Source organism: Poromitra crassiceps (assembly GCF_964638095.1).
Source record: "Poromitra crassiceps genome assembly, chromosome: 4".
Lineage (NCBI taxonomy): Eukaryota > Metazoa > Chordata > Actinopteri > Beryciformes > Melamphaidae > Poromitra > Poromitra crassiceps.
This window is the reverse complement of record NC_139626.1, coordinates 62,726,369-62,847,308: the sequence shown is the minus strand read 5'-3', so window position 1 is coordinate 62,847,308 and position 120,940 is coordinate 62,726,369. Positions and strand designations below refer to the sequence as shown.

The 120,940-nt window shown below is 44.6% G+C and overlaps 2 protein-coding genes across 3 annotated transcripts; one reads left to right on the top strand and one right to left on the bottom strand.

Moving 5' to 3' along the window:
- Positions 1-3,168: 3,168 nt before the first annotated feature.
- Positions 3,169-42,495, bottom strand: esf1 (ESF1, nucleolar pre-rRNA processing protein, homolog). Of its 2 annotated transcripts, none has more exons than XM_083634767.1 (15): positions 42,443-42,495; positions 38,217-38,629; positions 35,204-35,412; positions 34,601-34,759; positions 31,038-31,151; positions 28,090-28,199; positions 26,150-26,302; positions 24,526-24,640; positions 23,587-23,749; positions 20,299-20,493; positions 19,002-19,129; positions 18,694-18,787; positions 18,354-18,445; positions 14,788-14,940; positions 3,169-4,940 (listed from the first exon to the last, which is right to left on the bottom strand). In XM_083634767.1, exons 2-15 carry the CDS (start codon positions 38,605-38,607, stop codon positions 4,572-4,574), a joined length of 2,445 nt encoding a protein of 814 aa, XP_083490893.1. In that variant the 5' UTR covers positions 38,608-38,629; positions 42,443-42,495; the 3' UTR covers positions 3,169-4,571. The 2 variants fall into 2 exon arrangements, with proteins under 2 accessions (XP_083490893.1, XP_083490894.1); XM_083634768.1 differs by having other exon boundaries at positions 18,694-18,784.
- Positions 42,496-42,896: 401 nt separating this feature from the next.
- ndufaf5 (NADH:ubiquinone oxidoreductase complex assembly factor 5) lies at positions 42,897-104,842 on the top strand. Its single transcript, XM_083634774.1, has 12 exons — positions 42,897-43,305; positions 43,651-43,802; positions 45,224-45,264; positions 45,372-45,435; positions 56,234-56,281; positions 58,944-59,047; positions 59,158-59,197; positions 61,575-61,772; positions 74,051-74,111; positions 75,637-75,720; positions 102,739-102,821; positions 104,661-104,842. Exons 1-12 carry the CDS (start codon positions 43,197-43,199, stop codon positions 104,745-104,747), a joined length of 1,071 nt encoding a protein of 356 aa, XP_083490900.1. The 5' UTR covers positions 42,897-43,196; the 3' UTR covers positions 104,748-104,842.
- Positions 104,843-120,940: the final 16,098 nt, after the last annotated feature.

Sequence of the window (120,940 nt, the reverse complement as noted above, 5' to 3'; positions counted from 1 at the left end):
AAAAAATCTCGTAAAATGAGGTATGGTAGGAATATTATTTGAATATTTGTTTTATTTGACATCACACCAAACATTACCATTCAGTTCAATGAGATGAACATTAATTTGGTTAACGTGATATATATCAATATTAAGAAAAATTCCAACTATATCGCCCAGCCCTATGCGCCGCCACTTTTGACTGTTCCTATTTTGTTGACTTTGTTTTGTTCGTGCACCGCCGGCTTTACTGGAAGCGCTTTTCAGTTTCTTGCCTTAAAGATGAGCGGAGTATTATAGTGTAGTATAGTATGAGTATTATAGTATAGTGTAGTATAGTATGAGGAGTATTATAGTATAGTGTAGTATAGTATGAGGAGTATTATAGTATAGTGTAGTATAGTATGAGGAGTATTATAGTATAGTGTAGTATAGTATGAGGAGTATTTTGTTTGGACATGAGAGAAACACAAGAGGCGGTGAAAGTGCAGATTAGAGTGAGACTCGTTAAATTAACGAGTGAAGTTACAGTAATACTTGACATGTGGTTTGGGAAAGCCCGATACATTCCTACACTTACTGAAGGAGGACATTTAAAACTCTATGAAGCACGAGCAGTTTGACTTTATTAGCAGTTTGACTTTATTTTGGATCTTGTGCCGGCGTTAACCGTTGGTTTTGGTATTTAAGGCTTCATATTTTTTATATTTGTATTGTGACGGGTCACTACAGCCAAGTCTGTTACCAACGTTTTCTACTCATGTTGCCAGTATAACCTTCCTCTGGTGCTCTCTATTATTTTTTTTGCCTTATTGTTTTTTAGACTTTTTCTTTTGATGACTGAGATTTGAACCGATTTAAACTAAAGGGACATTTCACCTCGGGATGTACCGAACAGTTTGAAACTTTGAAGCTTCATTCGTAGCGTTGACATTTGAATTTTAAATCAACATTCGAACGCTGCGGCCACATAGATCCCCCACTCGCCCCCATTGGGCTGTTTTGAAATAAACGGAGATGGACAGATACAACCATAATCAGCTTGCAAAAGTCATTTTTTCCCCTTGTTTAGTGCCATTTTCTGTGGTAGTATAATGTTGCTATAAGCCTAAGGGAGTGATTATTTAATCATTGTATTCTAGGGGTGTCACAATATATCGTCCCACGAAATTTCGCGATAGTAAAACGTCACGATATGTATCGTTGAGATGAAATCTCATATCGTGAAAAAAAAAAAAAACATTTTTTTTTTTTTTTTCAAAAGTAGACAAAGAAACGTCTTTGTTTGTTGAAGTTCAATGTGTGGAAAGTAGTTCAGTTGAACAAGTCTCTGAAGAGACACATGAGAAGTTATACAGGAAAGAAACCATTCAATTGAGTTTCTGGCAAAACTGTTTACTTGACAGGAAAAACTGAAGATGCATAAAAAATAGACTAAGAAAAGTCTTGTTGTTTGAGTTTGAAGAAAAACTGAAGATGCATAATGAGAATTTATACTGCTGAGAAACCTTTTAGTTCAAAGTAAATCTAAGTGACGGTGTAACTCATTCTATTTGAAGATAAGCCTCATCTCCAATCTCATGTTTTTTCTAGTTGTTATTGTAATAACAATTTCCCACAACAGCATGTTTTGTATTTGTGCATTTCAAATAAAATACTACTTTTCCAGTCATATATTGTCATTATTCAAGTTTAAAAAAATATTGTTAAAATCGTATCGTATCGTATCGTTATCGTGAACCAAGTATCGTGATACGTATCGTATCGTGAACTGAGTGTATCGTGACACCCCTATTGTATTCCCTTAGAAGATAAGCTTACATGTATGTATGTTGTAGAAAATGTCGTTATATTCATTAAATAAACTTGATTTAATTTTTTTTTTAAAGACAAACTCATTTAATCCGATGAATCACTTTGTTCAATTTGATGATTTTTCTTGGTCATAAAATATTGACGGCAGACGTCCAAAGCCTCAAATGTAAAAGAATGACATTCAGTACAGCCCTACTTTGAGCCATAATCCATCTGAATACTATATATATATATAGTATTATAATAGTACTATATATACAGTCCCAGGCTGCAGTGTGGCTGATTGCCTGTTTGATTTGTGAAAATAATATTTCCCAACAGTTCCCCTCAAACAGTCTCACTCATTCAGATTGATTCTCAATAACTGGCTTTGGAAAACATGAAACATGCTTGTTTTAATTCAGTTTTCTCGTTGAGTGAATTGCCTCTTTCAAAGTTGATCCTTAAATGTCTAACGTTGCCGTTGTGTAAATATTTTCCTTCATATTCTGACCGTCTCGATGCACTTCTCTAACTGACCCCCTTTGAAAACGGGGGAAACATTTTGTATCTTCTATATATATTGAGAAAACATATTTTTGGATGTCTGTGTTTCCATCGGCTGATTCCAAACAGAATGTGTGTGTGTGTAGTGGGTCGGTGCCTGTGGCCTTATGGATGTGTGTGTGCTGCGGTGACAGGTTTGGAAATAAATGAAAACTTTGTCCAACTTCTGAGTCACATGGAAGTTATTGTGCAGCCGAATGTCATGACTTTACTGTTCAACTTCAGTTTGGCTTTCACCAGACCCTGTCACATATGGCTTGTTAGCTCTTTCACCAGGCCGTGTCACGTTATATATATATATACATATACACATACACACATACAGTATAATATACTGTATGTGTGTATATATGAAGAGTTCCATTTGCAAAAACGGGTATCTCCGTTTTGATTTTTGATCATTTTATTTTATATATTGATGTATTGATACTGTAATTTATTTTTGGGAAATCCTTATCAATCGTAACTAAAACATATTCATCTGATAATTTTCACATACATCACCTCAATAATGTTTTCTATGTGCACTTCAGGGAGTATCAAACAGATGTTTGTTCATTTTAAGAATGGCGTTTACCTGTTTTTGCAAATGAACTCTTCATATATATACATATGTATATATATATACACAGTATATGTATATATATATGTGTATATATATACACATATACATACACATACAATAAACGTACGTACAACCCGAAAACATAATGCCACGGCTGTCGCCAGCGGCAGCAGAAAACGCAGCACTGGGAATCTGTCAACTGCTGTGTGAACAAAGCCTTTTTCTGTTCAGTAAATAAAACACATTGTAAGATACTGTCAGGCAGCAGGATCAGCTTTATGCTCAAAATTCACATGATACATATCTGATGAGATGTTTCCCAGACAAAGCAAAAATCAGACATACAGATCAAAGTTGACTGCAGGGCTCCAGACTAACTTTTTACACAAAGTGCACTGGTGCGCCTTACTTTTTAATTTAGGTGCACCGGCACATCATTTACTATAGGTGCACCCACATGTTTTACCATGCCTTTTGGCACCGCAACAATACATTTTAAGCGTTACCTTCTTTGTGTTTTTGTAAACATATTGGCAAAGTAAAGTGATACGCTCAAATATTTTCATGTAAATAAATGTCTGTTAAGTCACTATCACCAACTGAGTTAACACAATGGGGATTGAGCCTATGGCCCCATTGATGGAAGCCTTGCATTTGTGTCTGGTGTGATTATCACCTGGCTTACATTATGCCACGTTGAAAAAGTTAGGAGCACATTTAAGGATACAATGATTAATCTCCGATACCTTTCTCATGATGCACTATGAATTTTTTACCAGAATGACTCAATGCAGCTTATTATTTGTCATTAAATTATCATAAACCATTTATTTAGTCATGATAGTCATCTGTAGTTTGCCTCACATTATGTAATGATTGCAGTGAAAACCCGTAGCAGATAGCTGCTCTTAGATGGTCTAACATTAACAGACAGCAGTCATATCGTCAACACATTTTAGCGATCTTGATTTACATGTTTGGTAACGTTATTATTCGCAGAATGTGCTTGATACTTATAGTTAGCGAGATGCTAACGTTAGCGATGCTAATTAGATGCCAAGATGTCATTGTCATGCCAGTCAGCAAGAAGTCATGTCTGTGAAGCCGTAGCTTTGTCTCCCGCGTACAAAACCACCATCTGACACATTTTAATTCCATCTGTTTCTGAGTCCGGTACGAGTGAGTCTGGCCGATCTGGATGGTTGGCTGCAGACTGTCCTGTGTTCCACTAGCGATAAGAACGATACAACTTCCAATCGGATTTTCAAAGTAAAACGATTATGCGCAAGTCTACTCGAAAGCATTCAAAAGCAATTGAAAACATTTTATTTTTGTATTTCCCTGTCTTTGTGTGTGCATGATGAGGGGGGATAGATTGACAGCACGGCACGCTGTGGCTGGCGAGAAAGACGCTACAAATTCCAAGGTGCACCAGTGCGTGTTGTAAAAATATTTAGGCGCACTGGCAGATTTTAAGGTGGGAAAATGCGTGTAAATAGGCGCACTCTGGAGCCCTGTACTGTGCCTACCAACCACAGTCAATATTATTTTGAGTCTTCTTGTATTCTAAAAATATATTTTAGGATGAGCCAGTTCAAAGACTTGTATTGTAGTGAAACAGGCTGAAAATTGTAGAAAAACCTCCATAGTTCCAGTTGGGTCAAACCTACTTCAGCTTCTGTTTCTTGCGAGCTTGGAACTGCTGTGTTTTGCTCTTGATGGACTTGACGAGCAAAGACAGACCGGGGTCCATAGTTTTTTTCGCGGCCGCTTCGGCCGCCGGAGAGTCGGCGTCTCTCTCCCGTTTCTCCCCCCCTGCGGCTTCCTGTTTCCCCCCCACCGCTTCCTGTGTGGGTGTGTCCTGCCGGGTGGTGAGCGTCGCCTCCAGACAGCGCTGCTTCTCCTCCCTGCGCCGCTGCTTCTCGGCCTGGATGCTCTGCGTGGCTCTGGTCTTCTTGTAGCCAGGGTGCGACGGGTCCAGGTTGAACAGGTGGGAGGTGAACATGGCCTGGAAACGAGGGTCTGCAACATCCACCTGGACACAGCGGGGGGGGGGGGGGGGGGGGGGGGGAGGAACAGGTTATAGCGGGCTCCGATTGCAAGAGATTTTTATCCCCCAGATCTGCTCCTCCCAATTTATTCCACTGATCTGTCCCTCCAATTTATACCCCCAATCTGCCCCTCCAATTTATGCCCCCAATCTGCCCCTCCAATTTATACCCCCAATCTGTCCCTCCAATTTATGCCCCCAATCTGTCCCTCCAATTTATGCCCCCAATCTGTTCCTCCAATTTATGCCCCCGATCTGTCCCTCCAATTTATACCCCCGATCTGTCCCTCCAATTTATACCCCGATCTGTCCCTCCAATTGATACCCCCATCTGTTCCTCCAATTTATACCCCGATCTGTTCCTCCAATTTATGCCCCCGATCTGTCTCTCCAATTTATACCCCCATCTGCCCCTCCAATTTATACCCCGATCTGCCCCTCCAATTTATACCCCGATCTGCCCCTCCAATTGATACCCCGATCTGCCCCTCCAATTTATACCCCCGATCTGTCCCTCCAATTGATACCCCGATCTGCCCCTCCAATTGATACCCCGATCTGCCCCTCCAATTGATACCCCCAATCTGTCCCTCCAATTTATGCCCCCAATCTGTCCCTCCAATTTATACCCCCAATCTGTCCCTCCAATTTATGCCCCCAATCTGTCCCTCCAATTTATGCCCCCAATCTGTCCCTCCAATTTATGCCCCCAATCTGTTCCTCCAATTGATACCCCGATCTGCCCCTCCAATTGATACCCCCAATCTGTCCCTCCAATTTATGCCCCCAATCTGTTCCTCCAATTTATACCCCGATCTGTTCCTCCAATTTATACCCCCAATCTGTCCCTCCAATTTATACCCCGATCTGTCCCTCCAATTTATACCCCGATCTGTCCCTCCAATTTATGCCCCCAATCTGTTCCTCCAATTTATGCCCCCAATCTGTCCCTCCAATTTATGCCCCCAATCTGTCCCTCCAATTTATGCCCCCAATCTGTCCCTCCAATTTATGCCCCCAATCTGTCCCTCCAATTTATGCCCCCAATCTGTTCCTCCAATTTATGCCCCCAATCTGTTCCTCCAATTTATGCCCCCAATCTGTTCCTCCAATTTATACCCCGATCTGTCCCTCCAATTTATACCCCGATCTGTCCCTCCAATTGATACCCCCAATCTGTCCCTCCCAGAGGGGCCATGGGGACACCAATCAGTAACGACTTTAGCGATCAGGCCGCACGCCGAACCAACCTCTGTTGACTTTTGAAAATGAACCACTCCCTCATTGGTGCTACGACCTAGTCTAGTAGGAACGGGGGGTCCCCGCGCACCCGAAAGATATATTTTTCTAACATAGATTTTTGTACTCCTCAAGGTGTCTAATAAACAAATTTTGTTGTTACCCCATTGAAATAGTGTCCCATGGGTCCGTTTGGCGGCCATCTTTGCGGGCATATTGCGATGTCTGATGAAAATGGATAAGGGTCATAACTTTTGAACTAGACGTCATACAGAGACAAATGACACCACTTTTCTGTATGATTTCTGCATGAGGAATTGATTGAGAGGGTTGTTTTAATGATTTTAACAGGTTTGGTATAGTAAAACTCAAAAACATTTGAAAAAAGTGTCTAATTTACTCTCAAAATCTTGCAAAAGAAATCTATCTACATATTAGTCCATGGGCCAGAAGGGTTGGGAATAATGCTCATATTGATTTTTGGCAAGGTATACATCTCTAGAGTTAGAAAATATGTGAGAGCATTGCACCAATGGTAGCTAAATGTGTGTTATCACTCGATTTATAACACCATGCAAAACATAATAGTTGCGGGACTTAGGGACATTTGAGGCTAATTTCATGCAAATCAAGTCTAAAAGCACCAGATTTTGCCCAGAATTAGCCCAGGGCATGCTCTAACAATTGAGCCAGAGTGCCCGAGCCGGTGACCCCCTGGGTCACCATGGCGGCCAAATCCAATATGACCACTGTCCGAAAAAGATTTTGGCTATAACTTTTGAAAGAGATGAGCTAGAAATACAGACTTGGTGTCTATCTTATATTTTTTGACCATTAGAAAGGTGTTGGAATGCTTATCTTTACTAATGAAGATGTGTGTGGACCCCTAATCTGCATATTTCCAAGATGGCGGCTACCTGAATATGAGTTTTACCATAACTGTTGATGCTTTTAGTAAACTCGGTGTCCATTTTATGGTTTTTGAGTTTTAGAAACACATTGTAATACTCAGATTTATGATTTAATCTATCTATAGCACTCTACTTTGCATAGTAAATAGGCTACCATTTCTTTTTTACATACACTTTTGTAGTTGTAAGAATGAGTTACCATCAAACTGGTGGAAACAAACAATCTACAGTATTTATCTTACATATTTTATTGAAACAATTAGACAAGTGAGTAACACTTAGGTATGTCCATGGGTTGGGGGGGTTAAGTTAGATTGAGTGTAAGTGTTTTTTGTTTATATCCTTATATCCACAGCCAGATTAATCAAATATTGTTGTCTTGACCGCATTGTTGGTACAGGCACTCTTGCATCCACATTGAGGTGCCACAGGCTCCAGCTTTACAGCATTCACAGCACCCACTACATGACTTTTTGCAGCTGCAGCAGAGAATGATGACTCAGGCTTTACTGGCATCTGAAAGATGGGTCCAGTAAGGTTCCCAAGTCTTGGTCATGGAGTCCCAGTACCAGCCCCACGTACTGAACTCTGGATATTTTGCTGGACAGAGGTTGCCTGATTCCAGTAGAAGCTGGTCTGCAGCAGTCCCCATTTGACATGCTGAATCAGTGCATCTTGGGTGGGAGGCAAGTTCTCAAGGGACTTGGTACCATTTGAGAAAAGCTGATGTCTGGCTTCATCTACTTGGCTGGAGACACAGCTCTTGCTGGACATGACAACAACCATAATGCTTCCAGTCTTTGGACATGGACATCTGAGTTGATCGGTTCAGGCTGCAAGGTGAAGGCATCCACGGTCTCAGTGAGATCCGCATGTTGCTTCCCAAGCTGCCCATCCACTCCTTTTCCCATAGCCCTGGAAGGCTGATGTAGTATCACATCATTTTAGCACATGGAAGAGATGTAATGCCAGTGATCTCTGGGGACCAAGAACATTGCAGATTTTGTGAACATAAATGTACTTTCCACATGTGAAGCCGATCCAGTGCTCTGTGAGGCCTAATGTGTAGAAGAAGCGTATTGCAAGTATTACAACATCACTGTCGGACGTATGGATCCTGAGTTTCTATGGCTACTGGCCCAGCATGTGCCAGGTGCTATAAATCATTCTACTGTAGTGTCTGCTTCAGGATGGTTATAAGGCTGAAGTGCAGATATGTCATATTCAGATCTGTTGGAAAGTACAACATCCTTCTTGGTAGAAAGGAGGAGTTCATCCCAAAACCCTGGTCGCCCTCACCTTGGGGTTGTCATGTACAGCAAAAGCTGTGGCTCCAGCCAAGTAGATGATGCTAGACATTGGCTTTTTCAAATGCATCAAGAGAACCTGCCTCCCACCCAAGATGCACTGATTCAGCATGTCAAATGGGGACTGCTGCAGGCCAGCTTCTACTGGAATCAGGCAACCTCTGTCCAGCAAAATATGCAGAGTTCAGTACGTGGGGCTGGTACTGGGACTCCATGACCAAGACTTTGGAACCTTACTGGACCCATCTTCCAGATGCCAGTAAAGCCTGAGCAATCATTCTCTGCTGCGTCTGCAAAAAGCCATGTAGTGGGTGCTGTGATTGTGAATGTTGTCAAGCTGGAGCCTGTGGCACCTCAATGTGGATGCAAGAGTGCCTGTACCAACAATGAGGGTCGAGACAACAATATTTGTATATAAGGATATAAACAAAAACCACTTGTCATCTGAAGTCTTTTATGCAAAATCAGTCCCCCTGGTAAATCAAAAGGACTGAGCACTTCTAACTCAATTCAACCTATGGACATAAGTAGGCTACTACTCACTTGTACATATAGGCACCAATATATGTTTTGTTCTGTTGTTTTTGTTTCTGATATTGTAATATTTTGTTCAAATTCTAAACACCTTTGATCAGTATTGATAGCATTTCACATTTATGGAGAGCATTGATGCACAGACTGGCTATTACCTGTATCAATGGAAATGGGTTATACTCTATTTGTCGGTATGTTTGATGGTAACTTATTCTTACAAGTCTACACTCAATCTGGGTGAAAGTGTATGTAAAAAAAAAAATCGGTTAGCGGCCATATTGGTAGCCTACTTACTATGCAAAGTAGAGTGCTATAGATAGATTCAATCATAAATCTGAGTATTACAATGTGTTTCTAAAACTCAAAAACCATAAAATGGACACCGAGTTTACTAAAAGCATCAACAGTTATGGTAAAACTCATATTCAGGTAGCCGCCATCTTGGAAATATGCAGATTAGGGGTCCACACACATCTTCCCTAGTAAAGATAAGCATTCCAACACCTTTCTAATGGTCAAAAAACATAAGATAGACACCAAGTCTGTATTTCTAGCTCATCTCTTTCAAAAGTTATAGCCAAAATCTTTTTCGGACAGTGGTCATATTGGATCTGGCCACCATGGTGACCCCGGGGGTCACCGGCTCGGGCACTCTGGCTCAATTGTTAGAGCATGCCCTGGGCTAATTCTGGGCAAAAGCTGGTGCTTTTAGACTTGATTTGCATGAACTTAGCCTCAAATGTCCCTAAAAGTCCCGCAACTATTATGTTTTGCATGGTGTTATAAATCGAGTGATAACACACATTTAGCTACCATTGGTGCAATGCTCTCACATATTTTCTAACTCTAGAGATGTATACCTTGCCAAAAATCAATATGAGCATTATTCCCAACCCTTCTGGCCCATGGACTAATATGTAGATAGATTTTTTTTGCAAGATTTTGAGAGTAAATTTGACACTTTTTTCAAATGTTTTTGAGTTTTACTATACCAAATCTGTTAAAATCATTAAAACAACCCTCTCAATCAATTCCTCATGCAGAAATCATACAGAAAAGTGGTGTCATTTGTCTCTGTATGACGTCTAGTTCAAAAGTTATGACCCTTATCCATTTTCGGACATCGCAATATGCCCGCAAAGATGGCCGCCAAACGGACCCATGGGACACTATTTCAACGGGGTAACAACAAAATTTGTTTATTAGACACCTTGAGGAGTACAAAAATCTATGTTAGAAAAATATATCTTTCGGGTGTGCGGGGACCCCCCGTTCCTACTAGACTAGACCTGTCAGCCATTCAATTTTTGGACCCCCTAGACCCGCCCTCAAAACAGCAGAAGTGGCACAGACTCTAGGGTTGTGCGATGTCACCAAAATACCCATCGTGATTGTTTTAAAGTGAAACATCGTTTTTAACGATGGCATCGTCATTGGGGTGGGGGTTGGGGGAATAATTAATTATTTAATAAGTCGCTGCGTTGCTGTAATGCGTTCACGTTAAGAGGACAGCTGAGCCTGAGCTCTACATGATACCAGCGGGCTTGAATAGGCTATTAGCCTCTGCTCTGTGTTACAGCACAGAGCCAGGTGACTGAAATGGGCAGTGGCTGTCACTCACTACCAGCAATTTGAACGACGCAAAACAAATAACGTTAACGTTACAGATCCTCACCAACAACGTGTGTGTGTTGAATTTAACTAGCTGGCAGAAAACCGACTGAATTACTGGCTGATATAACGTAAGATTCACGTGGGCTTTTGAACCTAATGTGATGAGAGAGTTTAGGAGAAATGGCTAGAGAAACGCAGCTGCTGTATCTATATGGAGCAACTCCAACTTTCACTTTGGAAACAGGCGAGTTAAATTCACGGTTGAAGACTTGTACTCACTTTGGGTTGAAAACAGGAAAGAACGTGAAGTTTCTTCTTTGTCTTAAAACGTTTTCACAACAACACAGCCGACACGCGCGGGGGACGCCCCGGTGACATTAAACAAGCGCCCCCTGTTCAGAGAGGTGGTGGAGCGGAGGAGGGGGAGGAGGAGGGGGAGGGGAGGCTTCTCTGAACTGAACTGGATGCGTTTGTTTAATGCCGCCGGCACGTCCCGGTAAGTGGACTTGGCCTCTTTTATTATTAAAACGGCAGAATTTTAATTCGAACAGATAATGAATTACGATGATCCGATGTAGAAGGCTCAGAGGTCGATGGGGGGTCGGCCCATCACGATGGTCGATGCCATCGTCCATCGTGCCAACCCTAACAGACTCTATTATGTAGTATGCCGAGCGCAGCGATTCAACATAATATTGAGTCTGGGGAGACACTATGGTAAAGTGAGCTTTGTACAGATCAAATCTTAACGCTCTTGAACTGTTCGAAGACCCATCGGAGCCGCCCCGATCATTTCTAACCTGTGATATTTATTATCTACACTGCGACGTCACGTCATTATGTCTTTCAACAATGGGCAATACAACGTCCCAGCTGGAACAAGTGACAGTGCCTAGCAAAGGTCAATCTTTTATAGCACTTTTAGCACTAGGCTAGCGAGAGCATACCAACGTTATAACAAACAGATAGCCTATTAAAACGGACCGTTTCTCACCTCTGGTCCTCCAGAATGGACAGCCTGCTCTGCCTGTCTGTCTCTCCGGTCATTTCCTCATCCAAACTCATGTGGCTTTTCACTTTACTTTGGCAAACTACTGCGCACACCAAAGCAGCTGTTTGTAAACACCTGACTTCCTGTCTCTCCACGGTCGCATACAGAAGCTCCTCAGACAAGATCATCTTAAAGGGGCCATATTATGCATTTCTTAATTTTGTATCATATATATGTTGTTACAATCTTGGATGGTCATATTAAACATGGGCTAAGCTTCAAATAAATATGTGAAAGTGTTTTAATGTTACCCCCATGAACCACCCCTCGCGCCTATGAACTCTCGTAGACGAGATGACATGGATTTATGGCGATTTTGTGCGAGAACCATAATTTTTGTGACGTCAGTAAGGACTTGTTACCCTGGCAACAAAGCGTTGCCGCCGGCCGGCGCGCACGCTAGCTCCCACCCTTCCCCTCTCTTCCCTGTTCTGTGTTTCAGTAACCCGCGGCGGCGTCACCACTCACCAGGCTCTCTCTAGCCTGGCTGTCTGGGACTAACACAACAGTAGTAGTCTCATGGAATAACGCATTCCAGACCGCAAAAACAAGGAGACGACATGGAAGTGAGCCAGGATGTAGGACTGAAGTGGTAAGTTCTGAAAATATGTGTCTCATTCCAGCATCGGTCCAATGTGCTGCTAGGAAGCGCTAACGTTACTTACCGGCTGGGTAACGTTAGCACTTGCTATTTAGCCTAGCAGCACAGCTGCCTTATAGACATGAACAACCGATGAATGACGAAAGGCACATATTTTCAGAACTTGTAACGTTAGTCCAACTTGCTGACTTCTCCAAGTCCTCATTTTGGTTTGGTCCGTGTAGCCTTTGCTAGGAGAGGCACACTATAGTCACAAGCATTTGGGAAGTTAGCTAACTAGCTACATTAGCTAGTGTGAAGCTCCCGGTGTAACGTTATGGCAGGCCGTGGTAATAGAATCCCTGCTTGGCCAGCCACTGAAGGAAATGTCCGGGTGCAGCCCGGCCTAGCGGAGCTGTAGATAGCTAGGGGGATGTTGATAAATCAATTGATAGCTTGCTTTATGTCCAAGTCACGTTTTTCATCGATGGTCAAATTCGTTTTGACAATCAGTTGCTCGTTGATATAATTGTTTTACAACTACCAAATTTAGTAGCCATAGCAGAGATCGCCTGTCTGTTTCTGTTATGCATGACTATCTATCTATCTATCTATCTATCTATCTATCTATCTATCTATCTATCTATCTAATCTAGATAGATAGATAGATAGATAGATAGATAGATAGATAGATAGATAGATAGATAGATAGATAGATAGATAGTCAGACAGACAGACAGACAGTCTCGCTTCTACAGCGATAGCTCTCTGGGCAGAAGTTTGCAAACGCAAAAACTCCTCGCGCTGCCCACCTGGAGTATTTTCCGGAGGGTGGGGGTTCAGGGACAGGACCTAAAAACAGAGCGTTTCAGACAGAGGGTGAACTGAAGGGGGCAGTGAGAGCCAGTACAAGATAAACAATGAGTTTTTTAAACTATGACTGATGCAATAAGTTACTCTACTGGAGGCCAACAATAAAATAATAATACATTATATTAGCAAAATATGGGCCCTTTAAGAAACCTTCTAAATGTCTGACCTGCATCAGCAAATGAGACCATCAGCGAGGAGATCGGCGATTTCTATCCACCTTATTTCTAGCGGCCATGATGCCTCTGATGCCATGATGCCTATGATGCCATGATGCCTCTGATGCCATGATGCCTCTGCGTTTCTCTTTTGGTGTGATCCTCCCAGCCTTGTTGCTGACAGCTTGACACCCGTCTGGGCGAATGGAGCAAATCACTAATCAGGTCCAGCTTGGCAGAAATCTCGTCGATCAATATCCCTTTAAGAGCGCAGTGCGCAGCCTACTGTGGCTAATGTTAGCGGCTAGCTAGCTATGTTACATGGCAGTAAAACGCCACTAAATAACCAAATTGATTTCGAGTAACACTGTTTCCATACGGACCCCCAGTGGTGGTTAGTTGTTCATAACGTGACTATATTTATAACTTTTATAACGTACTCCAGTTTCCGGTTTATAATTCGGGTCTGCAACCAGAGTATAACAAAGGAAATGGCAAGCTGCAACAATAAGTCACGTTAAACCGGACCTTGTACCCACAATTATTTGTACAGTGGGGCATTCAAACATAAGGTGGATATAGTGTTTCTAAACGCCTCAGCATCTCGCACAGCATCCATCACGTGTTAATGTGCGTTCACACCGGCCTATTAAAGTTTTTCGCTGGCATCGAGTTTACATACAAAGTCAATGCAAACGAGCGATTGAGCGTATATTCGCCCGGGCGAAAATTCGCTCGTCGCCTGAGATGAAATATCCCAACTCGAGCGAAATTACGCTGGCATCAGTCGCTCGCTGTTCAACGCTGATTGGCTGCCGTGTGAGAGTGAGTCAAGGATCACACTGGCTTGGAACAAACCGTTTATTGTGTGGCCTCAAACCGCATTGACAGCTGATTGACAGGCTGACAGCTGACATGAAGTGAAGTCTGTACTACCGGTATGGAGCTCGCGTTAGGAGCACGCTGATAGGCTTGGCTTGTAAACAACTACGGTGGCTCGTAGTGGACAAACATCATGACATTGCGTTTTCATCCTGTCTAACGTTAGCTCCCAGATGTCCGTCAATTCTTGTGCCAGTTGACGAGCGATTTAAACACAGTGACAGAGCGATTCCAAAGGGTTGAATCGAGCGACAGAGAGAAAAATAAATATCTCGGTGTGAACACAGCTTTTCATCTGTGTGAAACGCGTTTTTGTTCTGGTCGGTGACTGAAAGAGTGACGTCATGTGACCTCATGCAGTAAATAAAACAGCGGGGGAGGAGCCCTGCCTGGCCTGCTGCAGCTCAGACAGCCCAGCGGAGACAGTGGGAGGAGCCTCTGTGTTCCAGGAGATGCATTTTTGTTCTGGGCGAACAGTATCACTTTTGTCCACCGGCGGTGCTACAATCAACACAAAGTGAAAGTTCCCTGTAGCTAGTATTTGCTTGACAAAATTATATAACTTTTCACCAGGTGGATCCTCTATTAAGTTTGTTTTTTAAGAGTGAAGGGTGAACTTCTTCAGCTGATCTCTGCTCATATAACATTTTGGACAGACCGACAGACAGACAAAGAGACAGACAGACCTGGAAGTTGTCGACCTCCAGCGGCTCCTGGCTCTTCTTCTGCAGCTTCTTCTTCTTCTGCTTGCTCAGGTTCTGCTCCTCCACGATCTGATCGTAGCTGAAGTGTTTGTGCCCCGCATCGTCCTCATCCTCCATCAGCAGAGCCATCTCTGCCTGCACACACACACACATGCACATACACACACAACACACGCGCACACAGACACACGCACACACACACATGCACATACATACATGCACACGACACACGCACACAGACACACGCACGCACACACACACATGCATGCACACACGCACGCACACACACACACACACACACGCACGCACGCACACATGAACACATACACCACACGACACACACACACACACACACACAATGAGTCCAAATTTTCCATATTTTGACTTTTTTCCCCCATAGATAATAATAATAATGGTCTAATAATTATTTTCATTGTCGATTCATCTGTTGATTATTTTCTCAATTAATCCTTTAGTTGCTTTGTTTGTAGGGGTGGGACAAGATATCGATATATTATCGTGACACTTCCTCTTGCAATACATTATCGGACCCCAGTGGAAATAAGCAGGCTTCTAGTTTGGATCTATCCTTGGATAAAAAAAAATCTTTAATTTACATAATGTGTACTGTTTTTAAAATGTGTTTTTTTTGTATTAATGTAAATTTCTAATGCTTTTATGTATTTTGATCTGAAATAAACCAAACCAAATCGATACATTGGCGCCCGTATCGTGATACCATATTGTAATGCCATATTGTGACATTTATCCTGAAATGTGTATTTTTTGCACTCTTTTTTGCATTCTTTTTTCCCTGTAAACTTAATTTACGGTATACAGATTGAAATGATTTTACTGAGGCATTATTTTGTATCCTTCCTTTAAACATTGTAACCTCACATGTGGAGTCATGAACAAGTGTCAGTCAGGGTGTTAAAGAGGCACTATACAGTCTGCACTTTGTTCTACATTGTTTCATGTCAATTCTGTGAATACATAATTCCTGCTTTTTGCCTTTTTAGGGGTATTTTTTCCTCTTCAGTTACATAGATATTACATTTCTTGCAATGTATCGAATCGCTGTATCGTAATACCATCGTTATCAAGGTCAAAGTATCGTGACAGTATCGTATCGTGAGTTACTCTGCGGTTCCCACCCCTATTTGTTTGGTGTATAAAATGTCAGAAAATGGTGAGACATTTCAAACAGGAATGTGTGCTTCTTATTGGAGTGTGTGTCTGCCGAATTAGAGACAGGCTTAGAAGTATTCTTGTCTGTATGTTTCCATAAAAAGTCTCAACTTGTATATTTACATTAAACCGTAAGTTGCCGACGAGAGACTGACAGGCGGACAGCAGCACGCTCTGTAACTAGGTCACAGAAGGGACATGAGTCACATGACTGAAGATGGATCAAATTCATATTTTTGATGCATTCTATGGCCGCCGAGTTGTAATATGTTGTCATGTCTTGGTGTCTTTGGATCATTTATAAACGACTGCTATTTGACAAGTCAGCTTGTGTGTTTTTTTTCCATTGAAAAGTGCCGTTGCTGTTCTTCCGCTTCCCAGTGGGGAAACAGCGCCGTCTCTGTTGTCTGTTGGGTGGATGATGGGAGAACAGAAACAGGCTCTGGCTTGTTTAAATTACAAGGGGTCGGTATTGAAAACTACGCAACATTTGGGAACACCGACTAGTCTACTTTTCAGCTAAACAAACTTCTGCAGAAAGTATGTACTGTGTTATTGTGATAGCTACGTTATATTGAAGATTTAAGGCCATTTTAGGGGGGTACGACTTCGAGACTCAGAATGAAGGCTGAGGCTTGTGTCGAGGGTACTAACACGGTAAAAACATGACAGAAGAAAAGATGGCTGCCAGCAGTTGGGGCAGGACATAGGGACGTCATGCGGGCGTGTCTTCCGTTACTTTGCTCAGCATGTAAACGAGAATATGAATGGAATATTCTAAAAGCAGCTCATGGAAACACCTGAATCAAAATATTCTCTTATTTAGAATAAGATCAGTAGTCGGATCATTGCAGTCCATGTAAATTAGTCAGTGATGCAATCCGTTTTCAAACCCGGTCAGTTCTCTAGAACCTCAGCTGAAGCAGACCTTCATGAAAACTCAAACCAGTGAGCTGAGCTAACTGATCTCAATAAACCAGTGAGCTGAGCTAACTTTGTCCAACTTTGTCACTTGGTGTGAGCTGAACCACCTGCAGCTCAACGTGTCAAAGACAAAGGAGCTGGTGGTGGACCTGAGGAGGGTCAAGGCTCCGGTGACCCCTGTCTCAATCCACGGGGTCAGTGTTGACATAGTGGAGGATTACAAGTACCTTGGAGTGTACATTGACAATAAACTAGACTGGGCTAAGAACTCTGATGCACTCTACAAGAAGGGGCAAAGTCGTCTTTACTTTCTGAGAAGGCTGAGGTCCTTCAACGTCTGCCGGACCATGCTGAGGATGTTCTACGAGTCGGTAGTGGCTAGTGCCTTCCTGTATGCTATTGTGTGCTGGGGCAGCAGGCTGAAGGCAGCGGATGCCAACAGACTCAATAAACTGATCCGTAAGGCCAGGGACATTGTGGGGCTGGATCTGGGCTCTCTGACTGCGGTGTCAGAGAAGAGAACGTTGTCCAGGCTACGCTCCATCATGAACAATGACTCGCACCCACTCCACGACGCGCTAGTCAAACACAGGAGCACGTTCAGTGAGAGACTGATTCCACCTAGATGCAAGACGGAGAGGCACAGGAAATCATTCCTGCCTGTGGCCATTGGTCTATTTAATGCCTCTCTTAAAAGAGCACCTCGGAGACGCTCAGTCTCCCTGAGACTGAGCCAGCCGATAGGTTAACTGTGCCTGGCTGAGCCACGTAACGTAACGTCTCTCGTAACGTATAGGGCAAGCCGACTTAATATGAATCACGTGCAATATGTGCAATATGTCACAGGCAATAATGATAATTGACACGGAATGTATACTATACTTACTCTACGTATTGGTATTTTGCTACTTAGACATTCTACTTATTTTGTGCTTTTGCTTCTATCGCATTACTAGTTATTCTATGCTATGTTGTGTTTTTCTGCTTATTGCTTAATATTGCATTACTACGGTTTATTTTTATTTTATTTTTTATTTTATTTATGCTATGTGTGTTCTGTGAGCGAGCTACTGTAACTTGTCCCAATTTCCCCCCGGGGATCATTAAAGTCTTTCTGATTCTGATTCTGATAACTGATCTCAGTAAACCAGTGAGCTGAGCTAACTGATCTCAGTAAACCAGTGAGCTGAGCCAACTGATCTCAGTAAACCAGTGAGCTGAGCTAACTGATCTCAGTAAACCAGTGAGCTGAGCTAACTGATCTCAGTAAACCAGTGAGCTGAGCTAACTGATCTAAGTAAACCAGTGAGCTGAGCTAACTGATCTAAGTAAACCAGTGAGCTGAGCTAACTGATCTCAGTAAACCAGTGAGCTGAGCTAACTGATCTCAGTAAACCAGTGAGCTGAGCTAACTGATCTCAGTGGACTCCCACCTTTCGTCTCTGTAGCTCCTGTTCCTCCTCGGGCGTTCTCTCTTCTTCCTCATGTTTCTTCTTTTTCTTCCCCTTTGATTTCTTCTTGGGTTCTGCAGATGGGAGCAGAGACACACAGACGGGTATTATTTCTTAGAAGACATGATAAAACAAGATGACGGCATCAGGAGTCCGCATCCAAAATGGCGGTACTGACAGACTGACTGGTGGACAGACAGACAGACAGGCAGACAGACAGACAGACAGACAGACAGGTAGACAGACAGACAGACAGACAGACAGACAGACAGACAGGCAGACAGACAGACAGACAGACAGACAGACAGACAGTATTGGTCACCTGTAGCAGCGAGCTCTTCAGTGAAGAACGGGTCGCTAAGATCGACGTCTGGAGGAAGTTCATCCTCACTCAGATCCGACTCGGCTGCTCCCTGCTGAGAGAAACCGTCACATCAAATCCCAGTGTGACAAGTTGACATTTCAACCCCATACAAAAAGGACCTGGGTTCAAACCTGGGAACTTCTTGCTGTACACTGTGCCACTGTGCCGTCCAGTCAAGGGAAATTAAACTGTTAAATCCTAATTACATTTACATATGATGAAGTAACATGAATGTGTGTGTGCAGACAGCAGCGGGCTATAGTCACCTGTTTTGTTTTGGCTTTCTTCTGCTTCTTCTTCTCTTTCTTCTTGTCCAGGAACTCCTCCCAGGGCGTCAGCTGCTCCTTCCCCTCCAACTTCTTCTTCACCAGCTGCTCCGTTGTCTCCTTCAGACCTGCAGCACCAAAACACAAGTCAGACTGGAGCTACTGGTCAGACCAAGCAGCAACCTCCATTTTGAAAAAAAAATGAAGCCGACGTGGAAGAGCGGTGCAAAACTGCAGTTCCCTCGAGGCTCGCTCCAAAAGCGAGTCAATCCCCATAAACCCCCATGTTAAAATGGCCAACTTTACAGCAGAAATAGATAAACACTGCCCATGTGTTTATATTACAGAGATGATTCATGATAGAAAGTGGGTTGATTGTCGGTAAAGCCATCCTTTAATTTCACCTTTTCATGAATGCACCCCCTGTGGCTGCAAAAAGAAGTGCCATTGTATAGAAGTGAATGGGAAATAAATAACCCGACTTCTCACTGTTTACCACTGCCTTTGTCCTTTGGGGTCCTTTGCTATCCCAAAATAGGTGGTTAATAAGCTGCCTGACAAGAAATTAAGCTTAAAATATGTTAATAGACTAGAGAACGTAATTAATATTAATTTTCCTCGTTAATGATATATAATTTCACTCGCCCGCAATCCATCCGATATTAATCAGAATTAGAGCCCGACCGATATATCGGCCCACCGATGTTATCGGCCGATATTGGCCGATAACCGATATATCGGTATCGGCCGATATGTTGGTCGATATGCCGATATTTTTTTATTTCGTATTTTTTAAGTCATAGACAACATGTTCTGTATATTTGATCTTTTTTCTTAATTCAAGTTATATTTTATATTTGTTATATTTGTGTTTTTGTATTTCTAGTTATTTATAATGATTAAATCCCCAGTTAAGTTTACCGTTTCATTGCATTGATGTCAATTTGGACAATAAAATTGATTGATAAGCTGTAAAATATTTGCCTACATTACATATCTCAAGTCATGTCAAGTCATATCTTTGTCAAGTGTTTGATATTTGAGGGCTCATTGCAAAAACATTGTGTAATATAATGTGTATATAAGAATATCGGCCGATATATCGATATCGGATTTTTTTTTTTTCTAATATCGGTATCGGCATCGGCCTCAAAAATCCAGTATCGGTCGGGGTCTAATCAGAATGTTTATTTTTATGATCGGTCAGCGCGGTTATAACTGCGGCCCGCGCATCTCTGATGGGCAGACTGAGCCATAATGACAGCAGATCTAAACATGGCTGATTGTCTCCTCCCACCTGGCACCCAGGTGATCTCCATCTCCATGTTCCTGTCCTGCTGCAGCCTCTGCTCTCTGTCCTGGATGCCCTTCAGCAGCTCTCTGTACTTGGCCATCTGCTCAGTGCCTTTATTCTTCTTCTTCCTCCTCTCCCCCTCTTTGGCTTTGTCCTCCACCTTCACAGCAGGCTCTTCTGTCTGTTTAGCTACAGGTTCTGTTATAAATAGCACACCAACACAGGTTCTATTACAAATCCATTACATTAGAAGAAGTTAAATGTGTAGAGGGTTAGCGCGGGCAATCAAATGGCTGTAGCAGGGTCCTGTTTAGAGCTCCAGTTATCAGATCCTGTTATCAGAAGAAACTAGAAGACCGTCCTAAGGGATCCATTGGTACCAAGCATGATATGCTAGCTTGTCGGCAAGGATGCTAAATAACGCTCCAAACGTAGGTTAAATTTGGGAGAGGGAAAACAATTTCAAAGGGGTTCCTTGACCTTTCAGCTCAATTTATCTGAATGAAAATTGGTTCAATGGGTACCACAAGTCTTCCCTTTACAGATAAGGTAGCATTTTTCACAGCTTAGCATTAATAGCTTGTGGATTGATTTCTTGTTGTTGCTCATCACATTTTGTCTCAACAAATGTGTTATGCATGCAAATACTTCTGATGAGTAAGGGGGGAGAAAATGTTGGCAATCTGCTTTTGGGTATTTTGCCAAAATGTTTTTCTATGTGGATGAATTATTAATTTATATAAAATACATACGGTAATCTAAAAAACATAGAGGGAAATCTTAGTCTGGTGTGTTGATCAGAGTTGTGATTAAAGGGTTGGGGCGGGCCACGGAAGATTTCACATTTCGAAGTGGGCAGTGGCATTCTTAAGTTTGGGAACCCCTGAATTACATAAAAAGGGGTGAAAATACCTCTACCTCTGTCAGCAGGATTACAGAAAAACTACTGACCCGATTTTCATTCAACATGGTGGGAGGGTGTAGCACGGGCAAAGGAAGAACCCATTACATTTTGGAGCGGGTCCGGATCCGACTCACAAACAAGCAATTCATAGAAGACTGGACCATTGGCCTTAGCGGAGGTCTACGCTCTCTCCCTTCTAGTTTGTTAAAAGATTTTGTCCTCAAAGCTTGCCACAGTTTGATAATACTAATCTATACTCTGAATTTACATCAGAATGATTTACATTAGCTAAACGTAGAACTAGTCAATAATGTTGAAAGTGCAGTTTATTGCTTCCGGTGTGGAGGCTACATACAGTATGTTGTCGATACATGACGATATGATATGGTTCATGTATGTAAAATGTCACATGTTTGCGCTTCACTGTGCAGAATCATGTCTGTGTAGAGATTGACACGGTTGTAAAAAGCTGTTTCCACAATTGTCGGCTAAAAGTGCAAAGTTTCTCTGAGCTCACTGAAAAGGCGATTTTCAACGAGCGTGATTTGTGACATCACGAATACTGGAGCCGATCCCTGTCCAGTATTCAGCAGTTAAAGCCCTTGTTTGTGTGCTGTGATTGGCTAGTTGTGTTCTAGATAGCCCTGATTGGTTGTTTTAGCATTTTTAATTAGGCAGAAGGAGGGAAAGTCATTTTAAGGATTTTAACAACTAGGCAGTAGCACGCTCGATTCCTAGGCTCACCCGCTGCATGGCCTCGCCCGCCCTGCAGCTGGCAGAGCTGGCCCTACAGCTCGTATACGCAGCTGGGCTGCTGTGTGGCCTCGTCTGCTCTATTGGCTTCTAAATGTGTTTTACCTCGGGTTTTGGCACAAGGAAGGGAAAGTAACATCTTGTCCTGTGTATTAATGAATGTCATTATGTTTATTATTTGCATGCAGGCTAAACAGGCTATTGAAATATATGCTATGGCGGTGGTTTATTAGGTGTTGTAATTTTTTCATACATCTGTGTTTTTGACAATAAATTATAATTAATATATCATTAATAATTGGATTATTGTAAATATTAGTATGGGGACATCAGATTGCTGCATGCCATGTAAGGGCTTTAATGACACTATGGCCTTGATTTAATTATTTAGTACATATTTGAGTCAGGGCCATGGTGTTATTGGGGCTTTTGCATGGTATGCAGTGGTCTGATGTCCCCTATAGGTAGGCTACTTGAGTTTATGATCTCTTTGATAGTTACTTTATATACACCATCCTGTCTGTGCTCATTCTTCCCGCAGGCCACGAGACTCCTTAACATACACAAATAGTGTAGTAGCCGCACTGTACCGTACTGTAGCTGCTACCATTACGTAAGTCTAACGTTTAATTGTATGTTTAATAAGGAATATGCTATTTGCACCTGTATGTCAAATACGCCAAATTTAAAATGCCGAGTTTAATTGTATGTTTAATAAGGAATATGTTATTTGCACCTGTATGTCAAATACGCAGAATTTAAAATGTTTAAGCACGTCTAAAGTATGCACCCGACACGTGCACCTATGTGCAGTGAATATGCCACTGTCTCTGACTTGTCTTATCACTATACTGCCTTATGCTTGTTGTGTCTCTTGTTGTTTTTGCACTCATATGCCCTGTTATATTTGTTATATTTGTACTATTTGCACTATGTTGTAAACGGAGTCCACAGCACAAGAATTTCACACGTGATACTTGTACCATGGAGTGACAATAAAAATCTTGAATCTTGAATCTTGAATCTAGGCAACACATATCCATTGCCTTAATTGCCTCGTTAAACTCCGATGGTGAATCAAGTTCGCTTGTCACACAATAAATCACACTCATTTGACTTATGAGGGCATGTATGTTATCCTTCACAATCGCTAAACCTGTCGGTCTTTGAACTGAACTCTTTGAACAAGTCGGGATTGCCTGTCGGAGAGAAATAGCCTGGTTCAATGTGTTGGATCCGTTCACCTGTCGCATTGAAGCACCCTTTACAGACTGGCTTTGATGTGTCCACGGGCTTGCCCTCACTGTCAGTAGCTGGGTTTCCATCCAAAAGGTATCGCAACTTTTAATCACATTTTCAGAAAGTCGGCGAAGGAAAATGAATGCGGTAGCCTATTATGCACATAACTTTCCACCTACTACCGTTATGCGTAATATCGGGAATGTTGAAGAGGACTGTGAACATCTTAAAACATGACTTTAACATTTGGTTAAATTCCACTGAACAAAAGGAAAATCAGTTTTGCTTGACATCACGAACATTACAAAACGGAAAACTCACAAACTCAAACAGGAACGCATCAACAGGCAATCCAAACTCCGCCCACACGGTTTGATTGACAGATCCAGCCTTACCCTCTGGTGCCTGCTCTCCTCCTGGGCCCGCCTCTCCCTCCTCCTCCTCGCTGGAGGAGGCCAGGTAGGCGTTGAAGTCCATGCTCAACAACTCGTCCTTGCTGAACTTCCTGTTCAGGGCCGTCACGCGCTCGTGCTCCGTCTCGTCCCACGTCAGCTCCACCTGACCGGTTCAACGCCAACACATCACTCACAAGCTGTTTGTCTTATCTGCTTTCTTTGGTCTTACTTTAAGGGAACACACTATGTTTTGGGGAGATTGTCCTGTTGGTAAACTCAGTAGTTAGGGTTGCACGGTATACTGGTACTACAATGGTTCAGATATATTTAGAATCGGGGAGAGACAATAGAACATTTAATTCGGACCAAAGCGTAAAAAAGAATATTTTCTTTAAATCAGATTTTTTTTTTACATTTTGGTCCGAGTGAAATGTTATGTGGTCTCTCCTGTTTCTAAATATATCTTAACCGTTTGGTTTGAACAAGTAAAACTATTTTTATAAGCATTTTTCGAAATGTCTACTGGAAAATAAATGGCGGATGAAAATCTCTGGTACAGTGCTGGAGCAGGAAATTACGTTCACTTTGGCTCTCTATAGACGGGCAGCGCAGCAAGTACGTTAACGTAAGAACATGAATTGAACAGCAGTTTGCTTGTCTTGTTATGGTACATGCAGTATTCACTCCATCCTACACAGTGCACTACTGTGACTTTACCTTGGAGGTGGTGCTGGCTGATGAGGTGAACAGTGCAGTACTGTGACTCCCCCCCCCCCGCAACCCCCCCACCCCCCCCTCTTCCTTTCCTTTTGTTGTTTGTCTGTGTTTTATGTCTGTCTCTGTTATGTTTTATGTTTGACCCATGTATTCAGTGAAGCGACTTTGAGTTCTTGAAAAGCGCTATATAAAATAAATGTATTATTATTATTATTACTTTACCTTGGAGGTGGCACTGGCTGATGAGGTGAACAGTTTGGGGGTGTAGACGGACAGGTCCACGTCCGTCGCCACGTCTTTGGGCTCGTCCTCAAACTGAACGCCATCAGGAATGAACCTGTGGCAGAGGCAGTGTTTCAACAGAGATCACACAGGGGGAAAGATGGACACACTGTTCTCTCACCGTGCGTTCACACTGTGAGCAACAGAGCTATTGACAGAGGTACTGATATATGTTGTGGTGGTTTAGAATTTATATTGTGGTCTGTGTGTTTTTAATGTTAGTGTGTGTGTGTTGTTACAGTTAGCCTCGTCTGTAAACCGACTTTCTGAATACCATTTTCAAGTTCCCACACTTTTCCATATCGAATTGTGTGACTGGATTTGAAGGATTTGGTCGGCGATCAATCTATCTATTTCCTAATCACGGCTGGGAAATATGTCTTAAAGGTCCCAATTCGTGCAGCTGTAACCTCTTAAAAACGTGTGTCTCTGGTCCATAAAACATGATTCTGGATTAATCTGTCGAAAATATAGCAAACCCGTTTGTTGTGACGGAGTTCTCACTCCCTCTTCTGGTCGCTTTCCAAGAACGGGCTGTTTCCATAATATATTCAGAACTAACAGTTCCCATTGGCCGCTGAGGGAGAGCCCGCCCTAGGCTCCCAGCGGCCAATCAGATTAGCGTCTGTGGACCAGCACGCTAGGTTGCGAGTTATCGTTAACTAAACGGTACTACGCTAAAGAGGACATCTCAAAATGCCTAGACTTACCGAATGCACATCTGCAGTTGCTGGATCACGTACAGTTGGCGTCGCTCCAGCTAGAAGTGTTAATTTTGTGGCTATAGACTAAATGGTGCAGGTAGCTTGTGTGAGAGAGACCCGCGCAGTATGCAGAAGGAAGCTAGTGACGTCCCGATTCCCCCAGATTCCCCTCTGGGCAAACGAAGCGTTTGGGGGTGTGGCTTGGAGGAGACTGCAGAGGGACGCTGGATAGGGACAAATCCAACTGTGGCAGTTCTGAGCGTGTGACCACTCATTACAGGGAGGGCTGACAGCAGTATATATGCATTTACAAGTAAAAACAGCTTTTGCACAGAATGGGACCTTTAACCAGGCCACATCACTACATGCATCTTAATTTGAACCATTTTGAAATGGCAGTGGGTGTTGGGCCGAAAACGTGACATTTTTTCATCCTCTTCCAAGTTTTTTTGTATACTTCTCAAACTTTTCCAGATTTGAAACTCGTCAAATTAATTGTCCTTAATTTTCCAAGAATTGCATAAGAACCCTGTGAATTTAATGCAGCTCTACTCTTGTTGTCTGAGCAAAAAGGTTTTCACAACACTGAGGAAGTGTTTGTTGCTGTGCTGCTGCCCTACCCAGACTAAGCTATTAAATCCATAAAAGGACATTTTGTGTGCTGGCTTTTTCTGCTGTGACTTGAGATTGCGTATGCCCTGCACCGGAGCCCTATATATTTTTAAGTGTGCTCGCTGTTCACTTTTTCCATTGAGCAAAAAGGTTTGCCTTCATCGTTATCATTTTTTCCCCCTGAACAATTATAGTTGGGTCAATCTAAAAGTGTGTTTCCATGCGTGTTGAGGTGTTGCTCCTCTCACCGCAGGTCCAGGATGGAGCAGCTGCTCTCGTACTCGAAGCCGTCACACTCCTGGTAGATGTTGGCGGCGGTGTCCAGCGAGTCGCACTCCACCACGGCGTAGAAATACTTCAGACGCTTGAACTGGTAGTCACGCAGCTTCTCCCTGTAAACCCTGGGAGGAGCAGAGACACCAGAGTGATGATCCAAACACAGACTGACACAACGAGTCTGTTACACTTGACACGCACGTAATAATCCGATTGGGAATAATCAGCTAATGGCAATAATCTGATTGATGCATTTACATGCACTTTAGTAAGTACATTGAGTGTGTTTACATGCACACTAGTCACTAGTACCATTATGTGATGTATGGGGTTACCAGATTATTCAAGTGGTCATGTAAACAGCATAGTCCGATATGCTTTATCGGATAAAGGCCGTTATGGGATTTTGAGAAATCCGATAAACGCACCTAGCTTTTTACCCAATCATCAGTTTTATTCAGTGCATGGCCCAATCCCAATGTCCACACCCACAGACGCACGGATGCTAGCTAGTAATGGGCATGTAAACGCGTCAATCAGACTATCGTCATTACCTCATTATTCTCAGTTATGGGATTATTGTGAGCATGTAAGTGCACTGATTGAGATTGGGCCTTGCACGGAATAAACCGGAAGAGTCTGCAAAATGCTAGCTGTGTTTAACGGATTTCGCATAAGTGCTTGTTCACACCAGACGCCAAAATTCACGCTGAAGCCGAGCGTCACGCTAAACCGGTCACACCAGAAACGCTCTTTTCCTCAGCACCTGGCTCGCAGCTGCTCCTCCGGCCCCTCTTCCCCCTCACAACTACATTGACTTCATGCCTGGCACGTCGGCTGAATGAAAGTGCGTGGCTTCAGCGTGGGATTGGCGCATGGTGAGAAGAACGTGCACTAAGCCGCTAACTGCCTTTATCTGATAAAGCGTATGAGACTCTGCTGTTCACATGAATAATGTGCCAACTCCATGAATCACATAATGACGGCTTTGTTGGTGTGCATGTTCAAGGCCTGTGCTTTGTATTGGAGTCTAAGGGCGTTTTCACACTGGAAAACGCCCTGTATAAAAACGCCCTGTATATTGTCCTTCCCAAACTCCGACGGGTAAATCTGGACCACAACACCGAGCATGCACTGCTGTCAACAACTACAACAGCCAACTGTCTACAGTCTGTCTAGCTGTTTTCTCTCAAACTCCACTAAACACTCCACTAAGCGCTCAGCGCGCTTTTATTTTGAAAGGGTCTGGACCAGATTCTTTGTTTTCTTATTTTTTAATTACCTATTTTATTTTATGAACTAATGTTGGTATTCATGATTTTATCAGTCAATGCAGTCTGTTAGCTCTCTGCCTATATTGTAGGCAAAGAGCTAACAGACTATATTGTAGGCAGAGAGCTAACAGACTGTATTGTAGGCAGAGAGCTAACGGACTGTATTGTAGGCAGAGAGCTAACAGTCTGTATTGTAGGCAGAGAGCTAACAGACTGACTGTATTGTAGGCAGAGAGCTAACAGACTGACTGTATTGTAGGCAGAGAGCTAACAGACTGTATTGTATGTAGAGAGCTAACGGACTGTATTGTAGGCAGAGAGCTAACAGACTATATTGTAGGCAGAGAGCTAACGGACTGTATTGTAGGCAGAGAGCTAACAGACTGTATTGTAGGCAGAGAGCTAACAGACTGACTGTATTGTAGGCAGAGAGCTAACAGACTGTATTGTATGTAGAGAGCTAACGGACTGTATTGTAGGCAGAGAGCTAACAGACTATATTGTAGGTAGAGAGCTAACGGACTGTATTGTAGGCAGAGAGCTAACAGTCTGTATTGTAGGTTTTGACTGTGTGTGTGTGTGTGTGTGTGTGTGTGTGTGTGTGTGTGTGTGTGTGTGTGTGTGTGTGCGTGTGTTACCTCTCCTCCTCGTTGTCCTCCTCTGGGTCCTCGGGCAGGGCCTTGAGCTCCAGCGGGCCCTGGAACACCTCCTCCAGTATCCTCTCCTTCCCAAACTCCGACGGGTAAATCTGGACCACAACACCGAGCATGCACTGCTGTCAACAACTACAACAGCCAACTGTCTACAGTCTGTCTAGCTGTTTTCTCTCAAACTCCACTAAACACTCCACTAAGCGCTCAGCGCGCTTTTATTTTGAAAGGGTCTGGACCAGATTCTTTGTTTTCTTATTTTTTAATTACCTATTTTATTTTATGAACTAATGTTGGTATTCATGATTTTATCAGTCAATGCAGTCTGTTAGCTCTCTGCCTATATTGTAGGCAAAGAGCTAACAGACTATATTGTAGGCAGAGAGCTAACAGACTGTATTGTAGGCAGAGAGCTAACAGACTGTATTGTAGGCAGAGAGCTAACAGACTGTATTGTAGGCAGAGAGCTAACAGACGGTATTGTAGGCAGAGAGCTAACAGACTGTATTGTAGGCAAAGAGCTAACAGACTATATTGTAGGCAGAGAGCTAACAGACTGTATTGTAGGCAGAGAGCTAACAGACTGACTGTATTGTAGGCAGAGAGCTAACAGACTGTATTGTATGTAGAGAGCTAACGGACTGTATTGTAGGCAGAGAGCTAACAGACTATATTGTAGGTAGAGAGCTAACGGACTGTATTGTAGGCAGAGAGCTAACAGGCTGTATTGTAGGCAGAGAGCTAACAGACTGACTGTATTGTAGGTAGAGAGCTAACAGACTGTATTGTAGGCAGAGAGCTAACAGACTGACTGTATTGTAGGCAGAGAGCTAACAGACTGTATTGTATGTAGAGAGCTAACGGACTGTATTGTAGGCAGAGAGCTAACATACTATATTGTAGGTAGAGAGCTAACAGACTGTAGTGTAGGCAGAGAGCTAACAGACTGTATTGTAGGCAGAGAGCTAACAGACTGTATTGTAGGTAGAGAGCTAACAGACTGTAGTGTAGGCAGAGAGCTAACAGACTGTATTGTAGGCAGAGAGCTAACAGACTGTATTGTAGGTAGAGAGCTAAGAGACTGTAGTGCAGGCAGAGAGCTAACAGACTGTATTGTAGGCAGAGAGCTAACAGACTGTATTGTAGGTAGAGAGCTAACAGACTGTATTGTAGGCAGAGAGCTAACAGACTGTATTGTAGGTAGAGAGCTAACAGACTGTATTGTAGGCAGAGAGCTAACAGACTGTATTGTAGGCAAAGAGCGAACAGACTATATTGTAGGCAAAGAGCTAACAGACTATATTGTAGGTAGAGAGCTAACAGACTGTATTGTAGGCAGAGAGCTAACAGACTATATTGTAGGTAGAGAGCTAACGGACTGTATTGTAGGCAGAGAGCTAACAGTCTGTATTGTAGGCAGAGAGCTAACAGACTGACTGTATTGTAGCCAGAGAGCTAACAGACTGTATTGTATGTAGAGAGCTAACGGACTGTATTGTAGGCAGAGAGCTAACAGACTGTATTGTAGGCAGAAAGCTAACAGACTGTATTGTAGGCAGAGAGCTAACAGACTGTATTGTAGGCAGAGAGCTAACAGACTGTATTGTAGGCAGAGAGCTAACAGACTGTATTGTAGGTAGAGAGATAACAGACTGTATTGTAGGCAGAGAGCTAACAGACTGTATTGTAGGCAGAGAGCTAACAGACTGTATTGTAGGCAGAGAGCTAACAGACTGTATTGTAGGTAGAGAGATAACAGACTGTATTGTAGGCAGAGAGCTAACAGACTGTATTGTAGGTAGAGAGATAACAGACTGTATTGTAGGTAGAGAGCTAACAGACTGTATTGTAGGCAGAGAGCTAACAGACTGTATTGTAGGCAGAGAGCTAACAGACTGTATTGTAGGAAGAGAGCTAACAGACTGTATTGTAGGCAGAGAGCTAACAGACTGTATTGTAGGCAGAGAGCTAACTGACTGTATTGTAGGCAGAGAGCTAACAGACTGTAGTGTAGGCAGAGAGCTAACAGACTGTATTGTAGGTAGAGAGCTAACAGACTGTATTGTAGGCAGAGAGCTAACAGACTGTATTGTAGGCAGAGAGCTAACTGACTGTATTGTAGGCAGAGAGCTAACAGACTGTATTGTAGGCAGAGAGCTAACAGACTGTATTGTAGGTAGAGAGCTAACAGACTGTATTGTAGGCAGAGAGCTAACTGACTGTATTGTAGGCAGAGAGCTAACAGACTGTATTGTAGGCAGAGAGCTAACAGACTGTATTGTAGGTAGAGAGCTAACAGACTGTATTGTAGGTAGAGAGCTAACAGACTGTATTGTAGGCAGAGAGCTCTCTACCTACAATACAGTCTGTTAGCTCTCTACCTACAATACAGTATGTTAGCTCTCTACCTACAATACAGTATGTTAGCTCTCTGCCTACAATACAGTCGATCTGGGATTCTGGACAAAATAAAAAATCACACCCAGGTGTTGAAGTGGTGCAGGTTTGCGCAGGTGGGACCCAACTCCCTCACCCCCCTCCCCGGCACTATGTGTGCGTGTGTGTTCATGCACGTGCGTGCGTTTTTCACCGGCTTTGAGCTGTGGAGCTTTCTGTCTGCACTCTCTCTTCCTTGTACAGCCGGGGGGGGAGGGGCTTGTACAACCGGGTGGGAGGGGCCTAGTCTACAACGCGTGTGCACATCTCGTCTAAGTAAGCTACGGGCAATTTAGAATGTTTATGTTGTCAAGTTAAAACAGTCTATAGAAGCGGCTGCACCGCTTCAAAATATTCTCAGATTTGTGTCCGACAGACAAAATCTCATCAATGTGGGTCTGTGGCTGTAATCTAGATTAAATTAGGTGGAGAAAAGCAGAGTGTCTCTACTCTGCCAGACAGACAGTAGACCAGCAGCTTACAGTTACTGACGCCGTTACCTTGACGCCCAGCACCACTCCTCCTTTAGGCTTGAAGGAGTTGAATAAAGCAAGCAGGTCTCTGGCCTTCATGCGGTCCCAGTCCATGTTGCAGACCGCCAGCCTGGAAGAAACCTGACGGAGAGACAACACATCCAGAAACCATTTGAATGGAGAGGAAGACTCATGATCAAAAAGGTATAAAAAAAAAACTCAAGGATGTTTGAAATACCAGGAAGGATTTATTACATCACTGATGACAGCACAATTGCTCAATTGACATCGCTGATGACATCACAACTGCTCAAGTGACATCACTGATGACCCACGGACACCACCACCCACTTAGCCAATTTAGCCAATTTTAACTAAAAAAAAGAAGACTAGGAATCGATTCCCAGGGTGGAGACTGGTGGAGATGATGCCACTTGTCCTCTCTTCTCCCTACTTAGACTCCGACCACTTATAGCCTCAGCCAGAAAGGATTTATTACATCAATGTTGACGTCACAATTGCTCAAGTGACATCGCTGATGACATCACATCACTTGATGTGATGGCATCACTGATGATATCACAATCGTGACAGACACACCACCACCACAGACAGACCCCACCACCCACTTAACCAATTTTAACTAAAGATGGGTTAGGAAAAAAATCTAGCCTATTGAATTAAAGGCCGTTTATATTTTTCAAACCTCCTTGAGTGCCTGGACCTGGATTCTTTTTAGAGATGCTGCGATCGAGATTTTTCAATTCCGATCCGATTCCGATATTTTAGCCTCAAAACCGATCCGATTCCGATCAAATTTCGATACCCGATTCGATACCGATTTCGATCTGATACCGATACAGCACATATTTAAGCCTCTCTATGCTGTCTGATAGCTAGCAGGCAACAAACATTTTTAGGGTTAGGTATGTGTATGCTTTGGTAATATAGAATGTAAACGATTTAGTTCATCTAATTAATTTGATGTAAAACTAAAACATAACAATCAAATACACACTTATTTTGTAATGGGTGAACACTGGACACAAATAATTATTGTTTCCTCACACATACACCCCCACTCTGTCTCACACAGGACACATACACACACAGCCCTGTCCCTGTCTCTCTCTCTCTCTCTCTCACACACAGACACACACACACACACACAGCCCTGTCCCTGTCTCTCACACACACACACACACACACACAAAGTTTGTGCATACATTTCCACTGCCAGATTGGAGGAGTCTTCTAAGGAGTTTTCTAATGTTACTTCTCTTCAGTGCAATACGTTTTGATAACGACCTGCTGTACAGCGCCGTTCGCTCAGTCAACTCGTGTCGTTAACGTTAGTTTAGAGGAGAAAGATAGCTGCTGTTAGCTAGCTAATTAGCCATGTTAGCTGCCTCAGTGGGTAACGTTAGCCTATAGAGAGTATTTATCTGACGTTTATGTTAGCTACTCCTCAAACCTGCGGGTGGAAATGGTTTATGCGATGCGATGTATGTTGAAGCAAGACAATGTTTTAATGTATCTTGAATTGGACAAATTACGACGGGTCGTGCTCACGCAGATCTAAGCCCTGGCCATCCTAGGCTCAACGCGAGACTCATCAGTCATTCGGTTGAGTCTCGCAAAGTTACACACAAAGTTTGTGCATACATTTCCACTGCCAGATTGGAGGAGTCTTTCGTCATTATCTAATGTTACTTCTCTTCAGTGCAATACATTTTGATAACGACCTGCTGTACAGCGCCGTTCGCTCAGTCAACTAACGTGTAGTTAACGTTAGTTAGAGGATAAAGATAGCTGCTGTTAGCTAGCTAATTAGCCATGTTAGCTGCCTCAGTGGGTAACGTTAGCCTATTGAGAGTATTTATCTGACGTTTATGTTAGCTACTCCTCAAACCTGCGGGTGGAAATGGTTTATGCGATGCGATGTATGTTGAAGCAAGACAACGTTTTGGCCCTGGCCACCCTAGGCTCAACCATAGGGCTAAACACGGCCTCAGTGTGCTGCATGCTGGATAGAAATCCTGGAGCGGAGTCATGGAATGGAGTGCTTATATCGGAGCCTTGGATCGGTCATTTTCGCTGGAATCCGATCCGATCCGATCCATGTTTTTTGGCTGATATCGCGCCGATATCCGATCACATGATCGGATCGCAGCATCTCTAATTCTTTTGTGCCTTTTTGTTTTTTGGTCATAAGTGTTCCTCTCCATTAATAATATTCCCTTCAAAGAGCATCAGTGGTTTGAGTGACACCAGCAGCGCTCCTGCCACCTCTCTCACATCCAGAAACCATGTGACAAAATTTAAGTTTTGTTATGAAAAACTGTCAGAATTCTAAACCAAGTTAGGAGTGTTTTGAGTCTACCAGATGTTTGTGTCCACACACCAATTTGTCTCAATCACTCTTTTTTACCTTCACAGTCAGACAAAACATACCATGCCTGGAGTAGGGATGGGCATTTCTAGCAAAAACACTATTCGAAATTCGCTGGCCAAATTCGAATTTAATTCGAAATTCGAAAATAAAAATAAAAATGTAAAAAAAATTAAAAATGTAATTTTTTTTTTTTTTTTTTTTTTTGTGTGTGAGTGAAATGTTGCATTGTCTCCCCTGATTCTAAGTCTACGGCTTTATTAATTAATATAAAAAGCTTCTGCTGTGGATTTTTAGCTCAAACAAGCATTGCACCACTTAAGTAAATAACATGTTACATGACATTGACATTTTCGAAAATAAAAAACAGTTTTGACAATCATGAGTGGTTAATTAAATATTTAGTAGGCTCAGGTCTAAGTGCCAAAGGGGTGCCAAAGTCACCCCCTCTCCCTCTTCATGGGATTTCATCCGCCATTCATTTTTCCATAAACCTTGCTTAAAATGCTTATAAAAATTGTTTTACTTGCTCAAACCAAGCGATTTGACTATACTTAGAATCAGGGAAGACAATGCAACATTTCACTAAAAAAAAAAAAAAAAATTTTTTTTTTTTTTTCGAATTTCGAATTTCAATAATAAAAGTCGACCTTGATAATAACAACGATTATTCGAAAATTCGAAATTCGATGCCCATCCCTAGCCTGGAGTGAGTGGGCTATACATAATGGTCAATTCGCATCCTTTGATCTTCTGCCGCACTGGGGGGGGGGCAGAATATCAAAGGCTATTTGATTGACATCGCACAACCCTGGTATGAGCCTGTTTTTGTTTTTATGTTCCGTTTTAATTTTCTGAAAACGGCAAAATAAAATATTAAAACAAAAAACAAAAACAAAAAAAATGATCCAGAAATGAAACTGCCTCCGCGCTGCGTAGCTTCAGCGTAGCTTCGGCGTATGGTGTGTTGGGGCTGTTATGGTTTCTGAGCTACAGCTAATTTAATGCAAGAATTTTCAAAACCAAAAACTTGCGCTTAATCGCGAATAGTGCCCAAACACAGGAGCACAGCACTGTGCACTGAACCTCTTTCAAATCCCCCTTCTTAATAAGATGAGCAGTATCGTTAGTAGTGCTGCTGCTGCTGCTGCTGTGAGACAAGAGGAGAGCGACGGGTTGACAGCAGTGATGAAGTCACCTGGTCGCTGCGCGGCGCGTCCTTGCACAGCTCCCCCCAGTCATGTTGGATCTCCTCCTCCTCGCGCCGCAGGATGTCCTCCACCTCGTCCTCCTCGTCTTCGTCAGAGCTGGTCTCCACGTTGCCCTTCCCCCTGGCCAGGTCCGGCTCCGACGATGACTAAGGGGTGTGCCACAGCGTAGCGTTATCGATATATCGTTACAATTCATATTTATATCGTCAAAAAGTCATTGTGTTAATGGCAATATTCCGACTTGTTGATGTAATGGTGTGACATACACACATCAACAACAAGCATGGCTGAAAGCAGCTCCACAGTGGAGGAGTTCACTCCAAAAAGGGGAGTGGCTTCAGTAGTGAGGAAGTGGTTTGGTTACAAAAGAGCATGTACAACAAACTACGGTAATATTTGAAGGCAGATTTGAACTAAGGGAAACTTAACTTTCAAAATACACATACACATACAAAACTATAAAAATTATTTTGTTGCAATTGTATGTCCTTGAAATGAATAATAAAATATTTTTCAGTATTTTGTCAGATCGTCAAGAATCGCAGAAATACCCTCAAATATTGTGATATTTTTATGGCCTCCACCCCTACCTCCGACGACGAGTCCAGACCAGACTCATCCTCCTCTGAGCCGCTCTCTGCATCGTCATCATCATGGTCTTTGTCCTCCGCCTTGCTGTCATGTGTAACGCTGTCGTCGCCCTCGCTGTCATGTGTAACGGCGTCTCCCAGATCCACGTTGGCCTCATCCACAGTTTGCTGCTGCTTCTCATCATCTTCATCTTCACCATCATCTTCACCTGGGAAACATACAGTATATTCCAGTCAGGTCTTTATAGAGCTGAACACTCACGTGGCCTCTCTTGCCCCAGAAGTGAGTTCCCCATTCATTTTCTCCAGAGACATTTTGAAAAATCATTATATAACGAGTTTTAAGGCTGGAACCAACAACCAAGCCGACGCGTGACCTACTGAATTGTGAGTGACCATAAAATATGTAACTTAATAAACTTAATATTTAACTTTAATAACAAGCCGGGGGTGGAACATTTTCGATCCTGTCTTTATTTTTGTTATTTCTGTCAACAATACACATATAAATAACTAATAGATAAACAATAAGTCATTACTTTCGAATCAGTGACAAACCAAGGGTGTGTGTGTGTGTGTGTGTGTGTGTGTGTGTGTGTGTGTGTGTGTGTGTGTGCGTGCGTGTCTGTGTGTGTGTGCGTGTGTGTGTGTGCGCGTGCGTGTATGTGTGTGTGTGTGTGTGTGAGAGAATGCATGACCGTGTGGATGCGTGTGTAGGTGGTTACAGTTATTGCACATTTGTGCTTGTTAAATATTTTGTCCACGGTGCCAGCCCGGGGGAACGGATACCGAGGGACTGAAACCTTACTGGTGATGCGCTTCATCACATGGCCTCTAGAGGGCGGCATTGATTAAGAGTCTTGACTGAGACTCCGTCCGTGGCTATACCCATCTAGCCACATCCCACGTAAGCCTGCCCCCTCTGTTGCAACACACACTGTGGGCCTTGTACAGGATCTGCGGTTGTTTTTAAAATCTATTATTTAGGGATGTCACGATACTAGAATTTCTACTTCGATACCGATACCCAGGAAAATATCGATACTCGATACCACGCGGGGGGATGACAACACATCAAGAGGCTTCAAAAATAAACAAAGACAGATGGACGGACAGATGCACGCGTCTACATAATCTAGACCCGATAAAACTCACTAAAAACTTTGACCTTACACAGCAGATTACACCTGCTCTAGTCATCAGCCTATCACAACACAGCAGATCACACCTGCTCTAGTCATCAGCCTATCAGAATACTTTTAACTTGTTGAAGCAAAAGATATCCACCAATGACAGGGAGGGACAAATCAGTGGTATGTTTGATTTTTCATTAACTCATTGAGTGCCAATGACGACAATCGTCGTCAATTCAAATAGTAACGTAGAGTGCCAATGACGACGATTGTCGTCAATTGCGATTTTTGACGGTGGGACGTGGATCAAAGCCTGATGCATCTCCTGTGAAAGTATGGGGGATGTCGAATGTGTAGAAGCTATTTTACGGGCCCATTAGGTGGCGACAGTGCTCTCCAGATTAGAGAAAGGTGAGGAAAAACAGCAGAAGAAGCCCCGTGATGAAACGGAAACCGATGCTGGAGCCAGAGCCGTATAGATTGCTCTGGCTGGAGCTAACGTTAGCTGCGAACAGCAGTCAATCCGCTCCCACAACTGAGCCCCTCTGTCTCTGCTGCATAGTTTCTCCACACGATTAGCCGCCAGAAAAGCAGCACCCGACGCCGAAGGGCCAAACCATTCTCAGCAGTCCGGTTTGGCTTTTCGGTGTTGCGCTGGGAGCCGGCGCACAAAAACGGAGCGCTCCGAAAATAGACGCTGGGTGCGTGTTAGGCTGTGTGTTAGTGTGGGGATGAGTTTCTCCAAGCTCCGCCGGCTTGCAGGCTGTGTGTTGGTGTGGGGATGAGTTTATCCCAGCTCCATGCAGAGATTCGTCGCCTGACACACGCAGCAGAGCGAGCAGAGCCACCAGAGACACTCCCAGGAGGAGGAGTTTGCAGTTGAGGGGGATGGGGGTGCTGTTTTATTGAAGGAAATTACTGTTCAGATGTTTCAGGTCAGAAAATATTAGCTTCAGAGTCAGTGATTTGCTTGAAATGCTTCATTTCACAAAAGGCTCATTATCTCAGCTTCTAGTCTGAAACGCCTGTTTTTGGTGAAATCAACCTATCTTCTCCGGCTGATAACTAAAGAACGGAAAATGATATCAATAAACTTTTTTTGCTGATGATACAATAGAGTCTCATCGTTCTTTGTGCGTGTTCGGTGTTTACATAGTAATATCACACAATATTCTGTGGGCCTCGAGAAATCACTGAAAACGCTCTGAAAGGGCTGGCACTGGGAGCATCCGTCTTCCAAAAGTGGCTGGCACTCAATGAGTTAAGAGAAAGCAGTGCTGATATTGATACAGTTGCAAATGAGTATTGTATCCATTTAAAATTTTTAGTATTGATACTTATCGATACCTGTTGCAAATGAGTATTGTATCCGTTTCAAATTTTTAGTATTGACTTTTATCGATACTATCGATACTTTTGACAACCCTACTATTATTACACTTTTTTGTTTCCTCTTCAAAACTAGTCCACAAATTAACTCCCTTGACTGATAGACATATTTGCTTTGCATTTGTTCGAATATTTGTTTTTGTAAACATGCAAACTCCTCTTAGATACTGTTACATTACTGACTCACTCTAAGTTGAAACAACTTCTGGATGCAGTCCGGAAGCATCTTATTTATTTTTTACTTCATACATTGATTGTGCAGTTTTAAAGTCCACCTGATTTCTGCCTGACAACAGCAAAATGGAGAAATGAATTCAAGCTGGGCGATACTTCAATACACTTCTTCATTGTCTTTAAATGGAATCATGCGGTGGTGATGGTGTGGTGGCTTTGTGATTTAAATGGAATCATGTGGTGATGGTGTGGCGGCTTTGTGATTTCGTGACGAACAATTCTGCCGCCTGAACTGATAACAAGCACGAGGTACTCACCCTCTTCGATCACTCTGACTCCACGCTCCGGTGGCTCTCCTCTCACTTTACCATCTCTGCTCTGCGCCGCTTTGACCGTTCCCTCCGACCGCTCTCTGATCATCTTCTTCTTCTCCTTCTTCTTCTTCTTCTTGCTCTTCACAGCTTCCTCCTCCTCGGAGTCGGACAGTTGATAGAAGCGTTTCAGGTCCTCGGTGGTGGAGTGGTTGATGGGCCGGCCTCGTTTGTCCACGGTGTATTTCACCTTGAAGCGCTTGTCGTGGAACATGGACTGGAAGCGCTTGTCGATCTTGATCTTGTTTTCCCTCTCCGGCATTTCCCAGAAGCGCGGGTCCTTCTGCACCCGCACGAAGCGCTCGTCGCCATCGCCGCTCTTCTTGGAAGAAGACATGGTGGGCGATGCAGAGTGTCACCTGGGAAGAAAGCAGGACAACTAGTCGGTGACAATTAGCAAACGTGGAAGACAATAGGCTGCAAGTAACCATTATTTTCATTATCGGTTTATCTTCTATCTTTTTTTCCGATTAATCATTTAGTTTATGAAGTGTCAAAAATAATGGTAAACACTAGGGATGCACCGATCGATCGGCACGTGACCGGAAATGGCCGATTTTCACGTGATCGGCCTCGATCGGTGATCTGTTCCGGTCACTCTAAATAGCCGATTCTGTGAGCCGATTTTCACATGACGTGCGCGCACCCCAAAGCACCGAGACAGGCACCCAGCCAGCACACCACACACGCCAGCAGCATACCTTCCTCGTTGTGGACTTTTTTCACCGTCAGTGAAGTAGACAAAGCTCGCAGTTTGTCACACATGCAAGTCGAAAATAAGCCGTGGAGACAGAGGTGCGGCCGTGTCCCGCTCGGCTGGAGTCCAGTCAGAGCGGCTCGCTTCACCTCACTGGCCCCTCTCTCTCTGCTCTCTCTCCCCGGGAAGCGGTGCTCCAGCAACCCGCCACCGCGCACAGCCGGCTTGGCGAGGTGAACGCGAGCATTGTGTCCAGTATGTATAACCATTCCCCGACCTGCTTTTCCATTCCACATCAGCGCTGCTGCCTCAGCCTGTCAAGTCATGTTGTAACGTGACGTGGATACAGGAGAGACTATTTGTTTCGTATTGCAAATAGAACGACATGAGAACGACGGACATAATAATAAAAATGCATCGGACTCACAAGTGTGCAACGTTTTCTGTGCGTGACGATATTTTTTCGGATGGCAGATAAAAATATGCATACCAAACTTCGGACTGTGTGTAAACTCCGCCTGATATTCAGACTGAAGATCGTTACTGTAACTCATAAACTCATTTCCCCTCTACTCAAGAGGACTGGTCTGGAGCCAGTCTATAAACTCCTTGTCCATGGATCATTTTGATGTTCTGTTGCACCTGTTTTCTTTTGGAAAAGTAAATGCATGATAGCTGTGGGATATAGGCTATTGGATTTAATTAAATTTTTGTATTCATTGTATTTGCACAAAAAAGCTCTGTCCAGTAGCCTAACCTGGAACACTTTTATTTTGAGATGTGTTTGAGTGAGAAGGTCCTACTTCATGCAAATGATAAGAATTGTTTATTTGTTTATTTGGATCCCCATTAGATGTAAGAATTGTTCTATGAATCTTAATTTTTAAACAAAGTTACAAAAACGTTTGTGTAAGCTGTCAATTGTTGTTTTTAGAAAAAAAAATCGGAATCGGCAAAAATCGGTATCGGCAAGTCAGACTATTCAAAAATCGGAAATCGGAATCGGCCAAGAAAATGGCAATCGGTGCATCCCTAGTAAACACCCATCACACAGTGTAGGAAATTAAAGAAATATTTTAGGGGCAAATTTCCCCCCGACGGTCTAAAACCATAACCCTTTACCAAAGTTTGGGGGCACTTAAAAAAGTAATTAATGCATAAAGTTGCTAAAGCGTTGTGTGGACAACAGCGCACTGTGTTTTCTTCATCTTCTTCTGGCAACCAGCTTGCAGGTGTTGAGTGTGTGATAGAGATGGAAATTAAACGAACTGAATGAAAAGAAAATTATATAAATCTTGGAGGCAAATACCAAACAGCTCAGGGTGTAGAGCTGTCTCGTTGGGAATGGGAAGGTTCACGGTTTCGAGGCTGGCTCACGTTGAAGTGTCCTTGAGCAAGAAACTGAGCTCCCTAACTGCTCGCGACGAGTTGGTTAGTGCCTGGCATGGCTGCCTGCCGCCGCCTTCGCTGTGTGAATGTGAGGTACTCATTGTAAAGCACTTTGAGTAGTCATAGAGATAGGGCTGGGCGATAAAACCATAGCAATATATATCACGATAGACACGTGATCAATACAATAGATATCACGATAGACACGTGATCAATAGAATAAAAAAATGGCTCGATAGAGCCGCTCGATAGACTGCATGAAACAAAAAAGAGCGCTTCTCCTCCGTGGCTCATAAACAGCCTATCATGTCCTTTGTTAATACAGCGTGCTACGAGTGACACGGAAACAGCCAGTCATTTACAGACAAACCCCGAGCGTGCACCCGCCCCCAGCTCATAAACAGCCAATCATATCCCTTGACAATGATGACTATGACTCATAGACTAGAAACACACTCCATACAGACTATTTAGCATTATATAAAATGATTAATCAATGATCAAAATGATTAATTGATCAATGTTCTGTCAACCGGCAACGACTCGTTTTTCAGGATGACAAGATTCAGCATCTTCCTGACCGACATGTGCTGTGCATGGCTGCCTTTATTTCACGTATTAGTGTGGATTCTGATCTATTTTAGGGCTGCAACTAACGATTATTTTAATGATCAATTAATCTGTCGATTATTTTCTCAAATCGATTAGTTGTTTGGTCGATAAAATGTCAGAAAATGGTGAAGAAATGTCGACCAGCGTTTCCCAAAGCCCAAGATTACATCCTCGAGTGTCTTGTTTCATCCACAACCCAAAGATATATTCAGTTTACTGTTATAGGTTTACTGTTAAGAGAGAATCCAGAAAATATTCACATTTAAGAAGCTCGAATCCGAGAATTTTTACTTTTTTTCGTAAAAAATTACTCCAAACGATTATCAAAATAGTTGTCAATTATCTTTCTGTTGGACGACTACGATTAGGCTGTCATTCAGCTGCTGCTTCTGAATTACATGGAACGGGCTGCAGTACTCTACTCTGGACACCAGAACAACTTTGTAACGTCTCGGACTTGACTCTCTCTTGTGCCCACTCAGCTTTTTCCTGCCTTTCTCAAATAAGACGTTTGGCTTAATTTCTCCACAGCACCTCAAAATTCTCTCTGCACTGATCAGCTGGATGTGAAGGGTTTAGTCCTGAGCTGCTGCAGATAGATAGATCTCTGTAAATGGCCTGCATTTATATAGGGCTTTACAGTCAGTAGGTACATTCACCCATTCACACACCGATGGTGGCAGGTTACCACGCAGGGTGCTGGCACACCATCAGGAGCAATTTGGGGTTCAGTATCTTGCCCAAGGACACTTCGACATGCAGACTGGAGGAGTCGGGAATCGAACCACCGACCTCTTTCATCCAAGGCGATTAGTGACGACCCGCTCTACCTCCTGAGCTACAGCCGCCCCTCTGTTGTGTTCATCCTTCATACTACTATTACTACTACTACTACTCCTCCTCCTCCTCCTCCTCCTCCTCCTCCTCCTCCTCATCATCATCATTAGTCCTAAGCATGTTTACATTTGGAAAGATATGTAGCTACCGTATACTACTACTACTACTACTACTACTACTACTACTACTACTCCTCATCATCATCATCATCAGTCCTAAGCATGTTTCCATTTGGAAAGATATGTAACGCTAGCTACTGTACACTATTTATTACGTATTTTTCCTGGAACTGGACTAATTATTTTTGCTCTGTCTGCTCTCAGTCTTCATCTCGAGCCCTCTCTTGGAAACCAAATGAGCCTGTTTATTTATCATGCTAATAAACAAAACCACCATGTCTGACAGAAGGTTTTCTATTTTCTATCCCAGATAGCGTCAGCAGGGGATCTATCAGTTAGCTTAGCACTGGCGTTAGCATGTAAACAACACTGCCCGGCTAACAGACCTGTCACTCACGGCTGAAACACACGCAGCACAACAAGCCACACTCTGCACGCGCTTTCAGAAGTAGGCAACTGTAATACGCTTATAACGATACAGTAAAATATCACTAAAGAAACCAATAATCAAACTGTACCAATAATAATGTCGCCAGCCAGTCGTCTTCGCTATCAGTTCGCCTGCCACACGTGTTTTCCCAGCATGCAACGCTCCCGTGACCTTTCACTTCCGCCTCTTTTCTGCTGCTAAGGCAAACGAAGTGGGACAAAAATCGGTCAAACAGGAGAAAAGTCAAACAGGTATTTGCCCGTAACGTAAAAACATAGCGTTAGCTTTTATACTGTAGAACTTACTGACCATACAATACATAGCCTAAGTGGTTTGCGGGTTGTTTTTAGAGTTTAACAAAAAAGCTAGGAGACATTTTTTAAATAGGTAAGCAGTGTCGGTTTGATCCAGTTCCGTATTTTCTCATGCACCAAAGGTGGATCCAGTTCCACATGTTCCCTCCGTCTTTCCACTCGGGTCATTGTGGCCGACAGCGAGGAACAAGGTTGAACGCTGCCAAGAGGTTCTTGAGTGTTGTGGATGTGTCTGTCTGGAGATTTGCACCAACTCAGACGTGGGTCTGGTAACCTATAGTATATGGACAATATCATGACGAATGGGGACAGCTGCACTTTGGCACTGTAAATAGTTAGCGCTGTGAAGATGACACGATTCAGTAGGTGGCGGTAATGCAACTTTAAGGACGCCAACTGCCACAAAACCCTAAAGAAGAAGGAGAAGGTTTTTGTTGTACAAGTGTGTAGCCTAGTACAAGGCTCAGAAGCTGTTGTTCAGAGCAGCTGAGACACACAATCTGCAGAAACTGAACAGCAACAACAAAGATGAGGTCATCAGGAAGCAGTTTGCTGTGTGTGAGGAGGTTCCTCACAGGACACACTACTACCTCCTCCAGCTGGATGCTCAACTCCAGACAGCAGAGCTCAGACAGAGGTATGCCGGTTTTAATTAAGTTCCTTAATTGATTAATTGGTCACAGCTAACAATCAAGTAATTTCATTATGTTAAAAAAAAAAGCTTTTGACATACAAAATAGAAAATACAAAATGTGGGGTTTTTAAACCTGTGTTTTAGGCCTACTCAACAAGTTAATCAACCAAGCAAACTTCCTGCAATAGCTGTCTGTATAAGCGGTGAAAGTTAAATTATTGTGCCCTTGTAGTGTTAATAATTTCAGCAAAAAAGTGAAAGTAGCAGATAGCCTGTGTTGTCGATTAATCAGTTAATAGCCTATCGATTCAGTTCTTAAAGGTGGTGATTAATCATTAACATCCCTAGCCAGAGGAGGCATGCAGGTGTTCCCCTGCAGGGGGCAGAGCTCAGCAGCCAGAGGAGGCATGAACGTGTTTGATAGAGAGATGAAGAGGAGGCAGAGGAGATGGGCGGCCTCACAGCCAGACAGCCAGCACTACGACTACCTGAGAGATGAGGTAGGAGCACTCCGAGCACAGTCACCATCACAGGCTGGCCAGTAGGTGGAAGGCTTGTCCCATCTGGGTACTGGGACCTCTGACCTTTGACCTTTGACCTTGTTGTGTTTCTAAATTTTGTTAGGCTGATCAGTTAGTTGGCCTCTTTTTTATCTAAAATCCTGCTGTGTTTTTGAGTTGACTTTACTGCTAATCTCTCCGAATCGAAAATCTGCCGGCACACTCAGTGAAAAGCCGAATAACCGCTGGTAGGGGGCAGGCTCGCATGCTGCGCTTTACCCAATCAATATGGAGCGGACGTGACTGAGTGTCAACTGTCAACCGGTGTGTAGTAAAACTTCTCGTTTTCAGCGTGTAGCAACCGGTAGCAACGAGCTAGCGTTGTTGTTGTTTCATAGTGATGGAGGGATTTGAGAGCGACACGCAGGGAGTGGAAAGGAAATCCATAAATGGTCAGAGCCGGTCGGTCGGAGCAAATGGCAGAGCTTGCAGGGAGCGGAAAGGGATTTTCTTCCGCTGTCGCCCGGAGTCCCTTGAGTTCCGGTTATTGAGGCATTGAAACGAGTCTGCCCCCCAGAGGTTAGAGAGAAAAAAATAAAAAATTAATAACCGTTGGTTTGCCTTACTGTAAGCGTGAACTCCTGTAATAAAGTCAAAGTCAATGCAGGGAAAGGATTTGCTAAAAAAGATACGTGCTAGAGCCTGAGCGATATATCGGGCCACCGATATTATCGGCCGATAACCGATATATCGGTATCGGCCGATATGTTGGCCGATATTTTTTTATTTTGTATTTTTTAAGTTATAGACAGCATGTTGTGTATATTTGATCTTTTTTCTTACCTTGTTATATTTTATATTTATTCTATTTGTGTTTTTGAATTTCTACTTATTTATCATTATTAAATTCCCAGTTCTTTACTTTTTCATTGCATTGATGTCATTTCGGACAATAAAGTCTGTAAAATATCCTGCCTACATTACATATCTCAAGTCATGTCAAGTCATGTCAACTGTTTGATATTTGAGGGATCATTGTAAAAAACATTGTGTAATATAATGTGTATATATAATATTAGAATATCGGCCGATATATCGATATCGGACATTTTTTACTCCCTAATATCGGTATCAGCATCGGCCTCAAAAATCCAGTATGGGTCGGGCTCTAATACGTGCTAGGAGTTATGTATGATGGGGGGGGGGCATGGACACCTGGAAAAATCTGTCAAATCTCACTCCTTTAGCAGCTGATCAGCTGATGAGCCACAACAAAGTTCCTTCTTAACTCTGAAGCCAGACTGGATGGTTCACTTGTGAATGTGGCAGTGGTGAAGTTCCTGCACTAATTCTAAGAACACACGCCCTCTAGTGGAGAGACTGCTCGCTAACACAGTTGGTGTTGTGTTGTGTGGCTGCAGGTGGGCAGCAGAGTGGCAGACCGGGTCTACGACATTGCAAGGTAAGACACACGGTGAGACACAGAGAGGCTGCTGGCTGATAGGCCAGCCCGGAGGTCACATGCTAACTCAGGATGCTCTGATTGGTCGTCTCTTCCTGTCTCCGCAGGACGTTTCCTCTGGCTCTGGACATCGGCTGTGGGAAAAGTCACATTGCAGAGCATTTAAGCAAGGTACAGTCCACACACCCTGTACAGCTGTCTGTACAGCTCAGTCTGTCTGTCAGTCTGTCTGTACACGTCAGTCTGTCTGTCTGTACAGCTCAGTCTGTCTGTCTGTCTGTACATCTCAGTCTGTCTGTCTGTCTGTACATCTCAGTCTGTCTGTACAGCTCAGTCTAGGCTGCATTCCTATCAGCTAGTTCTCAGTGAAGTGGACTGCACAGGGTATTCAGCCATATGACTTAACATGTCTGAACACCCTGTCCACTTCACTGGGAACTACTAGCAGAGACAATAATATATCAAAGCGAGACACCGCATCTTTAAGTCACTTCCTGTATTTGTGTCACATGGGTTTTGCCCATGGTTTTCCACAGCCACGCCCACTTAGGAGACTTGTGGCAGGTTCTGAGTCTATACAGTATATTCCAGTCAGGTCATTATAGAGCTAAACAGTCACGTGCCATCTCTTGCCCCGGAAGTGAGTTCCCCATTCATCTTCGCTCACAACTTGCATTGACTTCATGACTGGCAGCTCGGGTGCAGCGCGCTGCACGCTTGAAAAATACAACAGAAGCCGAAACTATCGCTGCAGCGTAGCTTCTGCGTGGCTTCAGCATGGGGTAGCATGCGGCTGGTGTAAACGGTCTCGCCTGTTAACAAGGACGCTGAACTAAACATGCAAGATACCCGCTGAATAAGTGTCCAAATGTTCATGTCATTCTGGCCAATACTCCACTTCTGTTATAACATTTCAGTCTGGAATATGGAATATCTTTCAATAATCTTTATGACTAAAAGGCTAAAAGTAATCTCATGTGTAAGAAATGACTGTTCTACATTGAAGTAGACATTTAAATAATTAACTCGTTGGTTTTGGATTTATTTAGCTTCAAGAGTGCATTTTTGTTCGTATGACCCTCAACAGGCTTTGAGAATCCCGGGCCACTTACTGATACTTATGCTTAAATTAACCCACTCATATTCTGGTTTATTTCAAGAAAAACATTTTGGCTAGTGGAAATTCTAATTGGCTGGTAACTTTAAAATCTAGCAGCCATATTGGCAGGTGGTCAAAAAAGTTAATTTCAAGCCCTGAGAGCAGGTGGTGACATAGGAGTGAGTGAGAAAATTGTCAAATATTGGTGGTTAAGACTGAATACTGACATCACAACTGTTAATTTAAAATGAGTTATTCCTCTAAACCTGCCTTCAAATGCCCCAAATTTTTCATGCTGGCACCGATTGGCCCTCAGCAAAATCTGGTAGCGAGGAAATTTTTTTGTGGCCCTCTCTATCATCAAAGTTGCCCATCCATGGGTTACGGCATGACAATATTTGTTCGGCCCCCGGCAACAATCTGGGTTTCTCATGTGGCCCCCCATGAAAAATAGTTGCCCACCCCTGGCTTAAAGTGATAATACAGAAGATTTTCATCGAAATAAATGTCTGTTAGGTCACTATCTATCTGATAGTGAGTTAACACAATGCTGATTGAGCCTATGGCCCCATTGATGGAAGCCTTTGCATTTTCAGTATTACAGCATTTATGAACTTGGTGTCTGTGGTGACAATAGACACCATAGACTTAACACAATAGACTCACTCTGTAGGTTACTGTAGGTTCACAGGGTGGGCGGAGCTAACACAATAGACTCACTCTGCAGGTTACTGTAGGTTCACAGGGTGGGTGGAGCTAACACAATAGACTCACTCTGTAGGTTACTGTAGGTTCACAGGGTGGGCGGAGCTAACACAATAGACTTTGTAGGTTACTGTAGGTTCACACGGTGGGTGGAGCTAACACAATGGACTCACTCTGTAGGTTACTGTAGGTTCACAGGGTTGGCGGAGCTAACACAATAGACTCACTCTGTAGGTTACTGTAGGTTCACAGGGTGGGCGGAGCTAACACAATAGACTCACTCTGTAGGTTACTGTAGGTTCACAGGGTGGGTGGAGCTAACACAATAGACTCACTCTGCAGGTTACTGTAGGTTCACAGGGTGGGCGGAGCTAACACAATAGACTCACTCTGTAGGTTACTGTAGGTTCACAGGGTGGGCGGAGCTAACACAATAGACACGGGCTGCGTTCCAATACCCATACTTCTTTCTTGTAGTATGTACTGCGCTGCCCTCACAAAGTATGGATTGTAGTGTGCAGCATGCATGCAAAATGCATACTATTGGGACACACTACATCTGTCGTCACGTGAGCTTCCTGAACTCCGACCTCTTGCTCACTTCCGCCGACTTCCGCAGCGCCACATTTGAGTTTTTTTTTTTTTTTTTTTTTTTTTAATTCAATAGACAAAGTCTGGCAGTAACAAACAGTACATTATACAAAAAATTCAGACTAAACATTTACAAAATTGGAACAGATAAACAAAATAAAATGAATAAAGCAAAAACATTAAGTCAGAGTTCTAAACGGGAATCAAGATATGCATGTTTTGGTACACACTCCATGCTTGTTTGGTTTTAACATATTTCAAGGCTTTCTTAAAGTTAATTATCTCATTAATGAACACGCAGCTCAGTCAGTGTGACGTAACTCCAGTAGGTGGCGGTAATGCACAAAAAGTTGTTTGCCAACCGCCATAAAACATTAGAAGAAGAAGAAAAAGAAGATGTAACTTCCTGCTGCGCAAAGGATTGTGGGGAAGATTGGCTGACGCAGCATGCATCGATGCATACTCCGAAATAGGAGCTGATGTAGTACAACATCCTGGTACTCTTGGCATACTGCATCTGACATACTATGTATTGGGACATACTAATTCTTTTTTTGCCTACTAAATAGTATGGAAGTATGGGTATTGGAACGGGGCCTCACTCTGCAGGTTACTGTAGGTTCACAGGGTGGGCGGAGCTAACACAATAGTCTCACTCTGTAGGTTACTGTAGGTTCACAGGGTGGGCGGAGCTAACACAATAGACTCACTCTGTAGGTTACTGTAGGTTCACAGTGTGGGCGGAGCTAACACAATAGACTCACTCTGTAGGTTACTCTAGATTCACAGGGTGGGCGGAGCTAACACAATAGACTCACTCTGTAGGTTACTGTAGGTTCACAGGGTGGGCGGAGCTAACGCAATAGACTCACTCTGTAGGTTACTGTAGGTTCACAGGGTGGGTGGCGCTAACACAATAGACTCACTCTGTAGGTTACTGTAGGTTAACAGGGTGGGCAGAGCTAACACAATAGACTCACTCTGCAGGTTACTGTAGGTTCACAGGGTGGGCGGAGCTAACACAATAGACTCACTCTGCAGGTTACTGTAGGTTCACAGGGTGGGTGGCGCTAACACAATAGACTCACTCTGTAGGTTACTGTAGGTTCACAGGGTGGGCCGAGCTAACACAATAGACTCACTCTGTAGGTTACTGTAGGTTAACAGTGTGGGCAGAGCTAACACAATAGACTCACTCTGCAGGTTACTGTAGGTTCACAGGGTGGGCGGAGCTAACACAATAGACTCACTCTGCAGGTTACTGTAGGTTCACAGGGTGGGCGGAGCTAACACAATAGACTCACTCTGTAGGTTACTGTAGGTTCCTGATAACTCTTAAAGGGGGACTAACCCCCTAGATATGTATTAGAACAGTGATTTGAAAATACCTATGGAAAAAACCAAGAAATGACATATGCTCTTGTCTATACTGGACTCTTTGGCTGTGTTGAAGTCCAGATTTTTTTTCGGAAATCGACGCCATTACAGTTTGCCTATTGCCTCAAAAATAATTTATTTGAGAGGGCCCATATCTGTATAAATATCAACAACTAGCCAACGCTGGTGGCCTGTTTGGAAAGAGCTTTGCTCAAAATGGTTGAAAGTTATATCAATTTGGTAATTCAGTGGCGAACTAGAAATTTAATTATTTTTCTGCATGTAACTCTATGGCAGTGTGTTAAACTACGTTACGAGAGCAAAGTGGCATGGGCTCGTTACAGCAGCACACTGCACAATACGACAAACCCCCCGTTCTGGGGTAACACAATGCGAGATTTCTCTACGTCATTCCCTCGTCCAAGTTGCCATATAGTCCCTTTTTCATTTTAGTTTGGGGGCTTTTCGTGATTCTTGTTAAAAGTTGTGCAAAAGTTTTTTCCTCTCAGCGCAGTGCAGGCTGCCTGCGCCTCCTCCCTCCTGCCAGACCCCGGCTTGCGAAACAGCCTGCTGCATGCATGGGGCGCTTGTAACCTCACGGAGCAACAAACAAACAGACAGAAATAGCTGGTGTGCGATTTAGAGAATACAGTCTGAGATTGGGTACAGGATTGAGGGAATCCCGCATCTGTTTGCGAAGGTGCGACTGGACAGGACGCTTTTCACAGACAGGCACAGTAGTCGGAGCGAGGCGAGTGTCTCTACTCAGGGCAGAGCTGCAGATCTCTCCTTCTCCTCCGCGCATTCAGTCTGTCCAAAATCATTACCGATATAATCTCAGTAGGAGGGATGCAGGGAAATGATAGTAGCCGATGTGTTTAGAGAAGCTTTGTCACGTTGTCACGTCGTAGTATAGCGTTATATTTCACATGTGCGCTAAACTGCGACCATATTTGTTTGCGGAAATATCAGACTGCTCTCTCTACTCTCAGAGCACAGAGAGCTCTGCTCTGCTGCGCGCGCCCGCGGAGCTTGGATCTAGTGCATGAGGTTTACAGTACGACTCTCTCCCGCATGCCTGGGCTGGAGACAGCTGCTTGCAACTCGGACTGATAATATATACATCATCATTCGAGCTTATTCAGGTAAGATATTAATAAAGTAGTGACACATTCAGCGGGAAACTAACTATAATTAAGACATGTGCCAACTTTGACAACGTTTGGTTCAGTATTTTAAGAGCAAACTTCAATAAGAATAGGCTTGGAGTTCTGAGGAGCTGAAAGGGTACAGGGGGGGTAGGGGAGTAATTATCTTGAAATCCCATAGTCTTTGGGTCACCGTGACGTCACGACGTGTCAAATATCCCATTCATTTGAGAAAAAGAAAAAAAAGCAGTCTTTGACCCTAAGAGGGCGCTTATGCCAGATATGCTGCTGAAAAATGATACAAATGGTAAAATGGCAACAGTTTGGTGTCAAATGTGGAGATTCTGACCAGAATTCTTCACACATCACCCCCAAAGTCATATATATTGGTTAAAAGCTGAAAAAAAGTGTTTTGGAGGTTAGTTCTCCTTTAAGTAGGATAAGTAGCATTACAGGTGGTTACTATCGCCGAACAAACTGACTAATGTCACATAATAACACTGTTTGGATCTCACCTGCAATTACCACTCATCGCCAATAGGTGTCACCCAGGAGAACAAAACTGAAATCTTCCATATTATCACTTTAAGGCTGGAACCAAGCCAACCCGTGACCTATTGAATCGTGAGTGACCATGAAACATTTCACTTGGAGCATGGAGTCAATGGGAGGAGCATGGAGTCAATGGGAGGAGCATGGAGTCAATGGGAGGAGCATGGAGTCAATGGGAGGAGCATGGAGTCAATGGGAGGAGCATGGAGTCAATGGGAGGAGCATGGAGTCAATGGGAGGAGCATGGAGTCAATGGGAGGAGCATGGAGTCAATGGGAGGAGCATGGAGTCAATGGGAGGAGCATGGAGTCAATGGGAGGAGCATGGAGTCAATGGGAGGAGCATGTAGTCAATGGGAGGAGCATGTAGTCAATGGGAGGAGCATGTAGTCAATGGGAGGAGCATGGAGTCAATGGGAGGAGCATGGAGTCAATGGGAGGAGCATGTAGTCAATGGGAGGAGCATGGAGTCAATGGGAGGAGCATGTAGTCAATGGGAGGAGCATGGAGTCAATGGGAGGAGCATGGAGTCAATGGGAGGAGCATGGAGTCAATGGGAGGAGCATGGAGTCAGTGGGAGGAGCATGGAGTCAATGGGAGGAGCATGGAGTCAGTGGGAGGAGCATGGAGTCAATGGGAGGAGCATGGAGTCAGTGGGAGGAGCATGGAGTCAGTGGGAGGAGCATGGAGTCAATGGGAGGAGCATGGAGTCAATGGGAGGAGCATGGAGTCAATGGGAGGAGCATGGAGTCAATGGGAGGAGCATGGAGTCAGTGGGAGGAGCATGGAGTCAATGGGAGGAGCATGGAGTCAGTGGGAGGAGCATGGAGTCAATGGGAGGAGCATGGAGTCAGTGGGAGGAGCATGGAGTCAGTGGGAGGAGCATGGAGTCAATGGGAGGAGCATGGAGTCAGTGGGAGGAGCATGGAGTCAATGGGAGGAGCATGGAGTCAGTGGGAGGAGCATGGATTCAGTGGGAGGAGCATGGAGTCAGTGGGAGGAGCATGGAGTCAGTGGGAGGTGCATGGAGTCAGTGGGAGGTGCATGGAGTCAATGGGATGAGTGAACGTGATCCCAGATTATGACATCTTTTCGCCCCATATTCACCAATATTGGGTCAATTTTCTGAAGCCACATATCTTCTGAACATTCTGACACTAAAAGGTCACTTTTCAGACAGACAGATCAGGAGAAAATTGACTGTTCAAGACCTGTCTCTGTCTCAGCAACACACTCTCACGAGATTTGGCAACAGGAACTCATGTTAGCAGGGAGTGATTAGCTAAAGCTACATGTGAAGTTTGCTGATGTAGTAGCCTAATCTGTGGTTGGTTGTACATTCCCTTATATACTCATATTTAAAATGCAATCCCTGTATAAGCCTTGTTTACAAACCTAGCGTTGTTGCACTACTGTACATTATATATTCATATTAGGGATGTTCATCAATTATCGAAAATCGATAATTGATCGTTAAGGATTGGAATCGATCCTGTGGCATTTGGATCGATTTTTTAATTATAAAAAAAAAAAAAAAAAAAATTGGACTAGGTTTGGGTGGAATTCGTTCCTCCTCGCCCCACTCCATTGCACAGCCGACTAACGTGAGGTGGAGCTTCATATAGTCTCTAGTTTTCTGGCTGGGCACGGGCCTTTGTGCAAACAAAACTGTTTTAAACATGAGAAATTCACACCGGCATGCGCCGGGGACAGCAGTGTTGGAGAGGAGACACATTGAAATAAAGAGTTCATTGAGGAGAACACGTTGTCTTTCGTATTTTCTGCCATAGGCATTCATTTTGTATAAAAAATAAAAAATAAATGAAAATATTGATTTTTTTTTAAGTATTAATATGATCGATAATCGATAATTGATCGTTAATTTTCACCAATTATCGATTTTGGAAAATTTTCAAAATGAACATCCCTAATTCATATATAAAAATGCAATATCTGTATAAACCTAGTTCACAAATGTTGTTGCACACCTACCGTACACTTTGACTGTACACTCCCTAATAGAGGGTATGCACACCCACTGGAAGATGCCCCCTCAATCAGGAATGAGTGTCAAAATGAGTGTCAAGTTCCTCCCTGAGCAGCAGGTGTCACTTATTACTGATTACTGCATTCAAGCTCAGTCTTGCTGTGACTCAGTGGGCGTGACCCCACAGTGACTTCTGCCTCTGTGACATCACGTGCATACCCTCTATATATTCATATTTAAAAACAGCCACTTTACTACATTGTATATAGCACAGTCACCACATTGTATATAGCAGTCACTGTAAAAAGAGTATTTTTACAAAGTATTTTTTAGAAAGTATTCTTGCCTTGACTATGTGTAACCTTCTTTCTCCTTTTTTATTTTTCTCTATATGTGTATACTTGTGTACTCTGTGTGTACTTGAGAGCAAAGCTAACCGGAGCCCAATTCCTTGTATGCGTTTGCATACTTGGCCAAATAAAGCTGATTCTGATTCTGATTCTGGAAAAAAAAATATTTTTAATCGAATATCTTAACACATTGACTGCCAGCCGTTTTTTTTTGCTGTAGGTAGCTTCTGCCAAGCCGTTTTTTGAGGATTCTGGCTCATTTTACAAGAGCCGATGATTCGTTTCAGCTTGGACTTTGTGAACATACAATATCTCAAAAGTACTAATAGAATGTGTACTTTCTCTGTCTAAAAGAGTTAGTTTGTAGAGTTAGTAGTTATGTAAGCATTAGCAGTTGAATACAGCATGGTTTTAGCGTCAGAAAAAATATTCAGAGATAAACGGCTTTTTGTGAAATTGGATAGAACAGTCACTTTAACCATTCATTTTTGGCTCTCTCTCTCTCTCTCTCCCTCCCCCTCTCGCTCTCTCTCTCTCTCTCCCTCCCTCTCGCTCTCCCTCCCTCTCTCTCTCTCTCTCTCTCTCTCTCTCTCTCTCTCTCTCTCCCTCCCTCTCGCTCTCCCTCCCTCTCTCTCTCTCTCCCTCCCTCTCGGGAGGGAGACGCACTAGGTTTAATCCTAGTGAGAGGGGGAGAGGGAGAGAGAGAGAGAGAGAGAGAGAGAGGGAGGGAGGGAGAGAGAGAGAGCGAGAGAGAGAGAGAGAGAGAGGGAGAGAGCGAGAGGGAGAGTTGCTCCTCCCTCCGTGGGCGTTCTTCTTGGCTGCAGCGCCGTGTAACAAGCACTTTCCTACCTGTGCAAATTCACTTTCTCATACTCTCGACCTCTCAAATAAATTTCTGAATAGAAATTAAATTACTCTAAATTAGAGCGAAAAAGAAACAAAAAAGAATGGGTTGAAAATCCCATTCTAAAAGCCTTTTATGGCTGTTTCCAATTTGGTGCTATTTTGCAAGGACCAGTCTCACTGCCCCGCTGCCGCTGTGCCTGGCTGTGCCTGTCTGCGTGGCCGCTCCCCGAGGAAGCCCGGCTGGACTCGCCCGCCTCCCGGAGCCCTGGCCGAGAGCTCCGATGAAGCCCCTGCGACTCTGGTCATATTTACGCTGCGTGCCTCAAAGTGTGCTCCATCTGCAATCCACGATGCAAGTTTGCAATCCCGCACCGCCAGCAATCAACGCGAAAACGAAAGCGCCTCCGCCAATCCATTTTTATGAGAATGGAAATGGATCACACTGCTTTTTGCTTGCCTTCCTACTTCCTTGTCGCCACTTAGTGGGTCGGTGGAATGGGTTGTACACGGTGTACACGTCCAATACTTATATAAGATATGTAAAAGGGTTAGATGCACAACCCCCCGTTAAAAAAAAAAAATCGATGCCAAGAACGTGTTTACACGTTGTTGGCAGTCAACAGCTGGATTCTGAAAACGTGTTTACACGTTGTTGGCAGTGAATGTGTTAACACGTTGAGTGCCATAGCCGAGATATCTCGTCTTACATAATCCAAGCGTTGAGTGCCATAGACGAGATATCTCGGCTTACATAAACATTTTATTTTTTTTGACGGTGGGACATCGATCAACCCCTTTTACGTCTTCTATAGCAGAATTGGAGGAAGAGAATGTGTATAATCTATTTTACCGACCAGCTAAGTGGGGACAGTGCCCTCCCGACAGAGAGGAATCCGAGCAAAAAACAGCAGCCTCAGGCGGGTGCTTCCTCCATTCACAAGAAAATGGCTTGCCGATTTTACAGTCATCAGTCACCAGACTCGCCGCTTTCGGCCCGCGCCAGCAGCAGCACACGGGGGATTGCAAATTTGCATATATTATAGGTAAAACACACTTTGAAACGCCCGCAGAAAGGCCAGAATCGCACGCATTCCGAAAACCCAGAAACGAACGAGCCTCATTCTCATACACTCGCTGCCAGGGACGGCAGGGAGGGAGGCTGCTCATACTCGCTGCCTGCCAGGGAGCGAGGCTGCAGCGAGCACTCGCTTCTGACAAACGCAGGCTGAAAGCCACTAGACACGCCCACGGAGGGAGGAGTTGAAGGAGAGGGCGTTCGGAACATTGTTTGGATGTCTGATCTCTCACTGATGCCAAAAAGAAATGGTTAAAGTGACTGTTCTGCCTGTTTGATTGAATTTCACAGAACTGCGATTATCTCAACTTTCACTCTCAGACAGCTGAAACCATGCTGTACTCAACGGCTAATATCTACATAACTACTAACTCTGCAAACTAACTCTTTTAGACAGAGAAAGCACACATTCTATTAGTACTTTTGTGAACTTCGTGTTCACAAACTCGAAGCAGAAAAGAATCCTCGGCTCTTCTAAAATGAGCCAGAATCATCAAAAAACGGCCTGGCACAAGCTACCCACAGCATTGAAAAAAGGGCTGGCACTCAATGTGTTAAGGCTGAAATATAGTTCTGCGTCCGCCTCAACTTGGAGCCTTGGAGCCGGTGGCAGCTGGTACTATTATACACTGGAACGTCAGCTTGACGAGGGGCAGCTTTGTGTTTATATATGTGGTTTGGTTTGTGTGGACTTTGGGAACTCACGATCTCTAGCTCAAGTTAGCTTGCTAGGTCAGCACTACACTAACCCCGCGTCAGCAGGCTCTCTCTCTCTCTCTCACTTCAGGGGAGAGGAGACCATGTGACCATTTAGGAGACCTGCTAGAACCATTTCTTACAATTGGCAGTGCTGTATCTCTAATATCAACAATCTCTGCTACTAACTGATCTGATAGAGCAGCATCTGTCTTTCTCTCTGCTCCCTTCTGAAAAGACCTGAATCTTCTCTGTGTTATGTGTATCTGCTGTGTGTGTGTGTGTGTGTGTGTGTGTGTGTGTGTGTGTGTGTGTGTGTGTGTGTGTGTGTGTGTGTGTGTGTGTGTGTGTGTGTGTGTGTGTATCTGCTGTGTGTGTGTGTGTGTGTGTGTGTGTATCTGTGTGTGTGTGTATCTGCTATGTGTGTATCTGCTGTGTGTGTGTGTGTATCTACTGTCTGTGTGTGTGTGTGTGTGTATCTGGTGTGTGTGTGTATCTGCTTTGTGTGATGTGTATCTGCTGTGTGTGTGTGTGTGTGTTGCAGGAGGTTGTGGAGCGTCTCTTCCTGACTGACATCTCAGACCAAACTCTGGTGAGTGAGAGGTTAAATGAAGATGTGACACATGTGCACGCCCACACATACACACACACACACACACGCACGCCGCGCACACACACCCACACACACACATACACACACGTACACGCACGCACACACATCAAACTCAGGTCGAGGTCACTACACACAACCTGTGGATTCCCACACCAACAATGTGCTCCAAAGTCCTTTTTAGTCATTTTTTGTTTAGTCCTAAAAAAATCTGTCAGCCCCCCTTATCTGTCATGCTAATGAATACACCATGTGCTAGTCAACATGAAAACAATAAAAACAATTAAAAATTAATAAAGTGACTAATCGTGACATTTTTTAAGGCAACTCTAGGCACCTTTCACACGTCATCTGCACTCTTGAAATACGGATGATATGAAGTATTGATATTTGATTGTTTTTTTATTAGGGATGCACCGATATGAACATTTTGGCCAATGTCGATAACCGATATTAACATTGCTGTTATGGCCGCTAACTGATAACAATGTCGATATGATCTGTATAAAACCACATTTCTATGATCATCACATTTTGTACATACTGAAAAACACCTGTAAACACTGAATTTGAAAAAGTCACAGATTTCTTTATTTCCATTTATTTCATTTATTTATTTAATGTGACTCATTGACCATGATCACATGGTATGGAGCACAAACAAAACATACAAAAACAATATACAATGGCACACGGCATGGCTAGTGCATATGTCATTTGAACAAAGGCAGGACATTCTTCAAAAAGGCACCTAACTTACACATGACTTTTTGTGTGTCTGATTGTAGTAGCAAAATCAGTTTAAACATAGATGGACGAGTTAAATAATATCTGGGTAAATATAACTGTCTGAAATTCAAAATAATTACATTCTTGCATTCGAACACAATATGATACTCGTCTCGCACACAGTTGTCACTACAGAGATTACAGATCCTCATACTTCTATGCAGTCCTTTATATCTACCAACAACCTTGGGGATTCTGGTGTTATTAACACATTCAGTGCCAAGGACGTCTGTGGACGTCCTAAAAAAAAGTAACGAGGAGTGCCAAGGACGTCTGTGGACGTCCTAAAATCATAATTCATATTATTCCATAATTCTGCTGTTTAAGGTCGTACCTAGCCAGTGAGCATGAATCCCTTCAAGGGATCACACGGCGCCACCTTAAACATCGTCACAGGAGCTGCTCCACCCACCTCAGATCCTTTACTTTGTACAGGAGACAGCGGAGAAAGTGGAAACCGATGCATGCTTTCTGCCAGCGCCGTATATATTGCTCTGCCTACAGCGGAGAGTGGGCTCGGCTGCATCCGCGCTCACAACTGAGCTCTTATGCTTCTATCTATCTCCACACGATTTCCTAGAAAGCCAGCATCCGAAGGCGAACGGCCAAGCCTTTTCGTTCAGTCGCGTTTGCCAGCGCGCATCATTTCCTTGACGGGCGCTGGGATCTGTCCGGGGCAAAAACGAGAAAACAAACTCTGTGCGTGTGGGAGGAGCCCGCAGCTCAGAGGTGGAGAGGGGAGAGGGGGGAGGGGGGGGGTGGGGGGGGGGGGGAGAGGGGTGTGTGACACACACAGGCTGCACAGAAACCACACCACACGCCACCACATCAGAAAACACCAGCCAGAGTCAGTGAATGTGCTCGAAATTAGAGTGCAAAAGGTATTCATAAAAGGGCCTATATCTTGGAAAATAAAAAAAAAACGACAGAAAACCCTTGAAAGTGCACTTTTTTGAGAGGCTGTAATTTCATAATGGAACTGTCTAGAAACAAAATTTCTTCTTTGGAAGAAGCAGGAGTGTTCAATGTTTCATTAAAGTCCAGCCCCGTTAATATAGCCATAATAGAAAAAATTCTATAGCTGTTTTCAACTGAATGGAAGTGAATCTGGCACAGGCTCCAGACAATTTTACTGAAGCGCTGTGGCACTGAATGTGTTAACCCTGAAGTTACAGATTGCATGTCTATGCCTCTGGTTTACATACAGCAGATAATTTTCCAGTTTAAGTTCTTTTTTGAATTCTACGTACAAGTCACATGATGTCATACTTTTGAGCTCACTTTGCCATTTCTGCATAAACTGATCCTTAAGACTTTGCTCAACAGTTAACTTCAACCAGTCAATGTTGTTGCACTGCTGTGTAAGCCAGAGGTAAGACAAGCCACAGTCATCCAAAATCTGTTTGACCCGCACGACCCACGGCGAGGCATAGACGCCAGAGTTGTGCAAGTCAAGCAGGCAGTTTGTTCTCCTTGCCATCAATCAACCTTGCCCAGTAACTAATCATTCTTTTCTTGACAGTGACACAGAGTGGGTATCTCCCCAGCTCCCCATAGACCATATTGTTACACGTTGTCATTTTAACTTTCAAAATGTACTTGAGAAATCTGAGGTGTAGCTTTTCCAATATATCAATTTTTTCAAACCAAAACTTTTGGAAAAGCCCATAAATCATAGATTTACTGCATTATTTCATCTCAATGTGAAGAATTTGGCTGATAATGATAACCGATATAACATTGCAACATCGGACCGATACCGATATGTTAAAATATGACTAACATCGGCCGATATCGATATGATTGCCGATATATCGTGTATCCCTATTTTTGATGTTATTGTTCCAACCCTCAGAGACAGAAGAGAGAGGGTGAGATCCCCACTCACTGTGTCCTGGCCGACGAGGAGTTCCTGCCTTTTAAAGAGAACACCTTCGACCTGGTGGTGAGCAGCTTGAGGTGAACCATTCCGTTATGTCTGTGTAGTAGTAGTCGCTTAAGACTACATCTCCCATCAGCCCCGTTGCTTCCTCTGCCCACTGTAAACTCATCTCTCGTTCCTCTTCCAGTCTGCACTGGATCAACGACCTGCCTGGGGCGTTCCGACAGGTCAGGATCACAGCAGTTCACCTTAATAACATGAATAATACTGTATATAATATATTTAATATAATAATATATATTTAACACATTCACTGCCAACAGTTTTTTTTTTACTGTAGGTAGCTTCTGCCAAGGTTTTTTTTTGAGGGTTCTGGCTCATCTTTCAACAGCCGAGGATTATTTTCTTCTAGGACTTTGTGAACACAAAATATCTCAAAAGAACTAATAGAATGTGTGCTTTCTCTGTCTAAAAGAGTTAGTTTGTAGAGTTAGTAGTTATGTAGGCATTAGCAGTTGAATACAGCATGGTTTCAGCGTCTGAAAATTAAAGCGGAGATAAATGCCTTTTTGTGAAATTCAATAGAACAGTCACTTTAACCATTTATTTTTGGCATCAGTAAGACATCAGACATCTAAACAATAGTTTTGAACAGTAATTTCCTCCATAGCAGCACCCTCACCCCCCTCTCCTTCAAACTCCTCCCTCCGTGGGTGTTCTCCTCCTCCCTCCGTGGCTGCAGCGGGTCTGTCACAAGAGAGCTTTGATGAAGCTTTGTGCGATTCTGGGCTTTATGCTGCGTGTTTCAAAGTGTGTTGTACCCAGTCTATTTTTGGAACCCCCCACCGTTGTGCGCCACCGTTGTGCACCAGTGCGAAAGCGTTTTCGCCTACAGTATGAGAATGGCTTCCTCACGCTTTTCCCTGCAGTTTTGGCTCGGCTTTCAATAGTCTGGAGAGCACTGTCGCCACTTAGTGGGTCGGTGGAATGGGTTGTACACGTTCGGTGGCTCCCATATTTATATAGGAGATGTAGGGGGCTTTGATCAACGTCCCACCGTCAAAAAAAAATAAAATAAAATTTTGACGAGATATCTCGTCGACGGCAGTCAACCGTTGGATTTTTTTTGACGAGATATCTCGTCCACGGCAGTGAACGTGTTAATAATAATAATATATTTTGTTGAACTACTGTATTTGTCCAGTGATAGAACACAATAACAAACGATAGAAAGCCAAAAAAATACTTATATATTTGATTAGAAACTTATGAATGTTTTTCTGGGATGATTATTGATTTGTGTTTATATCAGTGGTTGCTTGCCTTCTGATGATCCCCCACTAGAGGTCATAGTTCATCCTCCTATTGTATGTCTCAGGTGTGTGTGTACTAGTCCTGCTGCTGCAGTTCTGTTGGAGTGTTCACATAATGCACAAAAATGCTGACTAAGGCCATGTTCAGACGACAGTCTCTGCATAAAACGACAAACTGGTGTTGCGTTCTCACCTTTTATTTCGCGTTTATACACAGCGTTTGCGATAACGATTTGCGTGCAGACTGAAGCCGCAAAAATCTCAGAGCAGCGTCAAGTGAGCCAGAATAACATTGAAACATCTGGTTAAAACCTTCACAATAATGGTAATTAAATAAATAGCCTTATTGATGCATGTTGCAACGTTTTTTTTGTGTGTGATCCAAAATACACAGAAGACATATAGAACATAGACAACTAAAAGTCAATTTTAACACATCAATTCCGGCTTTTATTTTGAAGGTAAAAACCCATAGCTTCCTCTATTCTGTCTATTTCTAACAGGCTTGATTTAGCTTTGTAGGATTAAACTTTTAATGAATTTCCCACGCGATAGAGTGACACAGAAGTCATGAATGGTAATAAACTGCTCCAGATTCAATTACAGAATAAAAACCCAGTAAAGCAACATACAAAAGAAAACTGTTTTCTTTGCAGCACAATTGGGACTTGAGGGAAATGCATCGCGGTGAGTTGTCTTCAATTATTCAATGCGGGAGTAGTTAATAGGCTATGTGTGACATTAGCAGCAGGCACTTAACGCAGATTATGTGTTTTTAGCAAATCGTTATCATGTTTGTTGAATGCCAATGCGATTCATTGTGCCTGTGTCATAATAAGGCTGTATTGGGCGAGTTCAATGCTCCTATATTGCCTACCATTGTCTTCTATGGTGAAGGGGGGCTGTGTCATCACCCGAATTGCGTTTTGCCAATTTACACAGCGACAGTAAGGACGGCGTTATCAAAGAATTCCACTCTGGGACCTGTTTTCACTTTTTTGCGTTTTCATGCTCCAAGAACACCGTTCCCGTGTAAAAGGAAGGCACTAACGCTAAAAAAAGTTTGCCGTTTTATGCGGGGAGCGTTGCCGTGTGAACAGGGCCTAAGAGGTCTGAGTTCACTTGGAGGGCTGAAAGGGAGCAAGTGTGAACACAACCTTATACTGCAGCTAGTCAGAGTGAGATGTTAAGCAGCCATATGGGAGGAGGCTGTTTACCAGTCTTGTGGTATAAATGGTGAGGTCCTGTAGTAGGAACCTTGTGTGGACCAGGTGTTTGTTTCCCCCCTCAGATCCAGCAGGTGTTGAAGCCGGACGGCGTGTTCATCGGGGCGATGGCGGGCGGCGAGACGCTGTACGAGCTCCGCTGCTCGCTGCAGCTGGCCGAGACGGAGCGCGAGGGGGGCTTCTCCCCACACGTCTCCCCCTACACCGCTGTCACCGACCTGGGCAACCTGCTGGGCCAGGCTGGCTTCAACATGCTCACTGTGGTGAGCACACACACACACGTACGCACACACACACACACACACACACACACACACACACACACACTGCTGCACCCTCTAGTGCCTTAAAACATGCTCATGGCAGATGAACGCCCACCAAGAGTCAGGTCTGCTCAAGGTTTTCTTCCTTGTTAAAGGATCTTTTTCCTGCCGCCGTCACCAAGTGCTGCTCTTGTTGGGTAATTGTTTCAATTGTCACATGACCTGTGTCACATGACCTGCAGTAAAATCACCAGTACATGTGAGAATTGTTTCAATTATTGGGTCTAAAATAAAGAGCCTGGTCTCCTACCTGCTCTATTTGTAAAGCTATATATATAGGGGTGTCACGATACACTCAGTTCACGATATGATACGATACACGATATTGGGTTCACGATAACGATATGATACGATATTTTAACAATATTTTTTGCGATCGATTTGTAAGTTGAGAGGGCATCCTCCACGCTAATTTGAGTAATTTCACCATTTTCATCCTCCGTGTCTGTAACGTCCCTCGTCTGTTCAAACAAAGCAATGAAAAGGAGAGCGAGCATGCAATCAGATGCAGATCAGTGCCACCAGGTTCAGCTTCTTTTTCTCACGATATGAGATTTCATCTCAACGATACATATTGTCACGTTTTGATATCGCGATATATTGTGGGACGATATATTGTGACATCCCTAATATATATATATATATATATATATTAGGGATGTCATATATATATATATATATATATAGTTCAAAATACATACTACAGCATACGCTGGGACGCGTCATCAGTGATGTTAACTGGGGTCGTAAGGTGTTTCGGGTCTGTCGTACATCATACACCCTCGCCCAGTAGACCCAGCCGAGGCCGATTAAGACCCCGACCCGCGTCCCAGAAGCAGCCGCTCACGGATCAGCCTTCCTACTCTGTCTGCAACGTTGCCCGCAGAAGCGTTGATCATGCCCCAATCCGCTGCAATAGATCTAGTGCTACACCGCAGCATTGAAAGACCCTTCGGTGCATGGAAGGCTAAGGCCCTGTGGATGAATCCAGGCCGCACTCCTCCTTCGTCTCACCAGACCCTCCCTGGGGAAAAGGCAATCCTACTATGCCGCACCATAGGCAAAGCGGATGCCTCAAGAAGGCCTGTGCACTGTATATATATTATGATTATGATTAACTCATTCATTAGAAAATGGTTCGGAGTCCCACGCTGCCTAAGCAGTGTAGCCTTATATGGGAAAGGCATATTGGAATTGCCATTATCTAGCCTGACAGAGGAGTTCAAGTGTGCTAAGGTTAGACTGGAAATGACTGACTCAGTCAAAGGATCCAGTGGTTAGGAGTCTAGCGCCCACAGTTAAAACAGGGAGGAAGTGGAACCCAAAGGAGGCAGTACAGCAAGCACAGTCAGCTCTTAGACACAGGGATATCATAGGTCAGGTGCAGCATGGGCGTGGAGGCTTAGGGTTGTGCATAGGGAAACCTGTGTGGAACAAGGCATCAGTAATAGAAAAGAGGAAGATGGTAGTTGAAGAAGTACATAGGCAAGAGGAGGCAGTAAGATGTACTAAGGCAGTGTCGCAGGCAAAGCAAGGACAGTGGGTGAACTGGGAGAGTGTAGAGAAGAGAAAGTTGAAGTGGAGAGAGTTGTGGAGCATGGAGGCCGGCAGAATTAGATTTATTCTAGGGGCTACTTATGATGTGCTGCCATCTCCCCAGAACTTAAATCAATGGTTGGGCGAGGATGGTGCCTGCCCGTTGTGTTCTAGTGTATGTACACTGAGGCATATACTGTCAGGGTGTAAGGTCAGTCTCTCCCAGGGGCGATACACCTGGCGTCACAACCAGGTGTTGAAATGTTTGGCAGCTGCAGTTGAGGAAAAGCGGCTAGAAGTAAATTCTCTAGTTGCTAGCAAAGAGACTAGACAGATCAAATTTGTACGTGAGGGAGAAAAGATTAGACCAATTAAGGTCAGGCACAAGTTAGGGCAGCTAAGTGTAGGTGGAGCCTGGGAAATGAGGGTTGACTTGAATGAACAGCTAGTCATCCCAGCATATATAGTTAGCACCCGGCTACGTCCGGACTTGTTACTGTGGTCTGAGGTAGAGAAGAGAGTTTATTTTATCGAACTCACAGTCCCGTGGGAAGATCGAGTTGAGGAGGCTTATGAGCGCAAGAAAGCTAGGTATGCTGAAATGGCAGCAGAGGCAGAGCAGCGAGGTTGGAGGGCTCGAGTGCGGCCTGTAGAGGTGGGCTGCCGTGGTTTTGTGGCAAAGTCCGTTATTGCCTTACTAACTGAGTTGGGCATTCGGGGACGGAGCCTGAAACTTGCGGTTAGCAGCATGTCTCAGGCAGCAGAACGAGCAAGTGAATGGCTGTGGATAAGGAGGAAACATGCTAGCTGGGGAGCTCGCTAAGGTCAGATTGATTGTTTGTTGTTGGTCATGATTAACGGTCCGCATCAACAGGGCTGAATCATTGACAGTGGTGGTGTAGTTAGGGATTGTTTGTTGTTGGTCATGATTGACGGTCCGCATCAACAGGGCTGAATCATTGACAGTGGTGGTGTAGTTAGGGATTGTTTGTTGTTGGTCATGATTGACGGTCCGCATCAACAGGGCTGAATCATTGACAGTGGTGGTGTAGTCAGGAATGTCATACCGAACCGACCTGGATAGCTAGGCTTAGATAGTGAGGTAATATGCAGTTGTGCGATGGTAGCATGGAGGGGGGTGTTTCCAGGACGCTGGATTACACCGTTAAGCCTTCTTGAGGTGTCGCGGGCCTAACTTAACGAAACGTCGGTGAAGGAAGGTGCCCACTTGAAAACCCCAATGACATGCTTCATACTGCTGTTGGCTAGGGTAGGTAACTGGTGATTTGTGTCTTGTTTATTAGTTTGTTAGCCTGTTAGCTTGTTTTATTCTGGATTGGGCTTCTAAATGTGTTTTTCCTCGGATTTTGGCACAAGGGATAGTAACATCTTGTCCTGTGTATTAATTAATACTAAAGCTAGCTTAGGCTAGTGACTGTTGTGAATAGTGCAGCTGACAACTAGGGAAAGACCTAGTGACAGCATGGAAAGACAGCTGACAGGAGGGATTAGACCCCATCGGGGCTGCAATGGGTTAGCTGCTCATTGTGGCAGTAGCCAAGGCCAATAGGCCATTGGTTACACCCAAACTTGCTACGAAACAGAATTATGAAAAAACACCCCTAGAGTCTGCGAGAGCGGGGGCGGAAGATGACTCACCTATGGTTGACACGGTTATTGACTCTGGAACGGACTTGACTATGAGTGGGGAAACATGTCAGTGGAAGCCACTAGTTCAGATGTAGATGGAAAGAAGCGCCAGGTTTGCTTGTGTGGCTGGCAGAAGGTAACAACTTTGAGGGGCCTTAGAATCCATCAAGGCAGGAAGAGGTGCTTGGTAGAGGGAACACAGGGACCCCGCATTGATAATTATTTCTTAAGAAGTTTATCAAGTCAGTCGGGTGAAGTCCAGCGACAGGAAGTAACCCACAGCTCGCAGGACATCAGCACCCCTGATGTTGAGGCAGGTCCTAGCACCGAGGAAAGCAGAGAGGCCAGCCAGCCAAAAAGGGAGAAGATTAGCGGTCAGAAGCCTAGAGTTAAGTGGCCAGGTGCAGCGGAAAGTAGGAAGTGGGAAGATATCAATAGTGATTTGGTTAGGATGTTAGAGAAGCTTAAAGGAACTGCTGAGAGTAAGTTGGAGAAAATGGGAGATTGTATTTATGATTATGGTAAGGAAAGGTTTGGCGTCTTTGAGAAAAGGAAGAAACTAGAGGGTGAGGTAGTTAAATCTAGGCACCAACAAGAGATAGATAGACTTATCCAGGAGAGAAGACAGCTTAAGAGGCAGTGGAGGAAAGCTACAGAGGTTGAGAAGGAAGGCATTGATTGCTTGCAGTCAGATGTGAGGGAGCGGTTGGCAGTTTTAAGAAGAGCAGAGAGCATTAGGAAAAATAGGAAAAAGAAAGAGAGAGCTAGAATGGCATTCTATAAGGATCCATTTAGATTTGTGAAGTCATTGTTTAGTAAGGAAAAGAATGGTAGCCTTATGGTACCTAAGCAGAAGCTTGAGGAATATTTGGAGGAGGTTCACAAAGATAGGGAAAGGTTTAGAGAGATGACAGTCATTACATTTACATTACATTACGTCATTTGGCAGACGCTTTTATCCAAAGCGACTTACAATAACACATTTTTTGTCAGCAATAGAACAATCAACTATGGAGCACAGTCTGTGACAACTACAACTTCTGAAGGAACAGTGGTACAAGTTTAGGTTAGTGGTACAAGGTTGGTTAGGTTTTTTTTTTTTTTTTTTTTTTTATATAAGGAAAGAGAGAGACGAAGTTAGATCAAGGAGGGCCCAGATGGAGCCTGAAAAGGTGTGTCTTTAGTCTTTTCCGAAAGATCGGCAGTGATTCAGCAGTCCTGACCGAAGGTGGAAGCTCGTTCCACCATTGAGGTGCCAGGGACGAGAAGAGTCGAGATCGGGATGAGCGACTTTTGAGCCCCCGTAGCGAAGGAGGGGCGAGGCGACCTGCACTGGTGGAGGAGCGAAGGGAGCGGTGAGAGGTTTGGAACCTGACCATGGATTGCAGGTACCAGGGAGCTGACTGGTGTACTGCCCTGTAGGCCAGTACCAGTGTCTTGAATTTGATGCGGGCCAAGATGGGAAGCCAGTGGAGCTCCTGGAAGAGGGGAGTGACGTGAGAGAATTTGGGTTGGTTGAATATCAGACGGGCTGCAGCGTTCTGAATGAGCTGAAGCGGTCGGATGTCGGTGGCATGTAAGCCGGCCAGAAGCACGTTGCAGTAGTCCAGGCGGGAGGAGACAAGAGACTGGACCAGGAGTTGAGTCGCTTCTCTTGTGAGAAAGGGACGGATTTTGCGGATGTTGTAGAGAGAGAACCTACAGGAGCGCGCTGTAGCAGCTATGTTGGCAGAGCAAGACAGCTGGTTGTCAAGGATCACCCCAAGGTTCTTGGCTGTTTGGGAGGGAAGTACAGTGGTGTTGTCAATGGAGATGGAGAGATCTGTAAGAGGGCAGTCTTTTCCTGGGAGGAAGAGTAGCTCGGTCTTACCAAGGTTGAGCCTGAGGTGGTGGGCAGACATCCAGTCGCCAATGTCTTTGAGGCATGCAGAGATGCGAGCCTCGATTTGCGTGTCAGAGGGGGGGAAGGAAAGGAAAAGCTGGGTGTCATCAGCATAGCAGTGATAAGAAAAGCCATGAGAAGAGATCACATAGGCAAGAGATCTGATATAGAGAAGGAAAAGTAAGGGGCCCAGGACTGAGCCCTGGGGGACACCGGTGGTAAGAGGACAGGATCTGGAGAGGGACCCTCTCCATGAGACCTGGTATGAGCGATTCGAGAGGTAGGAAGCAAACCAGGAGAGTGCAGAGCCTGAAATGCCGAGGTCAGACAGAGTGGAAAGAAGGATTTGGTGGTTGACTGTATCGAAGGCAGCAGACAGGTCAAGGAGGACAAGAACAGAAGAGAGGGATGAGGCCTTAGCAGTGTGAAGGGCCTCTGTGACAGCAAGAAGAGCTGTCTCAGTGGAGTGAGAGGCCTTGAAACCGGACTGCAGAGGGTCCAGGAGGTCATTTTGGGAGAGATAGAGAGAAAGTTGTTCGGACGCTGCTCGTTCGAGGGTTTTGGAAAGGAATGAGAGAAGAGAGACAGGTCTGTAGTTGTGAATAGCAGTAGGGTCAAGGGAGGGTTTCTTAAGCAGAGGCTTGACTCTTGCAGTCTTTAGAGCAGGCGGGACAAGACCAGAGGACAGAGAGGAGTTAATGAAGGTAGTGAGGAAGGGAGATATGTTAGGTGAGATGGTTTGGAGGAGAGAGGAAGGGATAGGATCGAGGGGGCAGTAAGTGGCTCGGTTTGAGCTGATGAATTTAAGCACTTCATCAGGAGAGAGAGGAGAGAAGGAAGGAAATCCAGGGACAGGGGGCCGAGAAGCAGGATTGGAGTCGGGAGTGTTAGTGAGGGTGGCTGGAGGATGGAAGGAGGAGCTGATGTCATCCACCTTTTTAGTAAAGAAGGTTACAAAGTCATCAGCAGAGAGGGAGGAGGGAGGGGGAGGGGAGGGAGGGTTGAGGAGCGTGGAGAAGGTGGAGAACAGTTTACTGGGATTGGATGCAGAGGACTGGATTTCAGAGATGAAGAAGGAGGTTTTTGCTTTAGAGACAGCATCAGTGAAGTTTGAGTGGATAAGGTGGTAGGAAGAGAGATCTTCAGGGAGATGTGATTTTCTCCATTTTCTCTCAGCTGCCCGAAGCTCAGTTCGATAAGTTCGCAGAGATTCAGTCAGCCAAGGAGAAGGGGGAGAAGATCGGGCAGGCTTAGTGGTGAGTGGGCAAAGAGAATCAAGAGCGGAGGAGAGAGAGGAGAGAAGAGTAGTGGAAGCCTCGTCGGTGGACAGCAGAGCAAATTGCTCGGCAGGGGGAAGTAGGGAGAGGACGGTAGAAGAGAGGGAGTCGGGAGAGAGAGTTTTTAGGTTGCGTCGGGTGGTGGTAGAGTGAGGGGGAGATGGGTGGGAGGAGGGGAGGGGGATGGGAAGGGAGAAGGTGATAAAGTGGTGGTCGGAGACAGGAAGAGGAGTCACAGTGAGATTAGAGGTGGAGCAGGATCTGGTGAAGACCAGGTCAAGCACATTCCCTGCTTTGTGAGTAGGAGGAGATTGAGAGAGGTAAAGGTCAAAGGATGAGAAGAAGTTAAGGAAAGACGGAGATTGTAAGGTTACTGGCTGGATGTTGAAGTCTCCCAGAAGGATGAGTGGACTACCATCCTCAGGAAAGACGGAGAGGAGGGTGTCCAGCTCGTCCAGAAAGTGACCAAGCGGACCAGGCGGGCGGTAGATTACCACAATGTTGAGCTTGATGGGTAGGGATACGGCAACTGCATGGGACTCAAAAGATGAGATAGACAGATGAGAGAGAGAGGTGACAGTGTAGGTCCATTTGGGAGAGATGAGGATACCAGTGCCACCGATACACAGTCCCAGCTGATATTCCACCTATCGGTGAAATAGAGAGCCAGTGTGATGATAGCCCACCAAGGTGGAAAGAAGTTCAAGAAGTAGTGAGACGTGCAAGGGCCTCTTCAGCCCCGGGTCCTAATGGAGTCCCCTACCGGCTGTATAAGAGTGCTCCAGATGTGTTGCAGTTTCTATGGAAGCTGATGAAGGTAGTCTGGAAGAAGCAGGTTATTCCTAAGGCGTGGCGTAGAGCAGGGGGAATCTTCATTCCTAAAGAAAGGGACTCGTTAGAGATAAGTCAGTTTAGACCTATCAGTCTACTTAATGTTGAAGGGAAGGTTTTCTTTAGTGTTGTGGCACAGAGGCTGTCTAGTTATCTAGAAAAGAATAGGCTAATAGATACTTCGGTGCAAAAGGCTGGAATTCCCGGCTTCTCCGGGTGCTTAGAGCACACCAGCATGATCTGGCACCAAATCCAGTCAGCTAGGCGTGAGAAGAGTGACCTGCATGTAGTATTCTTGGACCTGGCTAATGCTTTCGGGTCAGTGCCGCATAGTCTGTTATGGGAGGCCTTTGATTTCTTTAGAGTGCCAGGTAGTATAAAGAGCTTAGTTAAAGCCTACTTCTTAGATATTCAACTCTGCTTTACCACAGCAGAGTACACTACAGCTTGGCAGCAGCTGGAGATAGGCATTATGGCAGGGTGTACAATTTCCCCATTAGCTTTTACCATGGCAATGGAGATCATTATTAGGGCTTCAAAATGGGTAGTGGGTGGAGAAAGGCTGCAGGGAGGGCTGCGGCTCCCTCCAATTAGGGCATACATGGATGACATGACGACTATGACGTCAACCGCTCCATGTACTAGCAGATTGTTGGATAAGTTAAATAGTAATCTGCAGTGGGCTAGAATGAAAGTGAAGCCGAGTAAGTCCAGGAGTATTTCAATCATTAAAGGGAGGGTAGTAGGTAAGAAGTTTGTTATAAATGATGAGGTGGTGCCTACAGTGTTAGAGAAACCAGTCAAGAGTTTGGGAAGATGGTATGATGCAAGTCTCAGTGATAAGGGACAGTTTGAGGAGGTGAGGCAGGAAATGATTCAAGGTATTTCAAGTATAGACAAGTCAGGGCTCCCAGGAAAGTTAAAGTTGTGGTGTTTGCAGTTTGGATTGTTGCCTCGGTTGATGTGGCCACTGACAGTGTATGAGGTTCCCCTTTCAAAGGTAGAAAAGCTAGAAAGGATGATTAACTCATTCATTAGAAAATGGCTCGGAGTCCCACGCTGCCTAAGCAGTGTAGCCTTATATGGGAAAGGCATATTGGAATTGCCATTATCTAGCCTGACAGAGGAGTTCAAGTGTGCTAAGGTTAGACTGGAAATGACTCTGACTCAGTCAAAGGATCCAGTGGTTAGGAGTCTAGCGCCCACAGTTAAAACAGGGAGGAAGTGGAACCCAAAGGAGGCAGTACAGCAAGCACAGTCAGCTCTTAGACACAGGGATATCATAGGTCAGGTGCAGCATGGGCGTGGAGGCTTAGGGTTGTGCATAGGGAAACCTGTGTGGAACAAGGCATCAGTAATAGAAAAGAGGAAGATGGTAGTTGAAGAAGTACATAGGCAAGAGGAGGCAGTAAGATGTACTAAGGCAGTGTCGCAGGCAAAGCAAGGACAGTGGGTGAACTGGGAGAGTGTAGAGAAGAGAAAGTTGAAGTGGAGAGAGTTGTGGAGCATGGAGGCCGGCAGAATTAGATTTATTCTAGGGGCTACTTATGATGTGCTGCCATCTCCCCAGAACTTAAATCAGTGGTTGGGCGAGGATGGTGCCTGCCCGTTGTGTTCTAGTGTATGTACACTGAGGCATATACTGTCAGGGTGTAAGGTCAGTCTCTCCCAGGGGCGATACACCTGGCGTCACAACCAGGTGTTGAAATGTTTGGCAGCTGCAGTTGAGGAAAAGCGGCTAGAAGTAAATTCTCTAGTTGCTAGCAAAGAGACTAGACAGATCAAATTTGTACGTGAGGGAGAAAAGATTAGACCAATTAAGGTCAGGCACAAGTTAGGGCAGCTAAGTGTAGGTGGAGCCTGGGAAATGAGGGTTGACTTGAATGAACAGCTAGTCATCCCAGCATATATAGTTAGCACCCGGCTACGTCCGGACTTGTTACTGTGGTCTGAGGTAGAGAAGAGAGTTTATTTTATCGAACTCACAGTCCCGTGGGAAGATCGAGTTGAGGAGGCTTATGAGCGCAAGAAAGCTAGGTATGCTGAAATGGCAGCAGAGGCAGAGCAGCGAGGTTGGAGGGCTCGAGTGCGGCCTGTAGAGGTGGGCTGCCGTGGTTTTGTGGCAAAGTCCGTTATTGCCTTACTAACTGAGTTGGGCATTCGGGGACGGAGCCTGAAACTTGCGGTTAGCAGCATGTCTCAGGCAGCAGAACGAGCAAGTGAATGGCTGTGGATAAGGAGGAAACATGCTAGCTGGGGAGCTCGCTAAGGTCAGATTGATTGTTTGTTGTTGGTCATGATTAACGGTCCGCATCAACAGGGCTGAATCATTGACAGTGGTGGTGTAGTTAGGGATTGTTTGTTGTTGGTCATGATTGACGGTCCGCATCAACAGGGCTGAATCATTGACAGTGGTGGTGTAGTTAGGGATTGTTTGTTGTTGGTCATGATTGATGGTCCGCATCAACAGGGCTGAATCATTGACAGTGGTGGTGTAGTCAGGAATGTCATACCGAACCGACCTGGATAGCTAGGCTTAGATAGTGAGGTAATATGCAGTTGTGCGGTGGTAGCATGGAGGGGGGTGTTTCCAGGACGCTGGATTACACCGTTAAGCCTTCTTGAGGTGTCGTGGGCCTAACTTAACGAAACGTCGGTGAAGGAAGGTGCCCACTTGAAAACCCCAATGACATGCTTCATACTGCTGTTGGCTAGGGTAGGTAACTGGTGATTTGTGTCTTGTTTATTACTTTGTTAGCCTGTTAGCTTGTTTTATTCTGGATTGGGCTTCTAAATGTGTTTTTCCTCGGATTTTGGCACAAGGGATAGTAACATCTTGTCCTGTGTATTAATTAATATTAGAGCTGGGTATTGGTTCAAATTTCAAGAATCGATTCGATTCCGATTCACGAGGTTGCGAATCGATTAATTTCGATTCGATTCGATCAATTTCAATATTGATTTGGTTAGCGATACCAAAACGTGTTTTTTGAGCTGTACCCTGAATTACACGACTGTCCAGTTATGTAACACAGGGGTTCCCAACCAGCCAAGTAGATACATGGGGAAAAAAAGTTGCAGACCCTCTCGTCAATTTTAATGGTTTTAGTTACACATATATTTACTCACCAGGTGGTGACAAAGGGTAAATATCAGCCTTTTCATCTGTCAATAAAGACACTTTCACAATTATGCACAGTGATTTGATTTCAGCCTATATAATTTCTAAAAGTAGATATTAATGATCAAACATTTCCATTCATGTAGCCTACAGTATTTATGTTTTTGTTTCAACTACAAACATAAATAAACGTCAACTTGAAACTATGTTTCAACTACCACACACAGCATAATATTTTAGCCTGTTTATTAAAAAAAAAAAAAAAACGATCTCTGGACATATGAATCGATAATCGAGGATTAAAATAAAAATCGATTAAAAATCGGAGAATCAATTTTTTTAACCCATATATATATATATATGATTTGGCGCTATATAAATATACAATTAATTGATTGATTGATTGATTGAAAACATTGGTTCCCAACCTTTTTTGGCTTCTGTACCCCTTGAGCTGTTTTGCCATGCCAGTAGTACTGTGGCTGCGATGGATCTACGGATGTACAAGCAAATCCATACAAAAGATCTGTTTGACTGAACTGCTGCTGTTTGGTGTTGCTTTCTGCTTCTCTCCCCTCAACCTGAATCCAGAGTGACAGCAGCTGAACATCTGAGCCATTTATCCATGTTTGCTCGCTAGTTGTTTTGCACAGTTTTGAAATGCGTGAACGCGACCTCTCCAGAGTACTGTAAAATACTGTAAAACAGTTGACACCTGCCAGGGGGGAACTAGTTGTGGCGCGCACGTGCCATTTTAGCAATGGTCTTATTAATGACTTGGATTATTATTTATTTATTTATTTCCATTTTGGAAAATTAATTGTAATCCCCAATCTTTCCACATACCACCTACTAATCACTACCTTAAAATAACCACCTTTTTCAGTAGTTTACATGAATTCACCCCTTAACTCATTGAGTGCCAGCCACTTTTGGAGTCCCAGTGCCAGAGTTTCAGAGCGTTTTCAGTGATTTCTCGAGGCCCACAGAATATTGTGTGATATTACTATGTAAACACCGACCACGCACAAAGAACGAGGAGACTCTATTGTATCATCAGCAAAAAAAAGTTTATTGATACCTTTTTCCGTTCTTTAGTTATGAGCCGGAGAAGATAGGTTGTTTTCAGCAAAAACAGACGTTTCAAATTAGAAGCTGAGATATTCAGCCTTTTGTGAAATGAAGCATTTCAAGCACATTCACTGACTCTGAAGCTAATATTTTCTGATGTAGTGACGTGGTGTAGTTGTGTGGTGCCCTGCGTGCCCCACCCCCCTCTCCCCTTCCTCAGCTGCAAACTCCTCCCCACACTAACACACAGCCTCACGCACCCAGCGTCTATTTTCGGAGGGCTCCGTTTTTGTGCGCCGGCTCCCAGCGCGACACCGAAAAGCCAAACTGGACTGCTGAGAATGGTTTGGCCCTTCGGCGTCGGGTGCTGCTTTTCTGGCGGCTAATCGTGTGGAGAAACTATGCAGCAGAGACAGAGGGGCTCAGTTGTGGGCGCGGATTGACTGCTGTTCGCAGCTAACGTTAGCTCCAGCCAGAGCAATCTATATGGCTCTAGCTGCAGCATGCATCGGTTTCTCTTTCATCACGGCTTTTTCCTGCTGTTTTCCTGACCTTTCTCTAATCTGGAGAGCACTGTCGCCACCTAATGGGTCCGTAAAATAGGTTATACACCTTCAATAGCTACAATATTTGTACAGGAGATGCATGAGGCTTTGATCCACGTCCCACCGTCAAAAAACGCATTTGACGCCGATCGACGTCATTGGCACTCAACGTTACTATTTACTTTGACGCCGATCGACGTCATTGGCACTCAATGAGTTAATTCATCCTACATGATTTGAGTTCTGTTTCATGTGTGTTAAATCAGTAAATAAATCCAGTGGTGTCTCCCTGATTTCTGTTGCAGGACATTGATGAAATCCAGGTTCACTATCCGGGGATCTTAGAAGTCATGACGGACTTACAAGGTACAGTCACACACTGCCACCCAATCACAGACAGACAGACAGTAGGTCACATGACACACTGCCACCCAATCACAGACAGACTGACAGACAGACAGGTCACATTCATAGTTCCTAGTGCTCTGCGGTTTATTACTGGTGATGGTTTCACACTCATCATTGTATTTATACGAAAAAGTGGGTTGGCCTTCTCTTACCATTCGAAGAGATCAACACTGTCTTTTGTTTATTTATAAGGCCTTGTGTGGTAAGCTTCCATTGTATTTGTCTTCACTGTTAAGTGTCAGAGCTACAAAATATCAGACACGCTCTTAGACACACGTTATATTGATCATTCCACCTACAGTGTTGGGCAAGTTACTTTCAAAATGTAATATACTACATATTACTAGTTACTTTCATTTGAAAGTAATACGTTACTTTACAAGATTACTGTCTGTGTAGCTCGTTACTTATTGCACTACTTTTGCACCATGTATGAATACTGAGTCAGGAAAGACTGCTTTTGAAAACCTTTTATGCAAAAAAAATAAAATAGATTTTCATATTTTTTCACATCAAAAGTTCATTTTTCAGGATTTCATTCATAACTGTAATCTACAGTATGGTAACGTCAGCCTGCAGTATAACATTTCTACCCCATTTCAACCAATCATATCACGACATGGCAGCTGTCAATCAATCTTCATTTCGAGGAGAAAATTCTGCAGGCAAATGGCCGCCTACTGTCTGTAACCTGACAGAATTTCTAGCCCGTAAACTAACTAATAACTTGGCCAATAAGTATGTAACATACAAAATAAAGCAGACGGTAATGTCTTCATTTGATGTAGAATGCATAGGACATGTAACTGGTTCGTTAAACTCGCATTCCAGGAATATTGTATTTATCGCGGCTCTTTACCGTGGCTAGTCGATGCTCCAAGCAAGCAGGCAGCACTCTCGCCTCGGCATGTCCGCACCGCTCAACGCGAGACTCATCAGTCATTCTTGCTTCGGAGTCTTAGATAGGCCCCTATATCCACTGCAACTCACAATAAAACTGTACCCACCTCCGAGACGATGTTGTTATCCATGATGTGGGTGCTCTGGCACTCCCAAATAGTACGTACTTTCCAATACCGAGCCCTTTTTCCTCGGTATTGGCCTGCTAACAGGCACTGTATGACAAATAAAGAAATAATCTCAGCCTACTTACCCATGGTAGAAGCACAACAATCAAGGGAAAATGACCAAATCAAAAGCAAGGCAAGTCAAGTGTTGTTTGTGTGTTGTGCTCTTTACATCCACCCCGTTGTACACACAGTATCGTGCAATCTCGTAAATCCCGCGCGATCTTGCATCAGCTGACGGGCAGCGCTCCGAAGCACTCCTCTTCTGAACCGCGTGCTGTGGGACATGCCGACGTGCAGAGGACGGAGCAAAGCTGCGACACAGCCGGAACGCTGCGCAGACGGGCCTGGTGGGACCAAGGTGTAACTGTGGTTATTTGACAGTGTTTTTACACTTTATTCATCATCTTCTGTAGGTATGGGGGAGAGCAACTGTGCTTGGAACAGAAGGTCGCTTCTGCACAGAGACGCCATTTTAGCAGCAGCAGCCATTTATAAAGGTAGGTCCTGAAGGTATGCAGAGATTAGGGGGGATTGGCTTGTTCGTTAACTCATTGAGTGCCATTGACGACTTTAGTCATCAATTCGAAAAGTGACGTAGAGTGCCATTGACGACTAAAGTCGTCAATTGCGTTTTTTGACGGGGGGGGGGGGGTCCATCGAAGCCAGATCTATGTCCTGTAAAATTTTGGGACATGTTGAATGTCTATAACCTATTTTACCGAGCCATTAGGTGGCGACAGTGCTCTCCAGATGACAGAAATGTCAGGAATACACAGCCTGAAATAGCCGTGATCAAAGACAAACCGCGCTCATGCTGCAGCCCAGAGCCATCATGTAGATGGCTCTGGGCTGCTTGCCAACAGCAATCAATCCGCGCACACAACTGCAGCTCCTCTGCCTGTCTGTCTGTCTGCATATAGTTTCTAGACACATTACCCACCAGAAAGGCAGCACCCGACGCCGAAAGGGCCAAACCTTACCTGCAGTCGCGTTTGGCATTTCCTTGTTGCTGCTGTGAGCTGCCAGGAGCCGCGCGGCGCAAAAACGGAGGCTCCGAAAAATAGACTTTGTGCGTGTGGGGAGGAGTTTGCAGCTCAGGGGGGGAGAGGGGGGTGGGGCACGCATGCACCACAGAACTAAACCAGGTCACATCATCAGAAAATATTAGCTAGAGTCAGTGAATGTGCTTGAAATGCTGCATTTCACAAAAGGGTGAATATCTCAGCTTCCTGATAGAAAAGCATATTTTTGCTGTTTTTGACCTATCTTCTCCGGCTGATAACTAAAGAACGGAAAATGGTATCAATAAACTTTTTTTTGCTGATGATACAATAGAGTCTCCTTGTTCTTTTTGCGTGTTCTGTGTTTACATAGTAATATCACACAATATTCTGTGGGCCTCGAGAAATCACTGAAAACGCTCTGAAACTCTGGCACTGGGAGCGTCCGTTCTCCAAAAGTGGCTGGCACTCAATGAGTTAACATCCACACACCACATCATATTCATATGTGGGAGGGGCTTATCGCAATGGGATTCTCTCTTCTTTTAAATGGAACTCCCTCTTGTGATGTCACAGGGATGCAAACTAGTCATCTTTTTGATCCAAAAATAGGAGGATTTCTGTGTTTTTATGTTGGCCCTTTTTCTCTCTCCATGACTTTGCATCCCTGTGTCAGCTCCAGCAGAATGTCACATGAGGAGAGCACGCTCTTAACACATTGAGTGCCACAGCGCTTCAGTAAAATTGTCTGGAGCCTGTGCCAGGTTCACTTCCATTCAGTTGAAAACAGCTATAGAATTTTTTCTATTAGGGCTATATTGACAGGACTGGACTCAAATGAACCATTGGACACTCCTGCTTCTCTCAAAGAAGAAATTTTGTTTCTAGACAGTTCCATTATGAAATGACAGCCTCTGCAGGAAGAGCACTTTCAAGGGTTTTCTGCAGTTTTTTTTTACTTTCCGAGATAAACACACTTTTATGTAAACAAAGGTCACAGAATGAATTCTGCTTCAAGTGTGATAAAATGCTATACCTAAATGAAAGGTTGGAATGTCTACTTTACCTTGGGGGAAAAAGTATGTAAAAAGAATGTTTCATTGATTTTTTACAAATATTTGAACACAGCTTAGTCCAACTTCAAGATGCTGCTTTTTATGGCATCAAGGTGTATGTTGCAGGCCATCTCTCCATAAAGAAACATGATATCAACTTCTTTTTTTTTTGATGATGAAAGTACACTTCCTAAGCTTTCATTTGGTGTGTAACAATCAAATATTCCACCACAACATTTCATGCAGTGTATTCTTTTCTTCAAAAAAACCTTCAAAGTAGTTTCCAAATAAAACACATTTTTATGCATAGTATTTTCATAATAGCCCACAGAATGAATTCTGCTTGATAAAATGCTATACCTAAATGAAAGGTTGGAATGTCTACTTTACCTTGGGGGAAAAAGTATGTAAAAAGAATGTTTCATTTATTTTTTACAAATATTTGAACACAGCTTAGTCCAACTTCAAGACGCTGCTTTTTATGGCATCAAGGTGTATGTTGCAGGCCATCTCTCCATAAAGAAACATGATATCAACTTTTTTTTTTTTGATGATGAAAGTACACTTCCTAAGCTTTCATTTGGTGTGTAACAATCAAATATTCCACCACAACATTTCATGCAGTGTATTCTTTTCTTCAAAAAAACCTTCAAAGTAGTTTCCAAATAAAACACATTTTTATGCATAGTATTTTCATAATAGCCCACAGAATAAATTCTGCTTAGAGTTGAACAAAATGCAATACCTCAAACGAAAGGTTGGAAACTCAACTCAAGTCAATAACAACAAGTATGTGAAAAGAATCTTCCATTTATTTTCTACAAATATTTGATTCCAGCTTTTTTTTTTTTTTTTTTTCAAAAGAACCAACACATTTTATGAAAAAAAGGCATACACATGACTGATGCTATTACTGTGTTACAACTGCTACTATTCTTGTTACAGTAATGACACTGCTATTGGACGGCTTGACAACAGTCAGACAGCAGGCAGTTTGTGTTTGGAGGTAACGTTACTGTAGTCTTGAAGGACTGAATCCCGCTACAGCTTTCTCTCCAGTGTCTCTACTTTTCAACTGTCAAAGCAAATAAACATACTAAAGCTTGATGGACTGCCCACACACTCACTGTGACACTAACTAAACTAAACTAAACACTGCATCACTGGCTGAAGCGGGGGTGGGGTGGGGGGGGGGGGGGGTCGGGGAAAGTATCACTGTGAGTGATACTCAAAGTAGCACGGGTAGAGGCAGAGAGGTACGTGGTCACAGCCAGGGCAAACGTACTTGGTCTCTTTTCGGAGTCCCTTGGCTGCGCAGTGCGCACATTTTCGATAGATTGTTTTGGTGGCTGGGTCTGCCACTGGCAGTGGCACATGCCCCGCGAAGTCCACATCCAGCCTCGCTGAAGCGGACCTTTTGCGTGGGTGGACTGGTGCTCTTCCTGGAAGAGGAGGTTGGGGAGGGGCTGGAGGAGGAGGGGGATCTGCGGTCCAGGACTTGAGCACAGACAGGATGAAGTCTTTTAGGGTTCTGCAGCTGGTCGTTGGGTTGCGTGCCCTGTACACAATGAAAGCATTGCTCATTGCGATCTGCATCAGGTACATGACGAACTTAGAGCTCCATTTTGCAGTCTTCCTGATGAAGGGGTAATAGGAGATCTTCTGGTCCAGGCGATCCACACCACTCATGTACTGGTTGTACTCCACCACGCATGCTGGCTTCCTCTGGGGGACTCTCTCACTGTTTCCTTTTTGTCTCACCGCCACAGTTGTCATCTCATCCTGGTGGAACGTCGAAATCATCCGGACGATGCGTTTGTCTCGCCATGCCAGGACCATCACTGTGTCATTGTGACGAGCGCGTTGTTCACCTACTGCCAGGTCAGACGTGGTTACCTCGCGGATGGACGGCGGTTCTCCCCTGTTCACACGGAGTGTGCCAGCTGAGTGGATCTGGAGGCCGAGGAGAAGACGACACATTGACTCGCTGTTATAGAAGTTGTCCATCCACAAGCGATAGCCAAAACCCTCAAGGCCGGTAATGAGGAAGCGCACAGTGTCCTGCAGGGTACTGTGAGTTCCACAGTATGGCTTCATGGCGTAGCAGTAACCATTGGCTGAATCACACAGTATGTAGCTCTTGATTCCATACTTGGTGGGTTTGGCAGGATTGTAAACACGGAAACGTAGTCGTCCTCGAAAGTGCAGCATCCCTTCATCCACCGAGATGTTTTGTGACGGCTGGTACAGCTCCTTGAATTTGGAGAGGAGCAGATCAAGGACAAGACGGACCTTGTGGAGCCGGTCGCTGCCATCGACCTCCCGATTGTCGCTGAAGTGGAGAAACCGCCAAATGAGCTGGAACCTGTTGCGTGGCATTGTGCTCCCGAAGTATGGTGTTTCAAGCGCCAGATCAACAGACCAATACTCGGCCCAACTCGGCTTCTTGACGATGCCAGTAAGGAAAAGCAATCCCAGAAACCGCTTCAGCTCCACCAGGGTCAGCGGTTGCCAGGCGTTTACCCTGGAGTATGGCAGACGCAGCTCCTCTATGACAGCAATACACTGTTCCGCGTACTTGTTGGTCTGATCAACAATCAGCAACATGAGCTCGTCACAAAGGAACAGTTCCACAAAGTCGACAGGCTTGTCGGACTGCAGTGATGCTGCCGCACTGGGACCTGGCACTGCGGTGAATGGCAGCGTTTTGGGGCTCCAGTCAGCCATATCCCGCCAGCTCGGAGGATCCAGGGAGGGACGAGACTTGCCCGCTGAAAACAATGAAATAAAAGGTTTTTCTTCAGACAATTGTGATATGTAAACAAGCTGTCTTTTTGACAAAATCCAATAATCTTCTCACCTCTTTTGCTTGAAGATGCCGGCAGATGCTGCTCTTCTTCCTCCTCCTCCTCCTCCTCCTCCTCCGACTCTTCTGTATAGTAAAAGTGAGTTTATAAAAATATATTGACATTTCTTGAAGGAAAAAAAGTTTGTTTTCAATATCAGATGAATAATTGTAATTCTAAAATGGCCTTCATCTCACCATCACTGGAGCTCAAGCGCGCACGACGTGTGACGCTGGGGGGACGTGTGACGTCGTCGTCTTCTTCCTCCGAGCTGTGCTCCAACTCTGAAATTGAATATTTTACATGGTATTATTAGTATGCTAACTAATTGCAGGATCGTTATTCTTACCAAGCTTTGTGTTGACGAAAATAAATTGATGAATAATAAAAGGTGTGTGGGTGTGTTTATTTTATTTTTTACATTTTTACCTCCTCTATTTTTCTCCTGCTTCTTTTTATTATTAGACATTACATTACATTACGGCATTTGGCAGACGCTTTTATTCAAATCGACTTACAATATCAGAACTTACAATATCACATTTTTGTCAACAATCGAGAAGTCATCTATGCATACAATCGTCTGGCATTTACAGCTTTAGTAGTAATAGTTTCCTGTAAAGGATCAATAAAGTAGGCTATCTATAGCCTATATGTAGGTTCTAACCTCTGGAAGCCGCCTCGTCCAAGAATGTTCGCCTCTTAGGTCCAGGGCCAGGGGGCTGCCATTCCTCATCTCTGGCGTCATCAGGAGATGATGAAGCCGTCTCCTCGGGCTCATCCGTGTCTGTTTCAGGGAGATCTCTCTCCCGAACAGCACGGCTGAGAGCCTGTTGCAGTGTGAGCTGCCCAGGCCCTGGGAGCGGCCCACCACGTTTACGCCTGGCCTTGGGCATGACAGCTAAACTAACTAACGCTAGTCTAACTGTACACTAACGCTAATCTAAGACTAACGCTAGTCTAACGCTAGTCTAACACTAACGCTAGTCTAACAAAACAGACACACAAGACAGACAGACAGTTTTTTTTACACAGATCCTATCTACCCTGACCTAACTAACGCTAAATGCTAACTGCTAAATCTAACACAGGCACACTCGCTAGCACACTCAGACACACCCGACACAACCCACCCACGCACGCACTCACCTCACACCAAGCACTCGAATCCACTCACTACACAATCTCACAAACTAATCTAAAATCGCTATGCTACTAAATTCTACTAAATGCTACTAAATGCTATAAATCTATTCTCTTCTTCCGCTACTGATACTGCTAATGCTACTGCTACTGACCAACCTACTCTACAAAGAGGCTCTGAGCGTCGCAAGGTTTTAACGTGGCTGCACTGCGCAGCTGCAATGTGATTTTTAAGGTGGCGCCGTGTGATCCCTTGAAGGGATTCATGCTCACTGGCTGGGTACGACCTTAAACAGAAGAATTATGGAATAATATGAATTATGATTTTAGGACGTCCACAGACGTCCTTGGCACTGAACGTTACTTTTTTTTAGGACGTCCACAGACGTCCTTGGCACTCAATGTGTTAAAATGCCCCCCCCCATATTTCTTGCCTGGGGTCTTGTATTTTATTTTTATTTTTTTTTGGGGGGGGGGGTATTTTCGTACTAATCATGAGGCCAAAATGTAAATTCAGAAAGGAAATGTTACCTGCACCGTGCTCTTTAACTCATTGAGTGCCAATGACGACTTTAGTCGTCAATTCATTTAGTGACGTAGAGTGCCATTGACGACTAAAGTCGTCAATTGCGTTTTTTGACGGGGGGATGTCGATCTAAGCTTCTTACATCGCCTCTTACAATATGGGAGCTATTGAATGTGTCTAACCTATTTTACAGAACCCTTAGGTGGCGACAGTGCTCTCCAGATTACAGAAATGTCAGGAATACAGCCTGAAAAAGCCGTGATCAAAGAGAAACCGCTCATGCTGCAGCCCAGAGCCATGTAGATTGCTCTGGCTGCTGCTTGACGGTGCCTGCCAACAGCAATCAATCCGCACACACAACTGAGCTCCTCTGCCTCTGTCTGTCTGTCTGCATATAGTTTCTCCACACGATTACCCACCAGAAAGGCAGCACCCGACACCGAAGGGCCAAACCTTTACCTGCAGTCCCGTTTGGCATTTCCTTGTCGCGCTGTGAGCCGCCCGGGAGCCGCCCGGCGCAAAAACGGAGGCTCCGAAAATAGACTGGGTGCGTGTGGGGAGGAGTTTGCAGCTGAGTGGGGGAGAGGGGGGTGGGGCACGCAGGCTCCACAGAACTACACCAGGCCACTACATCAGAAAATATTAGCTAGAGTCAGTGAATGTGCTTGAAATGCTGCATTTCACAAAAGGCTGAATATCTCAGCTTCTAGATAGAAATGCATGTTTTTGCTGTTTTTGACCTATCTTCTCCGGCTGATAACTAAAGAACGGAAAATGTTATCAATAAACTTTTTTTTGCTGATGATACAATGGAGTCTCCTTGTTCTTTTTGCGTGTTCGGTGTTTACATAGTAATATCACACAATATTCTGTGGGCCTCGAGAAATCACTGAAAACGCTCTGAAACTCTGGCACTGGGAGCGTCCGTTCTCCAAAAGTGGCTGGCACTCAATGAGTTAAAGGAGAACTTACCTCCAAAACACTTTTTTTCAGCTTTTAACCAATATATATGACTTTGGGGGTGATGTGTGAAGAATTCTGGTCAAAATTTCCACATTTCACACCAAACTGTTGCCATTTTACCATTTGTATCATTTTTCAGCAGCATACCTGGCATAAGCGCCCTCTAAGGGTGGAACACTGCTTTTTTTTGTGCCCTCAAATGAATGGGATATTTGGTACATCCTGACGTCACGGTGGGTTTAGCGCGTGCATCTGGTGCATCTCCAAAGCCTATACAACTAGGCAAGATGGAAAAACCTCACTTAGTATCAGGCTCCAGAGGGCTTTAACTGAAGTAAAAAAAAATCTGTTTGCTCTTAAAATACTGAACCAAACGTCGTCAAAGTTGGCACATGTCTTAACACTTTCAGTGCCACGGCCCTTGGGCAAAAGGTTGCTTGCTGTGCCACATAGGCCGCAATGCATTTTAAAACAGTCATATAATTTCTTTAATAATTACTATGTAAACACTGAACACGCACAAATAACGATGAGACTCTCTTCTATCACCTGCAAAAAAAAGTTTATTGATCCCATTTTCCGTTCTTTAGTTATGAGCCGGAGAAGATAGCTTGATTGAACGAAAAACAGAGCTTTTTTTCTACGAGCTGAGATAATGAGCCTTTTGTGAAATTAAACATTTCAAGCACATCACTGACTCTGAAGCTAATTTTCTGATGTAGTCACACCTCAAAAATAATTTCCTTCAATAAAACAGTGAAGGCAAGGGAATTTTGTTTGGAAGAATAATATTTTTAGCTGAAACCAGCAGCGCTGGCGCCTGCATGCGCTGCTGGTTGCAGCTTCTTGCTGATCTTTTGCTGCTGGTGGGCATCGGATATTCTGGCTTGCGTTTGCCAACCCTGTCCTGCTGTCTGGGTCTGTGTTGTGTACTTGGCTCTGCGTGCCCACCTCCCCCCCTCCTCCTCTCCCCCCCCCCCCGTTGTGGGAGGAGTGTCTCTCTGCTCTGCTGTTCTCTCTGCCTGTGCTCAGCACTGAAAAAGTCCGCTAGATCCTGCTTTTTTACAGCCGCGTGTACCAGCTCCCATGCTTCGAGTTGAGAATAATAACAAATCCACGGCTGATCATGTGTTGCAGCGGACACGGAGGCTGTTGCAGCGGACACCGAGGTACTCAATTGTGATAGCAGATTGGCTGCTGCAGGGGCACAGCTAAACGTTGCTTCAATGAAGCCGCTGCATACGGACGGATGCGATGCGATTTCCTTCCCCCCAATGACTTCTTCTGTGTGTTTCACTCCACGTTCTCTCATCTGGAGAGCGCTGTCGCCACCTAAGGGTTCTGTAAAATAGGTTAGACACATTCAATACCTCTGAATATTGTAAGAGGCGATGTAAGAGGCATAGATCGACACCCCCCCGTCAAAAAAAAAAAATCGAGTTATTGACGCCATTTGGCGTCGCTGGCACTCTACGGTAAATTTCTAATGACGCCATATGGCGTCGCTGGCACTGAATGTGTTAATTATAGTTAGTTTCCCGCTGAATGTGTCATTACTTTATTAATATCTTACCTGGATAAGCTCGAATGATGATGTTTATATTATTAGTCCGAGTTGGAAGCACTCTCTCGCGGCCAGTCAGGCGGGAGAGAGTCTGCTCTCATGCACATGCACGAGCCCCAAGCGGGGGCGCGCGCAGCAGTGCTCTGCCTCATAAAATATAAAATAAAATATATTTCCCTGCATCTCATACTGAGAGATTAGATCGGTATTGAGTTTGGACAGACTGAATCCTCCTGGTCCCATGCAGGAGCCTGTTTCGCCAGCCAGGGTCTGGGAGGAGGGAGGAGGCGCAGCCAGGCAACTGCGCTGAGAGGAAAACTTTTGCACAACTTTTAACAAGAATCACGAAAAGCCCCCAAACTAAAATTAAAAAGGGACTTCATGGCAAGTTGGACAAGGGAATGACGTGGAGAAATCTCGCATTGTGTTACCCCAGAGCGGGGGGTTTGTACTATTGTGCGGTGTGCTGCGGTAACAAGCCTTGTGTCACTTTGCTCTTAGCGATAGATACAGACGCCACATACACACACATGCAGAAAAATAATTAAATTTCTAGTTCGCCACTGAATTACCAAATTGATATAACTTTCAACCATTTTGAGCAACGCTGGTTCCATACAGGCCACCAGCGTTGGCTAGTTGTTGATATTTATAAAGATATTGCAGCTCTCAAATAAATTATTTTCGAGGCGGTGGGCAAACTGTAATGGCGTCGATTTCCGAAAAAAAATCTTGAGCTGAGGACAGCCAAAGAGTATAGTATAGACAAGAGCATATGTCATTTCTTGGTTTTTTCCATAGGTATTTTCAAATCACTGTTCTGATACATATCTAGGGGGTAAGTCCTCCTTTAAAGTCGAGCTGAACCCAAAAATGTTTTTTTTTCTTTCATTCAAGTTCAAATACCTGGGTATTCAGTGCACCTATTTATTAATGTATACAAAAAAAACACATCAAATTTCTTTAGTTTTTCACACTTTTTCACATCAAAAGTAAATTTTTCAAGATTTCATTCATAACAGTAATCTACAGTTTGCTGACGTCACATAGTAGGCTACTATCAAATTTCTACCCCATTTCAACCAATCATATCACGACCGATCACGACATGACAGCTGTCAATCAATCTTTATTTCAGGAGAATTTTCTCCTCCAAATGAAGGAGAAAATGGCACCTAGTGTCTGTAATCTGGCAGAATTTCTAGCCCATAAACTAACTACTAACTTGGCCAATTGCATGTAACATACAAAATAAAGCAAACGATAATGTCTAATAATGCAAAGAAAGGTAACTGGCTCGTTAAACTCGCATTCAGGATTACGTTAGTTAACTTTGTTAAGGCCAAATTCAGACCCCGGCCCCTCGGAGATTCCAGGCCGACGGGCTGCACTCTCCGCTCTGCTCCACACAAAGGCAGCTGGCTGCCTGTGGCTCTAACTCGCGTAGCTCCACTAACCTCGCGTTACCAGGTTCTTCCCGAGGAGAGCGCCACAACATGCTGAATCTTGCTGAATTTTGGGGCGGAACACGCCAGTCATGTCATCAGTGATGTCACTTGGCAATTGTGCTTTGTGACATCACTGATGATGTCATAGGCATTGTGACATTATCAGTGATGTCATAAGAGCAATTGTGATGCAAAGTTGTGACATCATCAGTGATGTCATAAGAGCAGGTGAGCTGCAGGGCGGGCGCGCGGCCGAGCTGCCTATGCGAGTTACAGGGCCAGCTCGGTGAGCTGGGCCGCCTAGCGAGCCCGCGCAGCGGGCGAGCCTGGGAATCGTATGATATAACAACAAGGTAGTGCAGTGTTGAACTAGCAGGAACTACTCCTGTTTCCACAGAGTTAATTTCATTTTTCAAATGTATGAACCCACAGACCATACAATAAAAAAACATAACAACTTTCTATTAGGCTAAAGACACTCTTCTTATTATAGATAAGACTAGTGGCTACTATCACTCCACATAGTGTAGGCTAAATGGTTAGCATGGATCATTTTGTTGTTTGTGTTCTCATTACTTAGTGCAGGCATGTCCAAAGTCCGGCCCAGGGGCCAATTTTAATCAAGCAAGTTCACTTCACATTTTTCCATTCACCTAACGATGACAGTGCTATCATACAGTTTGTAAACAACCACCAAGTAGGAACATCACACGCAGAACTAATGTTTTACTTCGTTTCGAACTCAAGCTCTCACTAGTGCCTAGTTCGCTGCGTACGCAGCACTATGGAAGACTGTCATTTTTGCTCCAAAAATTACTTTACATTAAAACCGACCACGCCCCCTTAGGTGGCGTGGTGCCCCCCTGGGGCTGACTTGGCCACCCACCTCACCTACGTGACTACGTCACGTCCTGTCAGCCCAGGGTCCGCCACTCTTCGTTTCTTCCAGCCAGTGTGAGGACGTCGTTTTCATAGCTCCACAGTTAGCTCTGAGTCAGCGCTCTTTAAAGGAGAACTAACCCCCAAAACACTTTTTTTCAGCTTTTAACCAATATATATGACTTTGGGGGTGATGTGTGAAGAATTCTGGTCAAAATTTCCACATTTGACACCAAACTGTTGCCATTTGACCATTTGTATCATTTTTCAGCAGCATATCTGGCATAAGCGCCCTCTAAAGGTCGAACACTGCTTTTTTTTTCTCAAATGAATGGGAGATTTGGTACAACCTGACGTCAGGTTGTCCCCAAAGACTATGGGATTTCAAGATAAATACTCCCCTACCCCCCCTGTACCCTTTTGGCGCCTCAGAACTCCAAGCCTATTCCTATTGAAGTTTGCTCTTAAAATACTGAACCAAACGTCGTCAAAGTTGGCACATGTCTTAATTATAGTTAGTTTCCCGCTGAATGTGTCACTACTTTATTAATATCTTACCTGGATAAGCTCGAATGATGATGTTTATATTATCAGTCCGAGTTTGAAGCACTGTCTCCAGCCCAGCCAGGCGGGAGCGGGCGGGAGAGAGTCGTACTGTAACCTCATGCACTAGCACCAAGCTCCGGGCGCGCGCGCAGCAGCAGCTGGGCTCTCTGTGCTCTGAGAGCAGAGAGAGCACAGTCTGACATTTCCACGGCTATCAGTCCGACTTGGAAGCACTTTCTCTCGGCCAGTCTGCTCTCTCATGCACCCGCGGGGGCGCGCGCAGCAGCACACAGCAGCAGTGAGAGGCGGGGGCTTTCAACAGTCTGACATTTCAGCAAACAAATCTCGTCGCAGTTTAGCGGACATGTAAAATATAACGCTATACTACGACGTGACAACGTGACAAAGCTTCTCTAAACATATCGGCTAATATAATATCGTCACTGTGTACAAGCAACGCCAACTTTTCAGGAAATGTAGTCAGCAGAGCAGAGCGACTGGCTCTGTGTGTGTGTGTGTGTGTGTGTGTGTGTGTGTGTGTGTGTGTGTGCTCGGGGGGATTTGCATGAGAACAGTCTGTGAGGAGGAGAAGAGCTCTGCCCTGCTGCGCTGCCTCCTGCGCCCTGAGAGGAAAAATCTGAGGTGCTGCAACTTTTAACAAGAATCACGAAAAGCCCCAAAACGCAAATTAAAAACGGATTTCATTGCGCGGTTTATCTCTAGTTAGACGAGGGAATTACGTGGAGAAATCTCGCATTGTGTTACCCCAGGGCGAGAGGTTTGTCCTATTGTGGGTGTGCTGCTGTAACGAGCCCATGTCACTTTGCTCTCGTAACGTAGTTTGACACGCTGCCATAGAGATACATGCAGAAAAATAATTAAATTTCTAGTTCGCCACTGAATTACCAAATTGATATAACTTTCAATCATTTTGAGCAAAGCTGTTTCCAAACAGGCCACCAGCGTTGGCTAGTTGTTGATATTTATAAAGATATTGCCCCTCTCAAATAAATTATTTTTGAGGCAGTAGGCAAACTGTAATGGCGTCGATTTCCGATTTTTTTTTTTGACTTGAACACAGCCAAAGGGTCTAGTATAGACAAGAGCATATGTCATTTCTTGGTTTTTTCCATAGGTATTTTCAAATCACTGTTCTGATACATATCTAGGGGGTTAGTCCTCCTTTAACATAGCTTGGATACTAGGCTCGTTCCGGCTGATTTGCCCACCTCAAGAGGTTTGCGTGGACGGGATAAATCAGGCTTCGGGGACCCGATCCTGTACTCTTCACCAGCGGCGCCGGATCAAGCCATCCAAAGCTAAGGGTGTCTTTTTCACAGTTAACTGTTGTATTAGCTGCCGCCGTGCAGCTCATGTCAACGTTTTCCCCGGCTGGGGTAGCGTTATTGATAGGCTTGAGCGCAGACTCAGGTCTGCACTCAAAACTTATAGGCTAGGTTGCATACGTGCAAAATAGCTTTGTACCGTTAGCACTAGAACAATAGGCTAATTAGCCCAGTTGTTACAGATAGCTAGCTTTGGACCCGTGCGGTTGGCTTCCGTGTGCTAGGTACTTAGGCGCCGGCTACTAGTGTTAGAGCGCGCGTTACTCCGGCTGGAGTGACGATAGATAGATAGTTAGCTAGTTGGCTCAGTGCAGCTAGCTTGTAGCACTCCAGCATCTTCACCGTTGCAAGCCACTGTTAGTCAGCTTACACGGTTAACTCCCGCTAATTCTGGTACAGTCGGCGGGGCTTGTTGGCGGGTTAGCTTTGCTGAACTCGCACAATGAACCGGGCGGCAGCCATGAGACAGGGGGAGACAGCCAAGAGCTGTGTTAGCTGTGAGGCTACTTTGGCGAGTCAGGACCGCCACAGGGAGTGTGTGTTTTGCCTCGGGCATAACCATGCTACTGACGCCCTGCTGAAGTCCGATTTCTGCCAGGCCTGCGAAGGCTTCACCCTGGCCGTGCTACGCGAAAGAGCGTTGCTCTTTGTCCAGGTGGGCCCGCGGCTTAGCCATGCACCTCCCGAGGGAGGCGCATGCGGTGGGTCTGACCACTCGGTGGAGAAGGAGTTGCCTGACGAGCAGGGCTCCCCGGTCCAACCTGAGCAGCAGATCCTAAACTGGGGGGATGAGCCCATCGACCCTGTGCTACAACAGGGGGGGCTCTTTCCCTACGACCCCATAATTATTCCCCCCCAGGACGCCCCCCAAGGGGAGTTGTCAGGCGGAGAGGAATGGGACCGCGCTACCGCTGTAGGGACCCGTTCGGAGGCTAGCTTCAACGAGTCCTATCAGAAGCAATTTCTGGGGGTGATGTCTAGGGCCGCAGCGAAGCTCGGCATCGCTCGGGCGGAACCACCTCCGCCCCCCGAATCAGTGTTGCTGGGTTGCTATTTCCAGCCACTCCAGGCACCACAGGCACCCCGCCCGAAGCCCCTGCTGCCCGTCTGTATAGATGTGGTTCGTGCGGTACAGTCAGGATGGGAAAAGCCTCAGGAGGCCAAGCCGCTCTGCGCGGGCATGGCTCCGTGGTCGGCCTTAGAAGGGGCGGATAAACTCGCGTTAGCCGCGATGCCTCCCCTCGAGGATATGGTGGCCAGACATCTGGCCCCTAACCTCGTGAGGCCCACATTGCCCTCTAAGGCGTGCCAACTTACAGCCAAGTTGGCCGAAAAGGCGTACTTGGCGACGGGGCAGTCCACCGCCATGACCAACGACCTGGCCATCTTGCAGGGCTACCAGGCGGTGCTCCTGCGGGAGATGCAGGGTGACCCCGCCCCCGAGCTGTTTACAGAGCTCAGGATGGCCACGGATTACGCCTTGCGTATGATAGACTGCCTGGCGCAGAACAGCGGGAAGGTCATGGCCTTCTCCGTTCTCACCCACCGCCACATGTGGCTAAATCTTACCCAGCTCCTTGAGCAGGATAAGAGGAGGCTGCTGGGGGCCCAGATCTCCCCGGAGGGCCTGTTCGGTCCTTCCGTGGAAGACTTGGCCCAGCGGTTGGAGACGCGTCAGAGGGACTCGGCGGCGGTCAGCACCCTCATGCCCAAGCGGAAAGGGGAGGACCGCCGGTTCCAGGTCCAAGCGCGCGCGCAGAGTCGTCCTCCGGGGCCTCCGCCGCCGCGGACCGCCCCACGCCAGCGGGTACGAGTCTCACAGCCTAGGGCGCCCCTAATAAACGCGCCCCACCCAGCCGCGGTGGGCCCAGCATGGGTCCCACGGCAGGCCAGGGTATGCGGCCCCCGCCCCCCAAAGCGAGGGGGTGCGCGGGGAGCGGGTAACCAGCCCCGAACTTAGTCACCTCCCTGGGGAAGGGCGGGGGCTATGAGCCCACCGTCGTTGGAGCTCAGCGCTCAACTTCGGTCCGGGACTCAGCAGGGGCCTACCCAACCCGTCACTCGCCGGTGCGGTGCGCCCGGCGGGGACGACAGCTCGCCAGGGCTTGGCTTTTCAGGCCAGCCTTCGGCTTGTAGCTTTAGGGACAAGCCCACCGTCCTCGGTGCCCAGCGCCCGAGTTCGGTCGGGAGCTCTCCCAGGGTCTCATACCCGTCATCGAGAGGCCCCCGGGACAAGCCCACCATCAATGGCGGCGTGGGCCCATTGTTGGTCGGGAGCTCTCCTGGGGACTGCACGAGCGGACGAATCCGCATGGTTACGCCGGTTCAACACGCTCACAGGGCGCGTAAGAAACCGGCAGGGGGGCTTAGCCTCTTATGTCCCGCCTCCCCCTTTTTCTTCCCCAACCAAAGCACCGGGTCCCCCGGTGCCCAACAATATACTCATGGCCAAGGGGGCGGGTTCCGCCCCCTTTGGTCACAACAGACCATCTCTGCCCGACAGGCTCGAGGCCTGGGAGCGTCTGTGTTCCATGTCCACGTGGTCAAGAGGCACAGGAAATACCTGAGGTTCTCCTTCCTGGGGAAGGCTTACGAGTTCTGTGTCTTGCCTTTCGGCATGTCTTTGAGCCTGCGAACCTTCACGGCTTGCGTGGAGACGGCCTTGGCCCCCCTCCGCGCGAGGGGGGTTCGCATCTTCCTTTATCTCGACGACGCTCTTATTGTGGCCGGCTCGAGGGTTGGTGCCATGAAACATACCAAGGTGGTGACCGATCACCTACAAACCTTAGGGTTCCTGGTGAACTGGAAAAAGAGCTGGCTCGCCCCAGAGCAGACGGCGATCTTCCTGGGGCTCGAGCTAAACTCCCGGGCCATGCGAGCCCGCCTTTCGCGGGAGCGACAGGCTCGCACGGTGCGGACAGCGAGGACATTAAGTCTATGCTCCTCGGTGTCAGTGCACAGTCATGTTGGGCCTGATGGCCTCGGCACTGCATGTGCTCCCTCTGGGGAGGCTACACATGCGTCCGTTCCAGATCTGGTTCCTCGGGTTGCGCTTGGATCCGACCAGGGACCGTCATCGCAGGGTGCCTCTGACAGGTCAGGCCCGCCAGGCGTTGGCCATATGGGCAGACCCCCGTTACCTATCGAGGGGCACTCGATTGGGCCCGGTCCCGCTCAGGTTAGTGATTCACACCGACGCCTCCCTCTGGGGTTGGGGTGCGGTGTGCGGGCTTCTGTCGGCGAACGGCCGGTGGGAGGCTCAGGAGCGTCGCCACATAAACGTCTTGGACCTGGAGGCGATTCGCCTTGCTCTGCTTCACTTCCAGCGAGTCATACATGGATGCCATGTGCTGATTCGCTCGGACAATACGGCGGCGATCGGCCACCTGAACAAACAGAGCGGTGTGCGGTCGAAGACTTTGAACCGGTTAGCGGCGGAGATTCACCTGTGGGCGTATCCCCGTCTCCTGTCAGTGTCGGCGGTCTATCTGCCGGGACGGCTGAATTACGGCGCCGACCTGCTGTCTCGAGGCTACCCCTGTCATACGGAGTGGTGCCTCCACCCTCAGGTGGCGGAACAGATTTGGGCCAGGTTCGGTCGTGCCCGCGTCGATCTCTTCGCATCACGGCGCGACGCACTGCCCATTGTGGTTCTCGATCCAGGAGGACAGTCCCCCCCGTTGGGACACGACGCGTTGGCGAACGCGTGGCCACGGGAGGGGCTCTATGCGTTTCCACCGATCCCCCTGATCCGTCAGGTGTTGGACAGGGTGAAGGAACAGCGTCTCCGGCTCGTTCTAGTGGCTCCGTTCTGGCCCAGGCAGATATGGTTTGCGGACCTGGTCTCCCTGGCGCAGGGCCCGCCTTGGGCATGGCCGGTGCGGGCCGATCTCCTATCCCAGGCGGAGGGGGAGGTTTTCCACCCCTCCCCAGGCAGGTGGAAGCTAGCAGTCTGGCTCCTGAACGGGACCAGTTGCTAGCACAGGGCTTGCCCGACAATGTGGTGTGCACTAGCCCTAGCACTAGTGCTAGGGCTGCTTCGACCCGCACTCAGTACGCGTACAAGTGGCGGGTTTTTTCGCGATGGTGCACAAGGGTGTGGATCCAGTGAACTGCAGCGTGCGTCCAGTTCTCTGTTTCCTTCAAAGCTTGCTTGACGCGGGCCAGTCCCCGCAGTCGCTTAAGGTGTACGTAGCCGCGATTTCGGCTTGCCACATGGGGATTGAAGGGAGCCCCGTGGGGGTGTGCCCTTTGGTCTCGCGCTTCATGAAGGGGGGCGCGTAAACTGCGCCCGCCGTTGCGGTGCGTTTTTCCCAAATGGCACCTGGTTATGGTGCTGGACGGGCTAACGGGTCATCCGTTTGAGCCCTTGGACTCCGCCGATTTAAAGGTTCTGTCCTTAAAGACCGCGCTGCTGCTGGCCTTATCGTCAGGAAAGAGAGTCGGTGACCTGATTGCCCTCTCGGTGCAGCAGGCCTGTATGGTTTTTGGGGACGATGGGCGCAGGGTTACGTTGCGACCTAACCCGGCGTACCAGCCCAAGAATATTAATGCCAGCTATAGGTCTATGGTCATAGACTTATCTGCATTCTCTCCCCCGCCGTTCAGTTCGGGTGAGGAGAGACGTTTGCACATGCTGTGCCCCGTAAGGGCGCTCTCGGCCTATGTGGCCAGGATGCGTTCATTACGCATTACAGATCAGCTGTTGGTCTGCTTTGGGCAAAGGGCCCAGGGCGGACCCCTTTCCAAGGATCGCTTATCACACTGGATAGTGGAGGCGATCGCGTTGGCATACTCTGCCGTGGGCAAGGTTCCCCCGGAGGGTATCAAGGCGCATTCTACGCGAGGTGTTGCGACATCCTCTGCGTTGTTGCGTGGTGTGTCGGTGGAGGACATGTGTGCCGCGGCCTCATGGTCCTCTCATCACACTTTTGTCAGGTACTACAGTCTCGACGTGTCCGGTTCGCGCACGCGGTGCTGTCGGTAGCAAGAAAGTAGTATCGTTGCCACTCTAATATGTCAATCGGTTAGGCATAAACGTTGCCATATGGCCCTGGTTCACCGGTGCCTTTCGGGTCGCCCTGTGGGTGCTCCCGGCAGCAAGGTCGGTTGAATTGAGGCACTAGTGAGAGCTTGAGTTCGAAACGAAGTAAAACGTTAGGGTTGTGCTACAACCCGGGTTTTACGAGTGAGAACGAGAGCTCTCACTACCCAGCCTTGCTGCGTCGATGCGTCTCTGGGTGCGTCGGATCTCAGCTGGCTGGAAGAAATGAGTGGTGGACCCTGGGCTGACAGGACGTGACGTAGGGTGAGGTGGGTGGCCAAGTCAGCCCCAGGGGGGCACCACGCCACCTAAGGGGGCGTGGTCGGTTTTAATGTAAAGTAATTTTTGGAGCAAAAATGACAGTCTTCCATAGTGCTGCGTACGCAGCGAACTAGGCACTAGTGAGAGCTCTCGTTCTCACTCGTAAAACCCGGGTTGTAGCACAACCCTAACGTTTTCAGATGGTAAACAAAATCCTTAGAGTACAATTGTATTGTTTGTATTATTATTTTTAAGAACCCATATGATGCGAGAAGCAGCTGCCCCCCCCCCCCCCCCCCCCCCCCCCCCGGTATTTTAACACATTGACTGCCAGCCGTTTTTTTTTGCTGTAGGTAGCTTCTGCCAAGCCGTTTTTTGAGGATTCTGGCTCATTTTACAAGAGCCGAGGATTCTTTTCTGCTTGGATTGGAGTTTGTGAACATACAATATCTCAAAAGTACTAATAGAATGTGTACTTTCTCTGTCTAAAAGAGTTAGTTTGTAGAGTTAGTAGTTATGTAAGCATTAGCAATTGAATACAGCATGGTTTTAGCGTCAGAAAAAATATTCAGAGATAAACGGCTTTTTGTGAAATTCGATAGAACAGTCACTTTAACCATTCATTTTTGGCATCAGTAAGACCTAATAGTCTAGCAGAAAGGGCCCTCAGATTTTGAGATACCCCTACCCGAGGTAGAACAAATGCCAACAATGTTTTTTCTTATCTTTAGGGTCTCCCATTAATGAAATTGATTCTTGGCAAATTTTATTTTTGGGGAAAAAATGTTTTTTTGGCTGTTCTTTAGAACTACCCCAATCCCTGAAAAAGAGCCAAATTAGGCCAGTCCGAATAGGGTAAAGGTGACAAAAAAGCTCATACCTTGAGAATGCTCACTCTTTTCCTCATCAGATTTGCTGAGGTATGAACCAGGTGGCTGCCCTACATCACCAAATAGTCAGAAAATTATTTACCTAAAAAGATCATGAATTATAGTCCTGTAAATATAGCTTTAGTTTAGGCGGAAATTGTACTTTGTGGTGATAGGAACAGGACTCCATCACTTTTCTCTCATTTATCAGAAAAACAGAAATCCCTGAAAAATATACCATTACTGAATTGTCTAGGGTGCTATTGAACACTAACCAGTAGTTGTATGGAGATATCTGGTACCGTTCTATTGCAAATGAGATTTCTTTAGACATAGCCCTGCCTTTTCTCTGAAACAGTCAAAATTCCGAATGGGGGGATAAGTGGTATACTTCTAATAATAATCATTTTATTTGATGACACCTTTCAAAACACCCAAGGTCATTGTACAGTGCATAAGAGACATAACATTCTAAAAGATCATACATAAAAACAACAGGCATGGCAAACACCAGCATCATTAAAATACGACGAGCATAGATATAAGAAAAGACAGGAGATAAACACGGCAGGCGAATAACAGATTAAGTGCTGTATATGATTAAAGTGAGTAGGCCAATTTGTACAGGTGGGTTTTGAGGTGGGATTTGAATGTGGTGATGAAGTCAGACTGTTGGATGTGTGGGGGCAAGGAGTTCCAGAGTCTGGGTGCAGAGCAGCTGAAGGCCCTAGCACCCATCTTACTGAGGCGAGAGGTGGGGACGGTCAGGAGGCCAGCTGAGGAAGAGCGTAGGGAGCGGGAAGGGGTGTATTCCTGGAGGTCAGAGAGATGGGTGGGTGCTAGGTTGTGTAGGGCTTTGTAAGTGAGCAGAAGGTTTTTAAAGTCAATCCGGTAGTGAATGGGAAGCCAGTGGAGTTGAATGAGAACAGGGTGGTCAGATGATTTAGTGCGGGTGATGATCCAGGCATTTGGAGTCTGTTGAGCAATTTGGTGGGTAGGCCAGAGAGAAGAGAGTTGCAGTAATCAATCTGGGATGTAAGAAATGTGTGGATGAGGACTTTGGTGCTGTATTGGGACAGGGATGGGCGGAGTCTGGAGATGTTGCGGATGTGGAAGAAAGCAGACCGGGTGATGTTTTTTATGTGGGGTGCAAAGGAAAGGGTGCTGTCCAGAATGACGCTGAGGCTGTTGACTTGGGTGGAGAAGGGAACAGGGAAGCTGTCAATGATGATGTTTGGGGTGGTGGTGTTATGAGCTTTTGAGAGGGTGTTTTTGGAGCCGATGAGCAAGGCCTCGGTTTTACTGGCGTTTAACTTCAGGAACTTCCTGCTCATCCAGCTCCTGATGTCCTGGAGGCAGGCAGTGAGGGAGGTGGGAGGAAGAGTGGTGGTGGGTTTGGTGGAGATATAGACCTGGGTATCATCGGAGTAGCAGTGAAACCGGACACCATGGTGTCAGAGGATTTTATCCAGGGGGAGGAGGTAGGTGATGAATAGGAGTCGACCCAATACTGACCCCTGGGTCAAACGGCAGAACACCCGGACGTGTGGTTCCCTAGTTGGACAAACTGTTGTCTGTCGGTGAGGTAGGATGCAAACCAGGGAATTACAACACCAGTGATTCCAATGTTCGCCAGGTGCTCCAGAAGTAGCGGGTGGGAGATGGTATCGAAAGCAGTGGAGAGGTCAAGGAGGATGAGGATGGTGAGGAGTCCAGAGTCAGCTGCACGGAGGAGGTCATTAGTTATTTTTACCAGGGCTGTTTAAATGGTTTGTGGAGGTTGTTTGAGTCGAGGTGGGACTGGAGTTGGGCGGCAACCACCCTCTCAAGAGTTTTGGAGATGAAGGGGAGGTTGGAGTTGGGACAGTAGTGGTTCAGGTCAGATGGGTACTGTGGCACATAAGTTAAGAATGCCCACTCTGATGGTCATCATATTTGGAGAGGGAAATACCAGGTGGCTGAACTACATCACCAAATAATCAGAATGTGGGTAACCCAATAAATAAAGTTTATCAAAATTACAAGCCTCTAAAACATAGAAATACAAGGTGTAAATATTGGAAGTTTGCTGGAAACTGGAACATTAATCCAAACTATAATAAATCAGTAGTATCTCCTGTCTTGACATGATGAAATAATACAAGTATAATAGTAATAATAATACATTTGTTTTATGGTAGCCCCAAATCTCAGTGCTTCATTTCATTTCATAAACAAAAACAGCAGAACAGACTAGAAAACAAAATAACCAAGGCAAAAATAAAACAGAACAGAGGAATAAAAAGTGACTGCTCGTTTGACCTGGTATATGGACACTTGTTTCACAGCCAAAGTCCAAATATCCAAATATGAAATACAGTATCAGCCCTTTGTTGAACGTATTATGACCGTACCAGATTATTGTGCCGGTGTTTGGGAGTCTGGGGCACATTCACAAGCTTATACTCCATGGATTGCAATTGTTAGGCTTGCAAAAGACTGATGCAAACAAAACTGTGTAAATATTGTTCAGTCTGTAGGCAGCCTGTCTATCTGGAGACAATCATGTTTAATATATCCTTAGTATCATTGTCCATTTGTCAAATTAAGCTATCACAATGTTAAATGTTTTCCTCTTCTGTGTATCATATTGTAACCTTTTTCCCAAGTATTTGGATCTTTCATTGTTGCTGCGCGTACATAAGATGTGTTTCAGTGAGAGGTCAAGTATATAGATACTAGAATGTCAAATGTCAGGTTCCTCAGAGACGTTTGGGGACACATTTTGACATTCTACACACCAGGTACAGAACTCCGTACAGGGGAGGCCAACAGAGAGGCACTGGCACTTTCCACTCTCTCCACAGTTTGGATCTTTGCAATACAAGTAAGTAATGTCTCTCACTTCTGTAGGTGCTGGGGTTTCTTAAATAGGACTGGTTTAATGGCTCCATCTCTGACAATCCATCCCTTGCCGATAAGACTCCATAAAAGGGGTTTGGGCATGTGACTCTGACACCGTACATTGCTCTTTGCACATGTTGTGCAAATTCATCCTCTGTTGGTGGCAGGTTTGCAGAGGCTGCATATGTTGTTGATGCAATTATGAACCTCAGTTCATCCAAGTTTGTGCACATCAGTCCATTTTCCTTTTTATTTTTTCCGTAAAGCAGAAGCGCAAATTCTCTTGCGACTGGCAAAGACTTCCAAGCTGGAAGAGTCCAAAATGGGCCAGATCTTTGAGCTCACTGAGATGGGTCTTGAGTTTGGTGAATGCTGTTGTCTTTCCTATTCTGTACAAACTACTTGTTGTGTCACAGCCAGTGAGTGCATGACATGCTGGTAGACAGCAAGAGCAATGTATCAGACAGTGATATGGTGTCACAGTCACATGTCCAAACCCCTGTTATGGAGTCCTATCGTCAAGGGATGGATTGTCAGAGATGGAGCCATTTGACCAGCTCTATTTAGGAAACCCCCAGCACCTACAGAAGTGAGAGACATTACTTACTTGTATTGCAAATATGCAAACTGTGGAGAGAGTGGAAAGGGCCAGTGCCTCTCTGTTGCCCTTCACAGTTGCCTACATCTTATATACGCGCAGCAACAATGCAAGATCTAAATACTTTGGAAAAAGGTTACAATATGATACACAGAAGAGGGAAGAATGTAACATTGTGATAGCTTAATCTGACAAATGGACAATGATACTAAGGATACAGTATATTAAACATGATCGTCTCCAGATAGACAGGCTGCCTCCAGACTGAACAATATTTAGACAGTTTTGTTTGCATCACTCTTTTGCAATCCTTACAATTGCAGTCCATGGAGGATAAGGTTGTGAATGTGCCCCAGACTCCCAAACACTGGCACAATCATCTGGTTGGGTCATAATACGCAACAAAGGCCTGATACTTTGGCTGTGAAAAAAGTGTCCATATACCTGGACAAAAAAGCAGTCACTTTTTATTTCTCTGTTCTGTTTTATTTTTGCCTTGGTTATTTTGTTTTCTAATCCGTTTTTCTAGTCTGTTTTTGTGATTGTGTATTATGATTACTATTATACTTGGATTAATGTTCCAGTTTCAATAAAACTTCCAATATTTACACCTTGTATTTCTATGTTTTATGGTAAATGGTAAATGGCCTGCATTTATATAGTGCTTTACAATCAGTAGGTACATTCACCCATTCATACACCGATGGCGGCAGGCTGCCACGCAGGGTGCTGGCACACCATCCGGAGCAATTGGAGTTCAGTATCTTGCCCAAGGACACTTCGACATGCAGACTGGAGGAGGTGGAAATCGAACCACCGACCTATTTTATCCAAAGCGATTAGTGGACGACCTGCTCTACCTCCTGAGCTACAGCCGCTCCAGGTGGTTTGTAATTTAGATCAACTTTATTTTATTGGTTTACCCACATTCTGACTATTTGGTGATGTAGTTCAGCCACCTGGTATTTCCCTCTCCAAATATGATGACCATCAGAGTGAGCATTCTTAACTTATAGGCTATCATGCCACTTCACTTATCCCCCATTCAGAATGACCTAATTTGACAGTTTCAGAGAAGAGGCAGTAGGTCTATGTCTAAAGAAATCTCATTTGCAATAGAACTGTACCAGATATCTCCATACAACTACTGGTCAGGGTTCAATAGCACCCTAGACAATTCAGTAATGGTATATTTTCCGGGGATTTCTGTTTTTCTGATAAATGAGAGAAAAGTGATGGAGTCCTATGTTCCTATCACCACAAAGTACAATTTCCGCCTAAACTAAAGCTATATTTACAGGACTATAATTCATGATCTTTTTAGGTAAATCATTTTCTGACTATTTGGTGATGTAGGGCAGCCACCTGGTTCATACCTCAGCAAGTCTGGTGAGGAAAAGAGTGAGCATTCTCAAGGTATGAGCTTTTTTGTCACCTTTACCCTATTCGGACTGGCCTAATTTGGCTCTTTTTCAGGGATTGGGGTAGTTCTAAAGAACAGCCAAAAAAACATTTTTTCCCCAAAAATAAAATTTGCCAAGAATCAATTTCATTAATGGGAGACCCTAAAGATAAGAAAAATCATTGTTGTCATTTGTTCTACCTCGGGTAGGGGTATCTCGAAAACTAAAGCCTTTTTTGAGGACTTGCTGCTAGACTATAAACAATAGTTTTGAACAGTAATTTCATCCATAACAGCAGGAAACTCCCCTCTGCTCAACTCCTCCCTCCGTGGGCGTTCTTCTTGGCTGCAGCGCCGTGTCACAAGCACTTTCCTACCTGTGCAAATGCACTTTCTCATACTCTCGACCTCTCAAATAAATTTCTGAATAGAAATTAAATTACTCTAAATTAGAGCGAAAAAGAAACAAAAAAGAATGGGTTGAAAATCCCATTCTAAAAGCCTTTTATGGCTGTTTCCAATTTGGTGCTATTTTGCAAGGACCAGTCTCACTGCCCCGCTGCCGCTGTGCCTGGCTGTGCCTGTCTGCGTGGCCGCTCCCCGAGGAAGCCCGGCTGGACTCGCCCGCCTCCCGGAGCCCTGGCCGAGAGCTCCGATGAAGCCCCTGCGACTCTGGTCATATTTACGCTGCGTGCCTCAAAGTGTGCTCCATCCGCAATCCACCATGCAAGTTTGCAATCCCGCACCGCCAGCAATCAGCGCGAAAACGAAAGCGCCTCCGCCAATCCATTTTCATGAGAATGGAAATGGATCACACTGCTTTTTGCTTGCATTCCTACTTCCTTGTCGCCACTTAGTGGGTCGGTGGAATGGGTTGTACACGTTGTACACGTCCAATACTTATATAAGAGATGTAAAAGAGTTAGATGCACAACCCACCGTCAAAAAAAAAAAATCGATGCCAACGACGTGTTTACACGTCGCTGGCAGTCAACAGCTGGATTCTGAAAACGTGTTTACACTTCGTTGGCAGTGAACGTGTTAACATTTATTAATTATCTAATCTGGTCCCCATTCAAAAAGGTTTGGACACCCCTGACTTAGTGGGTTAAGCTGACAAACAGGACAATCTGAAAAACGATTAAATGATTTCACTCAGCGTGTAATAACTGGTACTGATGTGTTCACTCTTTTTTCCATTTGTCTTTTTACCGTGCGGTCATTCTTTCCTTCCTCAAACCCTCGTCTTCTTGCTGTTCTCCACAGCACCAAAAATAAATGCTTCTCAGCCTATATTAGTCAGACTTTAGAGTTTCACTTCCTTCTCTGTATAGACAGACAGCAGCAGGTCCAGAACAGCTGCAGTCCTCCTGAACGGACTAGAGTTCACAACACTGACATAGATCATATGGACAAAGCTATTTGTCCACTATTTTTTGGACTCGCGTTTTGCAGCAAAGTGTTGTCTGTCGCCATCTTGGGGTCTTTGTGCAGCTCATGAGATGGGGGTTTCCCAGAGCCGCAACTCCGCCTGCTATTGGTTGATCGTCAAGCTGCACGATCACTGGACAGGCGACCTGTCAATCACCCCATTTTCGATCAGCTATTTTACTCCAAACGAAACGAGTTATATAAAAATGTACCCCCCTACAGTTGTTATGAAAAGGTGAAATTAGCTATATAGACCAAAACCAAACCTGGAAAGATGTTTAATCCTGTTACAAAGTCGGGCATTTTAACATGGGGTGAATGCCTACTGCACCCAGCCCCAGTGTGGCCATTCGAGGAACTACAGCTTTCAGGACTACTTCCACGCAGGGGCGTATCTACGGGTGGGCCTGGGTAGGCACAGGCCCACCCACTTCTTGCCCTGGCCCACCCAAAAAAAAAAAAAAAAAAAAAAAAATTTAATTGGTTGTTTTCTAGAGGCAAACTTGCTGCTGCATTGCTAGCCAATGGTTTTGTTACTTTTGTAAAAACGCAGGGCACATCATCTCCAGAGTCTAATGCATGACAACTTCATGACATCTAGGAATTTTGTTCTCTCTGTGGATAAATAAACCAGAGGGAGTCTTGTTCAAACTTGAAGCAGCCTCAGTGTTGTTATTTTTTAAACTCACAGCAGTATATGGATCAGTGGTTCTAATTTCTGTATAAAGTAACAGTATACACACAAGTATAAGCATTCATGTATGCAACATTTGGCACCTATATGTAACCTTTTAAGGTTGAGATAATTGTATTATCATTATATGGTCCAAATATTTCAGTAAAGCACTTGAAACACTTGAAATATTCTTGCTTGGGTGGTATCATTCTACTTGAAATGATGGTCAAATGCATTATTTTTAGTAAAATAACACGTCAAATTTTTCGTGGGCCCGGCATCTGCACCCCTTCCTATCCAGGCCCACCCAATTTGATCCAGGCCCACCTATAATTCAATTTCTGCATACGCCCCTGCTTCCACGTCTTCATAGGAAATCCCCTAGAGGTTGCCCACTGGTTCAGAACAGCACAGATATCATGATGACATTGATGCCATCCATGATATCTGAAATTAATAGTGATTCTTTGGTCTAATCTTGAAATGCTTAGAACGTTTTGTGCGTGCCCTCTTTTCTGAATCGCTTAAGCTGTCCACCAGCCAATCAGAGTGATTTCTCTCTGCCCAATGCCGATTCAACATGTTGAATGGGTCAGAAAAGCCGCGGTCTAGAGTCAATCGGTGTGGGCCAAAGACTAGGGCCACAGACGCTCACCAACGGCCCAATGTTGACCGACCGATAAGTCAACTTTATGCAGCACAAATCCACCCAAACTTCCTAATTATGTTTTGTAAATATTTAGTTATTGTGCCATTGTGACCAAAAGAGTCAGAGGGTTTTAATGGGCCTTTTTCACCAGCAGCCATTTTGTGTGTCTAAAAGGCAGGAAGTAACACTGGTGCAAGGCTTGCTTGATGAGGGTTTCCTACTTCCAATCCATTTAGGTGTTCCAGTGGCGGGGGCCCTCGTTAATGTTTTTCTTGCACCTGTGTTACTTCCTGCCTTTTAGACACAAAATGGCTGAGGTGAAGGGCGGGGGAGCGGATAGTAACCAAACAGAAGAGATGATACTGTTTGTTTGAAACCGTTTCAGAAATGTACGGAAACGAGGACGGGTCCATCCCCGCCACCTTCGAGATCCTCTACATGATTGGCTGGAAGCCTCATGAGTCACAGGTAAAGAAGAAGTTTGGCTGAAATGGTTGAAAGTTTATTTTTAGTGTCTCCACCTTTGGTGCTAAGCAGTCATTGCTGCTGTGTTTTATTGCACTGCACGTCTTGACAAAATAAACATCCTACATGGACCCTAGCTTACTTCCTGTTGCAGTGACAGGAAATAAGTTGTTGTTTTTTCACATTGTGATGCTGGTGTTATTTCTAATAAGCATTTCTAATAACAGAATGGATTCATGTCCGGAATGGCCACCCGAGAAAAAAATTATCCCAAAATGTAGGGTAAAAAACAGAGTGCATTTGGGTCTCAATGTAAACTGAAGAATATTATGGACTTTAAAGGTCCCATTCCGTGCAAAAGCTGTTTTTACTTGTAAATGCATATATACTGCTGTCATCCCTCCCTGTAATGAGTTGTCACAAGCTCAGAACTGCCACAGTTGGATTTGTCCCTATCCAGCTTCCCCCTGCAGTCTCCTTCAAGGCCACGCCCCCTAATGCTCTGTTCCCCAGATGGGGTATCGGGACGTCACGATGGTCCTCAAGCATACTGCGCGGGTCTCTCTCACACAAGCTACCTGCACCATTTTGTCTATAGCCACAAAATTAACACTTCTAGCTGGAGCGACGCCAACTGTACGTGATCCAGCAACTGCGGAGGTGCATTCGGTAAGTCTAGGCATTTTGAGATGTCCTCTTTAGCGTAGCGTTGCTAACGTTAGTTGTGGACACAACCTAGCGTGCTGGTCCACAGACGCTAATCTGATTGGCCGCTGGGAGCCTGGGGCGGGCTCTCCCTCAGGGGCCAATGGGAACTGTTAGTTCTGAATATATTATAGAAACAGACCATTCTTGGGACGCAACGAGATGAGGAAGGGACAACTCCGCCACAACAAACAGGGTTGCTGTATTTTCGACAAATTAATCCAGAATCATGTTTTATGGACCAGAGACACACGTTTTTAAGAGGTTACAGCTGCACGAATTGGGACCTTTAAGATAATTTCCAATGGACACACAATTGAATGTAAATGCAGTGATAAGTATTTCGGCATAGTAATAGACCAGTTTGTCTCATGTGATGATATTGTCAAAAGTGTTGAGAATAAATGCCAGGCTACTTTTTTTTGTTTCCTCGCCCCCACAGACCAGGGAAGTGCTTGAATTTCAAAAGTTGAATTCTTTAGACTAAATCCTGTTCAGAAAATTGTTAATAACTGAAATGCCCCCTGCTTATCAATAAACTTCGATCGTGTTTCGAGTGCTCACCAGGACAACACCAGAGGCACTTCTTTCAATGTTGTTGGAGCTTGGAGCTCTTCCGCTTCAGTGCCATTAGAGAATCTCAAGAGTCAAAGGGCCATTTTAAGCCCAAGTCTTAGTGCAAGAGCGAATCTTTGCTAGTTTCTAGCACACTGGTCCCTGGGTGCTGTACACTGAAAGCTGCCCACTCCATCATTATTTGAAACAGTCTGTTATTCATATGAAAATGTCCCACATCATTATTTGAAACAGTCTGTTATTCATATGAAAATGTCCCACATCATTATTTGAAACGGTCTGTTATTCATATGAAAATGTCCCACATCATTATTTGAAACGGCCTGTTATTCATATGAAAATGTCCCACATCATTATTTGAAACGGTCTGTTATTCATATGAAAATGTCCCACATCATTATTTGAAACAGTCTGTTACTCATGTGAAAATGTCCCACATCATTATTTGAAAACAGTCTGTTATTCATATGAAAATGTCCCACATCATTATTTGAAACAGTCTGTTACTCATATGAAAATGTCCCACATCATTATTTGAAAACGGTCTGTTTTCTTTGCCAGGCCAAACCGGTGAAGCGAGGCTCGGCCACCGCCTCGTTCGGGGATTTGTCAAAGATCAGCCCACCGACATCCACAGAGAAGAGCTGAGCAGCTGACCTGCTGTGACCTCTGACCTGCGACCTGCTGTGTGCTGTGACCTGTGACCTGCTGTGTGCTGTAACCTGTGACCTGCTGTGTGCTGTAACCTGCGACCTGCTGTGTGCTGTAACCTGCGACCTGCTGTGTGCTGTAAATAGTGTTTTATTTAAATGGCTGTTTTTTAGCCAGGGAAAAAGCGACCACCGTCCTGTAATACTCTGCAATAAACAAAGACAACAGAGATGTGATTGTCTCAGGTTTCTCCTGGCAGAAGGCAGGTTTACTGAAGTATGACTCTTACACTATAATGCCAGCAGTGTCTGTCTCTCTGTCTCTCTGTCCTTTGCGTATCTCAAGAACCGTTGGTCGGATCGACTTCAAAGTTTGGGAGTGCGCTTCGTGCAATTTGGCATAGCGCCACCTACTGGCAACAAAAAATGTGGTTTATTTCAAGAACCGTTCGTCCGATCGACTTCAAATTTGTGGAGTGCGCTGATGGGAACTCGACACAGTGCAGTACCGAATTTCGTGCAATGCGGCACAGTGCCACCACCTACTGGCAACACAAAAAGTTGTTTATCTTGAGAACCGTTCATCCGTTCGACTTCAAACTCTGGAGCTACGCTTAGGGGGACCCAGAGGAGTGCAGTGTGATGGGAAGCGCCCACTGGGTGGTGCATGGGGGGAACGGGCACTGCACTAGTTACACTAATGTGAGTAACTCCCTTACACTCCATTCTAACAAACTATTGAAGTTAATCTTTTGAAAGCTGCAACAAACTATTTCTGTCCATGCGTGTCAGCACACCCTCTCACCATTAGTCACAAGTCCAGTTCCTCATAGATGAACATAACACAGCTGCAGACAGCTACTGTCTCCGGCTCAACTTCACATCCATCCTCCGGCCGCAGAGATGTTTCCTCGCCTCGTCTTTCTGGTCAGCGCATGCTTCTGTTACAACTCTCCTGGTAAGATCTACTTTCTTCCATCTTCTTCAACATGTTTAAAGCAGAGCTCAGAGTTCTGCTTCAAGGAGCAGTTCACTCAGAAAAGAAAATTCTGTCATCAACTCTCACCCATGCCGACTGAAGGATCAGTCAGAGTTTCACAGCAATCAGAATCAGAATCACTTTTATTGGAATAACTTTTATTGGAATTTGTCTTAGTGTCTGTATGCAGTGTAGTGGTCACATCAATATACAGAGATAAGAAGTAGGAAAGATAACTAAAGACAATCACAACGTTGCAAGTGCAATCAAATATATATACAATATGAGTGTTCTGTGGATATTAAATATGAATGCAATGCAATGTACAGTCCGAGTTAAATAGGCGTTGAATAGGCAGTGAATTTACAGTCCGAGTTAAATATGAGTTTACATTGAATTTACCAAAATGTACAGTCTGAGTTAAATAGGCGTTATATAGGCAGTGAATTTACATTAATTTACAGTCCAAGTTAAATATGCAAAACACTGTTGCAGAATTGAGGTGGATGGGGTCCAACTTTCAAACATCTAAAATGCCTCCATACTGCTCACCTGGTGTAGCCTAATCCAAGTCTCCATAAGCCCTGAGATGCTAAATTGAGTTGAAAACACGTCATTTACATCCTGTTTTTAGCTGAAATCTACACTGTAGCAGGCCCACCAGGTCCTCTTCTTCCCATGGAGTGCAGATTTCAGCTAAAAACAGGGTGTACATGATGTTTTTTCAAGTCAATTTGGCATCTCAGGGCTTCTGGAGACTTGGATTATGCCAGGTGAGCAGTATGGAAGCATTTTATGTTTTTTTTTCTCTCACTGTTTTTCAAACCAACTCACCTGGTAGAACCACTCGTAGCTACTCAACGCAACACAGCAACAATGGAGGATGTATTTAAAGCCCCAATCAGTAAGATTTTTGACATTTTTTACTGAAATATAACTGCTTTTTAGTCACAGGACATGGTAGATTGACTTTTAATAGGGAGACCCTCGTCTTTATTTATCCCACACCGCCCTCCATTGGCCAGCACTGGGACTAAGCAGTTTGTCTGTCACGTCCCGTAGCAAGAAAAAAGAAAAAAGAAAACCATGCGCGCATGCGCTGTACAGCGGAAGCGCTGTGTTCATGAAAACGAGGAAGTAACTCGATTCGGATTTGCTACGAAAATGATGTTTCACGGAACTATGGATTATTATTTCATCACGTGGTGAGTACCCGATGTCACAACATGTACATAGAGCTTCTGGCGCTGTGTTTTGTTGACTTTGAACGGCGATATCGTTATCGATACTAATGCACGCAGAGGGCGCAGTGGAAAACTTACTGAGTGGGGCTTTAAGCTTCAATGTGTTGAACACATAAATTGTATTCAACCCCATCCTTCACGTAACTTTTGTTAAAGGTTAACAGGATTCACTATTTGGTCAATTGAATCCTAAAGCCATTGAAATAGGAAAGCATGATGAAAATGCATGTGTAAGATGTTACAAAGAATTATACATTTGTGCAAATAAAAAAGCAAACTATATGCATTAATAGACCAATGTTTAAATGTCCAGATGCAATCCATCCATTCTAGCACCAACCATATGATACCTGGCAGGGTCCAAAATTAGCACCAGCCGCCAGCAAATATGCAAGTGACTGGTAGATTTGCTTCACTCACCCAACCCAGTAGCTTACTTGCCCAATGGAAAACCAAAAAAGGCTAGTAGACCAGTTGGCCATGTAGTGGAAAAAGTGTGAAGGTGGAAAAGTCCCATTTGGTTTTTGACTTGACTTTTATTAATTTGACTTGACATTTATTAATTTATGCTTGCTGTAAGTTGTACTGAAAACTGCAGAGCTCAAACCATTAAAAACATTAACATCACAAAACATAAGCATAACAGGGCACATTTGCAGTACACGATAGGATAAATACATACGCCCATAAATGAAAACTATTAAAGTTCATCTTTTCATATTGTATGCTAATGTAGGCTATCAAACCTACCATGGAGCCTCTCCCCCTTTTTTTGGACTGGAGTACATGTGGGGACATGTGGTTCATGTAGGCTTGTAGATGCCGGTGCAGCAGTCCAGACAGGATTAAAATTACCCCAGGACATCAGAGTTCACTAAACAATACAATCATTTCAGCTGGAGATTTTACCAGGATAAACTGAAAATAACCGACAATTAAAATCTCAGACTATTTAAATCCAGTGCCGATGATAACCTGTTTTTCAATTAACTCCCATTTCAATTCTGCTACTGTATGATTCAGAAATTACAAATACACTACTTTGGTACATAGGCAAATTCCGGAACGTGACAGAAACCATTATTATGCCCCCTTACTATTTGATATGAGCAATAAAGTAATTGTCCAGATTGCATTAAAATCATAAACAGCAAATCCAGGGACATCTGGTCACCATAACACAAAGTGTACGCTAAAGTGCATGGAGCACCAGAGCTAATAATACTAATTATTTTTGCTTAAGTTGACCAACAGGACAAACTCTTGTCCTACTTTTTTAATATCTGTTTTATTTGGCAGCGGTTCTGGCAGATGTTCTGGAGGTTATCGTGCTGGAGAACCAAACGGCCACACTGAGCTGTCCTCATGCTGTGGCCGGTGAGGCGGTGAGGTGGAGCCGCTTCAGAAATGGCCTCAGGGAGGAACTTCTCACCATTCAAGATGGAAAGGACAATGCACCTGACAAACGCTATAGTTCCTTGGCAGATAACAAGTCACTGGTAATAACAAGGGTTAAGGAAGCTGATGCTGGCTTTTACCTTTGTAATGACAAAAGAGCAGAATATCTGTCGGTGACCACAGATCCCAAACTGGTGGGCCGCAGCACACCGAGAAACGACGGATCAGGATCTGCCCAGGGACCAAACCTAAAGGGACCAGATCCAGCAGAGAACGAAGATGAGACACAGGGCCAGCAATACTCAGATGTTTGGAAAGTACCTGTTGGTGTAGTCATTGGTGCGGCGCTGGTGCTTCTGGGCATCTTCACCGTGAGATCCTTCTCCATGAAGAGAGCGGTGGAGAACGCAGATGTGGACCAAATCGTGGCCGAGGTGATTTATGAGGAGATCGAGGACAGCGAGGTCCGGCCAAGGAGGGAGACCGGTGTTGAGAGTCCGTATTATTGGACCGACGTGACTGAAGCCATAGGAACCTGCACACCTCCAAATGATCAACCATACGCCACGGTCAACAAGCTGAAGACTAAAGGACATGGCAGTGTGGAGTGTGTGTATTATCTGGCCCAGAATCCACCAATGACCTGATATAGCCAAGTCTGCTGTGGGCTGGGGCAAGGCTGAAACATGCTTCAACGTGTGAGTTGCCACGGACAATTTCACCTCAATAGTCAGAAAAATGTCCCATTGGCCGGGAGCTAGCCCAGCTGGACGTGGAGCTTCTGTCCCTAACCTCTGTCCCATATCCAAACCCTAACCCCAACCAAGTAGCTACCAGTGCCTAACCCCAACCACCAGGGGGCCACTGACCATTGCCTAACCCCCAACCCCACTACCTTGCTTGTTGAAAAATAACGAGAAAGAGTATTGAGGTGTCGGACAGTCGGTCAGTTTGTCTTATTGAAAAGAATAAATAAAATCAACTTTCAAAAACACTTGATATTTGTTATGTTAGTGCCTTGAAATAACAACTAACACATATTGCGTTTACAGGGAACATCCATTCTTTTATTTATCTTGCTTTACACTCTTCTTCGTCTCTCATCTCCCGCTCCACACTCTACTAGTCTACTCCTTTACTAGCAGCGCCCTCTAGCGCCGGCACACCGTAACCAGCCATGCTATCTACATATCAATGCAGCACAACATATATCTGAACACCACAATATTATATAGGTACTAGATTGCTTTGTGACATATTTCTTGTACATTTTCTTGAATATATTTCCACATTTTAAAGTAAAATTTACTTCAAATGTTTACATTAAACAGTGCATCAACTAGATTTCCCCACTTTCAACAGCAGGAGAGAGGGACTACTAGGGCGGGGTTTCATCCCGGGAGACGGGATTCACCTGGAATGCCCATCCAACCCATGTCCCGTTATGTTATGGTTCTGTTGGTACACTAAGAAAAATAAATCCCGGGCCCTCCCAAGATTTATAGCAATATATCAAACTAGACGTGCCCGCAGACCTCCGCCAAAGCTAATACTCCAGTCTGCTCTGCTAAAAAAACATGTTTTTAAGGACAGAGAACAGATGGACTCTGGGTCATGATATTCAGATTTTATTAGTAGGATCAGAACCATAACCTTGACCTGTAGAGCCCCCTAGTACGGGTGTATTCACACCTGTAGGTCGTTTGCTTTGTTCCGATTCAGGTACTTAATTGATACAATTGTTGCATTTGTGCCTTGGTTCGTTTGTGTTCACACAGCCACAAATGAAACGGTCCAAATAGTATTGTCAAACTTCCTGGATTGGCCAGCAGACACGCTGATAGGTTAATAGCCTCTCGGGATGGACAAAATAATTCCCAGAGATTTTCCTATATGATTATAAAAATGCGTTTTGTTAGACCTACATTTTAGGCTATGTCGGGCGTCCGCCGTGCGAGGAGAGAGAGAGAGAGAGAGAGAGAGAGAGAAAAAGAAAGAAAGAAAGAGGGAGGGATCGGGAGAGAGAGAGAGGGAGAAAGTTCTTTATTTATTTATTAATGTATGCTATGTAAGCTATGTAAGCCTATGTATTTATTTAGCCTATTTAGGCTATTGGGAATTTGGAGATAGAAGATCAAAGACCCTCGCAAATTCTGCTATTAGGCTATCACGGAGATGAGGATTAGCCGAGACATAGGCTATATGAACACCTGTCCTGTCAGGAATAAAATATTAATAAATAATTTAATAATAACGGACATTTCGAGGAAGACATGCAATCAGTCTGATTGTCTGATTGAACCAGACAATCTTATCACAAAGAAGGCTGGCTCTGATTACCACGATTTGTTTTCATTTATTGAATGGAGACCAGAGCGAGAGAGAGGGAGAGAGAGGGCGCGCACACAATTTACAGGCAAAATCCGTAGAGATTCAACACATTAACGTTGCTTCCCATGGTCCGAGGTAAGTTGATTGCTGATTTGATGATCCAAAAATCCCCCAAAGTTTATCGATGCAAGTCACAAGTCGCCAAAACAGGATCTGAAAGATGTTGTTTTTAAACGATAAAAATGTTCGTTCTTCAGGCCATTACGCACAGCGCAGCTGACTACGGCAGCTGGTTTATCCAAAAATGCGCACCGTTTACTGCTGTTGTGGCGGATCGAGGTCGGCTCACGTTCTCACCACAAACGAACCGCACCAGAGTTCGTTTGGAAGCAGACCGAGACCACCCTTTCTTGGCGATCTCGGTCCGCTTGTTTTGTCCTGCATCCGAGTGCGATTGCTGTGTTCACACTCCCCCAAACGAACCGCACCAAGGGGGAAAATGCTCTCCGTTTCGGAACAACTGCTCCAAACGAGATAGGTGTGAATACACCCTAAGAATTGCACACGTGTACTTGTACAACGGAGTGACAATAAATATCTTGAATCAATAGCAGCCACAGGCTGTCGTGACTGGTAACTATGTAATTATGCACATTAACATTCAAATATCGGCCTATTCACGCAAAGACAAATTAAACTTGGGCATCCGTGTAGTGCATCGGTAGATTCCCTGCCTATCAACACGAGGGTCACGGGTTCGAGCCCCTGTGTAACACAGTGTTACTTCTGGCTTGGTCGGGTGTCCATACAGGCACAAATGGCCGTGTCTGCGGGTAGGAAGCCGAATTAAGGGTATGTCCTGGTCGCTGCACTAGTGCCTCCTCTGGTCGGTCGGGGAGCCTGTTCAAGGGGGAGGAGAACTGGGTAGAATAGCGTGATCCTGCCACGCACTACGTCCTAGCAGTGAAACCCCTCACTGTCAGGTGAAATGAAGCGGCTGGTGAGTGCTCATGTATTGGAGGAAGCATGTGCTAGTCTACAACTCTCCCCAGATCGGCAGAGGGGGTGGAGCAATGACCCAGCAGCAGGGGGAATTGGCCAACTTGCCAAATTACAATTAGGGAGAAAAGCAGGAGAAATCTGAAAAGTCCAAAGAAACTAAACAACCTGCAAATACAGGCCAGGCAGAGTCAAAAACTCAACCATCATGTTCCTGTTGAGCAGATTCTGCTGTTTCCTGCAGTCTCATAACAGGCATCTGCCACCTGCTGGTACAAAAAGTGTATTACGCCCCAAAATAGTTAATAATAGTTGCAGCTAATCGAGGAAAGATGATACATTATTGAATGAAGGAATGAATGAATGAATGAATGGTTGAACATCGAACAAACCAACAATTTGTATGCAGCTGACAAAAATATAACCATACATGTTTACATGCCAATCAATTTCACACAGTAAAATCCACACAATCAATGAGCAAAAGAGGAATAGCTGGCCTTTTGCCTATCCTACAATCCCATCAGATAGAATATGAGCAGCATGCCTACAAAAGAAATGGGGGAAAAGGGAAAGTATTGGTTCTCACTTAACATGTTTCAAAGATAGCCTACACAATGCTTTTATTGTTGTCCAACGTACCTTAGTTCAGCTGAACCTTGTTCTAAATGCAGGTAAGACCAAACTTATGCTGTTCACTAACTCCAGAAACAGACCACAAAATATGTGTTTGGTGGTCGCTCTTGAGGGCAGTGAAATAGAAGTTGTAAATTCTTATAATACTGGGTATCTGGATTGATGACTGTCTCACTTTTAAGCCACATGTGCAGTACCTGGTGAAGAAGCTGAGGTTAAAACTGGGTTTTTATTTCTAAAACAAGTTGTGTTTTTCTTTTAATGTAAAAAAGCGACTGCCACCACTTTTTTTGGTTTTACCTGTGTTGGATTATGGTGATCTTTTATATATGTGAAAAGATGGAATGTCCGCACACTGGTTGATGTTCCCAGGTTTATTTCAACCCTTTCAATAAAAACAACGTTTCGACCGTATAGGTCTTCATCAGGCAAGAAATGCCATTTCTTGCCTGATGAAGACCTATACGGTCTATATATGGTCTATACGGTCTATACGGTCTATATATGGTTCCAATTCATTCTATAAAAAAAGTGACTAGTTGCCATCACTTTTTTTTACCTGTGTTGGATTATGGTGATCTTTTATATATGCACACCTCTGCTCAATGTCTTCATATGGTTGACACAGCTTATCGTGCTTCATTGAGATTCATTACAAATTGTAAAGCTCTGACTCACACGGAAATTGGTAAAAGGGCTTTTATGTATTCTGCACCTTCAGCATGGAAGAACGCAGAATGACTTGAAACTTAATGAGTGAATCTCACTAAATGCTTTCAAAGCCAAAATGAGAGATTTAGAGGCTGTTTCCCTGACATGCAAATGTTTTTACATTACCTGGCTTGTTCTTTTTGCTGTGCTTTCTGTCTGTAATTATGTGTTTTTGATGCTGCTGCCTGCCTTGGCCAGGACTCGCTTGAAAAAGAGATTCTTAATCTCAATGGGACTTTCCTGGTAAATAAAGGTAAAAAAACATCTTCATTATATTTTCCTTCTCTTGATAAAAAAAAAGTTTAACACATTGACTGCCAGCCGTTTTTTTTTTGCTGTAGGTAGCTTCTGCCAGGCCGTTTTTTGAGGATTCTGGCTCATTTTAAAAGAGCCGAGGATTCTTTTCTGCTTGGAGTTTGTGAACACAAAGTTCAGAAAAGTACTAATAGAATGTGTGCTTTCTCTGTCTAAAAGAGTTAGTTTGTAGAGTTAGTAGTTATGTAGATATTAGCCGTTGAGTACAGCATGGTTTCAGCTGTCTGAGACTGAAAGCTGAGATAATCGCAGTTTTGTGAAATTCAATCAAACAGGCAGAACAGTCACTTTAACCATATATTTTTGGCATCAGTGAGAGATCAGACATCTAAACAATATAGTTCTGAACGCCCTCTCCTTCAACTCCTCCCTCCGTGGGCGTGTCTAGTGGCTTTCAGCCTGCGTTTGTCACAAGCGAGTGCTCTGCTGCTGCTGCTGCTGCAGCGAGTTCGAGCAGCCTCCCTCCCTGGCAGCGAGTTTGAGCAGCCTCCCTCCCTGGCAGCGAGTGTGGATAGGGCTCACTCGTCTCTTGGGTTTGAGAGCCCCGATGAAGCCCCGTGCGACTCTAGGCTTATGCAAATTTGCAATCCCCCGTGTGCTGCTGCTGGCGCGGCCCGAGAGCGGCGAGTCTGGTGACTGATGACTGTAAAATCGGCAAGCCATTTCCTTGAGAATGGAGGAAGCAGCCGCGGGAGGCGGCTGCTTTTGGTTGACTTTCTCTCTGTCGGGAGGGCACCGTCGCCACCTAGCTGGTCGGTAAAATAGATTATACACATTCAATACTTCCAATATCTCCATAGGAGACGCGGGGGGCATTGATCCACGTAGCACCGTAAAAAAATTTTTTTTTTTTTTTTTGACGACTCAACTCGTCGTTGGCAGTGAACAGCTGGATTGTGTTTGACGACTCAACTCGTTGTTGGCAGTCAACGTGTTAATACAACCAGGAAGGCATTCTAGCTATACTAGCTGAACAAACAAACAAATAAATAAATACATAAATGGATAAATACGAGGACCATATGAATAAAGGAATAGATTAACTGTAAAAGCTTTATTATTATTATAATAGGCTCGCTCTTTCTGATGTTTTTCTGATGTTTAATTATAGGATCTTTATTTGTTTAATTTCCCCAGACCTCAACAGTAGGAGTGTGAGACATTAAATGAAAAATATCACCTTATGTTGAAGAGACAGGTGGTGGTGGTGGAAAATATCGCCTTATGTTGAAGAGACAGGAGCAGGAGCAGGAGGAGGAGCAGGAGGAGGAGGAGCAGGAGGAGGAGGAGGAGGTGGTGGTGGTGGTGGTGGTGGTACCGAGGTCATTTTAGTGTTCAATCTGGTGCACTTTGAGAGCAAAAAATCTATAGAGGCTAGATCATAAACTACAGATCTCATATTATATTAATATCCTCTTTACTGTACTTAGGTGCTGTTGCTTTACAATGATACAAAAAATAAATGTTTCGGCACATAATATATATTCTGCATACAGGTCACATATGGCAGAATACTGCTCAATACAATGGCCAATCTACACCAACATCACTTACAGGGGAGTTACTTACCCGTCTAGCCTCAATCTAACCTCAATGAGTTGGTGGTGAGTTATGTCTCTTCCTTCTATATAGCACACAGAGAGGAAGCAAATTGTTGCATTTCTGATCAACTATGTCATATATCATGTTATTTATGAGGGCTTTAAAACATCAATGACAGATGAATAGATCAGGGGGCCGGGGCTATTTTTCTAAAAAAAAAAAAAAAAAAAAAAAGGTCATGACCTCGGTGACCTCAATGGTAGTTACGGGCATGGATCTAGCCTGGGTAAACCCAGCCTCCACGTGACCTCTTGCGTTACAGGCATAGTCTGTGACGTCACGTTGAAGGCTGGGTTCAGTCAGACTAGGACCAGTCACCACTTCAAAGCAGGAGGCTGGGTTCAGTCAGACTAGGACCAGTCACCACTTCAAAGCAGGAGGCTGGGTTCAGCCAGACTAGGACCAGTCACCACTTCAAAGCAGGAGGCTGGGTTCAGCCAGGCTAGGACTAGTCACCACTTCAAAGCAGGAGGCTGGGTTCAGCCAGGCTAGGACCAGTCACCACTTCAAAGCAGGAGGCAGGGTTCAGCCAGGCTAGGACCAGTCACCACTTCAAAGCAGGAGGCAGGGTTCAGCCAGACTAGGACCAGTCACCACTTCAAAGCAGGAGGCTGGGTTCAGCCAGACTAGGACCAGTCACCACTTCAAAGCAGGAGGCTGAGTTCAGCCAGACTAGGACCAGTCACCACTTCAAAGCAGGAGGCTGGGTTCAGCCAGACTAGGACCAGTCACCACTTCAAAGCAGGAGGCTGGGTTCAGTCAGACTATAGGACCAGTCACCACTTAAAAGCAGGAGGCTGGGTTCAGCCAGGCTAGGACCAGTCACCACTTCAAAGCAGGAGGCAGGGTTCAGCCAGACTATAGGACCAGTCACCACTTAAAAGCAGGAGGCTGGGTTCAGCCAGGCTAGGACCAGTCACCACTTCAAAGCAGGAGGCGGCCATGTGTGACCTGCTCAGACAAAATCAGTCACATGTAGCACAGGCCCGTTTTGTGTACAAATGTGATTTTATAAGAAAATATTGATTTAGGCTGTTTTGGTGTTTCAGATTTTAGTAAAATTAAGCCTTGGCTTTCATTCTGTGTAAAGATGATTGTGAAATTTGAATATATTCTAAATATAGTTTTGAAGCTCATAAAGTTAGGGTGACAAGCAGAACTAGTTTACTTTGTCAAACTTTGAGGCTGTTTTCTCAAAACCATAGTTTGGAAACAGTCAAGACATAAAGGGATGCAGGTCACTCAATGTTTGGAGCACAAAGATCTTTTTGATATCAGCAGAAAGCAACATTCTCCTCTTTCCAACACTGTATAAAACTCTAAATGTCAATGTGACTGTGATTTTGTCAGAGCAGGTGACATCTGGCCAGTGTTGGTCAGTAAAATAAAGTAACATGTTACTGTAATTGTATTACTTTCACCAGTAACTAATGTTAGGGATTACAATTTGTAAAAAATAATTATATTACAGTTACTAATCCAAGTAACTTAAAGTTACTGCAATACTTGATCCAGTGCTGGCACAGAGCTAAAACAAAAGTAGAACAAAATCACTCATGAGTGGAAATAGCAGCACTCCAAAAATTTAAACACAAGACTTTGCTCAAATTTAAAGTTTATTGAAGTTTATTGAAAGTTTCAGACTCACACTCAGTACAATAATAAAAATAAGTCACGTTGTAATATACAGTTAAAAAACAAAACAACACAACAACATATAACATACATTAAAAACAAAGTACCAGAGCCAAATACCTGGTCTAATAATAAATCAACAGCCTGCCCTATAGTTATACAAGAAATCCTTTGTTAACCAATGTTTATCTAATCTGTTTTTGAACGTGTTAACTGAGGGGGCCTGCACCACCTCGTCTGGAAGTTCATTCCATTCTCTTACAGCACGAACTGTAAAAAAGTTACATGTACAATAAATAAAACATGTTTTATTCCAGGCTAACGTGTTTGCCTTCATCAGAGCATCATACAGAATGATGGTATCAGCCTCTTTTTATAATGCAGGTCAAAGAATCATCCCCACCTGTGTAGGAGGAGCTACTTGTTTCAAATCAATACAACATAGAAATATAGCACTTAATAAAAAAAAAGTACATTTTCATAACAGTGACTTCATGAAAAGTTGATAAAGACAGTATATATATTTTTTTATAATAGTGATATTAGGCTATATTCTAGGAAAATCATGTTTCACAAGAGTTCTGAAATCCAGGGATACTTGAGTCAACATCAAGGCATACAGACAACAAGGAACTGTAGACAATACTATAATAAATCAAGATCAATGTGCTCACACCCAGGAAGTGACAAGGAGCTGTAGAGTAGAGGCAACATATCAACAGCAGCAAGCTGTATGGGTCCCAATAATAGACAACACATATGTTGGGCAAACAAAAAGATGTGTGAAACTACGCATCTCTGAACACAAAAGTGCAATCTGCACAGGAAATGTACACGGGGCTTAGATAGCATGTTTGATTTTAAAATGTTCAGGAATTTGTCCTGAGTTTAATCACGTTAACGTTACGATGGTCAGTTATCTTGGATAGATATACGTTGTTGCAGTGAAATAAATAGATAACAGTCGAGTCCACACAGAAAATCTTAGTTTTATGGACACTTCAAATAATAATTAGAGTAAAGAATCCTTCAAAATGTTTGTTTTGAGAGCACATAGGCTAACTGCTCATGTGAAGTGTTTCTTTCCTCCATGTAGGCTATAGAGAGTGCAGCAGGTGCAGTCTGTCTGTCTGTCTGTCTGTCTGTCTGTCTGTCTGACAGAGAGTTCAGGTCTTAGTAAAGGGTTAGTCTGTGTGTTTCACAGCTCTAACTAAATGATTTAATCATGTTGCTTTGTCAGGTTCTGAGCTGCCCCGCCCACACCCACCATGTTTTCATCATTAGCCAACCCAGACCTCCTGCAGGGCGGAGCAGCCCGCGAGACCAGGCGGGTTCTGGGTGATGTCATCACTAGTGGGCACGGTGCCAGTGGGTCAATGTGCTGGTTGCCATGGGAGACGGAGAGAGTTGGCAGCACATCATACCCATCACACACACACACACAGTCACACACACTATCGACAATCGATAATAGGGATGCACCGATTGCCATTTTCTTGGCCGATTCCGATTTCCGATTTTTGAATAGTCTGACTTGCCGATACCGATTTTTGCCGATTCCGATTTTTTTTTCTAAAAACAACAATTGACAGCTTACACAAACGTTTTTGTAACTTTGTTTGAAAATTAAGATTCATAGAACAATTCTTACATCTAATGGGGATCCAAATAAACAAATAAACAATTCTTATCATTTGCATGAAGTAGGACCATCTCACTCAAACACATCTCAAAATAAAAGTGTTCCAGGTTAGGCTACTGGACAGAGCTTTTTTGTGCAAATACAATGAATACAAAAATTTAATTAAATCCAATAGCCTATATCCCACAGCTATCATGCATTTACTTTTCCAAAAGAAAACAGGTGCAACAGAACATCAAAATGATCCATGGACAAGGAGTTTATAGACTGGCTCCAGACCAGTCCTCTTGAGTAGAGGGGAAATGAGTTTATGGGTTACAGTAACGATCTTCAGTCTGAATATCAGGCGGAGTTTACACACAGTCCGAAGTTTGGTATGCATATTTTTATCTACCATCCGAAGAAATATCGTCACGCACAGAAATCCTTGCACACTTGTGAGTCCGATGCATTTTTATTATTATGTCCGTCGTTCTCATCTCGTTCTATTTGCAATACGAAACAAATAGTCTCTCCTGTATCAACGTTACAACATGACTTGACAGGCTGAGGCAGCAGCGCTGATGTGGAATGGAGAAAGCAGGTCGGGGAATGGTTATACTGGACACAATGCTCGCGTTCACCTCGCCAAGCCGGCTGTGCGCTGTGGCCGGGTGCAGCAGCACTGCTTCCCGGGGAGAGGGAGCAGAGAGAGGGGGGCCAGTGAGGTGAAGCGAGCCGCTCAGACTCGAATCCAGCCGAGCGGGACTCGGCCGCATCTCTGTCTCCACGGCTTATTTTCGACTTGCATGTGTGACAAACTGCGAGATTTGTCTACTTCACTGACGGTGAAAAAAATCCACAACGAGGAAGGTATGCTGGCGTGTGTGGTGTGGTGGCTGGGTGCCTGTCTCGGTGCTTTGGGGTGCGCGCACGTCATGTGAAAATCGGCTCACAGAATCGGCTATTTAGAGTGACCGGCGCAGATCACCGATCGAGGCCGATCACGTGAAAATCGGCCATTTCCGGTCACGTGCCGATCGATCGGTGCATCCCTAATCGATAATTGATCGTTAAGGAATTGATTCGATCATGTGGAATTTTGATCGAATTTTTATATATTTTTTTGTCAAAATTTGATCAAATTTGATTTTCACTACAACCTGCAACCCAGACCTCCTGCAGGGCGGAGCAGCCCGCGAGACCCGGCGGGTTCTGGCTGACCCGTCATCACTAGTGGGCACGGTGCCAGTGGGCCATCACACACACACACAGTCACACACTAGGGATGTTCATCAATTATCGACAATCGATAATTGATCGTTAAGGAATTGATTCGATCATGTGGAATTTTGATTTTGATTTTCACTACGTGGTCGCAACCAGGAGAGGGCGCAATGGGACCGACAGAGAACAATGAACGGAACACCTATGTGGGTGGGGCTATGGGTGTGGTCTCATTGAGCTGCAGTGAGAACTGAGAAGTGAGAAATGAAGCGTGCGAGGCAAAGTTTTGTGTGGGACCATTTCGAGTTAAAAGACGACGTCGTTTATTGCAAGAACTGTGATGCAGTTTATAAGTACAACACGGCTACGACGCCAATGATTCACCACGTGAACAGCGCACATCCGAGCCTGGTTAACCAGGAAGGTGCCTCGTCCTCGTCTCAGCCCACCATCACTGTGGTGTTTAGCGGGGAGGAGATGTGATGCAAATGCGAGGCTGGTTCAACTTGGAGAGGCAGTGGATGCGGGCGAGGCGGCTCTCCCACAGGCTGGGGGAGATGATGCGGTGGCACAACGTGTCTGATGACTCCGAGTCCGACACAGAGGAGGGGGGGTCGGCCCAGCCACGCCAGCCTCTGCTATGGCCATGCTGCTCGGGAAGGAATACTCCACTTGTCGCGACGACGCTGGGATGCAAGACGAAGTTACCAACTTCATGAGGGAGACTCCCCTGTCCCCTGGAGTGCAGCGCTGCAGAGTTAGTCCAGGCAAAGTAACTCATTTTGGAACCAAAAAACAAACTAATTGTAAAAGAATTTTTTGCAGCTTAGATCATTTCTATGAGGTGTCCAGAACAACATACTAAAAGTCCTAAGAAATCCTAGTTGAGGAAATATGTTTAATTCTCATCAATCCAAGATGTGTGCCAGTAAGGCCAGACAACAATACACCCCACTGGGGCTATTTTTTTCCTTTACTCCTATCAAAATAAAACTTTATACAATGAAAGTATCCATGAAAAGTAACATTTTTTGTATTACAAGTTTCTTTGAAAATGAATTTGAATATGCAAATGAGCTATACACTAATCGAATATAGGCTATACCCAAAATATACCCGCATAGGAATAAACGAAAAAATGAAGCCTATCACAATCAAACCTCACACAGTGAAAGTATACATGAAAAGGAACTTTTTTGTTTTACAAGTTTCTTGGAAAAATCTATTTTAAATATGCAAATGAGCTCAACACTAGGCCTAATTGACTTGTCCAATAAGCCATAAAGTCACAAGTAAAACAGGGGCCAAATAACTAACACATTCATGTCTATTCAGTAAGTTAACCTATGCATAAACAAGATAAATTTGAAGTCACTTGCCACACTTACCTGGGTCACTTGCCACAAAAAGACTTATATTGACCTTAAGAATTGATTGCACAATCTTGCCTCCAGTTGCTTTCTAAATTATTATTTTTTATTTTCGAACAAGCC

What these genes read in the sequence shown, in the direction of transcription:
- esf1 (XM_083634767.1), bottom strand. Translation starts at nt 38,607, where the DNA reads ATGTCTTCTTCCAAGAAGAGCGGCGATGGCGACGAGCGCTTCGTGCGG. An exon ending in GGAGATCACCTGGGTGCCAG is followed by an intron (nt 19,130 to 20,298) that starts GTGGGAGGAGAC and finishes TTGGTGCTGCAG; the next exon opens with GTCTGAAGGAGACAACGGAG. An exon ending in AGGAGCTACAGAGACGAAAG is followed by an intron (nt 14,941 to 18,353) that starts GTGGGAGTCCAC and finishes GTGTGTGTGCAG; the next exon opens with GCAGAGATGGCTCTGCTGAT.
- ndufaf5 (XM_083634774.1), top strand. Translation starts at nt 43,197, where the DNA reads ATGAGGTCATCAGGAAGCAGTTTGCTGTGTGTGAGGAGGTTCCTCACA. An exon ending in ACGACTACCTGAGAGATGAG is followed by an intron (nt 43,803 to 45,223) that starts GTAGGAGCACTC and finishes GTGTGGCTGCAG; the next exon opens with GTGGGCAGCAGAGTGGCAGA. An exon ending in TGCCTGGGGCGTTCCGACAG is followed by an intron (nt 59,198 to 61,574) that starts GTCAGGATCACA and finishes TTCCCCCCTCAG; the next exon opens with ATCCAGCAGGTGTTGAAGCC.